This window comes from Aulostomus chinensis, chromosome 9 (assembly GCF_037954235.1).
Source record: "Aulostomus chinensis isolate RoL2024-O1b breed Wild chromosome 9, RoL_Achi_v1.0, whole genome shotgun sequence".
NCBI lineage: Eukaryota > Metazoa > Chordata > Actinopteri > Syngnathiformes > Aulostomidae > Aulostomus > Aulostomus chinensis.
The window spans coordinates 16,742,047-16,886,225 of NC_141328.1; the positions used below are offsets into that span (position 1 = coordinate 16,742,047).

General features: G+C 42.1%; 2 protein-coding genes and 1 pseudogene across 4 annotated transcripts; 2 read left to right on the forward strand and 1 right to left on the reverse strand.

Annotated features, from left to right (window-relative positions):
* Positions 1 to 62,130: 62,130 nt before the first annotated feature.
* On the forward strand, positions 62,131 to 76,485 carry LOC147256083 (dynein axonemal heavy chain 2 pseudogene; annotated as a pseudogene).
* A 7,965-nt stretch (positions 76,486 to 84,450) lies between these two features.
* On the reverse strand, positions 84,451 to 87,058 carry LOC147256084 (nuclear factor 7, ovary-like). The gene is made up of 2 exons (XM_086212700.1): positions 86,587 to 87,058; positions 84,451 to 86,436 (listed from the first exon to the last, which is right to left on the reverse strand). Exons 1-2 carry the CDS (start codon positions 86,848 to 86,850, stop codon positions 85,195 to 85,197), a joined length of 1,506 nt encoding a protein of 501 aa, XP_086068826.1. The 5' UTR covers positions 86,851 to 87,058; the 3' UTR covers positions 84,451 to 85,194.
* Positions 87,059 to 90,431: 3,373 nt separating this feature from the next.
* slco4a1 (solute carrier organic anion transporter family, member 4A1) lies at positions 90,432 to 117,823 on the forward strand. 3 transcript variants are annotated; one of them, XM_086214000.1, is made up of 12 exons: positions 90,432 to 90,547; positions 103,075 to 104,204; positions 108,060 to 108,150; positions 109,837 to 109,958; positions 110,528 to 110,639; positions 112,531 to 112,685; positions 112,941 to 113,211; positions 113,889 to 114,051; positions 115,197 to 115,372; positions 115,727 to 115,791; positions 115,876 to 116,024; positions 117,058 to 117,823. In XM_086214000.1, the coding sequence occupies exons 2-12, from the start codon at positions 103,367 to 103,369 to the stop codon at positions 117,223 to 117,225; spliced, it is 2,310 nt and encodes a 769-aa protein (XP_086070126.1). In that variant the 5' UTR covers positions 90,432 to 90,547; positions 103,075 to 103,366; the 3' UTR covers positions 117,226 to 117,823. The 3 variants fall into 3 exon arrangements, with proteins under 3 accessions (XP_086070126.1, XP_086070127.1, XP_086070125.1); XM_086214001.1 differs by lacking the exon at positions 90,432 to 90,547 and adding an exon at positions 96,340 to 96,488; XM_086213999.1 differs by lacking the exon at positions 90,432 to 90,547 and adding an exon at positions 101,277 to 101,399.
* Positions 117,824 to 144,179: the final 26,356 nt, after the last annotated feature.

Here is a 144,179-nt window from a genome sequence, read left to right on the forward strand (position 1 = left end):
TATTTGTTTATTTTTTTTTGGCCTGTAAGGGTTTGGACTTTTTTTTCTCCTTTTTTTTAAAAAAAAATAAACACAGCAAGCATGTCTGCAGTGCAGTGCAGCTGTCGTAGCAGTTCGCTTTCAGACTGAACAGTGGGGGCGGAGCTAAATGATGCAAATATTCAGGGTTTAGCCCAAAGCTATGGAGGGTCATCTATATATAATCTTAAAAGAACTCTCCGTACATGAAAGTTAACTGGGAAAATCACCCTGCTGAGGCTTGATCCTCGTTTCAATCGAATAATTCTCATCAACATTCTGAGACAACTGTCCCCCGTCACTGCGTCTAAGTTACATGAATTTGTATTCTTGATGCCTGTCTTTGATAACTCTGCCTGAGGAGAGTTCACTTAATAATCTGGGCTGCTCTTATTATAAATCAAGCATCCGTATAATAGATATATTTTGACTGAAGAATATTTACTCAATTTGTCTTAGAATTCTTTGGCAGTGTGTGATCTGAATTATCTTCCAGAACTTTCTACGTCTTCCCCCATTCATCCCCAGGAAATATCCGCTCACTGAAACAATAAAATCTAAAATGAAAAAGTATTTCTCATCTTGAAATGAAGATTTAAAAAATATTACATGCACAATTTATTCCATCTGCTCCTCCTTCCTTCACTTTTTGCTTTCACATCTCATTTCCTCGTCATGCCTTCATTCTTTTCCTGACTTTCTCTCACATTTCCCTCGCCACACATTTTTTCCCCCCTTAAGCTTTTCTCTTCCTCTCATCGTTTCTCCTCCTCTCGTCCTCCTTCCTCTCCTGCTTCTCTCCATCTCTCCCACTCTCCGCTGTGATTTTGCACCACCTATACATGACTAGGGCTGTGCTGCCTGGTGGGTTCAATAAACCCGTCAACACATTTAGCACCTTGTCTGTCTGACGTTCAGATTGAATGCTGTTTTTTTTTAAGAAGACTAATCATTATAGGTCAATCCCCTGATTCTGATTCTGCTGGACCCACTGTACATGTGGGTTAATGGTGATATGTTAGCCCGATCGCCTTCCAAGCTCTCACCTTCGGATATATGATCCAGTAAATTTCAATAACATACGTTATACTGCCTCTCCAACTTGTCACCTCCAAGTAAAATGTGACTCCTGCGTTGCCACCTCAAAAGTTGACGCACACGAGTCTGTCTGGGCTGTCAAATTATGAGAAATTATTTTTTTTGTTGCTATTACGACTTCAAATGATTAGAATTGTTATGTAACTTTTATTGTACTTAGAGCAGAGGAGGGGGAGTTTTATGGCTTGAGTGACAAATTTGAGCCCTTGCTTGTCTAACATTGATTGAAGACTTGACTTTGACTTGCCCACTACAATAAAACCTTCAATAAAAAAGGATCTTTTATTTTGAAAGCTACACACCCCGATCGCACCTGCACTGGCGAGCATGTCCAGAGTGTGTGAGTCGAGGAGAGAAGGACATGAAACACAGGTGTAGCACAGATTAAATAAGTGCTAATGCAACAGCTGCTCCTCATCACTCCCATTAAACATTTAATATTATGAATTTCCAAGGTTGCAGTAAGACGGTGTGTGTGTGAGTGTGTGTGTGTGTGAGTGTGTGTGTGTGTGTGTGTGGCGTCTCCAATGGTTGGTCTGTGGGCGGAAGCGGGTTGACTGACCAATCTTAAACTTCTTGAGGGTCTGACATCTCAAGGGTCCTTGTGGCAGTGAGAGATCATGGAGAGAGAGAGAGAGAGAGAGAGAGAGAGAGAGAGAGAGAAGACTCCTGGACTGCTGTGGTGTATTATGGGAATAATAAAGCTGCAGGCCAGTGGGGTGTTCTGGCTCACACACACACACACACACACACACACACACACACACACACACACACACACACACACACGGGGTCCCTGAGGGAGGAGTGGAGAGAGTGTAGAGACAGGGGTAAAGTAAGAAGAAATGAAATCATTTAAATATATTTTCATGGAAAGTTTGAGAAGCACAGTGGAGGAAATTGGACAATTCTCTTCACATACTGTCATCAATATAGTTTTCACATAACTAGTGGTGTGCCATTCTAATCATACTTATTTTTACACTTTTTTTTGGGGGGGGGGGTATTTTCACTGACTGGAACTGAAGCAAAATTTTAGCAATACAAGAAGAAAAAAAATAGCACAATATCCTACTGTATACTGTGGAGTGAGGAAAGATAATTCAATTTCAGCTACAGAGTCATAAAAAAAGCAAACAAATACCGAAGAAAACAAATAAATAGACTAATTGCCGTATTGTTCGAAAATGTTATGAATAATTATATGGATAATCACAATACAGTAACTAGTGTTAAATAATGTTTGTACACCTTACAAGCACCCCTAGCATGTCTCCTCATCCACTGTGATAACTGTAACACTAGCGCATCTCTATTTAAATCAGTTTTGCAACAACTAAATATTTCATTAAACCCCTCCGGTGGTTTTCACACCCGCTTTATTAGGTTCAATTCAAACAAACTAACTGTAACACATTTTGGTTCATTTAGATTTCCCCTGAAAACAAACTGACCCAACAGGAAATTCGATAATCAGCTGATATAAACCAGAGAAAACACATATGAAGCGCTCTTCATGACATTGATACAGCAGTTGAGGTTTGAATAACAAATTGCTGTTTTTTGCAGTTTATGTGACTTTGATTTATTCGTAAAATCATAAAATGGTGTGGCAAACATCCCGGATTTCCACTCATTACACCCAAGCTGAATTTTTCTGTTTTATAAAGTTTGAGGTGAAGCTCTGTGGGGCACTTCATTCCTGCATTTATTGAATATTATATACTTTACATTATATACTTTGTTGAGAAATGGTATTGTAAAAGAGAAATTCTGAAGTTCTGAGGAATTTGGAGTTCAAACGTTGTATTGAACCTGTGATTACTGGTACTGGACCATTTGAAAGGACGGATGGATATAAATGGTATTCACTCGCACAAGTTTTTTAGTTGAAGTCGCTATGGCTAACATATTAGCAAACAAATATTTATTGGTACTATCACAAGACACAGAGTGTCTCTAATATATCGTCCACGTCCACCTGATGAATATAACGAAGAAGATTCACAAGTCTTTTTTTTTTTTTGCCCTGTTTTGTTCTCCACCAGTTTTGGAGGAAAAGTACTCAGCTATTTATTTGCTTGCTAACTGCTAACTCTGGCTAGCAAATAGCATATAACGGGGTTGTTACGGAGGTCCCTCATGAAAAACAGCTGCCTATACTGTGAGAATACAACTCCGATGAGATGAAAACTACATTTGGGTGCCAGAAAACCAAACCAATGATGTGAGGGCTGCAAAGTCTATCAATCCTCTATTTTTGGTATAAGTGGAACTACTCTATTTTGGTTGTATGACTCTGTGATATGCGACCGTCAAAGTGACCTTTACCTTCAACCACCAAAACCTTTTCAGCTCATCCTCGAGTGATGTTTGTGGAAATCTGAAGGAATTCTCCAAAGGTGTTCCCGACATATTGCGACATCTTACCAGTACAAAATGGGCGGACAAGTCATAAAAATACTTAATACAGCCTCTTTAAGTACAATTACCTGTGTGTACTTCAAAGGTTACAAAAGCTTGTTCACTCGTTACCCTCACAAGTATACTATTAGTCTTCCTGACAACACAAGTGAACCTTCTGAAGGGTACACATGTGACTTTCAAAAGCCACACCCCCACCACCTTTTAGGTATACACTGATACCGCTCCATTTAGGATGTGCAGTAACTGTACTTACTTTAAGTAATATTAATGTCTGTGTAGTGGACGTCAGATGTTGTCAGAGATGTGACACGTTAAGGTTCACACTTCACGGCAACAACAGCCTAATATAAGGTCGGCTATAGTACATAAACATAGGAAGTAGTAGTAGAAGTAGTTGCAGTAGTACCCAAAGTGAAGTGAGGACATGGTAGAAGTCCGAGCTCAACTTTAAGAATCTCAGTTGACTTGGGGGTTTCCCAACCGATGGCTCGAACCATCTAGTTTTAGGGGGGCAGCCCAATGGTCTGACTTGTACATTCTACCTGCCAAGACAAAATGCAGACACAAGCAGTCAAGATGCTGATCTATCACAGATTCTAATCTCTGCGGTTCTAACTGGTGTGAATCCACATTGTCCCAAGTTGGAATAGAGGGATTGTAATGAAGCCCCTCAATCTCTGAGCGGCCCCCCTCTCTCACAATAGGGCGCGTGTCAGCCGAGGCTATCTTTACACACAAGCTCCTCTCTGACTTAAACTGCATTGGATTTTTTTGTTTCAAAGCAGAGCGTATATCAAGCGTGCCTTTGTGGCCTGTAATGAATGCATGGCTAAAATACCAAAGTGGCGGCAGTGGTTCGTTAAGGAAGGGGATGCGGAGAGGGGGTGGGGGTGGAGGGGGGTGGAGCGTGCTCAGAGTGTGAATCAGCCTGCATAGGTGGAGAGGAAGGTGAAGACAGAAGGCAGGTCTGCCGCGCTTCGCCAAGCGCTGCAAAAGGATCATGACATCACTCTCAGGCTAACTGAGATGACGTCTTCTCCACTTTAACATCGGTCTGTCAGGGGCGGAAGGAAAAAAAAAGTCTAAAAATGAAGAACCTGCACATGTTTAAGTGTTTCGTTTAACTTTGCCGTTGCCCTTCATTCTCCTAATCTCCTTTCACTGGAGAAAGTGAAGCTTTTCCCATCATTCCTTTCTGTCCAAGCTGTCTCGGTTTATCTTCCTTTGTTCTACTTTGCCTGGAAGTTTAGTGACAGCGCCGTGTTGCCGGCATTAGCCATTGTCATTCTTTATATCCTTACGTGAGTTTATGAACTGATTATTACTGATACGGGCCCCCCAAGCACCTCTAACGTCATTCCCAATTTAACTTTGCCACGTAAGAATCACATGTGTTTTTTTTGGGGGGGGGGGGGGGTTTGGAAAGTGTATGAGTGTGTTGAGGACGTATCTCTAGTAGAGACTGATAAGGTGACACACACATGTAAGCGGTATTACACTCTTAGATGGTCTCGCTGAATAAAGTGGCTCATTAAGGACACTTATGCTGTCATCCTTCTGACATTAATGTGAAGAATTTCACCTCTGCAAAGTCTGCAAAAAGTCCCCGAGGTTAATTTAATGAAGAATACACCCTTCTGTTTTCTGCTTTCAGAAAAGCTACAGAAGAGTAATAGTTAAAAAAAACAAAGAAAAATTAAAAAAAAAACTGTTCACACGTCGTCTTTAAATAAAAGCAGGGAGGGGAGAGCGTGGGCGAGGATATAATTAAATATATCATCTAAATAGGTATTGATCCTCTTAAGGGTGTTGCCGTTAGATTAAAAGGTTAAGGAGTAGAACCGCTTTGAGGATTAAATCATTGTGATGTAAAATCAAGAGCGGCGGGAGATAAACACAGCAATAATCACAAAGTATGAGCCCGGCAAGATGTCCTGTAAAGACATTAAAGATGCTGTCGAGGTGCGTTTTAAGGTTACCAGCGAAAGAAAGTTGTTTAAACACGTGACAAGAAAGTTTTGATTGGATGTGGAGAAAGATGTTCTAGTGTGAGGATGAATATTAGATGCCGTCATCGTAGTCACCCTGAGATGGCTGCCCGTACAATACCTTACAAGCTCAGTGTGACACCGGAGCCCGGCAGCCGCACAAGGTCAGGCTGCGTTTTTATCCGGAAGACGTGTTTTATCTTCAGTAAGAGAGCGAGGAGATGGTTGAGCTAAGGGTAAAGTCTCCTGTCTCCTTCTCTGATCAACCAATCAGACGCTGGAATAGTGCTGAGTCAGCCACTGGGTGCTGCTCACGTCCGAATGCAGGGGAGAAGGGTGGTGGAGGTGGAGGTGGTGGTGCTGGAGGAAGAGGAGGCAGCAAGTCAGTGTCTGCAGTGGACTGCAGCAGCATTAGCCTGGCTAACCTGATGACAGAGAGGGGCCTTGGCTGCACGGGACGAGGGCGTGAACCAGCAGCCTCCGAGTAGAACGTCTCCTCGCATGAACTCTCCTGATGTTCTGTTATTTTACACCGCTTCAGCAACGAATTTTAGATCCAACCTAAATGTCGACGCTTACTTTGATATATTCACCCCACTTTTCCCTCTTCCTCTTGCCAGTGGTAATTAGCAGGAATAAATACAGCTAGCCACAGAAGATAAAGTTTACAGCCGGACCACAGGTCAACTTGTTTCATTACTACAGAGCGCCGTGCATTAAGCTAATTACCAAGCGGCTAACATCTTCATCAGACATGCACACAGGCCTTCATTAGGATGCTTCGGTAAAATCCTTTCAATGCAGTTATTATATAAGATTATTTTATTCTTTAGTGGATGTTAACTGTTAGTTTGCAGCAGCGGCCTCACATGCTCCTATGTGAGAGAGTGATGCTCCCTGAGGTTTCTGTGCCTCGCACTCCCACGACGTGGCGCCGAATCGAGAGCTGACAGTCAGTGAGTGAGTGAGTGAGTGAGTGAGAGCCACTTGTCCTGATAAGGAGAGAGAGAGAGAGAGAGAAGGAGAGGAAAACGGGAGCATGGTCAGCCAGTGAAGAGGCTGAGTGAGTGATGGGAGTGGCGGCGGACGGCAGGTCGTGTTTGTACAGCCCCCGTGTCAGGCCATACGTCTCAAATGAAAATATCACGGTGAGCGTGAGTGACAGAGTCCGCAGCGGGACTGGTTTCAAAGTGTCACTCCTCCTGCCGGGACCTACTTAGTGGTAAGCAGGCAGCTGTTCCGCTACACCACCTGGACTGTGTAAGTCTCCCCGGGAATGCCTCGCACCCCCATTGACCTTCCCACCATGACTCCCTGACTGTCTTTACCTCTCCACCTCCCCCTCCCCCTCCCTCACCCCACCCCCTCTCCCCTACTGCCTGTCTCAATATAAGGGCAGGAATGCAGTGGACAGCACAGTCCCAGAATAGAAAAGTAGCCAGCCTATCTCCAACCATGCAGTCATGCTGATAGAGGGCACCTGCAGTAGCACGTGCACACACACACACACACACACACACACACACACACACAAAACCAGTCGGCCTCCCTGAACTATGACTCCTGCTCCAGCTGAATCTATAAGCAACATCTCTATTTACTGTATTTTCATCTGGTCGGAGCTCAAGTTTAGAGCTCCTACTCAACACTGAAGCTTTCAGACATCCGAGGAAGGTTAATGCTAAAATGCTACGGAGTGTAATGATTCCTTTTGATGGCCGCAGATTGCTAGAATAAAGCAGCGACGGCGAAGAAAAGGGATTCTCTCCCTAATCTACTGAAAATCCTGCTTTGAGACGGAATTTCAATTGCAGCACTTTCTCCTCCAAAGTTGATACTGAACGTAGGTCAGGCCTCACACGCTCTTCGCTGGCCATCTAACGTCTGACGCGATGGTCGCTAAACAAAAATACTGCATGAATATCCGTGCAGGTTCTGCACTCGCAAGCCCTGAATATACACAGGCATGCGTTCAAACACACTGCAGTGCTGCATGTTGCAGAGGTAGAGCAGCAGCAGCAGCAGCAGCTAAGGGACAGGTAGAGAACCAGGCCACGCCAGCTCGTCCTCTCTGCTTCCCCGTGTGCTACTTCAAACTATCTTCCTATCGCCGTTCTTAACTGTGTGGGGTTTTTTTTTTAATGTTTTATTGTAATTCTCAGTCATGGATGCATCCTCCTCATCAATTTATCAGTTCCTTGGATGACAAGTTTATTAAATGAGAGAAAGAGGTGGAAGGAAAAGAGAGAGAACAGACCCCGTCTTGCTCCGTGGCTTCCTGCATGCTCCGTCGCTGTTTAAGCGTTTATTTTGTGTGCATCGAGGCTGATGTATTTGTTATCTAGAGAGGGGAGGACAGCTTTCACACAGGACTGACAGTGCAATCTCTCCCTCTTACACACAAACTGTGCTTGTGAGTGCCAAGTACCTTTATTGTTAAAAAAAAAAAAAAAAACTTGAAGGAGAACTAATGACATAGGTTTTGAAGTGTTATATTTTGGGGAAAGTTGTGGCTGTACTACATCGTTTATATCCATTCTTAGTTTAAAGGACCATTTTGAAACGTTTTGGTTCTTTTGTTCCATTGTAAATCTTTTTTGTTCATTTTCCTGAGTAGGGGTGAGTTTGGTCTGGGAGAATGGAAAACTTCTCTCCTCTTTCAAGGCCGATCTTTAAATACAGCTCACAAGTGTGTGATTTTTTAATTTCATACGAAAAGCTCAATAATTTCCTGGACTGCCCGACTTTCTCGTTTTTAGGAAAACTGTCTGAGACAGGAGAAAATAATTAGGGACTTGTTTCAGTCGTACATCAATACACATTTGATGCTCTAGTGAGTATTTCTGGCAGCAGGACTGTGTGTTTGTGTGTGTGTGTGTGTGTGTGGGGGGGACTTTATTCCAACACTGTTGCTCATTGATGTGTTTTTTAATAGGTTTTTAGAGCTCGGTGGTGCTGGGTTGAGGTATAAGGCCTTGGATAAACAGATTTTTAGGATCTTCTATATAAAAGAAGCAGGTATTTTCATGTTTATGACAGGTTTAGTTCTGGGAGAAACTGGTTGATACGTGAGCTCAAAAGTCGCAAACAAGCTACACTGTCAGTGCTACATGGTGAAGAGCAGCATTTCTGGTGAAGTCCAGATTAAGTAGCGATTACGGATGTGGCAAGATATTACGCCACGAAATTTTGTGATAAAAAAAATATAATATTGGGTGTTGTCTTTAGAAAATGCTGGGCTGCGATATGAATCCACAATTTGACACTTTATGACAGGTTTGTTTACTTTCAGCCTTTTTTTGGCAGCAAAGTAAATGCTTTTTTTCAGTGAATTATGTCATCTGTATTTTTTTTTGCTGAAAAAGGACTGCATTTTTTTCAAAAATGTCGCACAAATCACCGATTTCCACGCAAAATATGCAAAGCTTGCATGATTTCATAATCCCCGCATTTTTTTTTGCAAGAAAGTCACACATCTTTGCAGAAAGCTGAAAAATGTTTAGTTTACTTCACACAAGAGCAGTCACTTTCCTCCTATTGCCTCGGGAAAGTTGTGAAGTGATGTCATCAGAAAGCTGCAAACCCCGCGAAGAAGACATGACGAAGTCCGCAAATCAGTCTCATGTACCAACAAATAAGAAACAAGCTTGGGACTTGTTTGATTCATCAAGGTTTGGTAAGTTTGAGCCCTGTGTTTATTTAGGTCTGAAATAAAACAAGATGAAAACTTAATTATTCCCAGCACTTCCTGTGCTGCAGTATGCTTGCTTATCATGGAAGTCATTAGAAATGACTTTACATCAAGGTCTTAGCCTGATGAGAACAGAGTGTTGGGGGAATCACTTTTTTTCTTATTCATCCAACCGCATTGTTTTTTTGTTTTTTTTTAATTCCTTCAAATTCATCGCAGAAAATTACATAAATATCCCATATTCCATTGCATTTTTTCAGAAAACGTGTCACAAAATCAAGGATTTTTGCCTGTAACAATCACAAAACCAACTCTGCCTTTTTCCGGAAGGACTGACCTACTTTCTACATGCATTTATCAGTGAGATTTGCTGAGCGACCGTTAGCTCCACAGTACCATCAGATTCAAGGTGCAGTAGTTAATTGTGCCTCGCTTTAATTTCACCCTCAGTCTTAGCTCACCAGTCTTTGTTGGAAAAATATCATACATTATGAGGAGGATTGTTGTGGGTGATAGTTGGTGCAGCATAGAGCTCATTTCCCCTGCATTCATACTGTCTCCACTGTTCTCTTGATAGTAGCCCAAAATGAGCCTAGCGATCTCCTGATATCTGCTGTTGTCTGCTTATAGTCAAATGATTATCCACGGCAGTACTAAGGAGACGGTAAAAAAGGTTTCAAATTTCAAATTAACACTCCAAAACAGCACAAGGAGAAACGCAACACAGGTGAGGACATGTTGTGTGAGGTCTGCTATGTTGAGTGGAATTTTTCTGCATGGTGTCAGCAAATTACTAGTTTATCTCCCATGTTATTTTCATTTTATTACTCTGATGGTGTACCTACAGTATGACAAGAACGTTGACTGAGACTAGACTTTCTCTCTTAGTGGACACGAATGCCTCCTGCTCTTGATTGGTTGGAACAGTGTTGCGTTGCTCAGTCTGAGCTACTTCGTTTCTCATTAATAGAGCCAGAGCTTTGTATTTTATTTCAGTATACAATCATAAGGAACAGATAGCAGACGGTAAGGAGTTACTGAAATTTAATGTAATGTAAAGTTCAGTATTCACTGTGTACCTTTTTCCTCTTGTCTTTTTTCTTTTGAATAAATGTAAATGACTCAAAGGTGTGACCTGAACACAGAAAGATAAACAGTGAATAAAGCAGTGTTTTGCATGTTTAATGGTGCTAGTAAATAGTATCTTACTTTCCTTTTCCTTGTGTTCGTCTCTTGAGCCTCTGACTGCTAGGTTGCACAGCTAGGAGCTAACGGTGTCCGAGTGCTCTCTCTCTGTCTGGCAGGTAGTGAATATGTTTTTTGTTTTTTTATGGAAAGGCCACCAGGAAATGACGCTGATTGATAGACATGGAGCCTAACCGATTCACTAGCCTGCTAACATCAGCCAGTTTAAACACTTGTTATGAATGCACTGGTAACACTTTAGACGGCTTAAGTTACTTATTAAATGTTCTACCTTCAAGACAGTTGTTTGTCACATGTATTATGAATTTTTAAAATGTGTGTTTGTACATTTACATTTGGACTGTCAATCAATTAAAAACAAGGTATAAAAAAAATTAGCCTAGATGAATCCCATATATCTACTTTGGTTGTTAAACATATTTGTCAATTTGAAAAGTTTTTGGTGAAAGTGTGACTAGGAATGAATAGACACCTTTTAGATGTCCAACGCTGCTTCTCTTTTAATTTCCAGTATTTTATTTCTTTTTTTTTTTTAAACCCAAAGAATGTCATCTGATGTATTGATTGCTACTTGGATTAAAGTCAACAAAAAAATACCTAAAACAATGTGTTTGTAGAGCTGACAAGATGACCATCAGCATCACCGGGAGTGATTCACACCGTACGGTATCATTTGATCCATTGTTAATAATGTATTGACGATTGCAGCTTTACGCTTTTAAAAACGTAGCCATCTGTAGAGCGATAGATGTTTGATGTGTAAATAATGAATTAGAAGAAAAGATCAGTCAACTGTGCAAAAAAAATATCCAGACAGAGGATATTGATAGCTTGTATTCCAGGGCCAAGACTCTGCTTAAACAGTTTATTTCCTAATGATTCAATGATTAGCTTGGCTAATTGAAGTAGGAAATCAGCGAGTTGCTGCAAGGACAAGCAGGAAGACTGCTGAGTACATCATCTCTGTACTTCCAGGAAGGCAGTCGAGCTGAGTGGCCTCGATGCGGCGGCCAAAAAAGAAAAAAAAACCTGAAACACAAGCAAGTAGAGGTGTAGAGAGGAGAGGCTGATTAAAACAATGCGTGTGTGTATTTGTGTGTGTGTGTGTGTGTGTGTGAGAGAGAGAGAGAAAAAGATGTCCCACATAGTGTTAGAGGTCAATGAGTTAATTTTCCTGCTGTCCCATCCACTGGCTTCATTAGCAGTATTGGCAGTGAGGTGATGAATTCATTGTTTTCTCAAGTTTGTCTGCAACCATCGTTTATATGCGCTCCTCTCTTATCTCTGAAGGCCCTGCACCCTTTTTTTCTCATCTCTTCTTCATCAGTCACAATGCAAGCTCTTCCCCTCTTTGCATCTTCACACACACACACACTTTCTATCCCTCCCTGTCTCTTATCCCCTCCACTCGTGCATGTTTCCTCGATGCGGTAACACGCGTTCCTTCGCGTCTCCCCCAATAATCAATGTCTGTATATGTTGGCCATGCATGTCCAAGCGGGCCTGCACAACCAATTTTCTCAACATTATCTCTTGCTCTGTCTCCTCCAGGTCTCCATCCAGACTCCTCCACCCCAAACCTTCACCCTTATCCACTCTCTCGGACCAGACTCAACCCTAAAATGCTTTGCTAAAGCTGGTAAAATGGAACCAAATCAACTGTTCAATGGATTTGGTCCCCTTCAACCAGCTGTAGCTGTGCATTGATCACTCCAAAGGCCCCCCCTCTACCCACAGGCACAAACACACACAAACACACACACACACACAAGGACCACCAAAGCAAAAGAACAGAAAAGGGAATTCACTGGAAAACAGCTAAATATGGAGGCTACATTAGCTTCTGGACGATCAGAGTGACACGTGGACATTAGCAGCATGCACTGTGTGGATTTCTATAGACTGAAGTCATTTTCTAAATCTGAATACAAAAGGTAAGTCATTAAGAATGTTGAGTCTTGGCAAATTTGTTCACTATGAACTGCTGTATGTGCATTTTTTTTTTTTAATTTTAATGTTAAAATTTTTTAAACAAAGAATTGACATAGTTCCATTGATTGGTCAAGTTTTGTTCAACCATAAACTGGTCACTGGCTTGTATTTTTATTGTGTATTCACGTTTGTAACAGCTGCGTTTTCATTCAGCTCCTTTCAGGCGCATTTTTAAATTACGTAAGAAATTTAACCCGAATGGAACCAAAGAAATTTGGACTGAAACTGTAAATATCACAAAAAGTTTGTATGTATGACCGAGGTGGAAAGTTGGTGTATCAGTGGGAAAAAAGATAAACGTGAATATATTTAATTGATTCAGATTCATGATGTTATATTTAGATCATGTGATTGTCAGGGTAAGCAGAACTCCTCTAGGAGAACAATGCTGTAAACTCTCCATTTCTATGTTCTCCATTCTGCATCAACTAGTTTTGTTTTCTTTCGTTTGTATGTGTGTTCACCTAAAGTTTGACTGCCACGCTTTTAATGACATCATCTCGCTGCGCCCTCTTCATTTCGTGATAGAATTAGCATGTTACCTACTGCTGAACTCCTTAAATTTGAAGGACAGTCATAGATGGAAACATGCAGAAATTTCATTTTCTTTAGCAGAATCTCCAAAAAAAAAAAACAACAACAATTTTTGGATGAAAAGATGACGATAAGTGCTAATTTTCCCACACCAGAAAGTACAGTTAGAAAAACAAAACAAAACAAATGAATTAGTAACTGAACTTATTTGACTCGGTAAATTAAAACTACTTCAACCTGGGAATGGAATGCTTCCCAGTCTGACCTACGCGAGTAGCATTGTATCGACTGCCAGCTTAGGCGTGCAACTTCACAGCAGTCTCTGTCACATTCTCTTTGGCCTTACGTGAAACATTTCAGAACTACGTCATGTACTCCGTTCAACCCCACACTCCTTCCTCTCCAATGTCTCCATCCTCCTCCTCTTTTACTCAGGGGGAACTCCATCCTTAGACGCAGCTATCTCAGCGAGCTAGAGCTAAGCTATCCCCTGGCCAGCTTACACGTCGTAATATGCTGAAGACCTGTTACTTCTGACTCCAGTGTAACCTTTGACGGTTTATTGAGGTTTATTTAGTAACTGTGTAACCGTGGTGCTACAGTCAGTGTGATGTTATGTTCGCCGACCTGCGTAACACGTAACGTGATGTTATAAAACCTTTACCAAGCTTCAACGAGATTTGGCAGTTGAATCGGGCCTCTTCAAAGGAATCATCTCATCTTTTACTATTGGGGGTCACTTCTAGTTCTTTGTAGATTTTTAAGTGAGCATGTGCCAAAAATTAAAGCTATGGTTGAACTGTGTGAGACTAGACGCTGTTTGAGAGGAGCACTAGTGTATTTGTGTGTGTGTGTGTGTGTGTGTGTGTGTTCCTTTGACTCCTGATGTCTGATCAATAAACCCTCATCCTGAAGTCCATATAACTGCTGAAGTGGTCTTTGCTTTGAAGTGTGGTCTTACTGGGGTGGGGGGTCATATAATGTAGCGAGTATGGTGGAAGAGCAAATGAATTTTAAAATAGCAAGGGGAGGAGAGGTTGGAATTGAAGGAGAAATTTCCAAACGGACATGTCTGTTTGCTGCTTCCTCTCTTCACTCCTTTCATCTTCCTCCTCCTCTTCCTCTTCCAGTGGCTGTGCGTGGCTCTGGAGGTGTGACAGATGTTTTAATGTGGCTGCGATTCCTTATCACCACTCAGCTGAAAGCTCCATTTGCCTCGGCCTGTCGTGATAGATGGGAAGCCAATGTTGTGCGGAGTGGCGACGCTATGCTAACGAATGAGAGCGAAGAAGAGGAAGGTGGAGGCTGGGGATGGGGGGGTGTATGACAGGATGAAGATGACACACGCTGCTGGAAATGGTTGATGTGGTCATTTTCTGTTTTTCGTGTCCCGGGTATGATGAGCAAGTGAGTAATTACAGGACAGGCAAGTGTGTGAGTGTGTGCGCGCGCAATTACAAGTAGAGTGAAACAGTGTTTGTCAAGATGGAGAGCGCTGCCGCCGAAATCAAGCAGAACACAGACGTTACAAATAAGCTTGCACATAAACAAACAAATAGACAGCGGTTTTGATTAAAGCTGTGTGTGTTTACAAGCCGTTAAACCTGCGGGATTATTGGAAAGTCAGTGGCGTTCTGGCTTTGTGTTTCAAGCAAGTGAAGAAAAGAAAACAAGAAGAGGACAAGGAGCAATCCATCAAGGTATCATCGCTCAACCTGTGAAGAAAAGACACATTACGGAAACACGCTTTTGTTCCAAAATGCCTCTGGGACAAATACACACGCACACACTGGTTCTGATGTGTATGATGAGGTCAAAGCACAATAAGAATCCCTCTTCAGGCCACAATTTTTTTTTTTTTTTTGGTAACATTTGCACCTGCATAAATACAGTGTTTGGAAACGTTCAATCTATTCTCTCCATTGTCCCATCAAACAGCAGATCATTAGCTGTAAACTTGAGCAGGTCAGCACCACAGTCCTCAAAGGAAAGCTGACTCTTTAACAAGGCTTGGAAGCAGAGCCGCCGCTGAGCACGCCAGCCTACGTTGGCGAATGATAACGCTGCCCTTTACTGTACATCGATTTATTTATCAGGCTGCTGACATTGGAGAGCAAGGAGCAATGTGCCAAGTCTCATAAAACAATGGGAGACATTTTAATATAGAAATTGAAATGGAGGTGAGAGGGATAAAGAAAGGATGAGGTAGTTTTGCAAAGTGCAGCATGAACGAACTGTATGTGTGTTTGTGTGTGTGTGCGTGTGTGTGTGAGACGACCGAGTGCCAGCCATCATCGTTCACCCCATATTGATGTTTGACCACATTCATCAGTACTGGCTGACGTGGCTCTTTAAAGAAGCAAGCATGCATTTACTCAACTTTAAGCCTCCTTACTCTGATTCTCTCTGTCCTGTTACTTTTAACTACTTCCTGTCTCTTTTTATATGTCTGCTCTGGCGTCATCCTCCATCAGGAGGCCAGAAGTGTTGTGTTTTGGGGTTTTCTGTCCGTCTGTCCGTCCAATTTTTGTTAAATGCAATATCTCCGGTACACCTTGACAGAATTGCCTAAAATTGAGCTCAAATGTCCAAAAGGTACATCTGAGGTGTAAAATCACCTTTTCTGATGTTAGTTTCACCTGGTCTCCTCAATTTTGAAGTGCATAATCAAGTTCTATACGTTTTCTTCCGGGAACAGAATGTGTAAACTCAACTGGTGTCAAATTAGTCTATTAAATTGTTTGATGACCACTAAAAACAAAATTAAAAACATGAACACTTAATTACACGTCATTTTACTTTAAACACACACAGACACATTAAAAGTTTTGTTCTGACTTTCAAAATGTGTTCTGACAATAAACACATGATCTATTAGATATATAATCTATTCTCATTATGGCTTCCTGCAGAGTTTGTAGCTCCATAAAAAGTAGACGATATAATGAATCGTCCATTTGTTTTTCCTGTGTGTATATACATTGACATTTTTTATATCTGTATGTATGTACATGTGGTAACCTTTAAGGGCTCTTGTGAAAGCGTACAAATTAGTCCAACTTAATTTACCCAGAACTCTTTACTTAAGCGGCTTCCTCTAAAGGTTCTGATTGGTTTTACAGTGTCTTGTGATGCAGAAGAAAAGCAAAGCGGTTCGCGAGCAGTTTTCACTGCAAAAAATTGACACTCACAAATGAAAATATCAGTATCATTATGGACACCGAAAAGACAAAAAAAAAAAAAGCTTCCTTCATAGATTTATTGGTCCCAGACACAGAACGGTGCAATGGTCGGCTTCCAGGAGCTTTTTACTGTATGTACACTTGTCATTGCATTTTAAAATTAAGCTGTAATGAATAAAAAGAGGTCTAGACCTCAGAGAGTTTTAGGAATGAGCCAATCCAGTTTTTGTGGTCAAAAGTGAAGGTCTGCGGAAAGCCGTGTGGGAATTTTCTCCAAAATTTTTGCAAATATCCACCAATGTCGGTGGTCAAAGTTCAAGGTCACTGTGACAGGCACACATTAAAACAATCAATGATGTAGTTCTAGTTTTCTTAATAATCCTTTACTTCCCGCCGTCCTTCCATCCTGTGCATACTACCGTCTTCTTTTCTGCTTCGTGCCACATTACAATAAACTTTATGCTACAAAGGTAAACTAAAGCTGCAAGCTTCTCAGCCTGTATTTTATCACCATCTCATGCATCAGATCCAACTTTGTGATTATATTTGTAACAATAAAGGACCTCCACTATTTGATGACACTTAAACAAATGTGACATTCGAGGTATTAAAGACCCCATGAAACAATGGGTGCCTGTGTGACCAGACCAGCAAAGTGAAAGTGCAGCCAAAATAACTGGATGTGACGTTGCTTCACTTCTTTTGTTCCATAGTGCACCCCTGCAGAAAAAAAACACTTTCATTTCAAGTCCCCTGAGCCAATAGGAACTCACCACAAGTGACCCCATTGACGATAGTCATGTCCCATTACCGCGAGTCGCTAGTTTATTAGTTTGAGTGACTCTCTGTGTTTATCAATAATGTTAACTGACACATGTTTATCGCTGTTGTGAAAACCACAGACCGATGCATATTAATTATAAGAAGGGTGATATAAAAATGGTTTGATTGGGCTCTGCACAACCCAACTGGAAATGCTCGCTGCTCAAAAACATCCTGTCATAAGCCAGAGATGAAAATTACGGCTTTGAAATAATCTGTGATATTTTTTTTTTTGGAAATATTTTTCAATTTTGAAACAAAAATGTTCTGTGTAGATTACTGGCAGATAGGCTTGTATGTAAAGTTACAATTTAATGTAGTTACAATATTTAATTTTCTCACTTAGTTTTGGACACTTTAGTTTGTATTATCATGCTCGCTTCATGCAGCACGGTGGTGCAGTGGTTAGCACTGTTGCCTCACTGCAAGGTTCCGGGTTCGAGTCCCAGTTCAGGCACAGGATCTTTCTGTGTGGAGTCTCCATGTTCTCCCTGTACCTGTGTGGGTTCTCCATGGGTACTCTGGCTTCCTCCCACAGTCCAAAGACATCAAGAGGGGACGAGGTTAATGTGTTGGCCCTGTGATGGACTGGTGACCTGTCCAGGGTGAACCCCGCCTCTCGCCTGAAGGCTGCTGGGATAGGCTCCAGCCCCCCCACCCCCAAACCCTAAACAGGATGAGCGGTAGAAAATGGCAGTTCTAAACTTTGTGTTCCCTTGTTTGTGGTTTTGTTTTGAGTAGTGTTTTGTTTCGTAATCACTTCCCTCACGTATCGTTGTCTCCTCTAAATTTCCTGTCTTGGTCTGTTTCCCGCCTTTTTTGAGTGCTTCACCTGTGTCTTGTCAGTTTGTCTTCATCAGTCACAGCTGTGTTCCTTGTGTCTCTAATCCAATCAGCTCCTTACCTGCCCTGTTGTTGTAATTAGTGTCTACTTATGTGCCAGGTTGTGTGTCAGTCCTTGTCATCTTCAGCTTGACAGACAGGTACTGTACATTGTACCTTTAAAAAAAAAAAGTGTTGCGTGTATGACTGTCCTAATGCGACACGATTAAGACAGAAGCACCACAACAGTGTGATAACTTATGACCCCGGGAGGGATCCACTGACATTTAAAACTAGTAATTCAGAAGTCAACTAGAATGCAGTAATACAGTTTTTTATTCTCATACTGTAGCTTATACTTGGTCAGGGAATGCTGTTCCGGTGTTCACCATAAAACACAATTTGAAGATCACATGTATTTGTAGATGGTCACCTGAACAAGCTCGCCAGGCGGTCCTGTCTCATAAGGCCAGATGAAGGTGCTGTGGCTAGAGCAGAGTGCTGAGCTTATACCAATGACCATCTCTCTCCAAAGCTCCCCATGTGGGGAAAACGGGACATTACGGGAACATTGTTGCATTCCATAGTTTAGCACTATGAGAGAAACCAGCCCATTCATTCCTCTCTCATTCTTTCGGCCGATAACCAACACTCTTGACCTTTGGGAAGTGAAGCTCCTGGTCAACTGGAGCTTTAACCTAAACAAAGGAAGTTAGCATTTTCTGGACACCCCAAGGGTAATGGTTTGGTTTCTGGTAATATTCCGCCTCTATTGATTTGGAGTGGAATATGAAGCCCTAGCTTGTTCAGATCAGCTATACATGACAGGTTGGAGGTGTGGACATATGAGCAGGATCTTGATAAATCCTGGTCCAGCATGAAACTTATGCAAGTGAGATGCTAGAAGTCTTTAGTGGAGTAGGAGACGGACCATTTTCATATTCATTCTTGAAAATACACCTCATATGTCTCTGTTCTGTTCTATATACCCTAAAGAAAGGAGAAGCGGGTAGGTGTCATTCTGAGGTTCCTAACAAGGTAACCACAGTTTAAAGATTATACTTTTTTGCATTTTAATGCTTTATTAGACAGGTTGTGATGAAAAAAATACTGGGAAAGGGGGAGAGAGAGGAGGGATGACATGGAGAATAGGACCTGGGCCGGAATCAATCCCTGGTTCTCTGCGCGGCCTTAGACTACGTGGTATTCGATGTGCCACCGGGTGGCCCCATGTAACCACATTTTGATTTTAAATATATCAGGTCACTAATGTGTGCACTCAAATGTCCATCTTGAGGTGAGACTCTCCTTTGAAACCTTACACGTCTAAGGATGATGTTAACGTTAACTCAATTCAATTTCTCCCTATTTCTGAGGTTTATTTTGTGCATGAAAATATAGTACACAACAATTTTCAGATCAAAATAGGTTTTTTTTTCACAGTAGTGGTGAAGGCAGTATTTAACCTGTGTATCCTTGGTCTCCAAAAGCCAAATGAACTGATAAGAAATCTCTACTGAAATCAACAAAACTGTGGCCAAACTAATAAGAGTCATATCCCTCTGATTCTCAACATATTCTGGGGGAAAAAAAATCATGCATTTTATAAGGTTTCACAAAAACATTTATTCTCTTCTGCATCACTTCTCTGTTACTCCAGAATGCCCCGTATATTTAGCTTGTAGCTAATGGCCGTTTAAAGCTAACAACAGCTACAACAACAAAACAAAAAAGTCCTTTTACAAACTCTCAAATGCATCATCCATTACAATTCCCATCTTTGTCATCCAGCTGTATGCTCAGTAATCAACCAACACTTGGATTTGAGCTTAAAAAAAAACAAAACAAACAATAATGCTTCCAGTTTGGCTCACGCTCACTGAGAGTGCAACCAGCTGGCACCGGCTCACAGTCGTTCCCGGTAGTGCTTTAACAAAGCAGGGCAGGCCCCAACTGATGTGTTCTGTCGCTCTCCTCTGCTTCATTCATTCGGGATCATTGCTTTGTGGCCTGATGCATTAAACAGCCTAAATGTTTCTGTCTTTGTCTGTGGCACATGAAACAGCAGAACTATATTTCAGAAATATGCCCTGATGGGGCAAAGAACGTTGGTTGCAAAATGACCCTTTGTGGTACCCAGTAAGTCATGTTTCGTAATGCCCCGGGGGCAGCTGTTGTTGAGCACTTGGAATGGTTGTCCTGAAGCAACTTTCCTATATGTGATGGATGAGCAGAGTTACTTTAGCATCCTCAACATTTAGCACTGACAGCACTTTTGATTGGGCGGACCATCTGTCGAACTGGATGGCGCCGGCCCACCCTGGCACTTGTTTCGGTCGCCTCTGAGACACATTGTCATCCACGACAGCTTATTTGTCTTAAAACATGCATTGAGTTGATCTCTGGGCAATGTTAAAATTCACAGTGCAGAAAACTGCAAATAGCTTTTTTTATGTGTGTGTTGTATGGGTAAAGGCCTTTAGGAGAGGAATATAGATGTATCCGTCCAAGTAATGCCAAGATAAATAAAATGTTTAAACACCAAAAGCTGTCTTTTTGTGCTTCTTTCATTCATCTGTTTCAGTATCTTCTATCAGGATTTTGAAAGCTCTAACTATGACATGTGGTGGTGTTTTGTGGAAATGCCACATGCCATATGTGTGGCTCAGTGATAAAGCCAGCTTGAACTTAACCTCTGTTTCTTGCATTGAATGCCATACCCACAACATGTGTCTTGGGTGTTCGTGCGCGAGATTACATCCACATGTTCACCTTCCTAATTAAACAAATATGGAGGTTCAGTTAGCGACCCAATCTGTGGCTCCGACATCTGATCAGACCATTCTGATCACCCTTGCAGTTCAGTTTAGACACACACATACATTACTGTTTGGGTTCAAACATTTACCCACCAGTTGGCAGATTGCCCTCCAAGCTTGACACGGCAAGCGGATAATCTACCCGTGTTCGGCAAGTGTAGAGTTTGGATTTTGCACCTTCAGCCCTAATAAGATCCTTCAGGCACCCTTCAAGAGCCAGTGCCACACACGTGCTGCCTACAAAGTAGGCACAGTCACTTCTTCCTTCAATCCTCCCATATTTGTTGGAGGTGTTGTGGACCTTTCTAATTCAAAGTTTGGAGTCCCTCTAACCTGGTTGGAAAACAGCATTGGCAGCACTGTAGTGAAACCAGACCAACCATGTGGCCATAAGACAGAGTTGTTTTATCACATGTTACAAGGGTGTGTTGGTGAGACAGGAGTTACTTTTCTCCTGATTCGTTTGAAAAATTGTATTGTTTTGTCAGATTTGTTTAGAATTCACGTGGTTAATGAATAAAGTGGTAGAGATTTCCTTCGGTGACAAAGGGGTGAAATTGTCTATAATCGCCTTTGCTTAGGTTGACTTTTCCCAAGATATGGATGCAATTGTACGGTTTTGGGCTGTCTCAGATGAAAGATGACTTACCATGGCAATATGTGTGGTCGTGGCAACAAAACCGTGGTCTTGTGTCATACAGGTTCTGTTATCAAAGCCTTCTGACTTGAGATTATCTTGGACCAAATTTTTTTTAAGTGTCAGAAATCTAGGAAAACCGTCTCACTGTGTGACCTCTGCTATAACTTACATCTACCAACGACCAATAGGAATGCAGCAAGAAATGACATAAAGGTCAACATGATGCCAGCACTAAAAACAGACAGCAATGGGTGTGGTGCATGCTAATGATGCCTAGCTGACTTGTGTCATAGTGTGTATCATCAGTCTGCACTTATGTCTTACTAAAGTTTTTAGATCCACGTTACACAGTGTGGCTTGCGCTTATTTCATACGATTACTGAAATCTTCCAGGCTGTAGGAGGAATTGTTAGAGTTATTCGACAGAGGGGTAGTGGGAGGTAGTGACCAAACCCACATGCAATCCAGACCAGGTAATCTGACACACCGTTGGCCCTGGGTCCCAGCACTCAACCTGCTTCTGAGTGCATGTCAGATTGATAGGGTAATAGCTTTCTCGTTTCTCGATTCACATCCATTTTGAATGGAGATGGACGTTCAAAATGGAGTTCCAACAGCTGCTCTGTTTGTGTTTTATACTCGGGTACAGAAAATGCATCCAGAGCTGTTACCAGTACCTTCATGATGTTGAGGAGGACAGGAAACGCATACAGTGATGATAAAACGTTTTATTAGGGCAGTTACTCCATTTTCTTGAATTTGCTTGTTCCTTAACGATCTAACAAAACGATCTTGTTAATTTCAACCATTGATAGCCAATGATGTCACAACCCGACGAGTTTGTCTTTCATCTAGAAATCCAATTTACCCAACATGATTATCCGACTTTGTTGGACGCTCATGTGCTCCTTCAAGCTTGCATGCCCGGTGAACCCAACACCACCTCACACAGCCAATGCTGACTCATTGGCCCAATCAAATTTGCCAATAAAGAAGTTTGTTCATTGACTTGGTGGTGCTGTCATGGTAACGTGAGAGCACTGTCTGTTATGGCCTTTCCCATTCAAACACTTAACATTTGTGATAGCCATGGATTGGGCCACTGACTTGCCACCAGAGCAAGACAAAGCGTCCTTGTGCTAGCTCCAGAGTGTGTTAAGTTCCCTGAGTTTGATGTGAGTGGTCAGCTTGACCCTTTCCCCCTGGTTCAGTTTTCCCTGCACCTATGTGGTGGTGAGCTGGTCTGCTTCGAGGTCGTTTCTCCCCTTCAGGAGTAAAGATCGGGAGATCAGGAAGTACTCAGGCCATAAGGAATTGTAAATAATATTTCCCATCCAATGTTGTTGATTTTCTTAAATGAAAAGAAAAAAAAAATTAATTCCATGACCTTTTTTTGTTGCTGCTAACAAATTTTCACTGATACCAAACGTTTCCCATCACAGGTTTCTGTTTCTCTTGAGGATCATGGGGAGATAGGAGACTCAAAATCATCAACAGTGACAAGTTCAGTCAGCATTTCAAATGTCACATCCTATTCCCACAGTTAAAATTCAGGATTGTGGGTAGTGTAGTAATTCTCAGTGAGAATACTATTAAAAACTGTTTTCTTAAAACAAGATTCATATCCTACAACCTTGAGGCTTTGACAGGAGCAGAGACCATCACCTTTGTTATCAATAAACATCCCTCCTCCAAGCTCTGTCTGGGATGGGATTCATTCCATGGTAAGACAGTTGAAAAATTGTTATGAATTTAGTATTAAAAAAATTGATCAGAAAATACAGTTCTGGAAGTGTTTGCATCAGTTTTTTTCCTAAATTGCTAAAACTAATTGTTTAGAATCCACATTTCCATTTTGTTATTCACTAAAAGCTTTGGTAAGATCCTTCTTGGTATGAAGCCTCTAGTAGACAAACCTCATCCTGCATGTTAATACTGCCGTATTCAACTTAGCGCTGCAAGTAAAATACTGATCCGCTTACAGAGTGGGACAACTATGATCTGATGGAATATCTGTCAAATTGTTTTATTGGCCTTATTTTCCATTTCTCAGGAGGGAACGAGCAAATTCTACAGGGAGGAATTAACCTGAAAGGAACATTTTACTGTGGATTGCTTTCCCCTGTAAATGAAAAATGACAGTAATACGCCTTTATTCAATAACGGAGGAGAATTCAGTCAAGTCGTTTGCTGTGATATACTGGAACAAGCATAAGGCCGAGTGTGTGTGTATTTTTGTGTGTGTGTGCATTTGTGAGAGCAGCTGACGTCAAACACGCAATCTTTGAAGCTGAATAATGCTGGTATGAGCAGAAAACAAGCGGTACCAAATTACTGCCTGCTTGAGAACAGCGGAGGAAACCTTGGAGGGGCCAACACACACCATCTACAGGACAAGGTGTGTGACCAACATCCAAATGTCAATGAAGTGAATCTAATAGTTTCTTTATACCTGACAACACATCAAGGTTCAGCCACGAACAGCAGCAAACACTGAAAATATGGAGGATTTTTTTTGTGTTGAAGGAATTTGCCAGACATAAGAAACAGGCTGGAGACTCAGAGATGGCTTACAGTGGACACGTTACTGGACCGAGGTACAAGGTTCGCCGTGAGATGAGGTTGAGTCAGCTCCCCGGAACATCCGTGTCTGACCTTCTTAAACGGTCATACCAGTAACGTTGCGCACTACCCAGTACTGCCGAACTAGTACATTCTGCACAGATGTGACCTTCACGTTGTCTAAACACAGCTACGAATGTAGACAACACTGGCGCCGTGAGTGTCAGCTTCACTATCGGTAAGTGTTCTGACTATAAATTTCCAGTTATGAGAGAATTACGAAAGGCACCACAGGTTCACTCCCAGACCCGGGTCAAGGCCCTGGGGTCAGACCAGCTTTTAACCTTATGGACGAATTATAAAGCTGAGGCACAAGAAAGTTTAAAGAGAGGATACCAGATAAAATTCCTTATCATGAACTTTCTACTGATACTAAATTTTGGTTCTCTAGTGTGTAGGGCTACGTGGTTTCTTTTTTTCAGATTCTTTAAAAAAAAGACTACTCCCTCTTTTCTTAAGATACTGTGGCCTTCAGGTGTCGTGTATTTAATGGTTCGGAGGAATCAGGATCGGAGTGTCCCATCAAGTGTTGTTGTGGTCATAATGACTTGAGTTTTCAGCTGCTTTTCTTAAAAATTGCAACAAAATGTGTATTTTTTTATGATTTTTTATTCTTTTAAACGGACAAACTTGGTCTGATAATTAAGATTTGTTGAAAAACAAACGCAACCCCATTCTAACTCACAGCCCACCGAAAGAATAGTATCTGCTCACTTCTAATGTTAATAGATGTTCTACACCACAGAAAGAGCTGATGATATATTAGTTCTCAGTTGGTTTTATATTCTACACTGTAAAAAAAACAAAACAAAAACCTGCTGTGAAAATAAGTGCACAGATGGGTTTTTTTTTAAAACAATAACCCATAATAAAGATGGGTCATATTATAAAAACAGATGTCATTAACCCAATACTGTATTCACAAAAGGCAAGCTATAATCTCTTAGAACTGTGATATTGAATCAATCTCATGTATTTCAAGAATGTGCACACGAGGCGACGATGTGTCACGGAATTGATGCCACTTCTAGAAAATGGAGGCCCCCCCCCCCCATCAAAAACAGCATTTTTTTTGGTTTAAATTTTTTTTCAATGAAACCTCCAATTTTTTTTTTTTGCAAAGAAAATGCAGGGATTTTAAAAGCATTCAATCAATATGCAAGTTTGAGTCATATCGCTTTTCCATTTTCTTCCGCTTATTCCTATTAAGGGTCGTGGGGGGGGGGGGGGGGCTGGACCCTATCCCAGCATCCTTCAGGTGAGAGGCAGGGTTCACCCTGGACAGGTCACCAGTCCATCACAGGACCAACACATAGAGACAGACAACCATTCACACTCACAGTCACACCTACGGTCAATTTAGAGTATCAATCAGCCTCGTCCCCTCTTGATGTCTTTGGACTGTGGGAGGAAGCTGGAGTACCAGAGAGAACCCACGTAGGAACAGGGAGAACATGCAGACTCACACAGAAAGATCCTGTGATGGAGCCAGGACTTGAACCCGGAACCTTCTTGCTGTGAGGCAACAGTGCTGACCACTGCACCACCTGCCGCCTGATATCTCTTTTATTTTCGTGATTACAGAATCACAATTTTCTGGAGGGGTTTGACTTAAGAGAGCAAATGTTAAATATCATACGCTGTGCTAGTATTTTAATGCTAATTTTTAAAGGCTGGCCCCTGAACCTCAATGGCTCGATTCATCAACCCTGAGCCAACTGAGATTCTGTACCTCAAACAAAATGAGTGGTTGACACACTCAAGTAGAAACTTTGATGGAGATCCCACATGATGTTGAAGCATCCAGTGACCCCTTAACACAACTGCCATACCTCAAACCAGGCGTGTCGTACCTTTGAGTCTGTAGACATTAGACTAACAACAGAATGTCGTCTGGGATCTCAGAACAGCTATATTTACTTTTTTGTTTTTAAAGGTGTTGGATAGTGATCGTAAAATTCATGAAGCAGAACCGGTGGGAACAAAGACAGCATAAATCATTAAAGTGATTCAAGGAGGGATCCTATAAACCAACGTGTTTCTGCTGCTTTGGAAAAAAGTTCTAATTGTAGCACATTATTGCACAGATGAGAGAGGAACTCCTCTGATTTATTTTAGTAGCAGTTATTGAGGGAAATGGCAAACAGAAAATCAAACATCACACACACACACATCTTGTCATTCCTCCAAAAAAAACAACTCTAATTTGAGAAGCTTTGTGTGCAAGGGAGGGAGACCGTGTGATTCATTGTGATCAACTATGAAACTCTGCCTGGAATGTGAGTGGACACGTCTGCACATTGATACTCAGGTCAGCTTCTATATCACTGAATATGCATGCACATCTTTTACGTGTCAGCAACTGGAAAAAAAAAAGATTGTCTCCCGTTTGTAACCGGCGCCTGCCTGCTGTACGTCACCACAGACATTTCCCTCCACTTCTTTTTTAATTTTTTTTTTTTTTTTTTTTGTGCCTCCGTTGCTGTTTGAGCCCCGACAATTTGTGTGCATGCGGAATGAGAGGTTAAAATGTTGATATCAAAATAAAGTCTGGACCAAAAAAAAAAAAAAAACAGGAAATTGCACTGGAAACAAGTGCAGCACAAATAAATCACTGGCAGTATTTTTTTTTTCTTTTATTTTCTGCTTGCTCATCACAATATGAGCCGACAGTTGAACCACTGCAGTCCATGCTCACACACGAGTAAGCCTACTGTGTTTTCTCAGTGCTGCCAAACCAAACTGAGAGGTGACTGACAGGCTAGACAAGGAAAGCGGCCCTTTCTACTTCCTTCCTTCCCGCTATACTTTCTGACTTACCCTGACCCCCACCACCACCACCACCCCCATCCTCCCCCTCTGTCCCCTCCCTCTTTCCTTCCTGTCTCTGTTCCTGCTACACAAGGGCTTTCAGTAAAAATATATTGATTTCTGCCTCTCTTGTCCTCTCTTGCCCTCCTTCCCTATACACACACACACACACACACACACACACACACACAATCTCTCTCTCTCTCTCTCTCTCTTCATACCTCTTCAGAGAAGAAAAAGGAGCAGCAGCAGCACTTCTACCAGTGTGTCATAAATAAGCGACTGGTACTGGAGATAGTCAATCGACTGAGAAACTGACATCCTGTATCAAGGAAAGTGAAAGTCAATGAGGGATGCTACACTCACACATACACACTCTCTCTCTCACTCACACACACTCACACACTTTTCCTGGAGAGGATAAATATGGTGATCAATACATTGTAATGCTTCCAATACAGTCTGCTGACCAGTGTTCATGCCTACATTTACGTCAGATAATAATGGAATAAATACTGTGTATCCTTATTGTATTCTCATTTTAAATGCCAAACATGCCATACAGTGAGCCAAAAAAAACCCAACAACTTCATATCCTCATACTGGAGCGGCATGGCTCAGAGGTAGCGCGGCCGTCTAGCAACCGAAGGGTCGCTGGTTCGATCCTCACTTCCCCTGGTGCCCATGTCAAAGTGTCCATGAGCAAGATACTGAACCCCTAACTGCTCCTGATGGCCCTGCGACGGATTGGCAACCCATCCAGGCTGAACCCCCTCTCTCGCCCAGTGTCAGCTGGGATAGGCTCATTTTAGATTCTAGTAACCAGCATGCTTTAGTAACAAAGAGTCCACTGTGCTTCAGTAGCATTTGAACACAATAGAATTCACCTGAGAACACGGATATGCGATGCCTTTATTTAAAACAGAAGCAAGTGAAGAAGTTTTATTGATATCAAAGCATCGAACACCATCTGACACCAACACCATCTGACAATGGAAATCTGGTTGTTTTCACAGACCGGCTGGTGACAAATTACCTTTTCTCAACAAATTGGAGCAGGTCCTTGAACCGGTCCTTGTCCAAGTTTTCAAGTTGATCTTAGGAGTTTGGTCCATCTCACCAAGCTAGCTTATTATCTCCCCCAGCGCTCTCTTATCTGAATGGACGTGGGTGTCAGGCTCCTCTATCTTTCTCTGTCTGTCTTCAGGCCAAGCACACTGGGTGTGTGTGGGGCTTGCCTCTGACTCCAGGTTTGGGATGCAGCGAAGAGAAGACAAGACTGTCTCACTGCATGTTGACTAGGATTTTCCTGTGTGTGTTTTGTTTTCCATCAGTCTTACATATCTTGCTACCTCAATGCCAAGATCAAGTGCCATTATGTACCCAGCACTAAAACAAATCTGTAAACCTGAAGGTACTTTATTTTTATTTTGCCATAAATTTTCAATCAAGACACCTATATCAATCTGTGATTGTGCCAGAGAAAATCAGCTTGTGTCATTTTCTGTGCTATTTCCAACTGACTTATTCTCACACCAGTGGTACTGTTAATTATTCTAGTTAATGTGTTTTTACTTACCAGTTACACTCATTAACCTCAATTAGCCTCAAAAAGTGGCATAGAACCACTGCTGCCACTTATTACTCACAACATGCCAGTGTTTTCTACATCTGTGTGTGTGTGTGTGTGTGTGTGTGTGTGTGTGTGTGTGTGTGTGTGTGTGTGTAACAGTAATGAAATGATAATTGGAGCTGAGAATAATTAATCAGTCATTACTGTGTACAGCCAGAATGAATGTGTTGTTAACGTGGATGTGACACACTGCGGCTGCTGCAGTGACTACAAACAGTAGAAGACTGTGTCAAGGGATGTCTTGTCTTAGTTGTGCAGTGGTGAGATGTAGTTGGACAAATGAGTGATTCAACTCTGTGTGTGTGTGTGTGTGTGTGTGTGTGTGTGTGTGTGTGTGTGTGTGTGTGTTAGCTGACAAACTCTTTAATTTATTGTATCTTGGGAGAGGGAGAAGAATACCAAACACTGTATTGTCATCATAATAATGGCAGATGGCCTCACTCGACAATTTTAATTGAAAAAGAATATATTGTATAATGTTGTCTTTAGGTGCTTGCCTGGTATGAGAGGAAAAGCCACCAACCTTTAAAGTTACGTGCATTGATTGGTGATACACTGTTTTTCTTTTCAGTTTCTCACAATTTTATACTTCAATCGTGCATTTTGTGTAAAAGAAATTGCTTTAGAATCTTCTTGTTTCCATGATGTAAAGCAAATTTCCTTTTGGTCAGAATTTGACCTGAAACTGTTTCTGTCACATCGCAATGGTAAATTATGTGTCTTTTTTCTTGTTATTAATTCAAAACGCTGAGGTTAAACTGAGTTTGAAACACTTGCTGGAACCTGACCATGCACCGTAAATAAACCAACACCAGAAGATAAAGGATTTAGATGTCTGCATCATCCGATATGTACGTATCTGGATGGGCAACTTATGTGCGAGAAGAATTTATGACAAAAATGTGCAGAGAGGATGGGACGGAGGAGGACAGGTAATCTTCATGATGGGATGTGGGGAACCACAGTTTGATGCTCTGATCTCCACACTTAACCTAACAGATCTGATCCTAGTTGAGCATTGATGGGTGATTTTGGGCTGAAATATTGGTCAACACAGTTTATTCCAGATCAGTTTCACCCACTCTCTCATGTGTACATCTACTGTAGATGAGGTGGAAGATACTACCGTTAACCCTAACAAGGAGATAGAGATGCAAAAGCTAAAGAACAGTGCACCATTTGACGTCCCATCATATGTGTGAATCTCTATGGCTACAGTGGAAGGAGTGGATGGTAGGCTAAACCCATCTCAAGCCCCCCCTTTACTTCCCTTTCCCCTTCATATCTTATCCTCCCCCACTGCTGGCTTGGTCTGGTTTAAACTGCTGGATGCATCCTAAAGAGGAGGGAAGTCCCGGCGGGACGCTAGATAATGAATGCCCTCTATCCTGGAGAGAGAGGAGAGAGAGAGAGAATATACACTTCTCTCACATACCATGACATTATGGAACACCCCCCCACACCCTCTTCCTTATTCATCTCCGCTCGATCACTGTCTCTCTACTCCTTCCCCCATTGCCTCACCCCTCTACATCTCCCTCACCCAAGCACACTCACATCCATACGGGTCTGAACTCACTGACCGTCTGCTGCACCGGCCCCTGACATCCATCCATATACCCAGACCGTGACCTTCAGCACGGACTGTATCAAAGAAGTAGACATAGATCCATGTCTTTAAAGTCAAACCAGTGCAGGCGAGACTCATCGCGCTGTAAGTTAATAGCAGGTGCCTCTACTGGCTAAAGTCAGATTGTAAAGAAGTCCATGAGCAAATGACCTACTTTCTTTGTGATTTATTACCCCAGAAAAAAATGTCAAAAGAGTTCCTAAGTAAAGGGTTTCAATATAATGAGATGTTCATTTGGCAAATTATGATTCAACATATACAGAGCCATGGTTGCCCAGGTGGATAACAGCAGTGCTGTGAAAATTCCTATGATGCATGGAGGTATGGATGTGGAAGATCTGAACATTTTTGTTGTACTGTTTTTTTTTTATTATTATTATTATGCCCTGGAACAATGATGGATTCAGCTGAGGTTACTGGCTCCATGACAATCCCACAGCACAAGGCAGTGGTCCAGCCAGAGGTAACAACCTTGCTGGTGAAAAATCAGAGAGGTGAAGCCTGGAGATCTGAGGGCTGGGTTTTAGTCTCACTATTTATTCATTAATCCCCAAGAAGGATTACAACACCGACAGCAAAACAAAGATCCACTATGGTCAATTCTGGCTCCAAGAAATGAATGCTGACAAGTAATTAAATGGATATGAACAAAGTCAGCTCATCCCATAATGGAGAAAGGTCTGCCATGTATTTTGGCCTGATGATTTTGGCCCATTGTCTAAGAAGGACTGGACATCATCAGGGGAAAGGAAACAAAGCCCACCTACAATCATCTGGCAGGGAATGGTAGAGGTTTAGCTGCTGGAAATCGGTTTTTAATAGGGTCAGGCACAAGTAGGTGCTAAAGACTGCCATAAGTAGAGAAACATAATCTTTGCCCTCACAGGGGGTGAGGAGTATCAGTAAGAAGCAGAGTAACCTATGTTCCATTCTGGACCTTGCCCTCCACCCCCTGAAGTCCAAGATATTGACAATTCCCAGGGGGGAGGCAGGGAATCCAGGCAAGCTACTTGTTTGCTATCATCTCAAAAATTTCTCAAGCTGGTACTGGAACTGCTGAAATGCTACTGTATATAAGTCTTCATAGGGTCAGGAGTGCAGTTGAATACATAACCAAACGTGCTGGTAGCAGACATCATGGCAGCTGGCAGTATGGTAAACACACACACACTTGGCTATATTTCAGGTTGCCCCAGGGAAATATCACTTTTTTTAAATAAAGAAGAAGCTCATATTGGGGGCAACTTTCTCGCCACCGAGAGGTCGCTGGTTCAATCCTCGCTTCCCCCCATGACCATGTCGAGCAAGATACTGAACCCCTAACTGTTCCTGGTGGCCGTGCAACGGACTGGGGACCCATCCAGGGTGAAACCCACCTCTCGCCCAATGTCAGCTGGGATTGGCTCCAGCCCCCCCCCTCCACCTGTATCAAGTCAAGTTAATAGAGTCTTTGGCCTTTATTTGCCGAACACATGGGCTTGTGATCCACTGAACTCCGAAGCCTGGCGTGTATCAGTGCATGAGGTTAGACCTGACTTGAGATTTGATCTCCACCCACAACCACACTGACATTTTCAAGTCAGCCGACTTTGCAAGGCAGCACAGTAAAACTGGCAGAGTTGGAGGTTAGAATACTCCTGTTGACAATGTTTAGCAGATTTTTTCCGCCACACTTTTCAAACTTTCTTTTATTTCCCTTTTGTGCCCATCAGATAAATTATATGAGGCTTCTAATCCAGTTAGGGTATTATTAACATTTAATGACAATGACAGCTGCTCTGTTTATCAACAGATCATTTGCTTACTGTGATTGATGAAGTGATTCCTGCTGTGAGACAATTTCTGTGCTCAACTTTTAAATGAGGACACATTTGTGTAATATTTGTGATTGTGATGGCCTGTGAAGAGTGAAAAGTGTTTTGGATGCATGGAAAAATACCTTAATTTATGGACATATGTACCAAGTTATATTTCCTTATCTTAAACTTGCATCTTTCGATGATCTTATGATAAAATTTCTTCTTTCTTTTTTTTTTTTTTTTAACTTACATCCCTCTCCGCAACCCAAGTCCAACTGTACTGGTCTGTTTACAAAATGAGCCCAACACCTTTTTTAGTTGTAGTTCCATTTCTTCTGTGGATTCAGAGGGGTCACCGTCACACCTCTTAATCCTGCGGTTAAAAAAACAAAACAAAAAATAAAATAAAAAAAAATCTACATTTGACCCAGAAAACATGCCAGCTCCGCTGTTTCACTATGGATGACCACTGGCTAAAAAGTGAGCTATGATGATAAATCAACTTTGAATACAATAATGATGACAAATGACTACTTGGAGGGTAAGAGAGATGGCTGACTTGTCTTTCCCCTCTATGCATGGTGAAGCAGGAAGCAGGGGAGGCTGGACATGCGTGGTGAAAGCTATGAAAGAACGTACTTAGATGGATAGTTAAGGCAGGTGTGTGTCTCTGACTCTGTGTGTGTGTGTGTGTGTGTGTGTGTGTGAAAGAGAGAGTTAGTGATTGTACGTGGGGTGAAGACTGAACGACTTGATGAAGCGGTAAATTTCACTTCTCCTTCTAGCCTGTATGTGTCCCCCAGTGCTCAACACAAAACACACACACACACACACACACACACACACACACACACACACACACCTCGTACGTTACTCTGGCTTGACCCTCCTTCACACTTGAACTGCTCTGTTGTGGAGAAGGGGCTGCACTTGTTCAAACATATACAAACACACACTGGCAAGCATGAAAACACATACAGTAACCAACACAAACAGCTGTGTGTGTGTGTGTGTGTGTGTGTGTGTGTGTGTGTGTGTGTGTGTGTGTGTGTGCACTGTTAAGGCTGAGATGAAAACTGTGTGTCTGCTCTCATACGCAATCTGGAATCCCCCTCAACTCCGTCTAAATCTGACCCCCCAAACACAAAGAATAGGCAATGGCCATCTTGGAACAGCGAGGAGATTGACAGAACAGAGTCTCAGTGGATAGATGAAGAGCACGGAAGCAAGGAATTGAAGGAGAAGAAAGAGAGGGAGGAAAGAGGGAGGGGGCGAGTAAGAGGAGTAGAAAGAGCAAGCTGATGTTTGCTGACAAGGGCAGAAGCGAGGCCTCCTCTGAGAGCAGCCTGATGCAGAAACAAATGAGGCGACAGGAGGGAGCAGACAGCTCCGTCACACTGATGTGTGTGAGTGTTTCTTTTTATAAGTGTGAAAACCCCCAGAGTGGTTGTCACTGTGTCTGACACTCAACTAAAGGAAAACATCCACCTTCCCCAAACCCACAACAGTCGTAATACTCCTAGGTGCATTTAGCAAGGGCGTAGAGGACAGAGACGATGGGGAAGAGGTGCAAAGAGTGTTTTTTCTGGTGTTACAGGACACACACATGAGCCTTTCATGCAGGCTCCGACAACATGCATGAAGGTGGCTGGCGTGTCTGTCGTGCTGGGGTTTTAAGAAAAAGCAGAGTGACGGGCTTTCAGTCCCAAATGTCCCAAATAGCTGAAGTTTGCATCAATAACAGAAATAACCCCCTCAAATTTGCGTCCTGTCCCGCTCAAGTTTTGATTTCAACAACAGGGAAGCCCAACGCTAACTCATCGAGAACTGAGTCTGAGCCCTGTTGTTTCTGCAATTCTCGGACTGGAGTGAGATGGAGAGGACACAAGGACTCCTGTGGAGCAGGAGAGGAGAGAGGACAGGAGGTGGTGAGGGAATGAGAAAGGAGTGAAAAGCTAACAGAAAGGGGTCAGAAGAAAAATTGACGACGATAGTGATAAGATGACGTTTGGTTCTGAGGAGTGAGGAAAAAGGACAGAAGGGCAGATAAGTGATTAAGATATCATCCTTTGCTGAATTCAGAATTTAAATCAGATTTTTGTTTTTGTTTGACATCGTCCTCCTTCAGTTAAGCGCATTTCCAAGGATACATGAGTTGGTTTGGAGCTGAGAGAGGATCAATATATGTAGTTTGATATTTCTATAAAGCTGCTCATACTAGACACAATATAGCGCTCATTCATACATCTGTATAATTCAGGTGTCTCATTTATTAAGGACGCGTAAGCACAAGATGGTGTCTGAAAGTGGTGCACACAACGTTCCACATGACGGTCTTTATTTATAAAAAGAGATAAGGTGGTGGATTGATTCCAAGTTCTGTCGATATTATCATTAACATCCACTACAGTTATGTTTTTTGTACAAAGTTTAAAAAAAAAAAGTGAGAGAACCATGATAGGATGTCTGATGCTGTGACATCACTAACGTCATCCTGCAGGCACACACACCCCCATCACTTGATGAGTGGCACACTTGACATTTTTAAAGAAATAAACCCTTTCGGCCTTAATATTTCTACATATTTTGTCATATTGTATTAACTCTTTATTCTATTCATCCATTTTCTACTGCTTATCTTGTGAGGGGTCACGGGGGGGGGGGGGGGGGGGCTGGAGCCTATCCCAGCAGTGAGAGGCGTGGTTCACCCTGGACAGGTCACCAGTCCATCACAGGACCAACACATAGAGACAGACAACCATTCACACTCACAGTCACACCTACGGTCAATTTAGAGTATCAATCAGCCTCGTCCCCTCTTGATGTCTTTGGACTGTGGGAGGAAGCTGGAGTACCAGAGAGAACCCACACAGGGACAGGGAGAACATGCAGACTCACACAGAAAGATCCTGTGATGGAGCCAGGACTTGAACCAGGAACCTTCTTGCTGTGAGGCGACAGTGCTGACCACTGCACCACCGTGCCGCCCTCTTTATTCTATTCTTATTTTTTTTAACTTCATGAGCCCTCATTCTGCTATGTACATGTCTGGTGGTAGTCGTCTGAAGGTCTAATGCAGTACAAGAGGATAATTATCACAACTTCTACAACTGACCGGACGTCTTCAAACATGAACGTTACCGTCTTACTCACGCAGGACCTGTCTCCTGTCTATGAACATTGAAATCCCAGTTTAATAGCAACCTATCCCCTTAGGTTAAAGCCATTTTTTTCTATTTTTTTTTTGTCCGGTGTCACGAAAAAAATGCTTGTAAAATTTCAATCCAATCATTTTTTTTAAACAACAACTTTACCTGAAAATGTAAGCTACAATGGTGTTACATGAATCTACTTCCCCGAAGATAATAAAACAAACACAGGAAAAAACAAAGGGGGACTTGAATTTCAGAGTGTTTTATTCAAAACATATATTAGACCTAGCAACCAGAGGCAAAAAAAAAACCCTCCATAGAACACAATGCAAAAACTATTTAAATGTGAGTAAAGTCCTTTCCAATCTGTGCTGTCCAAATGACTAAATGAGAATGCACACATTATCAATTAAAATTTGTCAAATGTAGTCTTGTTATGGCGGTCACAGCTGCCGTGCAGAATGTGTAGGTCTTTGAAGGCAATAATGCAACATTTCTGCCAGCTACACATACATACAGTCATTACTGTCTGTATATACATTTACATTTTACCCATTCCATTACCCGTCCATCCATTTTCTGCCAATGGAGTACCAGAGAGAACCCACACAGGAACAGGGAGAACATGCAGACTCACACAGAAAGATCCTGTGTTGGAGCCAGGGCTCGAACCAGGAACCTTCTTGCTGTGAGACGACAGCGCTGACCACTGCACCACCGTGCCGCCCACTCTATTATCGATAATTCCTTCCTGCTGCTTCCAAGAACAGCTGTGGTTGGTTCACAGCATCACGATACAAAATGGTGGATGTCAGCAGTGATCGGAGTGGTAAAACGGCCATTTCCAGAGTCAGCCCTCTGATGGTGGCACTGTTTTATTTGACAGGAAAGCATTCTTGTTGTTAATTATAATGTCAGCTCAAAGAAGATGGCAACTGTGCTGTTTTCAGTCCAGTCCAGAATGAATACATATTCATTCCTCTCAGGATTTTTATCATCAGTTTGAGTATTTGTATAATAACTCATATTGACATTGAACGTTTCTGTGGGTTTTAACACAGAACAGCTCATTGCCAATCAAGGTTAACATGGAGAAATTGATTAGCAATGAAGTTTAACAGGGAACAGCAGATTAGCAATGCAGTTCAACAAAAGCAGCTGATTAGCAAAGTGGTTAAACACAGAGCAGCAGATTAGGAATGTGGAAGAGCAGCAGATTAATAAACAGTCCCTCCAGAAAAACGCGATTATGCGATCGCGTAATTCAACATATAATCAGCCAAAATCTGCACATTTCTGCAGTGGCTGCATTTTTTTTTCAAAGACACTGCATTTTCGCCGCATAAACCGCCAATTTCCATGCAAAATGCACGAAATATGCAGGGCTTGCATGATTCCATAATCCCCGCATTTTCGTTGCGGTATCATCGGAAAGCTGCAAACCCCGTGAAGAAGACATGAAGAACTCTGCAAATCAGTCCCATTTACCAACAAAAATAAGGCTTGGAACTTGATTGACTCGTCAACGTTTTGTGAGTTTGAGCCCTGTGTTTATTTAGGTCAGAAATAAAACAAGATGAGAACTTAATTATTCCCAGCACTTCCTGTGACGTAGTATGCGTGCTTATCATGGGAAGTCATTAGAAATGACTAAGGTAGTAGCCTAGTGAGAACTGAGTGTTGGGGGAAATCACTTTTTTTTTTCTTATTCATCAAACTGCAGTTTTTGCACGTTTCATCGCATAAAACTGTATAAATATTCCACCGTATTTCTTTTAAGAAAACATGCTACAGAATCAAAGATTTTTGCCCGTAACGATCACAAAAAAAAAAAAAACAACCTCTGGGTTTTTCTGGAAGGACGGACAAAAGCAGTTTCACAAAAAGCATCTGGTTGGCAATGCAATGTAACACAGAGCTGACGCTGTAGTATCAAAGCTATTTGGTGAGTATCCTCAAAAGTACAGAGTTAACTATCCAGCTCTAGAGTGCACGCACACTCGTAGGCATGAAGAAGACAAATCACATTGGAATTATTTAGAGGAAGGAGTAAAATAAACGGTCAAAGCGCGAGGTTGTGTGTGGTAGCTCCATGGTGCTACTATCCATCGCATTCTTACTCTCACTGTTGGTGAAGATTAATACTATAGCCTTTAATGGTGGCTGCTGGCTGCCTTTTCTTCACTGTCTGCTATTTCCATGTCCATTTTTCTTCTCTAGCTTGTTTGGTCCTGCATCTCCATGTGCCCCCAATCCAGCTTCTTACCTCAGCACCTACTACTTCTATCTCTGCAGCTTCATTACTAAATTCATCACCAATATCTCGTTCCCTCTTGCCTTTGTAGTTATCGTTTAACTAAAACCTTAATTTGAGTCTGCATTCCTTCTGTCATTACACTTTCATCTTTCCATCTCCCCTATCCTTCCATACATTAGCGTGTCCCCAGTGTCTTGTGTTGAGTCACTGATCAGTCTTCAGTGCTGCATAGCACCATTCAAGGCTGCCATCAGTGTGACAATTAGGCCGGTAAATAAAGATAATGTGAGCCATCCGGGGTCCTTAACTGCCGCACTGCAATTATCAGAGCTGATTGGTGGGCAAAGCCCCAGTCAGGATGGAGGGGAATTCCTGAGACAGAGCGAGTTCTAGGACGTCAGACTGCCATTTTGTACTTCAACAGAAATGGTAAGTTCAATATAACATTGTCACCTTCTTAAAATAATTGCCTGAGTCATTTTTTGGCAATGTTTTTTTTGCCTAAATCAACTCCTTATGATGTACTGTCTCCATTTTTTTTGTGTTTTCAGAAAGACTTGGGGGAAAAAAAAGACTGATTATTTGATCCGATTATTCGCCCATTGAAGTAAATGAAGTAAAAACATTGCTAAAAGTTGCATCGCTAATTATATTTTTCAGTTGCAAGGAGGTACAGTAGAGTTGCGGTTTCCTTAAATAATTTACTTTAAAGTAACAAATGTTCATTTATTGACAGAGTAGCAAGGTAGTGTGGACAAGCTACATTTGTCATGTTACACCCAAAGATAAACCTGTATAGCACATGGCAACAGAAGCGCCTCCGTTTATGAAAGTAAGATCTCAGACCAGTCCTGCTAGACTTGGAGCAGCCGCAACTTGTTTGCATGGATAGCAAAGTATCTCCTTTACACTCGCACACAACAAATGTTTGTCTAAGTTGTATTCCATTTTGGAGCAGGTCAATATTCTTTTGCTTCTGTGTTTTGAGCTGAGGTAACTTGAAGTTTTATCCTGCAAATGTGTCGAAACTTGTCAAAATTGTGTATGTTCAGGTTAAGAAAATTACAAATAGCAATCTTTTGTAACATAATTTAAAAGTTGATCTTTCACAATTTTTTCACAGATGTGATAAAATCCCTCCACCTGACAGGTGTGGCACATCCGCATCAGGTGTCTTGAACCTGTCACAGACCTAGCCCTGGTTTGTTTCTAAAAACCCTCTCTTAAATATTCATTGTAGAGTACTTTATATATTCTTAAATATTTTCAGGAGTTCTTTTGATAATATTGAAGAAGCTTGGAAGGTTTTTGATATCCCATCCATCCATTTTCTTCCGCTTATCCTGTTAAGGGTCACGAGGGGGTGGAGCCTATCCCAGCAGCTTTCAAGCGAGAGGCAGGGTTCATCCTGGACGGGTCACCAGTCCATCACAGGGCCAACACATAGAGACAGACAACCATTCACAGTCACAGTCACAGCTACGGTCAATTTAGAGTATCAATCAGCCTCGTCCCCTCTTGATGTCTTTGGACTGTGGGAGGAAGCTGGAGTACCAGAGAGAACCCACACAGGAACAGGGAGAACATGCAGACCCCACACAGAAAGATCCAGTGCTGGAGCCAGGACTCGAACCCGGAACCTTCTTGCTGTGAGGCGACAGTGCTGACCACTGCCCCACCGTGCCACCGGTTTTTGATATTTTTATATTAACAAAATCAAGCCATTTAGCATGGCCCCTGTACTATGAAAAAGAATCAGAGGTTAGCGAGAAAACGTCAAGGTCAGCCTGAGAGTTTTAGAACTACAGAGGTTCCTGGTATGTAAAAACACATTAACGAGAATAATTAAGAGTACCATTAGGGTGAGACTAAGTCAGCTGCAGACAATACAGAAAATCACACAAGCTAATTTTCTCAGGCACTGCCAGAGATTGAAATATGCATCTTGATTGAGGATTTATGGCACCATAAAAATAAGTACCTCCCGGTTCATATATTTGTTTCAGCACAGGGTAAATAATGACAGTTGATCTTGGCAATGAAGGAGGTGATGTAAAAGACAGATGGAAATAAAAATACACCAAATAAGCGCATAGAGGTCATCTACAAAACCATTATCCATTATCAAAGAACACCTCAAGTGAGTGTAAACACTGAAACAATAAAAAGCTGATAATGGAAACACCTAAATTTCAAAAAGACCTCTCAACAACGCTAAAAAAGTTTTTACGCTTTCATGAGGTGGTTTTTCAGATTTGTCAAATGGAAGAATATCGCAAATGTGCAATGTAGGGAGTTATGTTAAATTCCTTATTCATGTCCGCTCCCATACATATGGACTCCGCCTTTGAACAATCACTTGCTGCCTTTTGTCTCGTCATGAGAACAGCGGCAACAGCAGTAGTGACAACCGAAATAGCTGCTCCAAAATGCAAAATGTTTTGTACCTCCATCCTCCTCAAAGTGGAGCCTCAGGGGGCTTATGATATAAATATCGCTTTTATTTTGCGAAAAACTGCAATGGCAATGCAGCTAATGTGTTCTTATACCAGTGCAGTTTCTTTCACTGTGTCTTTGCTGTTCTCTTGGCTTCCATTTCTTTATTTTGAGTCCCTGTTTTTCGGACTAATCTCAAACCAACCAACCTTCTGTATGAGGGACAATGCCAGTCGAGGTGTCTGTTATTAGGTATCAGTGGATGGTGGGCAATGTTGAAGGGTTTTATTCTACTTATACAATAGTCACTTAACAATGTGAAGAAAAAAAGACTTTTAAATGGTATTTTCATGTGTTTTGTGATCAAAATAACATTTCTCTGAGGGTTAGATTAACTGCCAAATTCAATCCCACCCCATGAGGTCCTTGAGCAATGAAACATTGTTCACTACTCCCGAAAATAGACCACGGATATGATCCTCACACCACACACTAAAATTTCTAGCACTGATTACTTTTTACGAATCTGCAGCAGCCCTCTTAGCACTGCTTCTGAATACTTATTCCGCACAGCAGCATGGCCTGAGCCTGCAGTAGAACATGGGTTACGAGCTCCAGGTCCAGTTCCACAGGTACTGGGCGGATAAAGGGCTGGTCACCCCAGCAGGACTTATCACCTCTTGATGATATCAATTTTGCTTCACCACTTTCTGCTGCGTATAATACGTCAATCAAAGGCCGACTCGGTTAAACTTGACCAACCAGGTTGAGGGTTGACACAGACTCTTCCCATCTCTACTAAAATCCTCCCTAGTGCTTCAGCTGAGACACAGTCCCTCTCCGTCTGTCAGGGATATTGCTACAGAGGGCCCCATAGATGCGAGGTGGAGACAGGAGAAATCGATAGGGAGTTAAATTGAAAAATCTGTGCCTATTACTTTCCCTGTTTCCCCTCTTTCTCACTGTTCATCTGTGACAGGACCGGAGCAGAGGCGGGCTGCATGTCCATCCCCATCACATCCCCTCATTTAAAGAGCGGCTAAGTGTGTTTGCACATGCAGGACGCATGTGTACCCTCCAGACACAGAGGGCTGATGACCATCTCCCCTTCCACTTTTCCGTTTCTAGTCTTTGCCTTGCAGAACTCAAGCTTTTCAGTTCTTGATTTAGTCTGTTCCTTTGAGGACTGACGGTTTCACAGGGTTTAGCATTTCCAGAGAAATACATTGATATGTGATTGAAAACTTTGACAACATGTCACTTCCCAGCAATAACGCACCCCTGTCTCCCTGCGCTATTGCTCTTTGGTTTGATGTTTATGGTCCGTCCGTCCAGCTTGACACCCCCAATCACCACCACCTCCACCTCCTCTGAGTCCACAGCCTCATTACTCATTTTACGTGAAGCAACGGAGCAGAACCATTCAGAATCACATTTATTTCAATCTGAAATAATCACCCTTGTGAAATCTAATAAATTATGCAGCACTAAGCTAATGATGCCAACCCATTATTCTCAAAGTCAATGCGGAACAATGTAATACGCTTCCTTTTCCTAAGGTCTTTGGCTGGGAGGACAGCAGTGTTGGTCCACCTCTTGGGTTCGCAGTTAAATGCCTAATGATGTCTAATCACGGCCCTCAGAGGATGAACCACGCACTGAAGGCAAGCCTTTTTTTTCAAAATGACATCAGTCTAAACCAATGATTCATGTGACTGATCATCCTGCCGTGACAGATGAGGTCAGAAATAACATTTGGCATCCTGAAATGCTGGGTGAAATATGGATCTGCGAGGCCGTTCCCGTCACGGCCCCACCAACCGCACACGCCTCTTTACAGACGTGGCAGCCATTGCTCCACACAAAGCCAGCTGATTACAGTTGTTTACTCAGTTCAGGACCGTGACCTTTTGAGCAAAAATACAAAAATTATCCCCTGACATTTTATCAAACGCCTGCAGTATGTCTACACGTGAATACTGTGCTAGCACACGTTAGTCCCCTTATCCTCAGAGGATGTATCCTAATGATTTGGCTGATTCACTGACGTTTTCTCTCACACTATCATCAATCCCAACTTTCTACTAAATAGCTGGATTTTTTGCAGTCGGGTTCCATGATGATGTAATTTTCCGCGTGTTTCTTTTGCTGTCAGATCGTCTTTAGTCTTGGTCCTACATTTTCAAGCATAGAACATCCTTGGTGCTCCTACGCACACCCAGCTGTTTGAATCGGATGGTAATATTCTTAACTCTAATAAAAGCCTGGCAAGAATGTCATTTAACTTAATTTCTGAAACTTTACATCAGGAACCAAAACAGAGTAGCTGCCGGTGTGTCTCTTGATGTCATGAAAACTAATATAATTTAATGAGCTTGAGACCTGGGGCCAGACAATCATTTTCTTATTTGGGTCATGGGACGAAAAGTTGAATAAGCTCTGCTATAAAATACAGGCTCTTTAATGGGACACTTGCAGCCGACAGTCTCCACACTCTACCTTGTGCACAAAGAAGGGGGACTTGGTTGTGGGGTATAATGTTACTCACTCCGTTCATACTGTGTAAAGAGGGTCAGCTGAAGTACAGTGAGTTAAGTTGGGTCTTTTTAAAGGCTGTTGGGCTTGGACGCCATCTTTTAATTCCTCAATCATGTGTTGAGCTTTTACTATCTCTGTAGATGATCGCCGGTCCCATACGTGGACAGGATGGCATGTAATTTATTCGCACAAGGTAGGAAATGGACACGTCCACTTTTATCTTTCCCTTTAGATCGGCGCGGCCCGAAGGTGCTTCTAGAGGCAGGGGTTGAGGTGCCTCTCTTCAGGGTCCGCTCTCTCTCGGCCAGAGGTTGGGGTGCCTCTCTTCAGGGTCCGTACTGCGCTCTGAGTAACAGGTGAGAGAACGAGACGGGCCGTCCACAGCAACACAGAGGCTGTGAAGAACGTTTCTTGGTGGCTCTGGATGAAGATAGGAGAGCGCTGCCAGGGCACAAGCTGAGGCCTCATCAACATCAGCCGTGTCAGCTGTAGTGCGTCTGATGCTCCAAACACTCAGACACACCTGATGACTTCAGGGACCTAGCCTTACATGAGAAGTTTCATGACAAAGTCCTGGTATTAATTTACATCTCCATTCTCTACTTTAAAATCGGACTATGATCTGAACTCGTAATTTGCTGCTCAATCACACATTGTCCTCTCCTTTTGATGAATACACGAATAAAGATTTCCAATAGCAGACTGTAATCACGTCCTCTTTTTGGCAAGCTTGTATAACAGTAACAAGAAAAGAAAAAGATACAGACCACCAGTCTGTGCGGTTTTAAGGACTTCTGCTTGCTTTTGGAAGAAGAGGAAGAAGCCATCTTCAACAACTGGAACACTGACAAAAGTGGAAGCAAACGTGTTGTTCAGCGAATGCTTTTATTTTCACTGCTGCCTTTGGAACAAAAAACTGGATGTGGGATTGCACTCAAAACTGGTGGGAGAGGATCGTCATAGGAGCCTTCACAGGTGAAGACCAGGTGTCAAATCAACCTGTTTTGTTTCTTTAAAACCGCACTTCATGCAATCTAGAAGAGAGGCACCCTTGCATTCAACCACACCTTTTGTTCTGAGAAGGTAGGGAGGGATTTCAGGAAATGTGGGCTTACCACTCTTCAAATGCAAAAGCCTTTTATAACCAGAAATGAGCACACACACACACACACACACACACACACACACACGCACACGCACACGCACACACACACACTTCCCCACTTTTGTGATGAGCAGTGGCAACTCGATGTATTTCTATCCATGGAGTCGTTGTATGCAGATTGAGGATTCATTTATTCATTATTCAATGTGGTTAGGATGCTTCACTGTGGCTTGGCAGATACCATCTCAATCTATCCTCAATGCTACATTATAGTGTATGATAAGCCATTGATTCTGCACACACTGACTTCTAATAAGGAAGCCAACGCATACACACACACACAGTTATATACAAACAAGAAATGATGGGAATCAAGGCTCAGGTAGTTTAAATCTGACATCGGCATAAATGAATATGAAGGGATGAAATAGGATTAGTCTCTTAGCTATTGATTAGCTGGCCGTGTAATAATTAAAGCAGGCCTAGCCGCAGGGCTACTGCAGTGTATATGTGTGAGTGTGATGAATGCCAAGGTCCCCAAACTCAACTTTGTTCCACTCAGCACAATCTCAAGCCCCTCTCTTCCTGCCAGCAGGACTCAAACGAAACCACTGCCTGGTCATGCAAGACTAGCTTTACTGCAGGGTTGCCTGAACTTTTTTCCTTCGAGGGCCAAAACTTAAAGTTAATGATGAGTCGCGGGCAAAAAGCAAACACACTGTGCTGTTAAAACGAACAGTGGTACTAAGATCTCGTTTTGTTTAAAAAAAAAAAAAGGGAAAAAAAGAAGAAGTTGGATAACTATTTGAATGAAATGTCATTGAAACTTGTGTTTCTGTGACAATGAAATATATTTTTGTGAGATGCTTCCATGACATTACAGGTCAAATTATCAACTCCACGAGTGAGGAAAACAGGAATTGTAATGTGACAAATTATTGTGTGACCTCAGCATGACCAAGAGTACTATGACACTGAAGTTCTGCGCAAAGATTCACTCCGGTGCCTGATCAAATAATGAAAAAACACTGACACCAGCAAAACGGCGAACCAACGGTCAACGAGGTCGAATGCTGGCCAACACTTGAGTGTTCCCCCAAGGTCCATCGGGGCGATTCACGCATGGGGCAGGGATTTGTTCTGGTCATGTGTCAAGAACAGTTTCTGCTCTCTTTCAGCTTTTCAGTTAGCGTTTGGTAACATCTGTCTGATCAGTCCATCGTCTGGGTGACAGTGACGGGGTTAATCCGAGCAGAGCTCTTTGCTTCATCCGAGTAGGCGGAACTCCTGTTTCACCTCCACTGCTTGTGCTTAGTTTTCTCAACTTGCAGTAATTGTTGTAAAACTTCCTACTCTCCGTGGCAGGGCTCTGCAGAAAGTATCATGTGCCTCTTGAGCCAGCGATGCATTCAAGGATGCCCGTTCTTTTCATTTACTGCCGATATCAGAGACGTGAAAAAGACTTTTAATTTGGGCTTTTTTTTAGTGAGAATAATTAATGTTTGTGGTGGGATTTATTTGGTTTACAAATCACTGATGAATCAAATTATCTTGTCGTTACATTTTTGGGGGGAAATCGTAACTCAGCAGCGTATCTCAGGGTAAGATATTTTTTAGATTCAACTTTGGTGAATTTCAGTGTTTCGTTATTTGTGTCAAGAAAAAAGGGAGAAGAAAACAGTTAGGAGTAATACATTGTATACATTGTACACATTTAACTAAGTCCAATTTGAACAGAGGAAAAAATATAGTAAGTTGAAATTCCCTGCATCATTGACTACAAATAAAACAACACAATGCAGCTACACCCCCACAAGCTTTCTGTCACCCATACCAGAGGACATATCAGACGATACAATAATTTTAGATACAGAAGAGATGAACAACAAGGAATATTCAGGTTTGTAAAACGTGAGATTGAAGTGTTTTTAATATATCATGATGTCAAACCTAATTTGAAAATAAACGCACCAAATTAAAGCCTATAATTTTCTCTTTCCATCAAATTCTCTATATGTACAATTCTTACCCTGGCACATTCCTGCTTTTGACAATAAATCAAGTGAGGTCAATATCATGCAGGCTTCAGATGTCAGAGGTTAAACTAGCCCACATATTTAGTCTGATTAGCCAGGCTGACAGGGTTTGATTTAACGGTGTTGTACCTCAGTTTTAAGCTCAGATTCAGACCCGTATTCATCGTAACTCATTTCATGCGTTTTAGCTAAACCTTGTTTGAAAATAAATGGGAAAACCTTTAAATTTTCAGATGAATTAGTGTTTTAGGAGGGATTTATTTTATATTTCAAATAAAAGTCAATGAATGAGTGATCAAATTAATTTGTAGTTTGTAATTCAATTGAAGGACACTTTATTTTATTTTCATTTCTTGTATAACTGAAATAGTTTTATTATTTTGTTTGGTTCAATAATTTCATTAATATCCCTTTTTTTAAGATTTGTAAATTTCTAGTTTTACTGTGTTTGAGTACATTGACAGAAGGATTTCTTGGTTAATTTGTTGCCTGTGCTTTATTAAAATATCCAGTATGGATGTGTGCAACTTTATTAATTGTTCTCTTTGGTTTCTTGCAGTGTTTTGAAAGTTAATGTGGTGAAGGTGGGTGCCTTCAGGCTTCTGTGCCTCTCATTTGCAGCTCCACCTGTGTGTGTTGGTTTTAGAACACATGAGTTTTTGGGATACTGCTGCTCCTTATTCAGCTCACCTCCATCACCTCCACTGGTGAGGTATCAACTCTGTATCCTCTGCCCCTGATTGTGTGTGTGTGTGTGTGTGTGTGTGTGTGTGTGTGTGTGTGTGTGTGTGTGTGTGTGTGTGTGTGTGTGTGTGTGTGAACTGTGGTCAGCAGGTAGTGCTACACTGTGATTTAACCTCATTCTCTGACACCTCATGAGATGCACTGGCGATTCATGCTAATACTAGTAGGTTTAAGTCACCCATGTCGCTTGTCTGCTCCTGGACTTGAGCTCATGACTGTGTATACACAACGTAGGCTACATGTGTGTATGATTATAAAGCCTATTTTAAAATCGATAATTATTCAAATAAAAGTTTTTATGGTAGAACCGTGTGTCTAGTTTTTAGTACAACGGTTTTGGGCCTTGACTTTTTAATAGAGCTTGAAGGTGAATATCGGTTCCTGGGGCTAACTACATGGGCGGTGGTGTCATATTTGTTCTGAAGGCGCTGTTACTAAACCTGTCCTGCTCTCACTTTACCCATTTTTGGTGTGTAAACTGTGTTTAGTGACATCATGATGCAGTGGTTGAAAAGTGACGGACGTGGGCGTCACCATAGCGGGAGGTTCAAACAGTCTTAAAAGTGTGAGAAATGCCTTCAGTTATAAAGTACAAACATCCACTGGGCAGGCTGAGCTGACACAATTTCAGTGGTCAAAGGTCAAGGTCACTGTGACCTGCACACATGGTGAGGTGTGACGCCCATCCCTAACACACCATCAGCAGTCACTTAACTTCATGATCCCCGCTAAAAACATGAGGTGGAGTGTTTGCCTGATTGTCAGCAGGATTATTCAGAAACTATGACGCTGAGTTTCACCAAACTTGGTGGAGGGGTGCAGGGTGGACCAATAAATAATCCATTTAATGGTGATTTTTTTTTTTTACAATGTTCTGCTTGTTGTGGGTGGATCAAATCCATCACGGTGAGAAATGCCTGTAGAACTCAGACGTCATAAGAAAAGGAAACGGTTGCGTCTCGACGCTACTCGGTCAGATCTTTTCCAAATTCCACGTGTTGATGAGAATTCCGACCTGAGGACATTGTTAAAATGAAACTAAATAATAGTCATAGTGCCATCTAGTGTTTAAAGGGAGTATGTCTGATGTAAAAATAAAAACAAACAAACAAAACATCAAAATTAAACTGTTGACTTGAAGGAATCTATATCAACAAAGCAGCATTAATCTGCTCCTTTATGAAAAGTACAGGTTTTATTAGTTTTCTCCGCAGTCTCCCTCTACTGAGCAGCTACACACTGAAACACAACTCATTGCTTCTTGCAGCTTTAATTAGGGCCGAAGCATGGGAGTGCGAGGGACCGACAGTTCTCTCTCGGCTCCTCTGTGAGTGTGTTCCTGATATAATTGCACAGTCATCTTTTAGCGCAGCCTGAACACAGTATGTGGCCCCTCATTCACCAACACTTATTGCAAGATACGTGATCAGATAAGTAAAAGCTTTGAATCTTGGTGGTCTTTTTTTTTCTCTCCGTACGCCGGCTAAGTCTACACACGCACGGGCCTGTCTGTGTGTGTGTGTGTGTGTGTGTGTGTGTGTGTGTGTGTGTGTGTGTGTGTGTGTGTGTGTTGTATGTACACCACTGAGCTGTTAGTCCTCTATCTCCCCGCAGCGTAATCTCTTGATTTGTGGGATTGACCCCTCTTAATTCAATGGAAGAGAATCGCTGTGACAGCAACACTGAATGGATTTTCAATGCACTGAACCTGCTCTAATAAGTATGGCCTCTTCCCTCCCTCCTGCTACACACTGGCACACACACAGGCGCGCACACACACACACACACACACACACACACACACACACACACACACACACACACACACACACACACACACACACACAGGATGAGACCAAGATGGAAAGGACAGATCACACACACAGATATTGTACAAACTGAATAAAGTCCTCAGGCTGAATTAAGCGATTGAATTCCTCCATTCTTTCCTGCAGCCACTCTAGTATGTATTTGTTTGTGTGTGTGTGTGTGTGTGTGTGTGTGTGTGTGTGTGTGTGTGTGTGTGTGTGTGTGTGTGTGTGTGTGTGTGTCTTCAGTCCAGTGATCAATGCCTTGAGCCGTGATGTCATCATAAGTTGTCTGTTGGGAGAGTCTATGATGTAATAGCACAGATAATCTATTTTGGTTTGTTTCATCAAGCGGGTTTAAATCAATATGGCAGCGACGCATGAAACATGACAACATTATGATGGAATGTGTTTTCTCAATTCCATGATACAGTTTGTACACATGGCAATGAAACACCTCATCGAAAAACAGACAAATATGGAAGCAAACAAAAGACACATTTAAGATTATATGGTTGTTTATTTCTTAACTCTGGAGTCACCAAGAAATCATTCATGACGGAGAGTGTTAAGACGCCTAACACTGCTCAGCAGCTGCTCTCATTTGGGCTCTGATTTTACCAACATTCAACACTTGCTCCAATCTCAGTTTCCTGTCCAGTCGAGGAGGACGCCATCAGCTGAGCTCAACAAAGCGGCGGAGGTTGGAAAGAAATGGAGAAATGAACAAGTTTAATACATATATTAGATAATATTACTTACTATCGGAGGGGGGGAAAAAAAGTGCAGCAGCCTGAAACATATTTACGCTAAGCTTTAACAAGTGGACTTTTATGTTCAAGGGAGACATTATGATTTGATTTTATATGATATGGTATGAGTACAGGTTATGATATGATAACATATGACGTGTGATGTCTAGGTCTGTCAGCATATATTTTTTTAAAAATGTGTACAATCTGACTTTGGACCACCCAAACCATGAAATGATTGTCTCTTTATTGTCTTTTACTGTCTGAAAAAGCTGAAGTCCACTGAATGTGTGATTTTAAGTACATTTTGTGTGTGTGTGTGTGTGTGTGTGTGTGTGTGTGTGTGTGTGTGTGTGTGTGTGTGTGTGTGTGTGTGTGTGATCTGTGTGGTGCGCGTGTTGTCAGCAGGTGTGTTAAGCAATGTAAGACAAATTCTGCGCTGCAGGACAACGAGGCTTCTTATCATCATGATAATAAATAGTTGAAAGCCTTCGATCCAGCAGCCTGATAGAAACTTTAATCCGGTTTCGTTTGCTTTTTCTTTCTTCTTTTTCTTTCTTCAGTCACTACTGCACATTGTCTGGCTGCAGCTGAGGCTTTGGTGACCCGCAGCTCATTTCACCAGCGTGTGTTGTCTGACCATCGGGTGGGTGGGTGTCTGCAGGAGCTGGGGGGAGGTCATTAAGTCCCACGGCTGTGCTGGATCAAAGGCAGTTGGAGGGTGAAGGAGAAGTGGAGGTCAGGGCGGAGACAAAGCCCTTTTAGAGGATGATGGAGGGGCTGCGACATGTAGAAGAGGCAGGTACTGTAGTTATTTATTTGTCATAAAAAGTACACTTACTCGGTACTGTAGTGATGATGAAGTACTTAAGCTTTTCCTTTGTATGTGCAGCTTTAAATACTGACTTCTTTTCAAACCGATATTTTACACTCAACTAAATGCAAGTTTATAAAACCCAACATGATCATAGACCAGACCATTTTTGGAGTGACTCCTGCCAAAAAAAACATTGTTATTATTGTTGTGGTTGTGATTGTTGTCAATGCTGCTGATCTTATTCTTGTTTCAAATGTTGAGATTATGAATATATATAATAGAATGCACAAAAATAAATTAATAACAATCAAATTGGACCCCCCAAAAAAAAATCTAAAATTTTTTTTGCACAGACATCAAATCATTTTTGATTGGTTCGGTCCAACAGCCCTCAATCACAGCCCAGAACCATCATAAGACGGCTATTCATGCAGCTAAGGGGTTAAATTTGACTCTGTTAATAGAATAATTTTAAAATCAAATCAATAAATGACCTGATGATGGTTGCAATCAAGTTGCGTAACAGGTAATGTGGGATCCAGCATTTTCTAGGGCAGAAAGTCAGGGAATCGACCTGCTCACTTATCAGTTGATTTAAATATTTGTATCAATAAGAACACTGTCTGACACACACACACACACACACACACACACACACACACACACACACACACACACACTGTTAACTGGAGGTTAGTATCAAAGCTTTTATATTGATCCTGTTGACTAATAACAGCTTTAGCACAATAGAATAATGAGTTGACAATTAGCTGACCTTGTTTTGGCTTTAGGAAACTTAAAAAACGTGTAGAGGATAAGTAGGCAGATGTAAAATAAGAACCCCATAAAGAACTTGTGCCGTTTGTTGTGCACTGCAACTGCCATTTGAGTGATCCAGTGCTCACAATTCAAAACATCCGTGAAGCTCCAAAGAAAAATGCCTTGTTACTCTGGGTGTAAATGACAGGATCCATTTGGTCCATCAGTGCAAAACAATGCAAGGCACAAGTGCACGCTACTGACAGCACTTCCATGTGGTCAATCATCTGGAGTGTGTGTGTGTGTGTGTGTGTGTGTGTGTGTGTGTGTGTGTGTGTGTGTGTGTGTTGCAGTTATACAAACAGCCCCCACAGATACATCCTCTCCCCATCTGGAATAATGGCCTTTTAATTACAAGGAAGAGAGAGAAATCATTGACAATCCTCACCAGGACACTGTCCTCCTCCTGGGGGTTGACTGACTGGGAGCAAGATGGGATAAAGAGCTGAGTGCGCCCTCTAGTGCTCACCATGTTGAGGCACCTCCAACGGTGTCAGCCTCCCTTCAAGGCGCACTGCACAGTGAAGGAATCTGAGAGATCAAAGTAAATCCGGGTCAAGAGAATACGTCACATTTGCTTCCCCTGCTTGGTCTTTTAAAATATTGCTCCTCACTTTTAACACCACATATATAATCACTCCCCTCTACAACAGCAACTCATTGAAGTGGACCGATTTCTAAAGCGCGGTATTTGTCTGGCCTAAACAGGATTATTTGTGGTGCATTACATCACTAAACTGTAAGCAATCCTTCAATTTTACACACTGCATTATCCCCACTATGTAATGCACATGAGTGCTTGTTTCCCATAAAGAAAAACTGTAAAGTCACCTCACAATAACCAGAGTGGACCTCCAGCTTTTATAATAAAGCTACAGCAATAAAGTGAGCTGTGTTGGATACAATTATGCCATGATCAAGCGCGTGTGTGTGTGTGTGTGTGTGTGTGTGCGCGCGCTCATGCTTGCTTGTCACTACCATATAAGTATTCAGATCATTTTCTGAACTTAAAGCAGAAATTCTTCCATGTGCTTAAACTTGATTTTTTTTTTCTTTAAAAAAAAATCACATTTCAAAATGTTCTTTGTGTGTATCAGACAAACGAACTCATGACCCGGCGGGTCCTCTCCCATGAGCATTACACCGTAAACTATACAGAATCACAGATTTGTTATTGATTTAATGAGTCCAGCCAATTTGTAAAGTGAGCCACCCATCAAGAAGACATCAAGAAGAAGTCATGTGATCAGAAATGGAGGAAACGCACTTCACATAACTCATTTCATCTTGGACCAAAGCACATGGAGACAGCGGTAACAAAACCAGAGCCAAAACCATTGTTAAGCTGAATAAAATTCATATTATTTGGATTTTTTTAGCCTACATGTTAGTTAAAGTAAATGTTAGCAACAAATATGAAGCGATATAAGCGATAATCGTTGTCTTGTAATTAAAACACAAAGATTATAACGTACAGTGCAAAAATGTCAGTTCATCAATTCTCAAGCACATTGGATATAAATCTAAGATAAATAATGAAGATTATTCTGGACAAACATTAAAAAGAACAAATTGTAACACAACAGTAACCTTAGTTGCAGGTAAACCTCTTTGAGGCCTTTCGCTGCTGGTCCTCACCTTTAATTTATTCTTTCTGGATCCACAAATCAGGTTTGCAGTGTGAACTGAAAAATAAGTCTGTTTCATTAGGTCTCGCCTGCCTTTTGTCCCCTGTGTCCGCCCTCGCTGTCTTACAGCATGGTGATACACATCAGTCACGAACACCTGAGCAGTCCAATGCTAACCCTAACCCACAGCGGTGTTGCGCCTCCTGCATGGCACGACGGGGCATTTCAAGAACCCAGAACCGATCTGGCAAATAGGGATCCTCAGGAGAACCCCATGGGAGTAATTCGGAATCTTTTAGTCAATGCACAAACATTTAATTTCCCCCAGGGTCACAACAAACTAGGAATATATGCCCTCGCCAAAATTTTATTCCGCTGGGAATTCTAAACTAACTCAAGTACTGAAGTTTTCAGTTCCTGTGGAGAGCAAAACGCCACAGCTTGAGGAGCGTCAGGTCTTGTTTGATTCGCAGCACTTTTGCCGTCAATCAAAATGACGAGATTTGCGAGGAAATCGGGACGTTAAACAAATGGTAACGCAAGTGATTCATTCAGAGTTGGGACAGAGGTTGATCAGCCTCGCCATTCAAACTCACATTTGGGCTGGATTAATAACTAAAAGCCACTTATTTTCAGCGGGAGGAAGATATGCAAAGACCAGTTGAAAACATGTCATGAGGCTTATTATTTACCAGTAAAATCGCCAGTGCTCGCTCATAAATAAAGCTAACGCGTAGTTGCGTTTAAATTGTGGTTACTGTCTCTTTTGTTTTCTTTTATTATGTTCCGAGTCTGCCCCTCTGCTTCCTTTGCTGGCCGTTATCAACCCACGTAAGTTTGTTAAGTCAGAGTTTGGGTGGAAGTCGACACGTCTCTGCTGTTTGCGCGGCGTGAAACGTCCCCTCATTATTAATTCTGCAGAGAAAGACTGGATTATGTAGCTTTGGACTCCTTACTGCTGAGAACAGCCTTTCCCTGCGCGCATTGATCTCTCTGGCCCATTCAGCCCCTGCTCTCTGTCCCGACCGGCTCGTCACACCGGTTCCTCCACACTGAATCATCGGAATATCATAATAGAGCCCATGATGAATGCTAACTAGACAGCAGTTCCCACTTTGATTAATGAAGATACGGTGCCGGTCCACAACAGTCGACCAGGCCCCTCCCTGCTGAAACCACAGATAGCTGTTCAGTGGGTATTAATCACGGTTAACCAGTTTCTTCCAGGGCAAATGAAGTAGCTTACTGTTGACTTAGAGGCACAATGAGACCACCTACACAACATACACACATTCAGAGGAATGCACAAGGTGAGCCTTTTGAAGCTAGTTTAATTACAGGTCTGAGGGTTCCTGAACAAAAAGATGAAATCTTGACCTTGTCGGGCTGTTATTAATGCAGTATTTTCTCCTGAGTGTGCAGCTCCATTCAAAACAAGTCATTAATTTTCGTTGTGTCTTCAGCTGTATGGCCCTCTGACATCAGAAACTGGCTGTAAAATAAGACTCATTTCCATACAGGAATGAACCACTGTAATACTGGCCTTTTTCCTCAACTGTACGTAACTGAGGGAATGAGAAAAGTCGTATCTACATACAGTATCTTTACTTACAAAGAGGAGAAAGAAAAAACCCAAATGAGACTTAGCAGTAGTTAGGGATACGCAAATATAGAAATTTAGGAGGTTTTTGTGACAATACTGCACCCAAAAGGGGAATTTTTTTCCTCACATTCCCTTGTCTTAGGTTGGGTGAACCCTGTTTTTGTTGTTTCCTCTTGTCTGGAAATGACTTCACTCCTTGGTCTTGATTTGCTCTGTACTTCTTTCCTCTGTGTTTCTCTTGTTTTTGTGTTCGTTAATCAGTCTTTGTCCCTATTGTCTAATCAGCTCCTCCACTACATTTTCTTCCTCTCCAGGAGTCGCGGCGCAACCTTAAAACAGCACAAGTAACTTTCTTTGTTAGCTTTACGCTGCGTTTACAACATGTAGCAAGCGCATAACTTCATGAGAGGCCAGTTTAACTCACATCTTTGAAAAAGTTCTGATCCGAAATCTAAATAGGTAAGGTTTGACACCTGATCAAATTTGCTAATATGGACAGCTACCAGACATGAGTCTTTATTCAAAAGCTTGTTTCTAAGTTGGAATTTTCAGGACCTTCATTAACATAATCCGTTCCCTAGCCCCAGAACCTAAACTTAACCAGCATAACTAAATACCTAACACACAGACACACACACACAGACACACAGACACACACGCACACACACACACACACACACACATACACACACACACACACACACACAAAAACAAAAAAATCAGCTTCAGTTTAAATAGGACCAGTTTTGCATTAATTAAGCCCCTCAGGAACATCAAAATGATCAAATCTCTTCAATAAATTAGACTGAATTAAATGTTATTTTTCTTATAAAATGAAAGTATTTATTGTCAGTCCTGTGACGAGATGTCAGAAGAGCCGATTCGTTTTACGGAACATAGTTACAACCACACATTCATTAATTCATCACACTGAGCCAAATAGTCTCATTCAGCAGACACTCTGGATAACACCGCCCTCCAGTGGTGACACCGAGACATAGAAATGTGTAGATTTAACCTCTGGTAATGAAAAAAAACAGGATGAATAAACAAGTTGCTTTTTATTCCATCCATCCATCCATTGTCTTCTGCTTATTCCTACATTAAGGGTCGTGGGGGGGGCTGGAGCCTATCCCAGCATCAACGGGCGAGAGGTGGGGTTCACCCTGGACAGGTCACCAATCCATCGCAGGGCCAACATACAAAGACAAACAACCATTCACACCTACGGTCAATTTAGAGTGATACTCTAAATTCAATCAGCCTCGTCCCCTCTTGATGTCTTTGGACTGTGGGAGGAAGCTGGAGTACCAGAGAGAACCCACACAGGAACAGGGAGAACATGGAGACTCCACACAGAAAGATCCTGTGCTGGAACCGGGACTCGAACCCGGAACCTTCTTGCTGTGAGGCGACAGTGCTGACCACTGCACCACCGTGCAGCCTCTGCTTTTTATTTCTAAAGCATATTTTTTATTATTATTACTATTTGCAAAAAATATATATTTTTTAAAATGATTGGAAATCTACAATGATCTCATGTCGAAAGTCACGTTCTGTTGCCTAAAGGAACACAATGTCCTGGCAGCGATAACCACAAGGAAAGCGTTTGTTCCACTTTAGTTCCTTTACTTTTTCTCCATAATGCAAAAAATAGGAACTACGCTAAATAAGCCCTCTTTTTTACATGTTAACTGAGGGACAATCAGATAATTAAAGTGATAGTTAACAAAAAATAACTCCACGAGTCATGCAAATACATTACACATATACAGCCAGCAGAAACCAATTATACAGAGCTACACACACACACACACACACACACACACAACCCCCTGACATCTCATCATGTTTAACATCAAATTAGTGAAAAGGAAGTGTAATGATGCATTTTTTGGGGGGAACACTTTAGCATCTGTCTGCATGAAGACTCCTGCCACAATCATGTTCAGCATTATTTTAATCAAAGCTAAAGAGTGAGGAAGAGTGGGCAGCCTGGGGCGCCCTTCCAACAATGTCAAAGTGGTGGCAGCAAAAGTTACATGCGTGCCCCTCGCATATCTGTAATCAGAGTTTCTCTCGATCAGTCCGTTTGCTGGTTTTTGAAGGGCAGAATAATGACTCCTGGACTGTGGTCTTGCCCCCATAATCTCAGTCTGTCAAATGGCAGCTAAGGTACCTCAATAGTCCCAAGCATGCCACATAACTACAAGGACTTTTTCACTGTACGATTAAACATGATTCCCACAAGGACTTCACACACTGCGGAGTGGAGAAGGTGTGTTTGTATGTGTTTTTGGTGGTATTTTTACTGCTCCGTATACAAACAAAATTACTTCTTTTTTTTTTCCATAAATATTTTTATTATGGGTTTTTTCAGTGAGATAATGTTCAAATATATTTGTACATACATATCCGTTCACTTACATTTTTTGTACAAATATAGAAACCAAAACAAAATTACTTCTTACAATTACAATTCTACAACTACTACTTCATTTGATTCAGTGGAGAGTGTCAAAGCCATTTCAATAGATACAGGTTAAATTTGACCAATTACAGCATTAATGGACAAAAATAGGCAACTATATACAAGGATTATATTTTCAAATGATATGTGGAGCACACTTGGACACACAAAAAAAAAGATTTTCCAGGCGTGCATGGGTTTTTTTCAACAACCTCTGTACTTTCCTGCAAACACAGAAACACAAGCGCATCTGTAGCTCAGTTGCTTACTGCATGCTGTCCATTTGGTGAATGAAACATAAAATATCCGTTTCTGCTAGAAGCCACAAAATAAACCCTGTCCTAATTTTCTGGAGCCTACATTCCAGCAAGCTACAGGTGGACACACTGTTACCCTTCTGTGCATCATGCGTCATATGAACTCCGGCAAAACTCTCACACTAACGTCCCACACGGTCCCTGCCATGCACACATCACCCATACATGGTTTTATCACTTTTGCTCACCTGCACACACAGAAACACAAGCACATGGGTAGCTTAATTGCTTACTGCATGCTGTCCGTTTGGTGAATGGCAGAGCCACCCATGCCCTGCCCACAGGACCCCTCAGGAGCCCCATCTGGGTAAAAAAGCGCTATATAAATTGAGTCCATTTACCATTTTGTTTATAGTGATGATGGACTTGGTAAATGACGGATTCACACTTTGGGATCTCAAAATTTAGTTGATACAGAATATTGGCCCGGAAGAGCATTCTTGGATTCCCAGAATAGCTTCCATTGAGGTAGGTGTGTGTGTGTGTGTGTGTGTGTGTGTGTGTGTGTGTGTGTGTGTGTGTGTGTGTGTGTGTGTTTGTGTGTGTGTGTGTGTGTGTGTGTGTGTGTGAGGATTCTGCGTATTTTGTTCCCTGTTGTTTTCTTCTTTTCCCTCCCCCTCACCCTGTCTGTTTGTTCTGAGTCTGTCTTCTCTACAGAGCTCTGTAACAAGATCAATGAACTCATTTAAACCAATTAAACATATGCTGAATGTGTAATACTTACAATCACTGCTTGCTGAGATCCGAAGCATTCACTTAACGATTGTTAACGTTCTCAAAGGTAACTTTTTCACAACTTTCGGTGAATTGGTGGATTTCAAAGTAAAACCTCTGCTATGTACAAACAGAGTCAACACAAGTGTATATTAACTTATAAAACACAACACACATTCAGGGCAGAACAGCGAGGTTGTTAAAGATGGCCCCATTCACAACAGAGTAGGTGGAGTCAGCAGGCAGCAGAACCACAACAAGGGCATAGATCACCAGGAACCAGGTCACGGAGGAACAGGCCCAGACAGCCCTGTCCCTGATGGACCACAAACCCCCCATATGAGGGTGTATCAGTCCAGCTTCCAGGATGCCTGACACCACATCAGCTGGGTGGTTCTTGTCTCAGTCTGTAGCTGAAGTACATCCTGTCCATGGAGAGGATAAAAGTCAACAGTTAAATCAATTGGTAGTCATGAGGTGTATGATTCAAATCACCATCCTTTTACATCCTCAACTACTTGTCAAAAAATACAACAATTATGTGATACAAATGTCTTGCTATTTTGAACGCATATTGTTTTGTGGAGCAAAATGCTTTGGTTTTGTGACCCCAGCAGACTAACCGGAACTAGCTACTTCAACATCAAAACTAGAACTTGTCTTGATTTAAGGGTATTTGCCTCTTAAAGGTAAAAAATGGCACGTCGCTCCAGTAGTACCTCAATTGGAAAAAATTCAATACCTTTCCAATGGATAAATTTTTTTACCACAACATAAGGGTACATTTTTGTCACGAGAGGGACAGAAATGTTTCATCAGGGGTACAAACAAGGAGGTACAAAAATTTACCATTTTTAAAGGTACAGTGTTCATACCCTGATGGGTGCCATTGGAGTGACAAGGTACATTCCTGTGCTTTGATCTTTGCTTTGATTTTTCCGCGTGTGTGGAGGATGTGATGATGATCCCTGTTCTGGAGGACCTCAGTACCCAGTACTATAGACGAAACAAAGAAGAAGTCACCATCAGCTTGGTGGCCTGATTAACCAGCCACATAGCAGCCCTGAACTTCAGTCAGTCAGTCAACATTTCTCAGTTAAGGTAAGGTAAGGTAAGGTAAGATAAGACAACCCTTTATTCATCCCACAGTGGGGAAACTGGAATTGTTACAGCAGCAAAAAAAAAAACACAAAAAAACAGAAGTAGCAGCGGAAAAAATTACAGAGCAATAAATAGAAGAAACTACAATAAACTACAATAAAAAGTTCTCTTAACAGTTCTCAGTCAACAGCTGTCAGTCATCAGTTCTCAATTAACAGTACTTAGGGCTAAATTTCACTGGCTCACTTCGGTCTGGTCGGTTTGGCCCAGTTTCCACTGGCCCCAGCACAGTACTAATCACGCTGTGGGTGGCATGGCTCAGGGGTAGAGTGGCCGTGTAGCAACCAAAGGGTCGCTGGTTCGATCTTCGACCCCGGTGACCATGTCGAAAGTGTCCTTGAGCAAGATACTGAACCCATTGCTCCTGATGAGTAGGTTGGCACCTTGCATGGCAGCCTCCACCATCAGTGTGTGAGTGTGTGTGTGAATGGGTGAATGAGATGACACTGTAAAGCGCTTTGAGTGCCGCGAAGGTAGAAAAGCGCTGTATGAAATTGAGTCCATTTACCATTTAAACATTCCCATTATGGTCCCTGCTCCGCTGGGGTTCCAAGCAAGTAAACTAAAATGTGACATAAACATATAACGGGGCTCTGATTGGGTAATTTACCTGCTTACGTTATCTACTTCTACGATCTTGGCATCAGCAGAATGCTGGTCAATCGCTAGTTAAAGTCTTTTATACCTTTCTTAGGTGTTCTGTTTTGCTGCTTGAAGCCTCTCCTGCCTGTCGTTCATTACTTCTAGTTTAAGCAAAAAAACACTGACCGAGCAACAGGCATAATGCTGTTTCCATGTTGTCCATTGTTGTTATTGTTGTGTCGCACACAAATACGCTGGGTAACTCTCAGCCGGTGAGTCCACCCACGCTGATTTGGTACCCAGTGCTAGTGGAAACACACCTGTTCCGAGCCATACAGAACCAAGCTGAATTGAGACAGTGGAAACGCACCCTTAGTCAACAGCTCTCAATCAGCAGTTCTCAGTTAAAAGTTGTAACTCAACAGTTCACAGTCAACAGTTCTTAATCAATAGTTCTCAGTTAGCAGCTGTCGGTCTGCAGTTCTCAGTCAACAGTACTTAGTCAACAGTGCTCAGTTAACAGTTCTCAGTCAACAGTACTTAGTCAACAGTTTTCAATCAATAATCTCAGTTAACAGTTCTCAGTGAAGAGCACTTAGTCAGCAGTTCTCAGTCAATAGCTGTCAGTCAACAGTTCTCAGTTAACAGTACCCTTCGTCAACAGTTTTCAATCAGCAGTTCTCACTCAACAGTTTTCAATCAGCCGTTCTCAGTCAACAGTTTTCAATCAGCACTTCTCAGTCAACAGTTTTCAATCAGCAGTTCTCAGTTAGCAGTACTTAGTCAACAGTTGTCAGTTAACATTTCCCTTAGTCAACAGTTTTCAATCTACAGCTGTCGGTCAGCAGTCCTCAGTAAACAGTACTTGGTCAACATTTCTCTGTTAACAAAACTTGTCAAAAGTTCTCAGTTAACAGAACCCTTAGTCAACAGTCCCGAGTCAACAGCAGTCTGCAGTTCTCAGTTAACAATACTTATTCAACAGTTCTCAGTTAACAATACTTAGTCAACAGCTGTCAGTCGGCAGTTCTCAGTCAACAGCTGTCAGTCAACAAATCTCAGTTAACAGTACAACAGTTCTCAGATAACAGCACTTAGTCAACAGTTCTGTCAGCAGTTCTCAGTTAACAGTACTTAGTCAACAGTTCTCAGTTAACAGTACTCAGTCAACACTTCTGAGGCAGCAGTTCCCAGTTAACAGTAGTTAGTCAACAGCTCTCAGTCAACTATACAGTGGCCACAGAGATGATGCCTTACTTTACTCAGTCAACAGTTCCCAGTCAACAGCTGTAATTCACCAGTTCTTAGTTAACAGTACTTAGTCAACAGCTGTCAGTTAACAGGACACTTAGTCAACAGTTCTCAATCAACAGCTGTCAGTCTGCAGTACAAAGTCAACAGTTCTCAATGAACAGTGCTCAGTTAACAGTTCTCAATCAAGAATTTCAGTTAACATTTCTCAGTCAACAGTACTTAGTCAACAGTTCTCAGTCAACAGCTGTCAGTCAGCAGTTCTCAGTTAACAGTACTTAGTCAACAGTTCTCAGTCAACAGCTGTCAGTCAACAGTTTTCAGTCAACAGCTGACAGTCAACAAATCTCAGTTAACAGTACAACAGTTCTCAGATAACAGTACTTAGTCAACAGTTCTGTCAGCAGTTCTCAGTTAACAGTACTTAGTCAACAGTTCTCAGTTAACAGTACTCAGTCAACACTTCTCAGGCAGCAGTTCCCAGTTAACAGTAGTTAGTCAACAGCTCTCAGTCAACTATACAGTGGCTACAGAGATGATGCCTTACTTTACTCAGTCAATAGTTCCCAGTCAACAGCTGTAATTCACCAGTTCTTAGTTTACTTAGTTTAATTCATCAGTACTTAGTCAACAGCTGTCAGTCTGCAGTTCTCAGTCAACAGTACTTAGTCAACAGTTCTCAGTTAACAGGACACTTAGTCAACAGTTCTCAATCAACAACTGTCAGTCTGCAGTACACAGTCAACAGTTCTCAATCAACAGTGCTCAGTTAACACTTCTCAATCAAGAATTTCAGTTAACATTTCTCAGTCAACATTACTTAGTCAACAGTTCTCAGTCAACAGCTGTCAGTCGGCAGTTCTCAGTCAACAGCTGTCAGTCAGCAATTCTCATATAACAGTACTTCGTCAACAGCTGTCAGTTGGCAGTTCTCAGTCAACAGCTGTCAGTCAGCAATTCTCATATAACAGTACTTCGTCAACAGTTCTCAGTCAACAGCTGTCAGTCGGCAGTTCTCAGTCAACAGCTGTCAGTCATCAATTCTCAGATAGCAGTACTTAGTCAACAGTTCTGTCAACAGTTCTCAGTTAACAGTACTTGGTGAACAGTTCTCAGTTAACAGAACTTAGTCAACAGTTCTCAGTCAACAGCAGTCGGTCTGCTGTTCTCAGTCAACAATACTTAGTCAACAGTGCTCAGTTAACAGTTCTCAATCAACAATCTCAGTTAACAGTTCTCCATCAATAATCTCAGTTAACAGTGCTCAGTCAACAGTTCTCAATCAACAGTGCTCAATTGGCAGTTCTCAACTAACAATCTCAGTTAACAGTTCTCAGTTAAGAGCACTTAGTCAGCAGTTCTCAGTCAATAGCTGTCAGTCAACAGTTCTCAGTTAACAGTACTTAGTCAACAGTTCTCAGTTAACAGTACCCTTCGTCAACAGTTTTCAATCAGCAGTTCTCACTCAACAGTTTTCAATCAGCCGTTCTCAGTGAACAGTTTTCAATCAGCGCTTCTCAGTCAACAGTTTTCAATCAGCAGTTCTCAGTCAACAGCTGTCAGTCAGCAGTTCTCAGCCAACAGCTGTCAGTCGGCAGTTCTCAGTCAACAGCTGTCAGTCAGCAATTCTCATATAACAGTACTTCGTCAACAGTTCTCAGTCAACAGTTGTCAGTTGGCAGTTCTCAGTCAACAGCTGTCAGTCATCAATTCTCAGAAAGCAGTACTTAGTCAACAGTTCTGTCAACAGTTCTCAGTTAACAGTACTCAGTCAACACTTCTCAGGCAGCATTTCTCAGTTAACAGTATTTGGTGAACAGTTCTCAGTAAACAGAACTTAGTCAACAGTTCTCAGTCAACAGCTGTCAATCAGCAGTTCTCAGTCAACAGTACTTAGTCAACAGTTCTCAGATAACAGCACTTAGTCAACAGTTCTGTCAGCAGTTCTCAGTTAACAGTACTTAGTCAACAGTTCTAAGTTAATAGTACTCAGTCAACACTTCTCAGTCAGCAGTTCCCAGTTAACAGTACTTAGTCAACAGCTCTCAGTCAATTATACAGTGGCTACAGAGATGACTGAATAGATGAATGAATAGATGACTGAAAAGATGACTGGTTGACTGAGTAGATAACTGAAAATGCAAAATGGTTAAATTTATAAATATACATTCTTCAAGATATTAAAAGAAAAGAAATTTGATTTATAGATCTGTATGCATCTTTTTAATAAAATGGAAGAAAAACACTCAATTTGTCAATGGTTTATGAGATGTACAGCTATGGCTGGTATACCAGAAGAGTTATGGTCAGACGACAATAAAAGGGTAGTCGATCACTTCATCAAGGATCCCTCAGTAAAAATCTTAATGGTATACCAGGATAGCAGCATGATACTACATGTTGTATGCTCCTTGCCCCTCTCCCAAGTGGTCGAGCAGCTGGCTTACTTTATTCGTAAGCCAGGAGTGACCATTAATAAAGATACAATGAAAACAGCAGTGCAGTTTGGAACATTGCATGGCGATCCAACCAAAAGCCTGCTCCGTTTCATGCATTTGCATGCCACCATTGTTGATGGCAGCACTGACTTGGAAAAACACATTAAGGACAACTACACCATAAACATGCACAGCTTTATGGCTCGCCTCACAGATGAGGTATATAAGAGAGATGGCAAAATAGTGCTGTACATTCCCAAGGTAAACCTGGAGCTCAGTCCTGAAGAAGCCATAAAGGACAAGGGCCTGGTACAGAGGATGGAAACTGTTATGATCTACTGGACTGACCAGATAAAAGAGCTACTGAATAATGAGAAATTAATCAAAATATGGGACACCTGTGGTCCACTGCAGGAGATTGTGTTCTGGGAGAGTCGCTCAACCAAGCTGTTGGACATCAGCCAACAGCTGCAAAAGCCAGAGATCAGGTATATTCTGAACATCGTGCAGCTCTCCAAGAGTCTCTTTCTTCGACGGTTCTCCATACTGGCTGAGCAGATAAAGGTTTGTGCTTCAGAGGCCCAATCAAACTTGTCTTTCCTGTCCATTTTAAAAGAGCCCTGTGAAGAACTTGAACATCTAAAGATAAGCCAAATTGCTCCCAAACTCAAAGACATTATCAGTCTCATTCGAATTATCTGGGTCAACTCTCCCCACTACAACACCAGTGAAAGAATCATAGGTCTTTTCCACAAGATGAGTAATCATATTATTAACCTCTGCATCCAAAGCATCTCCATTCACAAACTGTTCAAGGGTTATGTGATATCCAGCAAGCAGTCACTCACTGACTGTATCCAGTGCTGTCAGGCTTGGAAGGATAGTTACCTGCATATTTCTCAGGTTCACCGCAAGCATTCTCCAAAAGGCTGGGTCCTAGATGAAAGCAGTTTTTTTCTTGTGGTTGATCATTGCATTCAAAGATTCAAAGACTTGCTTGAAGTATGTGACTGTCAGAACCAGCTTGCACGTTGGGAGGATGGTCAGCAGAGGGATCTGCCATGCTTTGGTGGTTGCCAGGGACCAGAGTTCACAAAGTCACTCTTGTATATAGAGGACAGCTTTCACCAGTGCCTACAGAAGCTCTGCTCTGTTGAAATATATATCTTTGATTACAGAACCCTCAAATGGTGCAAGGAATTTCACAGATTTCTTGCATTGGTTAAGGATCTGGAAATGCTGATGAACAGCCTGATAGATTCTGTGTTCAAGGTTGTGGTCACAGTGGAGCAAGGAGTTCATCTGCTACTCATTTTCAGCCCTGTGTCTACTCGAGACACTATCAAAGGCAAAATAGAGGAGAAGACAGAGCAGGTGTATGGCATGCTAAAGAGGGAACTTGAATTGGTCAACAAAGAGCTTAACCGCACGACAAAGCCCATCCCTGATCATATGCCTCATTATGCAGGGCAAGCTCACTGGATAAGGTGCCTCAGAAGACGAATTGAGAGCCCTATGGATGTCCTTAAGTGTACCATTGTCAAGCCCAAGTCAAACAGCTGTAAACAGGTGTTTCATGACTGTAAAAAAATGGTTCAGGTTTTGGATGAGATGGTCTTGAAGACCTACAATGAGTGGGTCCAGAGCCTGGATGGTCTGTACATCAACAAACTGGAGCAGCCACTTTTGGTGCACCACAAGGATAACCCTGCGATGTTGGATGTTAATTTTGACCACAGCCTGTTGGATCTATTCTCTGAGGTCCACTACTGGGTTAAACTGAATTTTGAGATTCCTCCGTGTGCATTTGATGCTTATAAAGATCATGAGGAACTCAGAATTTTGAGGGAACAAGTTATGCAACTGATCAGGGTCTATAACAGGATAACAAATACACTATCACCTTTTGAGCTGGGTCTGTTTCAGGAGCGAATTAATTTCCTTGATAAGATGGTTAAACCAGGAATGTTTGAGCTCTCATGGTTTCTTAAAGAGGCCTCAAATTGTTTCATTCATGACTGTCTCCTACACATTGATGAGGTTCAGTTGATGGCTGATAATTTTAAAGAATCTAATCTCAATATCTCAAGACTCTGTGGCCATATAAGTAAATCACTCTTGGTCAAAGTGGATGGGAAGACTATATATAGGAACCTGGAATTTGAGGATGATCAAAAGGCTCACCAGCAGAATCAACTCAAAAAGCTGCACTCAGCATATCAGGACATTGTTGATATTATGACCTGCATCCATAAAAACTTTTCTAATGATGGACCTGATGTCCACAGCTATTGGATGTCCTACATAAAGAAGGTTGATGACCTAGTAGAGAAAGCACTTAGGTGCAACATTAAGTGGTCTATGCAGAAGCTATACAGGGTCATCAATGGAGACAGAAAGGCAAATCCCTTGTTCAGAGTCCTACTAACACTGGACCAGGCAGACCACCAGACCACACCAAAAGTTGAGTTTTCTCCATCTTTGGAGAAGCTTTCTGAAATAGTGAATATATTGCCTCAGCTCATCAGCACCATCTCAGATTTTATACGGCTGCCTGAGCTTTTCTCCTCCAACAAATCACAGAAGAATCTGAGTTATATCAACATTGAGCAAGATGAAGAAATAAGGAAGATTCAGGCTGCAGTTGCTTCAGGGATGACAGCCAACACCAGCTATCTCCAGGCTTATCAAAAGACCTGGAACAAATATAGTGATATCTGGGAGGACAACAAAGACTCACATATACAGTACTTCAAAGGACTCAACCCATCAGCCAATGACTTTGATGAAGAAATACACAGATACAAAATGAAGGCAAAAAGAGTTAAACAGGACGAGACATTACATGACATCCAGTTTGTGATGTTAGACTGTTCACCTCTCAAGTCATCCTTGGAGCAGCACTGTAAGCAGTGGCAAGCCAAGCTCGCTCAGCTACTCAGCCAAATGGCCGGTAGCAGTCTTAAAGAATTGCATTCCACCTTGCTAGACAATGTAAAGAAGTTGTGCCAATGTCCAGAGACACTGGTAGAGCTTGGTGAGAGTTTGAAACTTGTGGAGACTCTCCGGGGTGTTTCTGACCAGACTGAGGCTCAAATTCTTGTCCTCCATGAACAGTTTGCCATCCTGGATAAATACAATGCCCCTGTGGAACAGTCTGTGAAGGACTTGCGTGTGGCACTGAATGGAGAGTGGGAATGGTTCCAGCAAGTATTAATTGACAGTGACATCATGCTTCAGAAACATAAGGAGACATTTAAGAGCAGCAATATTAATTCATCTGTGAAAGTCAAAGAGATGCTCCAGCAAACTGTGCAACAGTTCAACAGTACAGGTCCCTTTGATGGTGTGTTGACCCCTGAGCTGGCCTTAGAACAAATAGCTGACCATCGCAGCCAATTGGAGTCTCTAAAACAGCAGGAGAGTACCATCATCCATGGCCTCAGCTTTTTCAGGATAGAGCAACAACCATCCGAAAGCATTCAAACAATGGAGAAGGATATGAACAATTTGCAGAAGGTCTGGGAAATCACACAAGAATGGAATATCCACTGGAACATGTGGAAGGTTCATCATTTTACTATGCTGCAGACTGAAAATATGGAAATTATAGCACAGAACATGTTCAAAAAACTCAACAAACTCCAAAGACAACTCAAGGATAAGGAGTGGGACATAGTTGATTTCTCTAAGAAGAGGATCAGCCAGTTCAATAGAATCATTCCTCTCATTGTTGATCTGAAGAACCAAGCCATTAGAGAAAGGCACTGGAAGCAGATCTGTGCTGATCTGCAATGCTATTTTGATCCAACCAGTGCTGACTTCACTTTGGAGAAACTCATGTCTCTGGGTCTTGAAAATTATGCTGACAAAATCAGTGAGATCTCTGGTGCGGCCACCAAAGAATTCTTCATAGAAAAGAATCTGGAGGACATTAGCAAGACATGGGAGGAACTGCTCCTGGATATTACCCCTTACAAAGACCAGGGCCACTACCTTCTGAGGAGCACTGATGAGATACTCCAGGCTGTAGAGGAGAATCAGGTTCTCCTCTCTACAATGAAGGCTTCTCACTTTGTCAAGGCATTCGAGCAAGAGGTGGATTGCTGGGAACATCGGCTGTCCCTAGTACTGGAAGTCATTGAGATGGTCCTCAATGTGCAGCGTCAGTGGATTTATCTGGAAAACATTTTCAAAGGGAATGACATCAGAGAGCAGCTACCCCATGAGTGGAATAAGTTTAATCATGCTAGTTCTATTTGGAAGGCTGTCATGATTCGATTCTATGAGGATAACCATGCTTTGCGTGGCACACACCATCCTGGCTTGTTGGACAAACTGTCAGAAATGAGTGCCAAGCTGGAAAAAATCCTTAAGGCCCTAGACATGTACCTGGAGAGCAAGAGGCAGATATTCCCAAGATTCTACTTCCTGTCCAATGATGATGTGCTGGAGATCTTGGGGCAATCACAGAACCCAGAGGCCATGCAACCACACCTGAAGAAATGTTTTGACAATATTAAGAGCCTGAAAATTGAAAAAGTTGGCGATAAATCAGTTGCCACTGGGATGTTCTCTGCTGATGGGGAGTTTATTAAGTTTGCTCATCCAGTGCACCTGGACAAAGCTGTGGAGATTTGGCTATGTGATATTGAGAAGGCCATGCGCATTACACTGAGGGATTGTCTAAATGACAGTCTCATAGCTCTAAAGATGATGGATGGACAAAGAGACAAATGGGTTGGCGACTGGCCAGGACAGATGTTGATCACAGCTAGTCAGATCCAATGGACAACTGATGTTTCGAGAGCTCTCGTTACCAGCAAGGAGAGTGGTGTCAAGTCAGCCTTTAAATCCTTCAAGAAGAAACAAGTTTCCATGCTTCACCATTACTCAGAGCTTATTCGAGGCAATCTGTCAAAAGTCCTTCGTCTGAAGATTGTAGCTCTGGTCACAGTTGAGGTACATGCTCGAGATGTCATTGATAAGCTGGTTAAGGAAGGCTGCAATGATGTGAATGCCTTTGAATGGCTTAGCCAGTTGCGACTATACTGGGACAAGAGTTTGAATGACTGTATAATCCGACAGACCAACACATATTTCAAATATGGCTATGAGTATCTGGGAAACTCTGGACGGCTTGTCATCACACCGCTTACTGACAGGTGTTACATGACTCTGACCACAGCACTCCACCTGCATCGAGGGGGCTCTCCTAAAGGCCCAGCTGGTACTGGGAAAACAGAGACAGTGAAGGACTTAGGCAAAGCTTTGGGGATGTACGTAATTGTAGTTAACTGCTCTGAAGGGCTAGACTACAAATCAATGGCACGTATGTTCTCTGGCCTTTCACAGACAGGGGCGTGGGTATGTTATGATGAGTTTAACCGCATCAACATTGAGGTTTTGTCAGTAGTGGCCCAACAGATCCTGTCTATCCTGTCTGCCCTGTCAGTGGGCCAATCAAAATTTAATTTTGAGGGACAGCAAATAAGGCTTATGCCCACATGTGGCATCTTTATAACAATGAATCCTGGTTACGCTGGCCGTTCTGAGCTTCCCGACAACCTCAAGTCCATGTTCCGACCCATCTCCATGGTGGTACCAGATTCTACACTAATTGCTGAGATAATACTCTTTGGAGAGGGGTTCAACAACTGCAAGCTCTTGGCAAAAAAAGTGTTTACTCTGTACTACCTGGCGATGCAGCAGCTTTCAAAAAATGACCACTATGACTTTGGCCTCCGTGCTCTCACCTCCTTGCTCCGCTATGCTGGAAAGAAGCGTCGCGTATGCCCCAATGTTCATGATGAAAAAATCCTGCTAATGGCCATGACTGACATGAACATTGCAAAGTTAACTGCAGCTGACCTGCCTCTGTTCAATGGGATCATCCAGGACTTGTTCCCTTCTGTGGAAGCACCTGCTATTGACTATGACAAGTTGAAGGAGGCTGTCAGGGAAGAACTTGGTAAAAAGGGATTAAAGGTAACTCCTTTTTCCATGACTAAAATAATCCAACTTTATGAGACGAAAAATTCTCGGCACTCTTCCATGTTGGTGGGAAAGACAGGCAGTGCTAAAACAGTTACATGGAGGATCCTGCAAAGTGTCCTCACTGCCCTTTATCACAAAGGACAGCCTGGCTTCCAGTTTGTGAAGTGTTATTGTTTAAATCCCAAGGCAATGAGTCTGGGAGAACTGTATGGCGAGAACAATTTATCCACCAATGAATGGACAGATGGAGTGCTCTCTTCTGTCATGAGATCAGCCTGTGCTGATGAGAAACCTGATGAGAAATGGATTGTTTTTGACGGGCCTGTTGACACTTTGTGGATTGAGAGTATGAACTCTGTCATGGATGACAATAAAGTGCTCACACTCATCAATGGAGAAAGAATTTCTATGCCTGAACAGGTGTCTCTGCTGTTTGAAGTGGAGGACTTGGCAATGGCTTCTCCAGCCACAGTATCTCGCTGTGGGATGGTCTATAACGATTACACTGATTTGGGATGGAAGCCTATTGTACAGTCCTGGCTCAACTCGCGGCACAAGGCCGAGGTAGAACATCTTAAGTGTATGTTTGAGAAATATATAGACAGTACACTGGACTTCAAGAGGAGAAACTGCAAGGAGATCATCGCCATCACTGAACTTAATGGAGTCATTTCACTCTGCCGACTCTATGACTCCATAGCCACAAAGATAAACAAGGTGGAAACCCTAGAAAAAGAGGATTTAGAGCGGCTTGTGGAGCTGCAATTTGCCTTCAGCCTTATTTGGTCCATCTGTGCCTCTGTTGATGAGGATGGGCGCAAGAAGATTAATATTTTTCTGCGGAAGAAAGAAGGCACCATCCCTGCCAAGGGCACAGTATACGAGTACTTCGTAGACACAAGGACCAAAACCTGGGCTTTGTTTGAAGATAAACTTAAAAAGGGTTGGTGCTACAATACCAATGCACCATTCTATAAAATTATGGTTCCTACAGTGGACACTGTTCGTTACAACTTCCTGGTTAAAGCTCTAGTGATGAATCAGTGCCCAGTGTTGCTCACTGGTCCAGTTGGCACTGGCAAAACTTCAGTGGCTCAAAGTGTACTGCAAGACTTGGATACCTCCAAGTGGACTCCTCTCACTGTCAACATGTCTTCCCAAACCACTTCTAATAACATCCAGGCCATTGTGGAGAACCGACTAGAAAAAAGAACAAAATGTTCATTTGTCCCAACAGGTGGGAAGTGCCTCCTCTGCTTCCTGGATGACCTAAACATGCCAGCCCTTGACCTCTTTGGCTCCCAGCCGCCGCTGGAGCTGTTGCGACTCTGGATCGATTATGGCTTCTGGTTTGACTTACAGAAACAGACCTTGAAGTTTGTCAAGAACATGATCTTGCTGGCTTCAATGGGGCCACCAGGAGGGGGAAGGAATCAAATATCAGGTCGCTTACAGAGTCGATTCAACCTCATAAATATGACCTTCCCTGAGGATTCTCAAATTAAACGAATATATAGTACCATGATAAACCAGAAGCTACAAGATTTTAATGAGGATTTGAAGCCCATTGGAGATATGCTCACTCAAGGCACTTTAGAATTGTACAAATCTATTACCGCTCATTTTCTTCCCACTCCATCCAAGATACATTACCTCTTCAACCTTAGGGATATCTCCAAGGTGTTTCAGGGTCTGTTACGAATACACCCAGATTTCCATAGTATGAAAAGTAGTGTCACAAGACTGTGGATCCATGAGTGCTTCAGGGTTTTCTCTGACCGACTTGTAGATCAAAGTGACATGGAAACCTTTGTTACTTTGCTGTCCGAGAAAATGGACACACTATTTGAGATCCCTCTCCACACCATCTGTCCAAATAATCAACCTCCAGTATTTGGTGACTTCCTGAGTGAGTTCCATATATATGAAGATCTAACGGACATGAAGAGTCTCAAAATGTTCATGGAGACCAACCTGGAGGACTACAACCTAACACCTGGTGTGGTGCCCATGAGCCTCGTGCTCTTCCGAGATGCCATTGAACACATAACTCGTATAGTGCGTGTGATCCGTCAACTCAGGGGCAATATGCTGCTAGTTGGTGTTGGGGGTTCAGGCAGACAGAGTTTGTCAAAAATGGCTGCTTCCATCTGTGAGTACAAGGTATTTCAGATAGAAGTCACCAAGCAGTATCGTAAGATGGAGTTCAGGGACGACATCAAGAAATTGTACCGTCTGACTGGTGTGGACAACAAGCCCACAGTCTTCCTATTCAATGACACCCAGATAGTAGATGAATCTTTCCTAGAGGACATCAATAACATCCTGAGCTCTGGGGAAGTGCCTAACCTCTTCAAGCAGGATGAGTTTGTTGAGATATGTAGTGCCCTGTCAGATTCTGCCAAGAAAGACAATGTGGCAGAGACTCCTGACTCCCTATTCAGCTACTTAATAGAGCGAGTCAGGAATAATCTACATATAGTGCTCTGCATGAGTCCAGTCGGAGAACCCTTCAGGAGTCGTATCCTGCAATACCCAGCACTTGTCAACTGTACCACAATTGACTGGTTCTCTGAGTGGCCAAACGATGCCCTGTTGGAAGTAGCTGAGAGATTCTTGGATGGACTGGACCTGGGCTCTGAGGGGAACCAGAGGAAGATAGCCAGTGCCTTTGTCACCACACACCAATCAGTTGCACAGGTTTCTCAGAGGATGAAAACAGTGCTGAAAAGACACAATTATGTGACACCAACCAACTACTTGGAACTGGTGTCTGGGTATAAAAAACTTCTGGCAGAGAAACGCAGTGAGCTTGGGGAGCAGGTAAGCAAGCTGTGTAATGGGCTTTTAAAGATCAGTGACACACAAGAGAAGGTGGAGGTTATGTCTGTAGAGCTGGAGGAGGCTAAAAAGCAAGTGGCTGAGTTTCAGAAGCAGTGTGACGAATACCTATTGGTCATCGGAACACAAAAGAAAGAGGCTGACAAGCAGCAGAAGGCAGTGAGTGCTAAAAGTGAGAAGATTAAGGCAGAGGAGTTGCAGTGCAAAACCTTGGCTGAGAAGGCACAAAGAGACCTGGATGAAGCCCTGCCAGCCCTAGAAGAGGCTGTAAAAGCTCTGGAGTCTCTGAATAAGAAGGACATGACAGAAATCAAGTCTTATGGCCGTCCCCCGGCACTTGTTGAGACAGTCATGCATGCTGTTATGACTCTTCTGGGCAAGGAGCCCACCTGGGCAGAGGCCAAGCGACAACTAGGTGAGGCAAATTTCATCAAAACCCTAATTAACTTTGACAAGGACAAAATATCAGATCGCATATTGAAGAAGGTCCGTCGTTACTGCAGACATGCAGACTTTCAGCCAGAGATCATTGGTAAAGTATCTCTGGCTGCCAAGTCCCTCTGCATGTGGGTCAGAGCCATGGAGGTCTATGGCCGTGTTTACAGGGTGGTGGAGCCAAGACGGGCACAGCTGAATGCTGCCACATCCCAGCTGGCAGACAAACAGGCTGCACTGGCTGAGGCCCAGAACAAACTGCGAGGAGTGGGGGAGAAGCTGGACAAGCTGACAAAACAGCATAGTGAGAAGCTGGCCATGAAGGAAAGTTTGAGGAATAGGTCAGATAAGATGGTCGTGCAAATGGACAGAGCTGACAAACTTTTGACCGGACTCGCTGGAGAAAGCATCCGGTGGAAGGAGAGAGTTGCTGGTCTCGAAGAGAACATGGGATACCTAGTGGGAGACTGTTTGCTGGCAGCATCTTTTCTGTCCTATATGGGCCCTTTCCTTTCAAACTATAGAAAGGAGCTGCTGGGCATCTGGATGAAAGAGATCCAGAACTTGAAAATTCCATACTCTCCAGGGTTCAATTTTGCAAAATTTTTGTCTGATCCTATAGCAGTGAGGGACTGGAACATTCAAGGCCTTCCCTCTGATGCTTTTTCTACAGAGAATGGAGTTATTGTTACTCGTGGAAACAGATGGCCACTAATAGTGGACCCTCAAGGCCAAGCTCTGAAGTGGATCAAAAAAAAAGAGATGAAGAGAGGTCTGAAAGTAATAGACTTTCAGATGACAGACTACTTGCAGGTGCTGGAGAATGCCATCCAGTTTGGGCAACCTACTTTGTTGCAGAATGTACAAGAGGAGCTGGACCCCGCGCTCAACCCAGTTCTCAACAAATCTGTAACACAGATAGGTGGCAGACAGCTGCTGAAGCTGGGTGATAGGGAGGTGGAGTATAACCCAGAGTTTCATTTCTACATTGCCACCAAGCTGTCTAATCCCCACTACCCACCAGAGATTTCTACAAAGACCACTATAGTTAACTTTACTGTCAAAGAGCAGGGTCTGGAAGGCCAACTTCTGGGCATTGTGGTGCGCAAGGAACGTCCAGAATTGGAAGAACAGAAAGACACCTTGGTTTTGAGCATTGCCTCTGGACAGAGAAGCCTGCAGGAGCTGGAGGATGAGATCCTCAGGCTGTTGAACGAGGCAACTGGCTCTCTGCTGGAGGATGTGCAGCTGGTGAACACTCTGCAAACATCACAAGTGACAGCCACTGAGCTTGCAGAACAATTGCAGAGCAGCCAACAGACTAAAATCGAGATAGATTCTGCAAGAGAGGAGTACCGCTCATGTGCCCAGAGAGCATCGACCCTCTTCTTTATCCTCAATGACATGGGCCGCATGGATCCTATGTACCAGTTCTCTTTGGATGCATACATTAAACTTTTTATCTTTAGCATAAAAAATAGCAAGAAAAGTCACACGCTAGAGGAAAGGATCCTCAACCTCAATGACTTCCATACATATGCAGTATACAAGTATGCATGCCGTGGTCTGTTTGAGAAACACAAGCTTCTCTTCAGTTTCCGGATGTGTGCCAAAATCTTGGAGGTAGCCGGAAAACTCAACATGGATGAGTATAATTTCTTCCTCCGAGGAGGACTTGTACTTGATAAAGAGGATCAGATGGTAAATCCTTGTAGCAGCTGGCTTGTAGATTCCAGCTGGGACAACATTACAGAATTGAACAAACTTCCCAACTTCCGTGGGATCATGGCCTCTTTTGACGAGTACCCACGAGACTGGAAACTTTGGTTTACTAGTGCTGAGCCTGAGCGTGCCGCACTACCTGGTGACTGGGAGGAAAAGTTTAATGAGCTCCAGAAGATGCTGATTGTCCGTTCTCTGCGTCAAGACCGTGTGGCATTTTGTGTCATGTCCTTTATTGTAAACAACCTTGGCTCTCGCTTTGTGGAGCCTCCTACTCTTGACATGAAGACTGTTGTGGAGGAATCTAACTGCAAGACTCCTCTTATTTTCATTCTGTCTCCTGGAGTGGACCCCACAGGAGCTCTGCGACAGCTGGCTGAATCCTCTGGAAAGAGCAAACAATTAAAAGCTTTATCCCTGGGGCAGGGCCAGGCCCCTATTGCCAAAAGCATGATTGAGGAGGGTGTCAAAAGTGGTCACTGGGTCTTCCTTGCCAACTGCCACCTGTCTCTCTCCTGGATGCCTGAGTTGGACAAGCTGGTAGAACAGCTTGAGGTAAAGGAGCCTCACCCAAATTTTAGACTGTGGCTCAGCTCTTCACCACACCCCGAATTCCCACTTACTATCCTGCAGGCTGGAATCAAAATGACCACTGAGCCGCCTAAGGGTGTGAAAGCCAACATGAATCGTCTTTACCACCTGGTGACAGAGGCTCAGTTCACCAAATGCTCCAAACCTGTCTTCTACAGAAAGCTTCTCTTCTCCCTCTGCTTTTTTCACAGCATCCTACTGGAAAGGAAGAAGTTTCTACAACTAGGTTGGAACACAGTATATGGCTTTAATGATTCTGACTTTGAGGTGAGTGAGAATCTGCTTAGTCTGTACTTGGATAAGTATGAGGAGATTCCTTGGGATGCACTTAAGTATCTCATTGCTGGGATAAACTATGGAGGTCATGTCACAGATGAATGGGACAGGCGACTTTTGACCACATACATCAATGATTATTTCTGTGATGCTGCCATTAATGAGCCTTTTTTCAAGTTGTCACCCTTAGTCTCCTATTACATCCCCCGTGATGGCCCCCAGTCCTCTTATAAGGAGCATATTAGCATGCTTCCATCAACGGAGGACCCTGAGGTATTTGGCCAGCACCCTAATGCTGATATTGCCAGCCAAATTGCTGAGACCAGGATGATGTTTGACACCCTGATGTCACTGCAGCCCCAAGTCACCAGCCCATCCACTGCAGGAGCCAGTGACAGTCGTGAAGACATAGTGTTTGAGCTCTTGACTGAAGTTCGTGTGAAGGTCCCAGCGAGAATTGACCAGGAGGGGATCACCATCCTCTTCCGGGAAGATCCTTCACCTCTTAACGTGGTCCTTCTGCAAGAGATCCAGAGATACAACTCCCTGCTGGACACCATCATGTCCTCCTTAGAGGAGCTGGAAAAAGGTATCAAAGGCTTAGTAGTGATGTCACCGAGTCTTGAAGAAATCTTCCAATGCATCTATGATGGGCGTGTGCCCCCATTATGGGAGAAGGCCTACCCCTCTTTGAAGTCCCTAGCAGCTTGGACCAGGGATCTTTGCCAGCGTGTTGAACAATTTGAATGCTGGGCAAAGACAGGCCAGCCCCCCACCTTGTTCTGGCTCTCTGGCTTCACCTTCCCCAATGGTTTTCTCACAGCTGTGCTGCAGTCTTTTGCACGACAAAGCAAAGTATCAGTGGACAAACTTTCCTGGGAGTGTATTGTATCTACTTATGATGACAGAAACCTCCTCCAACCTCCTAAGGATGGAGTGTTTATTCGCGGTCTGTACCTGGAGGGGGCTGGATGGGACAAGGAGAATTCATGTCTCATGGAAGCAGAGCCCATGCAAATGTTTTGTCCCATTCCTGCCATCCACTTCAAACCTGTGGCCAACCTCAAGAAGATGGCCAAGAGTATGTACCTATGTCCTTGTTATTACTTGCCTGTGCGTTCAGGCAGAGGAGGTCGGGCATCTTTTGTGGTTGGTGTTGAACTGAAATCTGGAGCTGCAACACCAGACCACTGGATAAAGAGAGGGACAGCTCTTCTTATGAGCCTGGACCACTAACGCACACATCTGCTGCCAGGGGGGTGATGTAGATGGACCCAAATGCAGTCTTCAAGCAGGATTATAGGGAGGGGTTGGAGGGGAGGGGTGTTACATCCAGCTGCTCCTCAGCCACAGGACACAAGCACCAACAAGGTGCTTTTATTATACAAAAATCCACAAAAGTGAAGTCTGAATCTGAAAATCAGGGCTTTATGCCTAACAAAGCTCTTGTGTCAGCCAGGGAGGGAATAAATGCTTTATAATTACTATAATATCTATCCATCTGACCCCCATGCTCAATTCAGCGTGCTAACAGGGCAGCTCGTGGCCCGTCCAGGACAGCCAGCTTGCACCCAGAAGGCCAGCTGGCCATCCTCATACTCATCACACTCACCTTCGGACGCCACTCCTGTTCCAGTGCCGAGGGTCTTGGTGGGCATCGTTCCTGTCCTGGCGGATGCCGCTCCTGTTCCTACGTGTGAGTCCCATCGGGCACTGCTCCAGGCACCCCCAGTTAGAACACTGACTGAGAGCAGCCCATGTTGGCAGAGAGAAAGGGAAGCATTGTGTGGAGCTTATTCACTGCAATTAACAGAGACACTAAACTCATTCGCCACTGTGATGACACCACAAACTTACAGAGACATATTAAAGCAGCTCACCCTATGGAGAACTCTGAGCAGCAAAAGAAGTTGAAGGGGGAGGGGGGAGACCCCAGAACTCAAACAAGACCCGAACACAGAGAGGTCTCTGACAGAGGCTTTTTAGCCTAGAAATCAAGAGTATTCAGGTAATCTCCAGCGTTAATGTTTTTCACAGTGTAACTGGTGATCAGACAGGCAAGTTTAGCAAGCTGATTAAATCATAATGATGGGAATTATATTATTCTCAAATGGTTAAATTGTTTCATACTGTAGTTATTTAATAAAAGACACATGTTTACTTCATCCTGTGTTTTATGATAATCATAATCAACGAACTAAAATCAAAATTATTCAATGATCACAATATTTTATGTAAAAAGTATCGGTATCTGTGATACTAGCCCTGTATTTGCTTGGTATTAGATCGATACCGAAATTCCCAGTAGCATCAACCCTTACTGGGCTGCAAACTGGTCTCATACGGTCAGTGTCCCTGATGTTGATCAGACACATCTGTTGCACTTGACAGTGAGGCAGATGATGATCGAGATTGGGAGGGATATTTGAAGACTGTTTGATGTGTGGGTTGCGTAGGTTCTTACTGACATCTGGTCAAAAAAAAAATCGGGGGGGGGGGTTATCCAAACTCTGGGTATCTTGAGGCTCTGGATGTTGTCGGGCTGTCTTGGTTGACGCATGTCTCTGCAACATTGTGTGGACATTGCAGGCGGTGCCTTTGGAGTGGCAGACCAGGGTGGTGGTCCCCATCTTTAAGAAAGGGGACCAGAGGGTGTGTTTAAATTATTGGGGGATCACGCTCTTCAGCCTCCCTGGAAAGGTGTATGCCAGGGTACTGGAGAGGAGGGTCAGGGCAATAGTCGAACCTCGGATCGAGGAGGAGCAATGTGGTTTTTGTTTCAGCCGTGGAACCGTGGATCAGCTCCTTACACTTGCGAGGGTGCTGGAGGGGCATGGGAATTTGCCCAACCAGTCCACATGTGCTTTGGAGAAGGCTTATGACCATGTTCCCAGGAGCATCCTGTGGGGGGTACTCTGGGAGTATGAGGTGGTTGGCCCCTTACAAAGGGCCATTCAGTCTCTCTATTGGAGGAGTGTGGAGTCTGGTTCGCATTGCCAGCAGTAAGTCGGAGTTGTTCCCAGTGAGGGTTGGACTTCACTGAGGCTGCCCTTTGTTGCTGGTTCTGGTAAAGGACAGAATTTCGAGGTGCAGCCAGTGGTGGAGGGTGTTGACTTTGGTGGCGGAAGGATGTCGTCTCCTTCCATGACGTGATCCTCTTAGCTCCATCAACCAACCAAGCAAAAGCAACACCTAATCCAACAAAAGAACTGTGTGGACACAGCTTGATTGATTTAAGTACAAGTTTGGTTGGAATGAAAACCTGCATCCACATGGCCCTTTACTGGATCAGTTTGAGATCCCTGATGTAAGGTATCTGGGCAGGCCCACCTGACACGTTCCCTCAGAAGTCACCTAGAGAGCCCCATGGAGATGCTTAAAAGGGCCTATCACATGATGACATGTGAAAGGATGATTGGATGACATGGTCTACAAGACCTGCAGTGAGTTAAGCCAGAGCTTCAAAAGTCATGGTGGCTAAATGCTTTAATGGCAAGTAAACGGAAAGTAACGCACAAAATAATAATTATATATTGTATGACTTTATTTTTCGGGTATATGGAAGGATAGAAAGACCCTGCACTGTTACTGTTGCAAACTACATGAACTATTTATCACCACATTTGGTCATGTACTTGCCATGGGTGCAAGACAAGATAAATAAGAATTTACCCCCACCTGTTCAACCTCACCAATAATCGTACCTGAGAGCCATAGAATTGTGGAGTCAGAAATTATAATAGCACTTAACATTTCTTACAATAGAGCCATAGAAGAGTAGCCATTGATTGTAAGACCCACATCATCTTTATTCAAAAAGGGAAGGGTTACATTGAAATACGATGACATTCATACATCACAAAATATGTGTCAGTCTCTCCAGGATTCCACTGAGTTTTGTTGAAAAAAAATTATTAAAATTGCAACAAAATTTCTGTGATTTTTTTGTGGTAAAATGATAAGAACTGACAAAATTTGCATTTGCTGACAATTAAAATTTACATTAATCTAAAAATAATCTTTAACAGTTTAGGTAGTTTAGGAAGTTGTCAAGCAACACACCAGAAGCAAAGTGGGTTTATTCTGTGTGCAATTGCCTTCATGCACAGAATAGTTTATTCAAAATATGGCAACTAACATTTAAAAGGGGATATTCCCACAGCTGCAACTCATTTAAACACCCAATTAAGAATATTAACCAGGATATGGACCTTGACTGGACTATGATGTGCATGTAAATGTAAACATTGTTTTCACGTTAAGATTAGATGAATGATTGATGTCCCTTTTAGAAAATGGTACCAATGACAGATGCAATATTTTCCAATTTATTGCAACGAAAGTGCAGACATTAGCAACAAAAGTGCTTGAATTTTTGGCAAGCCCTCACATATTCTGTTGTACTTAGCTGATTATGCATTAATTTATATGATCGCAGAATCAAGATTTTTTTTTGGAGGGACTAGTATGTTTGTAAATGAGAAAAAAGGTGGAAAAAGAAAAAGGTAACACTGCATAGTCTGTAATTGGACACACCTACAGTTGTATGCACCTAAATGGAATTTAGTGCTCTGCTGCTGCTAATGCAAAAGTGACACCAGTATGACTTGATATCACAAGAGCCTGTCGGCAGTTGATTGATTCAGTAGCCAAAAGAAGCAGATTTTTATTTTCTACCAAATCCTGTGTTAGTGCTGGATGAATTGGAGTTCTTTGGTTGTCCAAAACAGGAGGATTGCATATCTTGGCCAAATTCTGTGTTGGAACCAAAAGGATTGGAGTCCTTTGGTTGTCCAAAAAAAGAGGATTTCATGTCTTGACCAAATCCTGTGCCAAAACCAAATGAATTGGATGTCTTTGGTTGTCCAAAAAAAGAGGAATTTGTATCTTGGGAGAATCCTGTGTTAAAGCTGAACAAATTAGAGGTATTTGGTTGTTCGAAACAGGAGGATTTATTATCTTGCCCAAATCCTGTGCCAAAACTAAACGAATTGGATGTATTTGGTTGTCCAGAACAGCAAGATTTAATATCTTGGCCAAACCCTGCGTTGGAACCAAAAGGATTGGAGTCCTTTGGTTGTCCAAAACAGGAGGATTTCATATCTTGGCCAAATCCTGTGTTGGAACCAAAAGGATTGGAGTCCTTTGGTTGTCCAAAACAGGAGGATTTCATATCTTGGCCAAATCCTGTGTTGGAACCAAAAGGATTGGAGTCCTTTGGTTGTCCAAGAAAAGAGAATTTCATGTCTTGACCAAATCCTTTGCCAAAACCAAACAAATTGGATGTCTTTGGTTGTCCAAAACGAAAGGGTTTAGTATCTTGCCCAAATTCTGTGCCAAAACCACAATTATTGGATGCCTTTGGTTGTCCAAAACAAAAGGGTTTGGTATCTTGCCCAAATCCTGTGCCAAAACCACAACTATTGGATGCCTTTGGTTGTCCAAAACTAAAGGGTTTTGTATCTTGCCCGAATCCTGCGCCAAAACCAAAACTATTGGATGTCTGTGGTTGTCCAAAAAAAGAGGATTTTGTATCTTGGCCAAACCCTTTGCTGGAACCAAACTGATTGGAGGTTTTTGGTTGCCAAAAAAAAGAGGAATTTTTATCTTGGGAGAATCCTGTGTTAAAGCTGAACAAATTGGAGGTCTTTGGTTGCCCAAAACAAGAAGATTTTGTATCTTGGTCAAATCCTGTGTTGAAACCGAATGAACTCGAGGTCCTTGGTGGTCCAAAAAAAGAAGGTTTCATATCTTGACCGAATCTTGTGTTGGAACCAAAGGAATCTGAGGTCTTCTTCAGAACTTTGTTAGACTTTTGTATGACTTTTGTTTCTCCTTTCTTCCGTACATCATCAACTGGGCTCTCAATGGCACTGCTTTCAGCAGGAATGTTATCTGAGCCCTCAGTGGCATCAGCACAAAGGTTCTCTGCATCCTCCAAAGCAGCTTTTTTGACTGGTTTGCATGTATGTCCTTCATTCCTCTCTCCATCTTGGCAGATGATGCATGTTACCTGCCCATCTGTGACGCAGGAAAGATTTAGCTTTTCAACATGTTCGCGGCACAGCTCAGCCACCTGTAAAAGATTCAGTTATGTGTTAGTTAACAGTATGTTAACAGAATAACAGTAAATTAGAGTAATAAACACAAACAAGACACCTCTGGTTTTTAGTTTAAATATTTGAATGACAAATGAAAGGCCTATTTAACTCATAACATCAGAGAGGTATTTTAAACAGCTAATTCCATCTGACATCTGGACAATTGAGAGAGTAAAGTAGTGCAGTGGTCCTTGTTTTAGGGCCCATGGGTTGTGTTATGTCAAAACCTCTCATACTAATCGTGCAGGTGTGATCTCTAACATCCAGATAATGCCACAGAGTGTCAAAGATCATCTCCATTCATCATCACTGACATCATCTTGGTGGCTCAAATCAGAATGATTACTTTGTTCTCAGGAAAAACTCAGATGCCATCCAATCACAATACAACTTACAGATGGTAATGCTTGTGCTTCATTGCCTCACTTCTCCCATTTGGTGTGGCTGTGTCATGTTGGTGTCTGAGTTTGCGGATCTCTGACCTCAGATGCTTAAATGATCCCACCAAACTTTACTTTTTCCCACTGTAAACACACCTGCATGCACAGTTTTCTTTAACCCAGGTAAACCTTTATTCGGGCGGGTTACGTTCGTCTTTACAAATGGAGTCATCGTAACTGAGATATTTAAGGACAAAAAAAATGACATGGGGAGGTGTAGGGGTCACGGCATCTACACTCATCAGTGTGCGATGTTTAAGTGCACAGGTTTGACTCTGGCTCATTAGCACTAGCCGCTGTTGTTTCTGACTACTACTGGACCTTTATCTGACTTATTTCAGTTGTATCTCAATAATAAAAATCTTTTTGCAGGTCTAATGGATGCAGGATAATCATCATCAATGATGATCACTAGAAACAGCCAGAATCAACTGCAAAGTTTTTAGTGCATCCACAATAGTAGTAACACCAGCCCAACTCTATCGATTCCTGGGAAGGACCTGCCTGACACTCCCAAAACATTGTCTTTTATACTTCTCATAGCTCCCTTCATGCATTAAAGACTCTGCATGTTTCTACATGCATGTGGCTGTCATGAGGAGTGGCAAAGAGTCCTTAAGAGGCCAGGACTTTGGTGGACACCAACACACGATACAGTATGTACAGTCCTAAAAAATAAATCTGATTCTTAAATTTCATTTCAAGATGCGTCAACCTTTACGTTTCACCTCTGGCATTGCACCTAAATGAAAATGAATTTAACTTAAATAGTATCCCACAAGCTTTCACCTGTGATTAAATCACTGAAATTGAATATTAAACGAACAGATGCATTCAGAATTACATACTGACTCCAGCAGCAATTTTATCTCAGTCCTTTGCGCTTCTGTATTTCCCCTCTAAAAATATGTTCATACTCCACTGTGTGTACTGGAAGATTTCTAATTCCAGAGAGGTAAAAGCATGCAGACCTCTATTTTTAGCAGTTGCCATGGTGAATCATTTTATCGGTGCATCATTAATGTTGGCTTTTAAAAGTTTTGGCGTGTGCCTTTAACTTCAAATGAACCTACTCAGAGCTGAGTAAATTAACTCAGCTGTTCTGAAACTGGAAACTCAAGAGTTTCCCATCTGAGGATAAATCAGCTAATATATAGCTTATATATATTAGCTTGTCACACCAGTACAAAGTGTTTCTTTTTGTTATGATCACATGACTGAATTTACAGGTGTGACACTATCTCAGTGAAGAAATCTGACCCATAAACACCTGCCCTCTCCAAAGTGTCTCTGATTTTGCCATTGAGTGACACACACACACACATACCAATATGTGTAGCGTGTAGAAATGTGTGTGTGTGTGTATGATTACTTTGTCTTCGTGACAACACAAACGTACCTCTGCTTCCTCGCTTCTGTGCTCCTTTCCTGCTTCGTTAGCTCTGTCAGCCAGGCTTCTCAATGAATAATTTGTAGCTAGAGAGTTCACCTTTGAGTCAACAGCTGCTCGACACTCTGGACACTGGAGCTGTGAGTTGAGAGCATCTGTAATACATTCTCTGCAGAAAGAGTGGCCACAGGGAAGAGTGACTGGATCATTGAAAATAGTCAGACAAATAGAACAAGTCAAATCATCTGTGTAGGAGGAGGACGCCATGCTTCCTTCTCTTCTTGCTGCTGGATTCAACAACACACATTCACTTTCATTTCCTGGAAAAGCCAAACTCCTCCCCCCATGAAACTCTGACTTTCATAAGGTTTCATAGCATTCACATACTTATGTCAGCTAATTAAATCCATGATGGGTTTTTTTTCCCCTAAAAGACTCGGACAGGTACTTTTTGAACAAAGCTTTGTCAGACTTTGAACATCTTTTCAACAAGAATTTAAATACAATGTATTTGTCATTGCAGTGTTCACTGTCACACTCTAGTGGTCATAGGCTGGAACTGCTGTTTAAGAAGTGACAGCATGAGCCTGGTGCAGGGCAGGCCTGGAGAGATTTTATTAAAGGCCCATTTGCCCTCCTGAAGTATTTTTTTCTCTTTGTGGCAGCTGGTTAAATATCAGTGGAGAGATGTTTTATACGTTGAATAAATATATTTGCTGCAAGTGTTACTGGTTTCAAGAATCATTTTTAGTATTCAGGGAAAAAAAAACATCTGTATACAAGTAAAACAGACATGTTCACACAGAGAAGAACAACAGTAATACAGATACCAAATACCAGATACTTTATTTGTCACCAAAGGACGAGCCGAGGGTGAGGTGAGTTACACTCCTAATGGCCTCATACAGATATCAAAAATTAATCACAATTATTACTGGTTGAACATAATAATGGCACACATCAGGAATATGCAATTGTGTATGTATGCTAAACTTGAGCAGTCTGTTTCCTAAATAGAGGCAGAGTGAACGTGAGGCGTCGCGGCAACACCGCGCCACCGAGCTTGGGGGGGTGGCTGCAACCAAGGGCCTTGGCACTGCCACCCAGGGAGGTGGCGAGGGCAGAGGCAGGATGGGGGTGGGGGAAAGGGGAGGAGGATGGGGGGGGGGCAGGAACACAAGGGGGGTGAGAGTACGTGCAGTTCTGCTTCACCAACGCAGGCGGAATTCTCCTGGAGGATAAACAATGGGGGCAGATGTCCTTCAGTAGCTGATGAAATTGGCGTGTTTGGGTTTGAGGCAGAGGAGCACACATTCTGATTCAGCTTCTCTTGCAGTCAGATCCAAATTAGTGTTCTGGTGTATTTTCCTGGTCCTCAGCATCAACCTCTTCAATGAGTGGACAACTCTGAGATGGTTTCCACTTTGCATTTTAGTTCAAGAATTAACGCAGTCTGTTGCTGCACCATTTTGCCACTCTGCTTGTGCCTGGCCTCAAGCCTGGAACCTTCTTACTGTGAAGCGACTGTGCTAACCACTGCACCACCGTGCCACCCGAAATTAGAGTGACGATAACATTTTTCTTTTAAAATGATTGTTTTATTTCCTTGGAGGTGATATTAAATCCAATTTGTTTTATTTAGCATACTAACAGCCTAAATTTTATTACACATTGAAACTGATCACATAAAACAAAGTCTCATTCTGTAGACACTTGACAACACAGCCCTCCAGTGGTGATATTGAGACACAAAAATGCACCAGTTCAACTCCATCCATCCATCGTCTTCCGCTTATTCCTACATTAAGGGTCACAGGGGGGCTGGAGCCTCCGTCAACGGGCGAGAGGCGGAGTTCACCCTGGACGGGTCACCAGTCCATCACAGGGCCAACACATAGAGACAGACAACCATTCACACTCACAGTCACACCTACGGTCAATTTAGAGTATCAATCAGCCTCGTCCCCTCTTGATGTCTTTGGACTGTGGGAGGAAGGGAAGTACCAGAGAGAACCCACACAGGTACAGGGAGAACATGGAGACTCCACACAGAAAGATCCTGTGCTGGAGCCGGGACTCGAACCTGGAACCTTCTTGCTGTGAGGCAACAGTACTAACCACTGCACCGCCATGCAGCCCCGGTTCAACTCTCCTCAGGTAAAGAGAGAGTCAGGATGAAGCAACTAGTGAATGAACAGTACACATTGTTATTGTTATTATTATGATTACTATTGAACATTGAGAAAAAGAGGATGAGGACAATATTTTTTCCACTCGTTTATTTGCCCCCCCCCCCCCCCCCCCCCACACACACACACACACACAATGCCAAATAAGCACTTTACATGTCAGGCAAAATAACTGAAGTACAATTGATTACGTAATGAAAGCAATACATTTATACAAAAGAAAATAGACTCCAAGAGCCATGCAAATACATTTAAAGACAAATACGCCCAGCAGAAACCAAGTTTACATGAGTTTCCTCTGGATTGTTCTGTCTTGCTGCCATAAGCTCGTGATGATGCCGAGTCAATATGATTCTCGCAAGAAATTCCCACATTGCACAGTGGAGGAAGTGTGTTTATGGCTGTATTTTTACTGCTCCATACAAAATATGCTGACACAATGACTTCTTACAATTACAATGCATTCTTCCTTTGACTTAGTGGTGACTTTACAAGCTATTTCAGTAGATACTGGTCAAATTTGACCAATAACGGCATCACAAATGGGACACGATACGATCGTATTGCATTTTTACATGGCATATATAAAATATATTCCTTTTATTAGGCTGAGGACACACAGCTTGGTTTAGATTCTGGTGGGTCCTTTGATGTATTTTGAATATTTTTCTATGTATAAACATATGAAACATCTCTTTCTGTCTATTGGTGTCTTCACTCTGCGTTATAAGACTTTGTAAACACTTTCTAAACTCTGAGTTTAGACTCCAAAACATGACCGCCAGCAGTTAGCGTGGATATTGAATCTGTTTTACAAGGCGCATGTCCAAATATCATTGTTTCATTTTTTTCAGTACCGGCACAATGACAGAGGGTTCCATTCTGGTTCTCCACTCTGGTAACTAATGTTAACATGTGCTGATACTGGTTCTGATGTGAGTGGTGTGCTCAGAGTGTGAATATGCGTCATGTTAGCTGCGTCATAGAAGGAGAGCTTCTTGGTTGAGAAGTTTAGGTAGATGCCAATCTTTCGCGGTATTTCTGTAATAGTTAGCGTCGTCATTTCTTCAGGACAACAGGCAGCAAAATTTTGGCCATCATATTTTAAGAAATGATCTTTAATTCCTAGTTCCCAAAAGTTCCTTCTTCCAACCTCTATTTCCCAGTAATGCTCCCCTGATGTAAACTCATCGACACTACGGGCGAGTCCATGATATGTTGGAGTGCTAAATGTTGTAGCAGAAACACCTGAGAGAGAGGGGCCATAGGGATCTGTATTTTCAAATGAAAGGGCTGAAGAGCCAAAAGCAAATCCAGTCGATAGAAAACCTGAGGAAGTTTGTCCAAATGTTTTAGAGATTGGAGTTTTACTACTTGAGGGCGTACAGAACAAACTCTTCCCATCCTTCGACACAGTTATATCCTTGCTTTCTGTTTGGAAACAGCACTGTTCTTCTCGGGGCTCGATCACCTGAAGCAACTCTTTCCACATGAAAAACTGGAGGTGACTTTCATAAGGTCCCAGAGAGAGCGAGGTATTCACCACGTTCACAGTAGATCCTCTGAGTCTGAATGACTTCATGGAAGCCACCGTGGGCTCGTCTGCAGCCCAGCTCTTTAAAATCTGCTCAGAGTCGGTAATTTCCAGAACCGACTTTACTTTTTCCGCCAGTTCACTGCCCTCAGATACAATTGTCTCTACATCATTTAATACCTCGTTCATTCTGTCAAAATCATCTAACTTTTTGCATGTAAGTTCATTCTTTATCTCGTCTTCTCTCTTTCTCAAAAACTGGTGCATCGTCTCAAATTGTGAGTGGATTTGCTCCATCAGCTGATCAGACTTCTGTTTGGTGTTTTTAATTTCCTCCCTCTGTGTGTTACCTCGACTTTCAGCCATACTGATGTCAGCAGAGACACTTTCTAGAAATGCCCTGAGCTGCTGCGTCAGAGAAGCAGCTGCCTCTCTGATTGGTTTAAACTTGTGTCCTTCATGCCTCTCCCCATCACGGCAGATGGTGCAAGTTAATTGCTGATCTGTGACACAGAACAGCTTCAGCTTTTCTTCGTGTTCTGGGCACAAGTCAACCACCTTTGAAACCAATAAAAACATGAAAATATGTTATGCAACGAGGAGGCTCGAGGCGAACCTCACAGTAAATAGAACAGTGAAATAACAGAATACAAAAGAAGTTGTAAAAGAAGTAACAAGAGTCATGTTTTAAAAATGTCACAGATTTACCTCTTTGTCGCTTGCGTTTGCTCTCTTAAGCGTCTCGTTTTCTTTGGCTTTTTCAGCAAGACTCTTCAAAATGTGACTATTCAGAAGATACGTCCCTTCAGTTGGAACAGCTGCCCGACACTCTGGACACTGGTGCTGTGACTCCAGAGAGAGAGCAACACATTCTCTGCAGAAAGAGTGGCCACAGGGAAGAACAACTGGATCGGTGAAGATAGTCAGACAAATAGAACAAGTCAAATCATCTGTGTAGGAGGAGGACGCCATGCTTCCTTCTCTTCTTGCTGCTGGATTCAACAACACACATTCACTTTCGTTTCCTGGAAAAGCCAAACTCCTCCCCTCATGAAACTCTGACTTTCATAAGGTTTCATAGCATTTTCATACTTACAGTATGTCAGCTATTTAAACTCGTGATGTTTCGTTTTTTTTCCCCTAAAGGATTCAGAGAAGTACTTTTTGAACTGAGCTTTGTCAGACTTTGAACATCTTTTCAACAAGAATTTAAATACAATGTATTTGTTATTGCAGTGTTCACTGTCATACTCTAGTGGTCGTAGGCTGGAACTGCTGGTTAAGAAGTGACAGCATGAGCCTGGTGCAGCTGTGTAGGGGGAGGACGCCATGCTTCCTTCTCTTCCTGCTCTGCCAGACTGAGCCAGTCAGCAACACTCTTTAAGTTTCATTTCCTGAAAAAAAAAAAAACTCCTCCCCTCTGGAAAAAAATCATCAGGGTTTTCAATGCATTTCAGAAATTCTTTGTATTTTATAATTCATACAATGTCACACTCCCGTGGTTATGGCCCAGAACTGCTGGCTAAAAAGTGACTAATAATACTGAAACAGTGTACCGCATTATTTGTGTTTAAAATCTGGCATCTGTGACTCCCTTTTTTTCTTTTCTTTTTGTTCAGCTGTTTTGGAAAAATAAATCCCCTGTCACCTGCTCGGTTGAAGACTTTTCATTCATTTTCACATTTTAACATACATTTTTGGCCTATCCGTCAGCGGAAGAAGGGAAATCGGCGGTGATCAGGAGAGGCAAAAACCTAAAGTACAGCCGAGGCTGACGTGAAGCGGGGGATCAAGAAGTCCAAGCACGGCTACAAGCTTCAGGTTGAGGAGCACTCCTCAAGAACGAAACAGGCATATTAGTCTTCCCTCTTTAGCCGTATGCTCTGTAATCCACAAACAGTATGACTTCAACTGTGACTTCCTCTTTCACAGTTAACGTCATTATGTTTCGAGGAATTTTGGTCACAATACAGAAATATTTTTGAAAAAATGTCAAAGGTACTTGGTGGAATGCTTCGTACCTTTTGGGAAACTGTCATCAGTAAAGGAAGCGCTGACTAATATTACTAATAAAATATAATATACAGTGTAGCTGCCCTTGTGTTCGATTCCTTGAAATGAGAAGATGATACCAGGGTAACACAATTTGGGTGGATACCATGAGTTAACACACAAATTGTGGACATATTGTTGAATTGTTATTATTTCAATATTACAGTCAGCTGCTGACTACGTACTAAGTAATACAACTACTATGCTAAATCCCAGTACATGGCACTAAAACATAAGATATGGTGGTTTTGACCCCTTGATGACCTCTGAGGTGCAGGGCCATAGTTTGTGTGACATCACAAAGCAACCTGGCAAACATTGAGCACTTTATTACTATACAGTTACGTGAAATAAACTATGTCCATCTCTGTATTAGTATTATAATTTTAAAAGAATCTATTTTAAATGTTTTGTTTTTGGAAGTGCGTTGCATTCACTTGAGAAAAAAAACTGATTTTTTTTCTGAATTAAAGGCGCAGTGGACGACATTTACTCCTCTTGGTCAGCAGGTGTCTCACTCACTCTTGTTATTACTAAATTATTCTGCTGGTTGCAGTAACAAGACAGACAGCTTGCCAAGCAAAGAATCTTCCAGGGTTTAGTATGAATTAGTAAATATTTCTCAGTCATTTCTCTGCTTAATCCAACACCTGGCAACTGCTGAGCTCCTACAGTCATAGCGACACATACACTATATTGCCAAAAGTTTTTGCTCACCCTTCCAAATTATGGGAATCAGGTGTTCCAATCACTTCCATGGCCACAGGTGTATAAAATGAAGCACCAAGGCATGCAGACTGTCTTTACAAACATTTGTGAAAGAATGGGTCGCTCTCAGGAGCTCAGTGAATTCCAGCATGGAACTGTGATAGGATGCCACCTGTGCAACAAATCCAGTCGTGAAATTTCCTTGCGCCTAAATATTCCACAGTCAACTGTCGGCTGTATTATAAGGAAATGGAAGTGTTTGGGAACGACAGCAACTCAGCCACGAAGTGGTAGGCCACCTAAACTGACGGAGCGGGGTCAGCGGATGCTGAGGCGCATAATGCGAAGAGGTCGCCAACTTTCTGCAGAGTCAATCACTACAGACCTCCAATCTTCATGTGGCCTTCAGATTAGCTCAACAACAGTGCTCAGAGAGCTTCATGGAATGGGTTTCCATGGTCGAGCAGCTGCATCCAAGCCATACATCACCAGGTGCGATGCAAAGCGTCGGATGCAGTGGTGTAAAGCACGCGGCCACTGGACTCTAGAGCATTACAGTCATTTCTCAGGGAATTTCCATTAACATTAAGAATATTTATATTGATATTTCAATTCAATAAAATTCAATTATGTATTTTAGTTTAGAAAACGGATGTGTGATGGCTAGCGTGTGGTGGCGCCAAGTCTCTGCAGTGACACTCGAGCAGGCTCCCGAGTGTGTTAGCTAGAACCAGAACCACAACAACATGGATCGGTGGCTAAAAAGAAAAGAGGCCGTTGCCAATGATAATGAAGAAGAAGAAGAAGCCAGTGACTCCGAGGAGGATACAGACCAGATTCCTCATAAACCGGTAGATAAAAAGAAAAAGAAGGCTCACGTTAAAAGAAAGTATGACAAAAGCTACTTAGCTTACAGATTTACCTACACCGGCACAGAGCAAGAGCCATTGCCCGTTTGTGTGTGTTGCTACGTACAGCTGGCTAATGACAGCGTGAAGCCAGCCAACCTTCGCAGGCATCTGGAAACCAAGCATAAAGAATTGCTATCAAAGCCTCTTGTGTTTTTCCAAAACAAGCTGAAGGAATATCGCGCAGGCAAGAAAACCATCGAAAAGACGTCTACAGGTGGTGCTACTGCAAACGCCTGGTCTGAATGAAGGACTAGTCCAGAACGCCAAGGATCAGTATCACAACATACCAGTAGGTGGCACTGGGGGGCTATAATGTATACATTACAGACTGTATTTAGACATTTTTATTATGTGGTGGTCCGTGGAAATTCTTGATGAAAAAAGGTGGTCCGCATACCCAAAAAGTTTGAAAACCCCTGACATAGATAACACATCAACATGTTTACACTATTAGCTCCGAAATCCTTTACCATTTGTCAGCTAATTCACTGGAATCTTGAAATGAATCACATTTTGGACCTGATAAATATTCATGAATAATTTTATTTAGAATGAATAACAATTTCATCACTATAACATTATTTTCATGTCAATTTAAACATTCATTCTGCACATATCTAAATGTTCTGTGGATTTTTTTTAAATTATATGTTTTATGAAACTGTTTTCAAAGCAACCCTTAATGACCTAATTTTGTCATTCAATAAATAACGTTTTTTTTTTTAAATATCTTTAAAACATAAAATGTGGAAAAATGTTAGAAAAATATTAAACTAAATTTCTATTTGTTTGTTCATTGTTATTAAATGATAGGTATGTTCTCCTCTGATGGCACCAATAAGCCTCCATATCGAAGCGCTTACAACGTGCTTACAAACCATTCGCCAACGTAAAGCAGTCTATAACCAGCAGCGCTACAGTCCTTCCTTTCACATTTGTAGCATTTCTCCGAAATGAAGACCGATGTCTATGAGAGAATAATAGTCGAGTATTTTAAGGTAAGACTATTTACTTCTTCCTGCCTTCCGTGGGGATTTCCGATGCTGTGATGCGGATGCTGCTCAGCATCAGCGGCGTGGATGGATCCTCATGTCCAAGGCTGAAATGATCACCCGAAAATTAATTTATTCAGTAATAACGTGCAATATTGCAATGGATAGGGTGTTTCTTTGCAGATATAGATATACATATCACTGTTCGACGAAAGGCGTTTATTTTTTTTCTTTCCACGGCATCACGCTCACACGTGAACGTGTCTAATCCATCACGGGCATGTTCTGCCGCTGGACGCTCCCCGTAGCAAACGGTTGTTCTCTAGAAACCCACGGAGACCGTGTTAGTCAGGTATTCAGGATGAACAGCTTGCAGCACGTTTATTTCATCTGTAAAAAAAAACCACACATAAAAATGCTTTTTTTTCCCTTTCCAATAATGATTCTTAAGAATAGAGGCCTATATCGCCGCTGCCACGTGTCTTTGATTTGCCAAAATCATCTTTTTAAAAAAGACAATTTTAATACTGCTTTGTCACTGTGGCACAGAGGGGGTCCTCCACCAGCATCCATGGGAGGGGACACCGCGTCCCGACAACCCCCTGATAATGGGTTCATTTTCACGTCATTGTTCCATCGTCGAACACTTGAGTTCATCTCTAGATATCGCGGTTGCAAGTGTTTCCTGAAAGGATGTGTGAACTGCTGCACACGCATGTGGATACCTGCACCGTTATACATGCTTTGTTTCCGCATTAATAGGCCACCCACACACACACACACACACACACACACACACACACACTGGCACCTCGGGACTTCTGCAATTCATGGAGGGATTCCCAAATGATCCTCTGACAGCGCAACAGTGATACTGAAGTACATGAAATAATTATAATAATAATATAAATATGAATATCAACAACAGCAATAATATTAATAATAATAATAATAACAATAAGTATTAGTGTTCATGGCTGTTCCTGAGAATATATTATTTAACACTGAATTACCAGTTTTAGGATCAACAGAAGTCTGTGAATGGTGGAACCAAGTGTTTGTTCTAACCCTAAGCAACTTGTTCATCCCTCAAAGTCCAGTAATTTTAGTTCAATGGTCTCAAACTCCTGACGCTTGCAGTAGTAGTCAATTTCCATATTAAACAAAAACATCAACATAGTCACACAAAATACTAAACTTCGAAATGAATATGACTTAACTCAAACAAGCACTGAGGCATTGGAAGGAAAACCGTTGGGAAGCTAACGTTATCTTTTGTATATAGTTAAGCTAATGTTTTCTCGTGGCGTTCCTTTTTAGTTTTAGCTAACATTATCGTTTGGTGTTCCTTCTTAGCTCCGAGCTTAAATCGTCTATTTTTCCTTCTTATTTATGTCTTATCAACAGGCCTAAATATCTCTTTCAAAGGACAGGACCAGTTATTAGTTGATGTGGACTTCTGTGAATACATGAACTGACCCTATGTGACTAGACCGGACAATTAGCGGCTCTAGCTATGTTAAATTTGTGACCAATCAAGTAGGCCTGACACAGTTTATTGGCCCTGGCACGGTTGGAGGTAGTGGGCTTCAGCACAGTACACTTGCAAATACTTGCAAATACTTATACAAAGTAGAATTTAGTGATGTGACACTCTTAATAAAATGGTTCCCTTTAAACCAAGTAGAGAACCCACAGCATCTGCTACATAACCTTACAGAAGACTGCAAACCCCATTGAGCAGACGCTAATGTTAGACTGGGCAAGTTCTTATTGACGGCAATGCTGCAAACTTTTCCGGTGCGTGTTAAAGCGTGTACAGACTAAGGTGAACGCAGAGTATCGGGCAGAGAGGACGGTGGACATCCGTGTTCCAGAAGGGTACAAGGCAGATGTGAGCTGGTATTCTGGTCTAGACAGTCCTGTAATGAATACAGTCAAAATGTGTTTCTATGTGTGTGTGTGTGTGTGTGTGTGTGTGAGAGAGAGAGAGAGAGAGCGAGAGAGAGAGAGAGAGAGCGAGTGAAAGTGATGTTCCTTTGAGTCGTGACTCAGCATTTAAAGGACTACTTGGTCATTTCATCAGAGGTTGCCTCTAACACCACCATTTATTTAAGAAACTATAGCATGAAGCTTGTGAGTTTGTCACTGCGGTGACAAGAGCAGAGCACTAACGCACTTTAATTAGAATAAGATAGAGTGACCCAGTTCATAGAAAGAGATGAGCTGGAGCAGAATCAAAGATTCAGTCATGCTCCGCACACTCTGTTAAACACTTTACTGGCCATTGAGTTATGCAACTTTTAAGCCACAAGATCTCTATGGCATTTGTTATGTATTAATGCACTAGTTTTAACTCATGTCTGCTCCATGTTAACCCGCTTGCTGCCAACTTCGAGGTCCTTTCATCAGCCTCATCCAGCTCATTCTTGCTGAAACAATTAAAGCAGTTAATCACCGTATGAAACTTTTTGGGCAGGGGGCCTGTTCTGAAAATGCAAAATTCTCTACAGCGTCTTGACCTTCAATAATTAAACAAGTCGATTTTTATGAGTACATTTTCAAACACAAAGGTCATTCTCTGTTTCTGTCTTCCCAAACGTGAGAATTTGATGCTTCTCATTACGATACATCACAAAGAAATTAATTGGTTTTTTTTTGGGGGGGGGGCTTGAATGATACTATATGAAGTCATAACCTCTGTGAATCACATCAGATGAGCTCATGGACTGACTGAAAGTCTCCACCACTTCCCTTTTTTTTCCCTTAATGATGAACCAGGTTCTCCATTGCAACAAGCAGTTAAAAGAAGTGAAAACAATAGGCAGTTGTCATGTGACCTTAAAAAATTTGATATTATGGGAACTGGAAGCTGTAAATGAGCTAAAGGCAAATGTAAAATACCTTGTCCATTATTAGCAAAGGAGCTAAGGAACTGCTCATCACATAAGACATTGCAAATGATGTTCCCAAAACAACATTGTTTACAACAACTACATTTTGTGACCAACTGACCCCTTTTTGTTGCTAACTACCTTGTCATTGATATCAATGAATAAAAATTTCAAAATATTCAACATTTATTAACAGAAAGGGAAATCAAGCAGCCAGGTCCCTCGGAAATGATTGCAGGAACTCGTTAAATCGAAAATGACCGACAGCGACGGGAACAGTCCCACCAGTGTGCTCCACCAATAGACTTTAGCGTTGTGGGGAGTGTAGTAACACTTTCCTGAGGCTTGGCACACATCTGATGTTAACATCCTCCCTCAGGAATCAGAACACAAGTGGTCAGCCTTAACTACAGGTGTGCACACACTCAATGCGCCTTGAATGAATATGACAACTGATCACTGAGACTTCATTTGGAGGTAGTCTGTAGTGGAAAAGTGGACTGGATTCTTTCTGGAGTGTGAATGCCAATGCGTCCTGGGCCCCATCAAAGCCATTCTTAGTAAAGTGTGAGTGATAGCCACCAGTGGATGCGTTGATTGGACACAAGTCAAAGAAAATGAATGCGTTTCATCTCTGTGAATTTTGAGGGCTCACCTATGCTGGCTATAAACTGTCAGGAATATAAGATCACTTAAAAAAAAATTAAAGGGGTGTAATACAGATGTTTATTTGCTTACAGAGCAGGGATGTGATCTGACTGCAAGTAGTCACAGGATGCACATTTAGAGATGCATTTCAAAGCGAACTGTGAATGCACTCAGCAGAAACAGAAAATCAGTCTGTTATCTTAAACAAGGAAGTCCGGGTTCCTTGCTGAGGCTGTTGCCACCATAACCCAGACCAACCAAATAAGGGGAAGAGGACGAAGACAAAGTCTTAAACAAGGTTGACGTGATCAAAAATTCAGGCTTCAACAGTAACAGGATCCATTGTTTCCCAATCTCTTGGTTGCTGTTTGTTGGCTTTTTGCAGCGATGGGGAACATGACTGATTTAGCCCCCTGAATCATCAGATTTCTTAGTATATCCAAATTTCCAAAAATTGATTTCTTAGTAATGTAAGGGGTATGATCCTGCTCTTTATGAGAATTAACTTTCCCTTTATCTATCCATTTTCTATACCGCTTAAGGGTGGTGGCGGGGCCTGTCCCAGCTGACATTGGACGAGAGGCGGGGTTCGGTATCTTGGTCTAGGATATTTGACATGGTCACCGGGGGAAGTGAGGAGTGAACCAGCGACCCTTCGGTTGCTAGACAGCCGCTCTCTTTTAGCCATACCGCCCCCTCTTTCCCTTCAGTGTTCCTTGAAAGTCAGAAGTGTTCCAAGCATCACATCACACACACACACACACACACACACACACACACACGAATGCACGCACAAAGTCATTGTCTCATCTCTATGTGTCCAACAACCGTCTCATGTCAACTTTCCTGACTTTGCTAATCATCTGAAATCTTTATTTCCCTAACATGTCTGAAATTTAACTCTACATTGGCTGACCCTGTAGGTCATTTTTTCCAGCTGATTTAAATCCTGGACGGTCCCATGTGCTGGCATGTCTGTAAGATGTGGGCCAGGGGGTTGATGTGTCTGACTGTGTGAGTTTGAGGGCGTTATCTTATGCAAAGCAGCAAAGGCATCTGTGCCAGCAGTGCCATTGGCATGACTAGCAAATGTACTCATCCATGGGTGTGTGGCTCGGTGCATTGTTGTCACAGTGTTTTGCAATTCATTTTGTTGTTCAGTGATTATTTTGAAGTGTTGAAGAAGCTCCCAGGTATTGCAGCAGTCTGTTCCTCCTGCTGGTTTGGTTTGGTGTTATTTCTGTCTTGGTTGGGTGTCCACGTAGACTGCATTGGCCATGTGTACAGGTGGGAAGCTGGATGAGGGTATGTGTCCTAGCACCTGCTCTGGTTAGTCTTAGCTTACATCTCCTTTGTTGAACCAACAACTGGCAGACGACTCCACGAGGGAACAGAGCAATTGTCAAAACAGCTCTGTAGCACGAACTGGCAATGGCCTGTCTCACTGGTTGTATATACCAGTAAATGTTGTGCTGTAACCAGCAGAAGTGAAGTAAAATTTTGACATTACAGAAACATTGTGAAGCTCAACAAATTGTTTCCCCAGCAAAACAGCTCCTGTGTCTCAAAATCTGTTCAGCAGTGAGGTTCCAGAAGTCAAACACCCACTCATATTCTGCATGAGGGAGTGTCATAATGATGCGATCACCATCCGAGGTCAACTCACCACGAGTGAGCACGCTGTGAAGCAATGCTATGTGCTCTTGGGAGAGCCCCAAGATCTTATGGTACCAACTCTGTTTTCAGACCAAAAGTTTTCAGTGATCATGATCAGCTTTTCTTAGGAGAACGATGAATTGTTTCCAACATATAATCATGAACATACAATAATGTAAACATTTGTTGTTATTTCACTGAGATTTTGGCACCGAATCTACTCGTTGGTCTGCTCTTTAATTAAGAATCACACTGAAATATAAAAGGAGAAAAATAGCAATGAATGGAAAATTAACCATTGGAACTGGGGCCATTTAAAAAGAGGAACTGGGAATAGTTTAATTGCGGATCAGTTAGAAGGTTGACTGTGTCGCTGAGATAGAGAGCCTGCACTCCTCTTCCTGTCCTGGTTGTCAGTCAGTTTTTGTTGTCTACGTGACAAGCAGAGAATGAGCAGCAGAGCAGACAGAAGCACTTCCTTGCTGTTGGGTTGGAATGAGCAGTGTGCTGCTGTCTGTTGCCTGCGGGGCTAGTTGATGTTTGCCAAGCAGAAGACCATTATTGGGTCACTGCTTACTTTGTCCCATCCCATTAGCTTCCTATGGTGACAGTGAGGCCCCTGAGGTTTGGATTACCCTACCTCCCAGAACTCCCAGAACAGTCACTGTACTGGGAGGACTGGAACTAGCTGGAACAGATTAGAGCATGCCTGGGTTCTCTGTTTACTGGTTTTGTACAGCACGATAGAGGTATGTAAGACATTTCACTAGCTAACTTGAATTTAGCACATAATGCTACAATGGGAGGGGTAGGGCAAAGGGAATTCGTTTTGTAATGTGAATGGATAGGTTTTTGTGCATCATTTATGGGCTACAGGTATTTTGGTGTTTGACCTCCAGTTTGACTGCAGTAAAAAGATGTCGCTATGTTAAAGTAAAGGTCAACTGACACTATAGGAATATGACTACTGCTTTATCAACCTTGCCAACTGGCAACTATAGGTCCTAAGCCCGGGGTATGGTGGCTCAGTTATTTATCAATCAATTTGACTGAATGAATTAAATCTTTGAATATTTGGAAATTGAGTTGAAGGAGAGAAGATAAATATTAGTCCTGTTTCTCACTTTGACAATTCTAATTTGGTGGTGTATTTACCAATATTAGCATGTATTTATGGTCACATAGCTTATAGTTACAGCTCTACTGGCCAAGACTCACTAAAGAAACAGACTGTTAAGGCTCAAACCCACCCCCCACCACTTCATCTCTATAAGCAGCTAACTAATCATGAAGGGGCTTGTTAAAAACGTCACACCTCTGACGATAACCTGGGTTCACCATAAGGGAGCCTGAAATTAAAAACACTGTTTGATGCAGGAACATTTACAATTTAAATGAAGCTTTTTGTGATGCATTAAGGGGCATCAACTCTGAACGGCTGGGCGTATACAGCAAGCCAGCCCACATCAAAATGACTGGCCTTTCATATGTAACACAGTTTTGTAACCCAAGGTACCCCCGTAAAAGTGCAGACATCCAGTATTTGGTCCAACTCTGCTCCTCAGTGATTTGCAGATTTTCTATGGAATGTTGTGATGGAAGGATGACTCAGAGGTAGAGTGGCCATCTAGTAACCGAAGGGTCGCTGGTTCAATCCTCACCTCCCCTTGTAACTATGTTGAAGTGTCCTTGAGCAAGATACTGAGCCCCTAATTGCTCCTGATGGCCCTGCAATGGACTGGCAACCCTTGCGGGGTGAACCCCTCCTCTCGCCCAATGTCAGCTGGGATAGACTCCAGTCCCCCCATGACCCTTAACAGATAAGTGGTCAAGAAAACTGATGGATGGATGTTGTGATGGAAGTTCTGCTTTACTGTCCATTGAAAGACAAGCTCCTGTGTTAGCGGCAAATATTACATTTTAGTAACTAAGTCTAATGAAGTTGCAGAGACATCAGTGATAAATGATGAAATAGCCAGGAAATGACTTTCATCAAGTCATTTGGAGATACTGTAGCTCAATTGACACCTAACGCACAAATTTTAAATTGTTATATCTAATACATCATATTTTTTCACTCCATTCTATGACACTTCGCCACACATTGTACATAAAAACTTGCACATGACAGATCTCTCCAGACTGATAAATAAAGCCAGTGCGAAGGTTCCCTAAACCTACTTACTGTCTAATTGCCAGCAGGGAGTGACCAGGATTTCTGTAAAAAGAAGTCGAAGTTGCACACTGAGAGGGGGGTGATCATATTTGGGATTTGCATGAAGGAGTAGACTAAAGCGTGGACTTCGGGACAAATATCACTTCCTGTGTACATTAAGTGGCATTAGAGAACACCCACTTCTTTTCATGGCAATTTTATAAGCCTTAAGAAACACCTTTAAATCCTCAAAAAAAGAAAAAATATCAGAAAAGAGAAAATCCAAAGTCACTAAGTGTCTGACTCTTCTTTCTCTCAACCGTACGTACCTTTATTCAGATGACTCTTATCTTTTTCATCAATGCTCTTTCTCTCCCACTGACTGACACTCCCCTCTGATGCAGACTGTTGCCATTATACAGAATCTGGTTCAGAGAATGGTGTCATATCAGTATTATTGGTTCTGAATACAAAATTTCTGGTATGGTGTGAGGTCATCCGGAGGCCTTCAGAGCACACAAGCAACTTCCACACATTCTGACTAAAGAGTGAGCAAATGTTGTACATTAAAGGAACATAACTGTAGGTATATGTGAGCCCAGCTTCATGATTAAAGATGTTGGTGTATTACCACAAAGACCATCCTCAACGTCACTCTTCACAAACATGAGATGAAACCAATTATATTTCAAACACATTCAAAGAAAGTTATAAACACTTTTTGTTTTTACTAGAAAGTACTACAATGCATGCTTAAAAAAGAGGAAAGTAAACTTGAGGAAAAGGTTTTGCAAAACAAAGTGTTTGCGCTCCTAATTTATTGTTCACTGGACTGAACTAGTCAGTGTCTGTAGTATAAGGAGCACAAAATAAGCAAACAAAGTGGTGATTTTGTTGTCACAGCCAGTGTCCTGGCAGCAACACAAACGCAACAAAGTGTTCCCTCCATAATGTTCCCTTCACTAAGAATAATCCCAGGACAGGGCATCAAAGAGTCCAAAGGCCTTATCCACTGCAGACAGTTTGATTGGACAAAAATGGCATTGTTATATTCCAGTGACCCTGCAAATCAGAAGCAGCTCAATGGAACTTTTTAAGTCGTGTTCTTTGGTGATTTAAAGGTGCTATGTGTAAGAACTGGCCAACAAAATTCAATTAGACGCCGTACTTTAAACAACAAGGGTCAATTTTTTTGTGAAAAAACTGCAAGGGAAAAACTGCTGATTTGGTTTGGTGTTGTTTCTGTCTTCCTTGGGTGTCCACATAGACAGAATTGGCCAAGTGTACAGGTGGGAAGCTGGATGAGGGTATGTGTCTCCAGCAACTACTAGATTATATCCTCAAATTATTTCATAATTTTCATTAATTAGAGAATCTTTTCAAGTAATATGGCTACAAATATCCCCTTTTAATTAAAGTGTGTCAATTTATTCCAAGCCGCTAAGTGTTACAAACACACATTTACTGACTGAGGTGTTGCTAGACGTTGCTGGCGCTTTCTGACATAGCACTGTGCGCTAACAAGTTCTGTCTGTAATGCGAGGAAGAGACACTGTGTTAAATTTAGATTAAAAAAAATGATGTTGAATGTGAATACATTTTGAATAGAATTAAATTTCAGCATGTGTAGAGGAGAAGACGAGGCGGGACGAGAGTTAAAGACAAGTGCATTGAAAAGAGAAAAGCAAAAAGTGCACATTTACAGAAGCAAGTGACTTCCTAGGTGATCCAGTCTATTCACGAGTGTCAGTGTGAAAGGGGTATCTGTATTTAAGTATTTGATCCAGAGCAAAAAAAACTAAACTGGATTGGGAAATGCCTCGTATTATTTGTATTGTATTATTTAAATTCAGATTAAATCAGTCATGCACACAGTACCATTCATCTTTTCACTGTAGACCAGTTCTTCTCAAATAGTGGGGCGCGCGTGACCTCAGAGAACAATGCTTCTTCTTACTTGCCTTACTAGAATAAAGTGTAATTGCACATCCACCACAGTAAGTGGCAGTGGCGCTCTCATTGTCAGACTGTGCACAGGCAGTATCAACTCAATGGTGTAAGTTTTTTTTTTGATTGAGCATGTACACAGAGCGGGAGATATGAAGTGGAGTGAACAAAGCCTCAGGAGACACCATGGACAAATATTTAACAGGGATGAAAAGAAAGGCGAAGAGAGATGGAGATAATGAGACAAACGACTGTCTCCCGAAAGCTAAGACGAGGAAATATGACGTATGTAGCGCTTGGCTTCCCTGTGACTACAGTGGCAGACAAGGAAAGACCAGTGGTCTTTCAACAAAAAATGTTAATAAAGGTATTATAAGATATTATATTATAAAATTTTGGTTTAAATACTAGAAAAGAGGATTTAATGTATTTTAATTTGAGGCAAATTGATGCACTTTAAATTTTTCCCGTTACAGACTAAAAAAATGATAATAAAGTTAGTCTTTGTTGTAAGTTGAACAATATTTCTTTCTTTTTTCTTTTTTGTTTTCTTTAATGTTAATAAGGAAACAGTGTTCTGCAGAGGTGTACTTACAACAATTTTATAGACAAATGATACTATTTATAGTCGCGGCAGAGAGTGGGGGGGTCGCGAAATATTTTCTTCTTTCTAGGGGGCGTAACAGAAAATAATTGAGAAGCACTGCTGTAGAGGTGTTGCTACGATGTTCATACAGATGTCAGAAAATCAGAATCAGAAAAGACTTTATTGCCAAGTACGATTTTATACATGCGAGGAATTTTTTTGTGGTGCTGTTGGAGCATGCAGTCCAATAAACTAAACTAAACTAAATTCTCAAAGTGCAGAACATATAAAAAATATAAATAATATAAATATATAGAATATCTACAATATGTTGTCATCTGATATGAAGAACAACAAAGTAACTACTTTTTTTTGAGGGGGGAGGGGACTTTCCCCACTTCAACCTGGGTTTGACATCACTCCCGCTTTTAAGCTCTAAGTCCTGAGACACCTGGAAGGCAACATCAAACATCCCAGGTCAAAAGCGGGATCCAAGTGAGAGAAAAGTGCTATACTATATGTATAACAACTACAGTAGATCTGAGTTACTGTATGGCAGACAAATGAGTCAAATAATGACTCAATATCAATTTTAACATCCACACACTGACTTGCAGATTGAAAAAAATTGGCGTTGTGTTGGGAGACAGAGAGCGGACTGCTGCCATGGTGACGGCTGTGTAGATCTACTCTGGAATAAAGAAAACACAAGAGACCGAACAGTGCAGCCGAGCTCCAGCGGGAGGCAGTGGAGGGAGCAGTTGTCCCTCTCTCAGGTGGATTATGCAGCTGAAACACTCCCCTCCCCATGGGCGTGCTGATGTGCTGCCTCAGCGCTAAACCATAAGAGGCTTTCGGTGACGGGCTGTTAGACCTCTCCATCTCTGATTGAGCCTGGTCATTCCTGTCCTATCTTTCCATTTATTAAGAGTTTGAAAATATCAGCACATCTGTTGATTGTCGCCCATGGAGGTAGGAGGCTCGGTTTGATGTTGTTTCATTTCTTTTATTCAATCTTTGTTTCATGCCAAATTTAAAATTCTACGTGGCAGTGTTGCCTGTATGGATCATTTGATTTCCAAAGCCTGATTTACTAACAGATCATTTTAAAATAGGCTTCATTTAAGTTAAAATTCCTATACATCCGACATTTTTTGTTGTTGTAAAAAGTGTAATTATTATATTAGACAACAGTTGTAATTCTCCATGTGTGGGCATGTAACTACACTGGTATATATTCATAGGGAATGAAAATAAAACTACATTTTGATAAGAATGCAATGGGAGAAGTTTGAATTGTCACGACTTTAACAAAATATGTAATGGAGGTTACTTCTGACTAATACTGCGTGACGTGATTTTAGGATATATAAGTGGGATGTTTCTGTCCATATAATGATGTGTATTTACAAAGCCATGAAAATGATATTGCTGTGGTTTAATTAAGTCTGTCAAATACTGTATAATAATGCATACTCACTAAATACATTTTATTTATGTATTTTCTTTGTGGCTAATCTCACACATGATGTGTGAGCAGCATCGCATCATTTAAATTAAAATAATATTATGTCTGAAAAACCTTGTACCTTCCAGCAATCTGACAAATACAATAAGCCATGGTGCGACTTTGATTAGCTGGGCGTAACACTTGAGGGTGGAATATGATGCTTTGTACTAAACCGCCATTCTTTTAAGTAAAGTACAGAATGTAATGGATGCACAAATACAGGCTGGTGCTGCTTTAAGTGAATTTCCTGAGGGTTTGCCTCTCTGTCAGTGTAGCAGCACAACACTGATATGCAAAAGTTGCTTTTTTCAGAGTAAATTTCTCCTTATTCTGCTTTAAAATAAGATATTTTTGAACAGCAGTAACTTAGCCTGTAGTTCAGTGAGATACTTGGTGACGAGCCGAGGCTCAGTATTGACTTTTACTTTTTCTCCAGGTTGTTGACATTGCTGGAGCTCATTATACTCAGTTCAAGCTCCTGTAGTAAAATCTAAATTATGTGAAGCAAACATTTAACAAGTCAGTACATACTTGTCTAAACTAAACAGAAGCTGTCAACATAACCTCACGTCTCTCTCTGTCTCTGAAACACACACACACACACACGCGCACACACACACACACGCGCACACAAACCTTTGTTGTGTGGTAACATGTTGTCTCTTTCTGAGGCGATAATGAACAGTGGTTATGAATATGATTATCCAGCAGTTGTGTCGTGATCTACTAACTGATAGAGAACAGAATTATTAGCACTTCAGCATTAATGGGTAAAATATCATCATTTTTATTTTCCTCTGCCTTTTAGACCCGCCAGTGCGGTTAGCAGCGATATCGCTCTATTTCCACATTAAAGTGTTTGTAATTATTATGACACGTTACTGAATAACAGATAAGAACAATTTAATGTCCTAAAATTAGAGGTGTGAACACAGTTCTTTCACCTCTGTTTTTTTCCAAATTCAAATAAACTTAATGCTGCAATAATATACAGATAGGAACGGCGTTCAAGGGATCAGCCCTATCTGAAAATCTGTCATTCCATCACATTACATACTAAGTATGTATGATGAAGAAAAGAAGAGCAAAAGGTCCCCTTTAATTAATTTTAGCCCCTGATCTGTTTTCTCTTGACAGGCTTCCATCAGTCCACATCAGTATGAAGCAGTCCTTCTTATCAGTGTAGCCTTGTACCTCTAGATCAGCAACCAGCACCAGAAGAGCCTTAACAAGCATTTTCCTCTCTGGACACATGAAACGAGCAACAGGAGGCATCATCTAAACTCCAGCAGGACTTAAACTCTGCCCCTCTGACCACATCGCCTGTACCTGGAGATTCAGCTGGTTCCCTTTGACCACCCAAACAAACAGCCTCAAGTCTTCCCTCCATCAGTGCCACAGGTCTTTCTCAGTGCCCCTAAGAGGGGCAATGCCAGTCTTGCTTAATTCTGATGCCTCCTTCAGCTCCAAGCAGGAGCTCTTGGACCTGCAGGAGTGCCGTCTGAGTAGGGGTCCATCTGTGGACACCCCTAGTCCTGTGGACTCTCAGACAGGCAGTCCTATAGGGTCTGAGCCCAGAAGCCCTAACAGTCCTAAAGCTGATGACCTCAGTCGGCCTTGTATTTTCACTGGAGCTTCCTCTCTCCCAGGGCAGCTATACAGCGTTCAAACTACCACTCATGGAGAGTCACAGCTGGGGTTCCCTCCAGACCCAGATGAGCTTTGTGGATGGGGGGCTCTGACACCCAAAGCTATCCAAGTGTTCAACACCCCTCATTGGGTGCTGTTCTTCCTATGCGTGGCCTCTTTCCTTCAGGGGATGATCATCAACGGCTTCATTAACACTGTAGTAACCACCATCGAGAGGCGTTTCGACCTGCGCAGCTATGACGCCGGCCTCATTGCCAGCTCCTATGACATCGCAGCTTGCATCTGCCTGGCTTTTGTCAGCTACTTCGGCGGGACGGGACACAAGCCCCGCTGGCTTGGGTGGGGGGTGTTGATCATGGCACTGGGTTCTCTGGTGTTTGCCTTGCCTCACTTCACAGCTCCACCTTATCAGGTCAGCTTGCCTGAGCACACAGGAATGTGCTCTGGCAACCGCACCAGCCCGTGCAAAGATAAGGGGGCAGGAGGATTGTCCGGCTATCGTTTTATGTTCATGTTGGGCCAGTTTCTGCACGGTGTGGGTGCTACACCCCTCTACACCTTAGGGGTCACGTACCTGGATGAGAACGTCAACTCCAATTATGCGCCTGTTTATATTGGTGAGTCACACTTGGGCATCCCTTCAACCGAAAATGTTACATTTTTGAAGTTGTTATATCTCTACCAGTAACAATTGCACCCATATTAATGTTTTTGACGATCACCTACTGTTTCATTGAATTTTGGTATGAGTTAACGTTTACGAGTTTCGATGAATATGAGTAAAACTGTAGCTGCCTCATGTAGATATATTCAAATCAAATTGTCGGTGAAATTATAAAAACTACTGTCTGTGTACTGGTTGATACAGTAATACTAGAAGTATATTTAGCTTTTTAAGTAAAAACAAATAGGTGTCTTGAGTTCATGAAGATATTTTTTTCTCTCCTGCATTAATACTTTTTTATTCCAGAATAAAGAAAGAGCCAGCCACATATGAAGCTAATGGCTACTGATGGCTAACAGCAGCTACAGCAACAGCAAAACCGCCCAACAATGTCAGTTTACAAACAACTTACAAGGCTTCCTTGTTGATTGTAGTGACAAGCGCTACCAGCTGGCGCACTCAGTTGAACCATCTTGCTTGCACTAGTCCTTACTGTTTCCCAGTAGCGCTGGACTGAAGGGGTTATTGTTTGGTTTAAGCTCAAATCGAAGCGTTTGTGGATTACTAAACATACAGTGGATAAAGAAGACTTGTAATAAACCAAATGATATGCGTGAGAGTTTGTGAACTGATTTTTTTGGGCAGTTTTTTTGTTGCTACTAACTTCAAGTTAAAAATACATGGCTGGCTCTTTCTGCATTCTTGAGTCATTCGTTTATCTGATGCTAGTTGTGTATAAAAGAGAAGTTTAGAATATATCATCAGCTATGTAATACTGGTTTGCAAAGTCACATTCTTGAAATGGGCCTAAGGGAAACTAAGCTTTCGGTTTACTGAAGTGGTTTTGGTAACACAATAAAAATAAGCTGAGTTGTGCAGGGTGATATAGTACAATGGAACAAGCTTGTGTTCCTGTTCCTGCTTGGAGGCAGCTGGTCAAGGTTCTTACTGCCTCTGAATGTTAATTGTTTTTAATGTGCTTTGATGGCACAGAATAGTCAACAAACCAGCCTTGGAAGAACTCCCACCTGCCGCTTTTGGGGCATTTGGCATACTCGCTGCAGATCCAAGCTGAAACAAATCATTTGTAAATGATCATTTGTGCTATTTGCATGAATGTGATCAGAAATGTTTTCAGCAGAACAAAAGCAGCAGCAGCAGCTGGGTTAATGCATGTGGCACACAGGCTGCAAAGCTCCTGAATCTCCTCTTGAAGGATAATTCTGTTATTTTTAAACTTCCCAGCGAGCAGGGAACACCCTCTCAATTTTGCCACACATTTCCTGCAAATACTTTCTAAGCTTTAAAAAAACAAAACAACAACCTTTCTCATGTAATATTCTAAGAACATTTTTATGGTGTAATTTTTTTTTTTAAAGAAATAAGGTTTCAATTGCAACATTAGGTGAATTGCTGCCATGCCACACACGGATGTGTGAAGAGGAACATTCTCAATGCAATGTTGGAAAATTTTCTCTGGATGTTCCTGTATTTTGAAATAACAGAACCTTTTTGATAAAATGTCTGAGAGAATGTTTTCCCTGCGACGTTCTTAAGATGCATTGGGACATCCTTTAGGTAAGACACTTCTACAAGGTTACTCAATAACAAAGGAAGAACTTTGTCGCTGTAATCCAAATTTCAGGGAAAATCTAAAACTAACTTGAATTGATATCTAGTTACGTGTACAATTAAAGTGAGACATTATGAAACTTAACAGGCAGGTATGTTAACTACATTTTTAATGTTCTTACTAATTTGAGCATGTCTGTCAGCTATTGGCGTTATGCTTATTATTTATCAGCTAACATGGAACGTCCCCACAGCATTAGATTTTCTGCACTTTTTGACAAAACATTGTAGGAAGGTTGATCATTTCAAATGATGTTCATTCAAAGGTTGAATATTTACTTAAATTAAAAGCTTTTTGCCTGCAACATTCTGAGGGCGGAAACTTTACCATATCAGCTAAATGTTTTCGACTCATCCTCTGCGACATTTTTGTGATGTTGAAGTAAAAATATCCTTTGGATGTCTTTTGAAATCAATTCAATATCATTTTTGGAACATTATACAAATGAACAATTTCCCCTTCGACTTGTATTGTCCTCACCAGTCTAACTGCGGCTTTGAATTTTAAATGTTCAAAAAAACAAAATATAAAGAAGCGATGGGCCATACGTTTCCTTTAAAACAACGGGCCAAACGTTTCTTGGGAACATTTAAGAGACAACATCACGATAAACTCATGAAATCTTCCAATTGAAATTATTATTGGAGTATTACGCAATAACATTCTCGAGACTTTTTTGTAACACGAAATTTTGCACTTTGCTTCCCATCTCTACGGATCTAAATGATGAGTGGTCACAAAAATAAGCAGGAGTGAAGCCAAACGGAGCATTTGCCTAAACATTCATTGTCCGAATCGATCTAGGGACGAATGGAGTGCAGAGTTGGAGTGCAGAAAGTCTAGCTTAGTGTTATTTAAAAAAAAAGAGATAAGATTCAGTACAAAACTCTTTGGCCGTGTCACTGTATGATCAATACCTGGCACAACAGTGTTAGCTGTAATGATCCTATTGTTTCAAAGATTCCCAATCAAGCAATGTAACATAAAATAGCATTAACGTGACCTTTTTTTTTTTTTTTTAGTTACGATTATATGTATAAACTCCTGTAACCACACAGAAAGAGAGGGACACTCACTGTGGTTTTAATGTAAATGTGGATGTTAACCTTTAAACGACACAGTCCTCTATTGCATAAGTTTGTTGTTCATTTCTGTTTGAAAGTTGTCTAGCGCAATGTCAAATATTTATTTTGCGACAAGTTAGTTGAGAAATGATAACAAGGAGGTGTGGGGGGGGGGGATGATGGAATGTTTAGAGAGCAGTGGAGTTAGGTCCAGAGAGAGAGGATGAAATTTACAAAAGGACAAACAACAATGATGGATAGTTTTTGCCCAAAACAAAATGTATGCTTGACATACTGGGAGCTATGGATGCAGGAGGTGCCATCGCTGTGATTGACAGGGGTGTCGCAATCGCTGTAGTCTATCATATGAAATCATCTGTTAAAGTGACTCCTCTCGATAATTAGTTTTGGGGTCATGTGTCATGGTCTACCTTTGCTGAAAACCTACAATCCCCATTGTGGTTAAACGCTTACAATTACAACTTGAACCTGTCAAGTGGTAAAACACAAGTACTTCTAGTTGATGTTGATAATTCTCATTCCAGGTTTTGATCACTTCAGTTATTTTTCGTCCCTATTAATGGTCGTAAATGCGTTATTACCTACATTGTTAACACTTCGTAAACCACAAATTAACATTTGTAAATGTTTATTACCTAATTTTCCATACATCAAGGAAGGGTCATTATTTGGCAAGAGGAAAGTATGCTGCACTACTGCAGTTTTATCCATCAAGGTTAAACAGGCTATCCGATGTTGATGTTTACATGGATATATAGAGCTGTTAATTAATGGTTTATAAAGCATTTACAATGCAAGTAAAAATGCGCTTACAACTATTTATTAATCCTTTAGAGGGGGAGACTTACATAAAGTGGTACCACAAGGAAAATACAATAATCTCAAATGATTTCATTTCAAAGGGCAGTTGAGCACAGCGAAACCCGGCATACACACCAAAACACACAAACACGCCAAGCTCCGTTCTTTCCTGTTAAACATGAACACGTTTGTATAGAACAATGAGAGCCTTTTAACTTGTAGGACAGGAAGAGGTGAGTAGGAAAAGGGAAGTAAACAGTGACTGATCCATGTTCTCTCTTGTCCACAGGGATCTTTTACACTGCAGCCATTTTGGGTCCAGCAGCGGGCTATCTGCTGGGAGGGTACTTCCTCAACATCTACACCGAGGTCCACCTGACGTGAGTCTGCTTTGGAGGGTGGAAAAACAGAGTATACACATCTATCTATTTATCTATATCTATATCTATCTATCCAACTATCGATCTATATAAAGACACAGAGAGAGAGCGAGAGAGAGAGACAGACAGAGAGAGAGAGAGAGATGTATACAGTCAAGCCCATCATACCCCCTGGCAAATTTTCACTTAAAGTTATTTTTATTCAACTAGCAAGTTTTTTTCTTGATTGGAAATGTCATAGGTGTCTCCCAGAAGATAATAAGACAATGTACAAGAGGCATCACTGTGGAAAAAAAAATTACTTGTCAGCTTGTATTTCCATATGAACAAAATGTGGCTTGTCCAAAATTATACAAACTGTCACCGTCTACGAGAAAATCCAAAGGTCTATACCATTCCAAATAGTCCAAGCTGTTCTAACTAAAGCACCCTAATAACCCTGATTCATTAGGAACAGCTGTTATAATCAACTCAACAGGTGAAAAATAGCTCTCTGCAGTTGGTTTTTGGACATGCTTGGCTAAGACAAAGGAGCTCACCGAGGACCTGCGCCTGCAAATCATGGATGCTCATAAGTCAGGAAAGGCCATATCTAAATGTTTTCAAGTTCCACTGGCTACGGTGAAAAGGATTATTAAACGTTCCATACAGCGGACCATCTCAAAGAACGTTGTTCGGAAGCCAAAAGTGACACCTGTGCTGGCCAGGGGGATGGTGAGAAAGGTGAAAAAGAATCCAAGTTTCACCACCAAGGCCATCCTGGTGAATCCGGGCTCTGCTGGTGGCAAGGTCTCAAGGCAGAGTGTCCAACAGACACTGCACACGGCTGGGTTCCACAGACACAGACCAAGGAGGCCATCGGAACCTTCTTGTTGTGAGGGGACAGTGCTAACCACTGCACCACTGTGCTGCCCTGCTTGTTATTGTATAGATTAAAATAAAAATTTAGAAGATTTCAAATTTATGACTGTAAAACTGAGTAGAAATACATAAAATTATTAAATCTATCAAATAGAAATGACGTAAATAGAACATTATTATTGTTGTTGTTTTTATTATTGTTATTATTAGTATTTAAATTACATAAAGCTTGTGTTTTTATTATTTTATTTTCTGATGTTGGCAGACTTAGACAGTCATGGTAATTCTGCACCTGTTTTGTGATGAAACTATTTGAATATCCAAAACATACTCGGAGATTTAATACATTTGTACCTTCTCATTTTGTATGTCGAATGGGTACACTACAGCTTTCTACTGAGCCCATATATTTACCCTATATTATACCAAGCCACTTTTATATTTACTTCATTATCTTAATCTTTGGGCGGCATGGTACAGTGGTTAGCACTGTTGCCTCACAGCAAGAAGGTTCCGGGCTCAAGCACACGGTCTTTCTGTGTGGAGTCTCCATGTTCTCCCTGTTCCTGTGTGAGTCTGCATGTTCTCCCTGTTCCTGTGTGGGTTCTCTCTGGTACTCCAGCTTCCTCCCACAGTCCAAAGCCATCAAGAGGGGACGAGGCTGATTGATACTCTAAATTGACCGTAGGTGTGGCTGTGAGAGTGGATAATTCTGTGACTGGCGACCTGTCCAGGATGAATCCTGTTTTATCATTGTGTGTGTGTGTGTGTGTGTGTGTGTGTGTGTGTGTGTGTGTGTGTGTGTGTGTGTGTGTGTTGTCACAGGACTGAGATGACTCCAGAGAACCCCCTTTGGGTCGGTGCTTGGTGGATTGGCTTCTTAGCCGGAGGAGCAGCAGCTCTGCTGGTAGCATTCCCCATCCTGGGCTACCCACGACAGCTACCAGGTGCTCCTTTCTCTCTCACGCTCTTTGTCTCTCTCTCTATCACACACAGTTTTAATATCATACACTTCTCTTTTTAATACAATAATTTTTTCTTAGTTCACTGAATGTATTGCTGAATACTAACTTACTGTAGCTCCAGCTGCAGGATAGTAGCCTCTGTGAATTAAAGTTTTAGCTCAACTTTTATAGGAGGATAACAATTGGAATCAGAGTAATGTCTTCTCTTGTGATTCATTAAAGAAAAAAACACAGTAAACAAGCAGCTAACGTGCTAACTTGTATGTTGCTTTGATGTCCTGAAGAAGCCTCATAATCAAATGAAACCCACACTGATGGAATCTAATATCCAGGCAGCTTCACCGTGGTTACATCTAGACTAAAGCAATCATCAACAAACTTACATAATTCTACATTTCCTTTTGGATGTGAAATCACCCGTGGAATATCTGTCGTCGCCCATTTCTGCTCTGGGTTGAATTCTCAGTTTAACAGATACAGAAACTTTATATCTCAGGAACAAAAATCTGAACCTTCCTCATGTCTGACTGGTTCTTTGCATCATCTTGCAGGCTCACAGGAGCACGTCGCCATGCGCGTGTCTGAGACTCACCAGCTCAAAGACGGCAGTCACACCACAGCTTCGGACCCTCAGTTTGGCAAATCTGTCAAAGACATGCCAAGGTAACTTTACCTGTATGTGGTGTAGGGGACAGGAGTCGCCTCAGATGCAGTATTACTCATAAATGTAAATGTAATAAATGTTATTTTTTTCCGATGAGTTGAGGAGAGAAATAGACCATCAATAAATTCTCCAGAAAACTAAGAGTAATATTTTAAAGTCATGGTATTAATAATAATTAACTAATGCTTAGTTATAGATAGGCATGCTGAATAAGCATTACTTAAGCATTATGAACAGTTATTGATGTTCTCTTTGTCCACTTATCATAAACTGGGGACCATGCCAATGCAAACTCCCCCTCAACCTCCCCATTTTTCCACCTTCCTTTGCTGTTACCTGTAAACGTTCATGACTGCCATTAGTAAGTGGTTAATAGACACGTTACTAATAGCTAACTAAACATTATTAATTCCATCCATCCATCCATTTTCTAAATCCTGTTATGGATGGATGGATGGGGGGGGGGGGGGCTGGAGCCTAGAGGCGGGGTTCCCCCTGGACAGGTCACCAGTCCATCACAGGGCCAACACATAGAAACAGACAACCATTCACACTCACAGTCACACCTACAGTCAATTTAGAGTATCAATCAGCCTCGTCTCCTCTTGATGTCTTTGGACTGTGGGAGGAAGCTGGAGTACTTCAGAATATAGTGTTTGTAACTACAAGAAGAATTGGACTGAATAAAAACAAACAAAACTGCATTTTTTTGATTCCATTCTTTTTAAAAACTGGTGCGGAGCACAAAGGCCATTCGGTGTTTTTGCTGATTCCCTCTTACATGAAATAAAGAAACCAGTCATAATTTCCTTGGCAGAGATAAATATAAATCAAATGGATGTCACATTCTCAGACAGGCTTGATGGCGCGACTGCACAGATCAGCCACATCTGGTTTGTTTACTATGAACCAGTGTGATTTCATGTGTACAGCAGCAGCAGGGATTACCGAGGCAGGCACAACTACATGATAATCACAGCACATTATGTAATGTGTGCGTGTGTGTGTGTGTGTGTGTGTGTGTAAGTGCTGCACTGGTTTTCTGTACTGTATCAGGAAGGACGACAGGCGGCTGAGATTAGAGCAGTTTGCTTTACTTAAAAAGAGGAAGTTCATATATTTAAATGCATGTTAGATCTTTGCATTTGTTGCCTTTTGGTTTTTGTATTATTTTATTATTTTATTAGCCAATACATGGCATTGCATTTAGTTTCGGAACCAGGAAGAACCCTCAGATCATTCAGCTCATTTTACTTCAGTTGCTCCCCAGAGTAGAACTGTAACATTTGGTGATTTTGCTTCGAGTCATTATGTTCCAAAACATTTGAACCGCTGGAAATATTTCTACTTTCAAATGTAATTCAAAACCAATGTTATTATTCTGTCTCACTATCACAGTTTTGTGGGTTACATGAAGTTTATTTATAAGCTTTTTATCTCTATTTACTTTGCTAAATTTTGTTTGATGTATTTTTATCACGAAAATGTATGTTCTATTTTTTTTTTGTGTGCAATGTGCAGTTGTTTTTGTTTCTTTTTTAATCTGTAAAGCACATTGAATTGCAATGGAATTGTTTGAATGGTCCTACATAAATAAGAATTTGATTGTCAAGACTCCTAATACAGTGGGTGCTGTGCGAACTACAAGGGATTTATTTATTCTTTTATTTTGAAAGGCATCACTGAGATGACAGTGAATATTATGATTCCATAATGAAGTTGGACTTTGACTTTTTGCATGTAAAAAGTATTTTCTTGCTTTTTGTTGCACAGTTGAAGAAAATACCCCAAATGAACGAATGGAGATCCAGAAACCATACCACCTTTACCCACAGCTGTCACCAAAGGCATAATGATAAGCTCTCTCCATCTTTATTTTTCCTCTTCCAGATCTGTGCTGCTCCTTCTAAAGAACCCCCCCTTCCTGTTCCTGTGCTTGGCTGGGGCTACTGAGGCCACCCTCATCGCTGGCATGTCCACATTTGGTCCAAAGTTCTTGGAGTCACAGTTTAGTCTGAGTGCATCAGAGGCTGCCATGTGGTTTGGTCAGTGATTTACGAAGCGATTTAATTGTAAAGACTGTATTTACATGCAACACCCACAAAGTTTCACTTACTCAACACCACAGATGCGTTGCATTGTACGGGTTGACGAGTCCAACCACCATGTTCTCTAGACAGAGCTAGCATTCTTGTTGGCTTCACAGTGGCTAGCTTAGCCACTGGTTCAGCTGGAAGATCAATGTTCACAGGGGAATATTAGCCAGACATCAAGCATCTTTCTGCTCTTCTTCCCGGCAGGATTCATGGTGGTGCCAGCAGGAGGAGGCGGTACCTTCCTGGGCGGCTACATCGTGAAGAGACTGAACTTGCGCTGTCGAGGCATTATTCGCTTCTGCATGGTGTGCGCGGTGGTCAGTCTTGTCACCATCTTCATCTTTCTCATCTACTGCCCCAATGTCCCCATGGCTGGTGTCACGGCGCCATACCAGTCCGGTGACTCAGAGAAGGACCAGTTGGCCCATTACAAATACTCGTATGACAAACAGAGCAAGCTGCACCTCAGAAACAGGTAGAGCGTTTAAATCCAAGATTTCTCATTAGCTGTGTGTGAATGGTTGTGTGTCTATATCTGTCAGCCCCATTATTGACTGATGACCAGTCAAGGGTGAATAACTGTCTGTCCAACAAGTATCATCATATTATTTGATCATATTTAAGACTTCATTTAAGTGGTAGGCCTAGTGATCCATCATGCTAGCACTCTCTTTGCTAAACAACGGCTAACATGGCTGACATGTTTCTTCCATCGCAGTATTTTTTAGATGTTATTGTACTGTCATCTGGTGTACAGAAGACTAGATTTCAAGTGATGCTAACAAAAGCATTCCTTGAGCTAACTAAACACCACGCTTCAAGTATACTGGTGACGAATAGTGAAATGAGCAGTATCATGACAAATAAATAAACAACTCAGCATCCGATGAAACCAAATATAACTGGTAATTATAATTTCACACGCTTTGTGAGCGAATACAGTAAACTAATCTCCACACCCTACGTGTACTTAAAGTGCCGGATAAAAACGGAGGAGGTCTTGTTGCATACAATGTCACTCACTAAAACGTCTCCTCGTTAACCCACACACACGTACACACACACACACACAGGTACGCCTTCTTCTTTGTACCTCAATTTTTAAAAATTTTCTCCCATTTTCGCTCTCCCATCCATACATTTCCTCCACAGTTCCTCGTTAGAGGAGAGCCTGACAGTCGGCTGTAATGCAGGTTGCGGTTGTGTCCGAGAGCTGTACAACCCGGTGTGTGGGGCAGACGGCGTGATGTATTACTCCCCCTGCCACGCTGGCTGCAGCTCCATCAACGGCACAGAGCCCTCCACTGGCAAGCAGGTACAGCACACAAACTGCTCCTGTCAATGAACTCAACATCAGATTTGATTTATGAAGAAGCAACTATTAAATCGAACGGAGAGTCAAGAGCTACTGAATCATGAAGAGCTGAAAAGGAGAAGCACTATTTTCATCTCATCTTCCTGTTGTGCTTTAGCGGTCCGTCCTTCAGAAATAGTGCAATGAAATATGAGTCATTTTCTCCGTAGAATCGGCTCTGTGTTTGCTGGTGTGCTTCAAACTCAAATGGGATCAAATACAGTTTCAGTCATTGACGTGAACTGCCAGCCCTCTGTGCCATGAGTTTCTACTCATTAAAAAGGGCTTTCATGATTTTTTTCTTATATTCCATTACGCACTAAATTATGGACACGGTGACCCAACCTCTCTCAGCGCTTCTGCTCTCCTATGAAGAAACAGGATAAGAAGTGTTTAGCTCTTATCTACTCTGCAGAGGAGCTTTGGACGGATCAATCAAAGGACGCTATATTCATTTACTGTATATATTAGAGACACTGAAACAGGAACTCTGAAGCAGCCTGTTTTCATGTGTCAGGCAGAACAACTGTGTGTGTTCCAATCAGGGTCAGGTCTCGCAGATTTGGCCTGAATCTCATCAACACGAGTATTTATGACTGACAGTGGAGTACCTGTGCTTTGCAGTGGGTGTACTTTTTTAAATGCGAGACCTGTATTTTCTACTTCACTATATCCGCCTGATACTGGTGAAATTGTAAAAAAACAACAACAACAAAAAAATTCTTCCTTCTTGATAATTACCTTACGCAAAAAAATAAATATTTGCATTATAAAAATTTGAATAAAGGTTTTAAAATATGAAAAAGTTAACGGCACATTAACGTTTAGTTGCTTTCCTGCCACTTCAACGTCTCGTCTCTCACGACATGTTTTCTCTCCCTCAAGGACCACTTCTTTGTGACTCCAGAATGCAGAAAGAGCTCGCCACGTATATTTAGTTTGAAGCTAACGGAGAATGATGGCTGACACATCAAAACTGCCCGGAATTTTTCCGTTCGAGTTCACCATAGCTGCAAGCGAAATAACTACACACGGCTGGCTCTTTGTTTTCTAGACTTTGGTCAGTGTTTTATATAAGACGACGTTTGAACCTGCATGTGTTCTAGATGTACTCTGGATGTAGCTGTGTGGTGGGTAACGTGTCCTGGGGCGAAGGAGGCATCGCTATGGCAGGGAAGTGTGGCAGCACCTGTAACCATATGCCAGTCTTCCTGGCGGTCTTCTTCATCAGCATGACCTTCACCTTCCTATGTAGCATTCCAGCCCTCACCGCCACACTCAGGTGTGTAATGATGAGTCACACGATCCCTAAATTGCATCCTTCATTCACTAAATCAGTTTCCGTTGCATTTATATGCATTTACCCTCTATCGATATGCTAACTTTTCTGGACTAAATCTGTACCATACAACTATATGCTGTAGAGTATCCTTGAATCATGGAAGTCAGAAATCATTCAAGTTGTTTGCTGGAAGGAAAGCGCTCGGTTTTTCTGTGGTAACACCTCCAAGTCAACGGCCTGTAGCAGCACTGTCTGGTGCAGAGGAAACAAAAGCAGCTAAAGGAGCTGAGAAAGAGTGAGACGGTATTGTAATGAAGTCCAGGACCTGCATCTGACCTGTACTGTGCTGTGTAGGTGTGTGCCTGACAGCCAGAGATCCTTTGGACTTGGCATCCAGTGGATTGTGGTGCGCGCATTAGGTAGGACCACCGCATTATTCCACTAAAACTCTTCACGGAGACGCCATGAACCCGTTTAATCTACGGCTTGCTGTGTCCTCCCAGGTAGTATTCCAGGACCCATAACATTTGGCTCTATGATTGACATCTCCTGCTTACTGTGGCAGGATCAATGTGGTGAGCGGGGCTCCTGCTACCTCTACCAGAACTCAGCCATGAGCCGGTACACGCTAACGTCTGGCATCATATACAAGGTAACTAACTCAAGGGTGTCGTCGCATCTATTTCTCAGTTGTCACCTGAAAATGGAACGACTGTTTGTTTTTTTGTTTTTTTTTACAACTCAGTAACTCTTTTGTTTGTTTGTTTGTTTGTTTGTTTTATCTAATACCACCTTTTTACCCCCTCATTTCATCCAAACACAAACAGTTTTACAACCCTTTTTCAGGCCCCACTCAAGGGACCACTTTTTTGTGATTGGCTGCCATCTGGATGCCTGCTGAGGGGCAGCATCCCAATATTTTGCGTGGCACGCGATGCCTGGAAATAAAACATCAGAGCGGACATCATCTCAACATGGAATTGGAAGCTGAGCATTATTGCTCACAAGAATATCTGGCCTCATTTAATGTGCACGGTTCAAAGTTGACCCAGATCTGTTTGTTTGTTGTGTTTTTTTTTAAGTTGTCGTTTGTTTGTTTTTGTACTCAAAAATGTGGTACAAATCTGATCGGTAAAATCAATGTGCAAAAAGGAAAAGTTTCAGTTTAAGGAATCGGATATTTGCCGATGCGTCTGTTATCTGAATATACAAATATCCCGGTCAGTAAAAGTCAGGAATCAATGAAAAATGCGACAGTCGTAGCTTCATCATGTCGTTAGTGTTGCGGTAGAAAAAAAACAACATAGTTTGATAAGTTAGTGTGGCAAGAAGCTAATGGTGAGCAGGAACGCTATCATTGGCTAAGTGTGCTAGCACAACACTTTACCATTTCCTTTTTAATACGCCCTCACTTGAAATTGTTTCCAACAAATTTACAACAAGTTAGCAATGAAAACTTTGAGAATTTTATGTGAAATTTAGCAAAAAAACAAAAGAAAACTGAGTATATTTTTAGTTGATAAATCCCGAAGGTGGCAAATGAACTTTTTCTTGGCTTTCAACTTTGATGCTAACTGTTCGGCTACCAGAGACAAAAGCCCTTTAAGATGAAAATGTTCAACTTTGGTGCTTATTTGCTAACATAATAATTTGATGTACCTCTCTTTACACCCTCATCTGTATAGGTTCTCGGGACAGTCTTTTTCTTTTTAGCCAGCATATTGTACCTGCCGCCCCCGGAGTCACCTCAGAGCAGTTGTGAAAGCACCGACAACGGAGGAGACACAGGCGACCTTCCTGTGAAAGACCTTCCTGTAGACAACATTATCGTCAACCCACACGCCAGGTTATGACATCACAGACCTTCAACTGCTCAGTCTATGTGTGCGTCTTTGTGTAGGAGTTCTTAAATGCGGCGTGGGATACATGTGATTGTGTGTGTGTGTGTGTGTGTGTGTGTGTGTGTGTGTGTGTGTGTGTGTGAGTGGTGTTTCTTTTCTACCAACAGCCTACTCTCAGCCATAATGACACCGTCATACACACTTGCATGCAAACAAATGCATACAGATACATCGAAAACATCCAAAAAGTCCCCAGATGCTGCCTTTATGCACAGTTTCACTCTCTCACACACACACACACACACACACGCACACACGCACTTTCTGTGCTGCATAATGACATCTAACATACTGCTCTCTGAATAGAAAAACTCCTGCCATGGCTGCATGTTGCGTGCATGTGTGTCTGAGTGCGTGGTTCACAAGATGGAGAAGTTTTTACATATTAGGAGAGAACATGAATACAAAACTGGAAAAGATCAGTTGCATTGACTTTTTAGAATGTATGCCTGCGGACATTCCTGTGTCATGTTGTTTTTGCTTCAGCAAAAGATGAAAGTGACTATGAGTAACGTGGTTTATATCGTATACCATGTGTATTAAGCATTTACCATGGGGGGGGGGGGGGGGCATTTACTTAGAATGGCAGATTATCACATTGCTTTATTGTCTACCCACAATTAAAGCCATTGTCTTCTATACTGTACAAGATCTCCAGGCCAGTGATGCTGAAGCCAAATCATTTCCATATCATATCATATTTTAAGCCAAGAGTATTTAATGGCACTTATATGATCCGCACATGATTGACTGTTGGTGACAGCAGCACAAATCTACGTTCAATTTGAAAAGCACACGTGTGTTCTCGCCGGCCACTTGAACGCATGTACATGAGATTATCACCAGTTATTGGTTTGGATTGCCCTGCAATCAGCAGAATTTGGTAGTATGAGCTTCGCTGCTTCTCCTCCGTACACACTGCATTGATGCACTTTAAAAGCAAAGAGGAACTTAGAAAATAATATAGTCGTTTAGGACTACAAAATAATTTCATTCCTATGGAATCAAAGTAATTGCTCAAAGGGGATAGTTATCTACATATTTGCTGTGTCGTGTTCAGCTTTGGTGAGCCTGGGAATCCAAAATGGAGAAGGCGATTGTAGCATTTTTGCTATTCCGTCGGACCGACGAAAACAGGAAATGACGATGTAATAACATTAGCAGGTCGTACGATGAGTGGACCCTCGCGCCCGGGTGCACTTGGGAGTGTGTGGCTGCTCTTCAGAGTGAGAGGGAAGTGAAACCAGATCATATTGGTTGACACGGTGTTGCATCATTCACAGATGCCCAAATATGAGGGGAAAAAAGCCTTTTTATTATCCCTCACATGTTAAGGGTTAATGGTAGTAATGGTGGTTACGTCAAAGCCAGGTGGAAAAAATTTGATGTTAATGTCCTTAAATGTCTTTTCACATAGCTATTTGGGTTAAACAACAGAAAATATTTAAGGGTAAAACAGCCGTGGTGTCGCTGAGAGAGCGTGGTATCGGCCTGCCTTCGTATTTGGATGACGCGGTGGCGCAAGTGGACAGGGAACAAAGTGCCTCGCCTCTGATTCAGAAAATAATCTTTCAAGCTCCGTCTGTTAGTGGACAAACTCTTCTTTCAGCCCAGTTGCCAGCAGAGACACATGTTCTCGGTAAGAACACCCCATAGTGTTTCTCAGAAGAGCACTGTGCACCGTAGAAAGGCTGCGTGCGCTCACAATGGAAAAACAAAAGCTGCTACCATTTGGATTTCGAAGTACCCTGATGAGACATTGACCCAGGACGCTGAGCTGACGAAATGATCTGACGTCAACCGGAGCTCAATACCCGACCACCAATTCCAGACTCCTTGATTTGCACAGCGGGAATCATGACTCGCTGACTTGTATCTCACCTGCAAACTGTGTCTGAGGCTAGTTTATTACAAAGAAAAGGGAATTACTTCATGACGAGGGATTGGCTTTTTTTTTAAATGTCCTCAATCGATTACAAATAAATAACACGTGATTGTCGCCCCTATTGTGTAAGAGATACGGCCTGAGGCTTCACCGATGAATGAGTCAGCGTTCCTCGTGCTGACGCAATACCATACGCTAGCTCAGTTAGAAGAATCAGATCCCCGAAACCTTCAACAGTACTTGCGAGCAGCATATCATTCTCAACCTCGGGTGACGTTTTCTGCTCGCGGTTCATCGCGCTTCCTCTGTGCTGCACTGAGGTGTGGGTAGGATAGGGTTAACCAGGGTGTATGGTGCCTTCCATCGCACATCATTAGGGTTGTTGATGTTTGAAATGAGCTTCAGCGTTAGCTCGAAATAATACCAAACTTCGTCCAGTCCAACCCGTGAGTCAGCACCATAGCCATGTCCATGACCACCTTCTTCCTGGTCTTCTCATCTCTGGTTCTGTTGAGGTTATTCTGTGTTGACCCCATTTGTGTATGAAGGACAAAATGGCGGCTGGACTCATCAAAATCCTGTTTGTTTAGTATGAGGTTTACTGGTTGCTGCGATGTAGTGAGACACCAGCTCGATACAAATGTTAGGTCGGGCAAAACGCAGCGTGATAGAGAAATCATTACAATCAGTCCCTGATCATTGATCAGTCGACAGCAATCCCAAGTAAAACAGCAAGGTTGTGGTCAACTCATTCATGTTCAACTCACCACCAAAACTGATTTACCTCCCCTGACTGCAGTGATTACGTAGGAATGAAATGTTAAGTATATTAAATGCCAGCCGAGGTTCGGGGATGGACCGTTATGTCGGAGCTGCCTGTAAGGATGTTGCACAAGAGGGCGCTGACATGCAGTCTTAACAAAAATCCAGTTCTTTGGACGTAGTCATCGTAGTACTGTGAGTCCACAAATGTGCCAAAGCAGCTTTGCCTAACAACTCTTGCATATGAGTTTGCCTCATTTATTTTATCTGTGCAGGTGATTTTATTTATGATATTACTACACTTATATTTGTGTTTATGTTTCTCCGTTGAATGAGCGATGGTAAATGTAACACTTCCCTGCTGTGTCTATCCATTTAACTCCTCCTCCTGTCTGCTGGTTATGTGATGGAGACCCACAGTTTGACAACCTACTGTCTTTTTCTGTACTTGGCTCAAATAAAAATTGACCCTTGACCCCAGCCCATTGACATTGAAGGGTCTGATGTCCACGTCCTCCTGCTTGTACTGTTCCAGTTAAACATCGACAAATCAATCTAAGTTGATTTGTATTTTTTAATTTTTGGTTTTGGTACTGTATGTTTTTTAAAAGTGGACTGGAAAATGATGATCTTTTTTATGGGATGATTCAAAGATGTCAAGTGGTTTCTTATTAAAAAAAATCTTGAACAAAATATGTTTTTGAGGGGTTTATATTTTTTCTATTGCGTTTTGGTTACGTACATTTACATACATTAATGAGTGTGTGTATAAGTGTGTGTGTGTGTGTGTGTGTGTGTGTGTGTGTGTATCTACATAGAGACAAAGAGGGAGAAATAGAAAGATCAAAACATAGAGATATATACTTATAAAAACTCTTGTTTGTCAATGAGCCTCCTATACAAATTACTCTGTCTTTTACTTATCTTACTTACTCCTTTTTAAATAAACTTTGTAAATATAATATGAAACAAAACAAGACAATGAGACCAAAAGGGTGTTGAACAACAAACCAGAGTTAAACTCAAAAAAACTCCCCTTGGATCAGTTTGAAGCACTTCGGAGTACAACAGTGATGAGTATAGCACAAATGATGCTTAGGACTGATTGAAAGTTATCTTCATACTAATCGTTGTATAGCACCTTTCAACAAAGATTCCAGCTCAAATCGTTTACAACAAGAGATGAGACCATTTCAAACATATTGAAAGAGCATTTTAATCATGTTAAAGGAGGATAAAACCAGAAAGGGTATGATAAAACGAATTGAAATCAGAGTATGTCATTACATCGGTTGTCCACCAGGGTGTGCTGTAACTATAGCTAATAAGACTGTTGCTTCGGTTTGAATGCACATGAATGAGGAACAGAAAATAAAGCCCAGTATAGTATTATCATGTATATTGTCATGTAGGATTATATATATATATATATAAATATATAGGAGGTATTTTTTATGGGCCCCAGGAAGTGTTTTTCAGGTAGCTAATGACTAAAGGCAATTTAAATAGATTAAATAACATTTTTGTCAAGTAACTAATTACAGAAGATTTAACTATTTTCTGAATGAGTGAGTGTTTTTACATTTGGGTTCTAATCAGTTGTTCAAGATTTGCATGACTTTAAAATGTAGTTAACATATATGTCCACTAGATGGCAGCATGACATTGAGTTTTCTGTGATGGAAAATGACCTTTGAGACAAAACACATGAAAATTGAAGTAAACAGTTGTATCTTTGGCAGGTGAAAGTTCAGACTTGGTATTTATCTTACTGGGCCCAGTCCAGGCCGTTTCAGGCCCAGTCCAAGCTGAAAATAACCGAGAGGAACATGACCAGCCTGGCACTTTTTGACCCGAGTAACTACCAGCTTTTAGGATGTTTACTGGATTAAAAAATAGATTTGCACGACGGTTCACAAGCACATTTATGTAAGACTGCCAGCATCTTTTAGTGATACTTGAGACTTCTGATGTTGGTGGTCAATCATTCACAGAATTTACTGAGGAGATTCCCTCGTACATGTCCAGTTTTCACACATGAGCTTTAATGTGTCCGCGAATGCTCCCCCAACGCTTCCCCCACTGTTGTCAGCCAGAGGCCCTTGCTGCCAGACCAGTTCGGTTCCACTTCTCATTGCTGGAAAAGCATCTGACAGAAGAGAAATATAAACACCATTGGTGTACAGGCAGAGATTCCAGAAATAAACAACCCTCAAAGAGGATAAAATGATTGAAAGTCAAGCTTGATTAAATGTTTTTTTTTCTCCCTGGACAGAAATAAACGTGTTGATGCTTCTCCCTCTCTGGCATGTAGCTTCTGTCAGACAAGACAGCAGCTGCCAGAGAGACGCAAACACAGGAGGGCACGCGTCCCTGTTTCATTTATGGAAATGAGTTGAGGACCGTGACGGTGCAAATAACCCTAAATCTACTATCCCTCCTCCTCCACACACACGCACACACACACTCAAACACGTACAGACACACACGTTCTCCTTTATCCCTGCAGTGTTTCACCCCCGCTATGACCTGCCCCATTAGAATTGGAGATTTCTCCTCCATCTCTCTTGAGGAAACGTTCTCCTCTCCCCCTTTTGTTCAGCGTTCATCATATTTTATAACCACAGAAGGAAAGGAATCAGCCGTCAATCTGGCTTGTCGCTAAACAACTAACACTCAGTGATACGTGCCCCCCCCCCCCCCCCCTTAGAACGGTCCTAACAGCACATCTCTCAGCAGCCAGCACCATCTGACATCCTGACAAAAGATGGTTTCAACTCGCTCGCTTGCTGATGGTGACACCGACGCCTCTCAGTACTGACAGCAGCCTGGAGAAGCAACGGGGAGAGACTGCTATGTCATCTTTTACCATCTCCATTTGCAGAGATGAACGTCTTGTCACATCATTTTTATAAATTCAATTCCATTTACCCCTGCAGGAAAGTGATTCTGATTGTCTTGTGATTCCGCTGCGCCTTGCAAACTTCTTCCCTCAAGTTTCTTCTTTCTTCTTTTCATCTTCTCTGCTACAGCGTGTAGAAACAGCATTTACAGCTTACTTGACTGAGGGGGAAACCACAGGGCAGAGGAACAGAAGGAGACGGGGCCAACATGTCTGCTTGTTGGTCCCGACAATGTATCTGTAGCAAACCCTTAATTTTCCCCCAACTTGGTGAATGTGGGGCACAGAAAACTGGTGTGTGGCTTCACGTATCGCCGGCTAACCTCAGCAGGCTTGTTGCACTTGGCCCTCCTGTATGTTTGAACTGCATTTGCGTGTGTGTGTGTATTGGTATATAGTTTGCCCAATTGTACCCCCCCCCCCCTTCATTTCCACATCCCTTGAGGCATTGTGTGTAACTGGGTCATTCTCCGATCACTTCCATGCTAACAGTGTTGCTCCTCCTCTCCTCATACTGATGGTTTCACACAGCCTCCTCTCAATCACTCCTGACATATTCTGCTCTCCTGCTCTGTGTTCATCAATGGGGCTCCATAGCCCCCCCCCCCCCACACACACACACACACAGTTGGCATCCCCTCAAACAGAACACAACACTTTTGCATGACTAAGGATGAAAGGGAAGTAGCTGTTATTGGGTGAATGCATAATCCACAATCGTAGCCAAACATTGTCAGTTTATTCCCAATGGGTTTATCAATCAATGGAGTTTGGAGGGGGTTTTTTGGGGGGGGGGGGGGGGGGTCTAGAGGAGACGTACCTGAAGACTCTGAATGGCCCGGCAGGTAAGAAATGATGGAACTAGAGTATGAGAAATGAATTAACACCAAAAAAGGAGGGATAAACATGCAAAAAAAAAACAAGTATACAAAAGATATACATATAGATATTGAAAATATGACTCTGAAATATGAAAATATGATTTTGTGATTGATTTACTGACTGACGATGAATTAAAAACAGGTTCTACGGTCAATACTGCACACACCCCTACAGGTGTTAGCACTCCAGGTTCAGTTTGGTGAGTAAATGAATGACAGGCCAAAGATAACTAGCAGGTCAATAAGAACAGCATGGCCTTCTCAGGGTGCAGCACTGCTCCTGGTTGTATGCTGAAGTGCACAGTGCTGTCCGTGACTCGAACCTATGCAGCTGTATTGTGCTGAGGCCCACCGCTGCCATGGCCCGGACCTTGGCCTAGCGTGCTATTCCTGGGTGCAGCAGGGATCAGGGTGAGCCCCCCAACCTCAGTCCATCAGCGATCACGAACATCATCAAGCGGAGTCTCTTTTCCCAGGAGGTCCATTTTTCCATTTGTCATCGTGACAACACGATGCTACTAGAATTCAAAATGACAAAATCTCCATAGTAACAGCTTGCACGAAGGAGGCTGGAGTGACGCGTTAAACACGCACGATTACAAACACATGCTGAGAATCTGGAATGGGACATGAAAACCTCCAGTGTGTTTCTGGGTCATCCTCATGGCTGGATGTCCCAGAAACACCTCCTGAGGAAGGAGTCCAGGAGGAGTGACTATCAAAGACCTGAACACTTTGGGAGAACCCAACCAAACCTCGGCAGCCTCAGCACCACAAGGACATAAAGTGCCTTTGTTGCATTTTCTGTCCCCCAGTGCCATTTAGCAGCGGTTCTGACTGCAGAAAGACTTCAGGTGAGACTTGCTTGGTGTCTGTGGTCTTTTGGCCCTGACTAATTTTTGCCTGTGTTTCAGACACGGAATGAAAACTATGGCATCAAATTTACAGCAAAAGTCCACCATAAGCGTTTATTACGATCCACGAGCGTGTATTACACTCCACGCGCGCATTGAACCTCCCATGCGCGCACAATTCAGTGACCACGAGCGCTACTCTTTACTGCAGGCACAAAAGTCAACAAATGCGCGCATGAGTTGCAGCTGTCTGTGCTAAACTAATATAATCTACTTTTTAACTAAACCGCCACTCCACTGGGTGCTGGCGCTGGGCCTTCATGAGCAGCTTGAATCCTCCTTCTTCTAGTCGTGACTCATAGCTTCTGACCATAACTGAGGGCTAGAATGTAGACTCCCTCCCAGCATGCTCCGTTGGCCACCTAAATTTGCCAACAGTTCCAATCCATCTCCCTGTGTCATCTCACCCTCCCTCTTCCCTGCACACACACTCTCAGAATCATCCCAGTTGGAAGTTTCCAACCAAACGTACGAAGGGTAAATTTACAAGAAATGCTAAGGTTAGCATCAATGTAATCTAAGGTAAGCAGGACTCTCCCAATTCCAGGGTTGTCCTCGTCCACAGTTGGCAGCGTTTAAGAGTGATCCCTGTCATTTCCTCCATCAAGTCCTAAAAGTCACCGGATCTACTTGTTACAGTGTGTTAGAATATGCAGCTGTCAAGAAAATTATGTACAAAAACAGTTCAAAGCTTCTTTTTCTGTTTTGTTTTTTTTCTCACAGAAAACTGGTATATTTCTTACTTTGCTTCTGCCTAGTCGTCCAATATTACAGTAAATCTGAATTACAACAGACTCTCCTCAGACTCCTAGTTAAGCACGGTGGCTGCCCTTTTGACAAATAAACATCACCACACATGTATGTCAAGACAGAGGAGAGAGGACGCAGCCAGGAGGAAGGTCATTTGTATTTTTTACAGGGATGGGGACACCAAACAGAATTAAAAACTGAATATTTAGCAATAAAAAACAAAAGAAAGACATGAAATTAAATAGAATAAACTCATGTTAAGAGAGAATATTGATCCTAATTTGCAGAAAATAGGTTTTATGTGTTTATCTCTTGGTCTCCCCCCTGAATTCTGTCTAATGTAATCGAATCCTTGATTTCCCATTCTTGACAGGTTCTTAAATCTACTCATCAGCAGAAGTCCAGGTTTTTATTAAACCTCGGTTTACAACTTGAACCAGACTACCTTTTCAAATACGGGTCCAAATAAAGCAAGTTAGTAGAAGAACACTAGGACAACATCTGTATGACTCCTCCCGAATCCAAGCTTCCTCAATCGTCTTCTTTCAAGCTGCCTGCAGCTTTACGAGGCGAAAAGCTGCAGAACTTCCTGTTTTGGAATGAAAAGACATTCTCTGGAATTTTCTTTTGGATAAACTTCGACGCAAGATGAGAATTGTCTCGTCTTTATTCCGCGTGTCCATTCAGCTGGGGAGAAGAACCACTGTTTATTTTTCAAATGCTGACCTGGATAATAGGAGCCTCATCAGCACTCTCTCTGTCTCTCTCTCTCTCTCTCTCTCTCTTACCCTGTACTTACTCTATGCTACTCTACTGATTGTATGATGCAAAAAAGTTCAGGTCTGCTGAGGAGAGATAACATTGTCTTGCTTTTGTAGGCTTAGCACCGCCGTCTTTGCGCTGGGCAGACGTCGCCATCTCACTTTGCAGTTTTACTGCTGTCCCTCGTCCAGGAAAGTAAACAGATTCTCCTCAGTTCACTTCAAGACAACACAGACGTGATCATCCCAAAATTCTGCCTGTGGAGTGAATTGTTGCTCCACATTAAAATCAGTGCTCTGACGATGCTCCTTTATAAATCCTTTGATGATGACGGCGGCGAAACTCTGCTGTATGCATGTATTTCTTGGTTTTAATTCAAATAATTTTCCAATTATTCAGTGTGCCCCAGAAAGCATCTGCACAGTTGTTACCTTCCACAACATAGTTATGTTTTCACCTGCGTTCAGGGTGACCAGATGTTCTGGACCACTTTCTGTGCACCACCTTCTCGCCAGCACGAAAATAAAAGCTCCTGAAAGGACGAGCAAAGTATTATAAGATAGTTATGCTCACAGCATGAATCCACAGGATCCTCACACGATGATGATCTTCATGGTGAGGTTTTAAAGTAAAGCAGCAGTCCAGGGGTGTCACCATCCCTGTCTCGTGTTTCCTGTTTTATTTTGTAGTCATGTCCTGTCTTCCTGACCTCCCTCCTGTGATTACCTCATGTGTCTCACCTGGTTGATTGCACCACCTGTGTCTTGATTCCCCTCTTGTATTTAACCTGTGTGTTTTCCTCGGTTAGGTTGTTGGCTCAGTGTTGTCGTTTGCTGTTGCTGCTTGTTGTCAAGCCTCCTGCCTCACCTCAAGCCTCCTGCCTCACGTCACGTCTCCAGCCTCACGCACATCTCCAGCCTCACGCCACGTCTCCCCACCTCAGGTTCCCCTGTCTCCAGTGTCCCCCGTCTCTAAATAAAACCCTCTTGTGCACCTATCCACTGTCTGCGCCTGGGTCTACTTCCCCCTCACCTCCCTACACATAAAAAGGGGCTCAGATTAGAAGTTAACAACGATGCATTGACATGATCTGCTTTTCAGGTGTAAAGTTAAAGTACTGTACTTTTTTAGCAGCTGATGTTACCATAATTTTAAAGGGACAGTTCACCCTAAAATATTCAGCCATCATCTACTCACCGTCATGCTGATGGAAGGTCCGGAGGAGTGCTTTTTAGTCCACAAAACGCTGCTAGAGTTTCATGAGAAAAGGCGTCACAGTAATCTCCTAAACAGAAGTGAAAGATGACCAAATTTTAAATGAACAAAAAATATAAAATAAATCCTTGAAGCCTCGACATCCCAGGTTTTTTAGAAAATGGTGAGTCGTGTGTGTGTATATGTGTGTGTATGTATATATGTGTGTGTGTGTGTGTATACATATATAGCGCCACTAGAAACATGGCATCAGAGCTGTGAGCTCCAACCTACAGTGCGCATCAAGGCTAAAAACATGGTTAGTAAATGACTGTGTGTTTTCATATTTTGGTGAAATATTCCTTTAAGTTCCATATGTTATCAGCTTAAATATAGAAAATAAATATAGAATATAGAAATATTAGAGACCACTTCCCTAAATGTTTTCCTCTTAGCATTAGTGATGCAAAGTGTCCAAAACAAACGCACTTTCTGTCCCACCTGTTGGGATGCGCCTGTTCTTCACATGCTGCAGAGAGGCAGCAAAGTAACAAAGATTTGTAATTACCAATGATGCTGGCAAGATCTCTGTACATGCAAGTCTTCTGCAATGGCAACAGATTCCTGCGGATGAATAGTTTCATTTCACACATTATCTCCCTATCAAATATCAAAATAAACAGTGGAAATTAATCTACTTGATTGTTTCCGATGTTTTCTTCATCCAGGCAAATACTTAGTAATCCCCATCTTGTTTTTAGCTGAAAGCTAACTATAACCTACCATGAATGTGCCAGCTGGTCTCACCTCTCACTCCTACATGGTATGGCTGAACCAGAGGTTTTATTGTTTTTAGCTCAAATCAAAGAAGTAAAACAGGAGTAAAACAACTATTTGAGAGAACTTGAAAGACAAACATATTTAGGGGTGATGTATCGCTTTAAAATGGAGCGCCCCTGTTCCATGTTACGTGTCGGATTTAGCAGGGCGACAAAGCTCCCCGTTTCTCTCAGTATTCTTGTGGGGTTGTTTTTTTTAATCCCTGTTGTGTTGGCTGGTTACCGTGGCAGCGAGAGGTCGGATTTGTCTATGCTGAAAGCTGAGAGCCTTCCTCTGTCTGTCAGGAAAGCCTCAGTTTCCGTGATGAATCACCTGTAGACACAATGCCAGGGCCCTGACCCAACGGGGCTCCCATCTTAAAACCGAATTAACTTAATTCCATTAATCTAAAAAAAAAAACACTAAAACCTCTATCTGCTTAGTTAAGGGGCCTCGGTTAAACGTGACAGGAATGATTCAGCTCCCAACAACCAGGAGAATTGTTAGTTAGTCATCAACTGTTTGACACTCATGACCGGCCACCGGTGCGTCTGAAACATCCTGAGTCGTAGCTGGCACTCAGCCCTGCTCCTCATGCATGTTTGTGACACTGGAAATGAGAGGAGGTCAGAAAAAAAGTTTGGTCACTATGATGAACTCAGTTTTGGACTTTTCACTTAGACAGAGGTTTAATCAAAGAGGTAAATGTCACAGGGAGAGGGACACGTGCAGCGTCCCTTCCAGCCTGTGGTCTCCATGTCAAGATATTTTTTTACTAAGAGCGCAGGATACTGAGGGAATCATGAGCAGAGTCTTCCTCAGTCCTCAGTTTGGATGATGCCAGGACTCTTTATAAGATGAACCTAGAGCTGGACAATTCAAAAAACATTGAGATTGACATTGAGGAAGTGGAGTATGAGAAGAAGTTACTTGGGGAGCTCCGTTGAGTTTGGTAGAGAGAAATCCCCCGGTGTTTCCTGACTGGCACCTTTATGAGCAACAGCAGTTTTCTGTGGAGGGAATAATTGACATTTACCACTCAGCGGTACTGCACGTAGCCGGTGAGACGGATCACAGCCTGGCTCCCGTAGATGACGTCCCGGACTGCGTTTCCCCTACTTGCATGATTATGTTTATGTGGGAAGTGGGGTGATGCACATGGATGTGTTATTGTTAGCGAGACAAATGACATTTTTATTGACGTGTAAGACGTATTCCACGCCACCCGTTTGCTTTACTGACGTTTGCTTTAAGACGACTGTCTGATCAGTTCGTGTTTTAACGACCGACAGTGATATTCAAAAGTCTGCTAATTGACAAACTGACACAGCTTTCAGTGAAAGTATAATAATAATAATAATAATAATAATAATAATAATAATACTCATGACGGCTGCTGCAGCCAAAGCAGGGAAGCTTTTGTCTGACTAACATCTTTACATGTATCTTAAAAGTCTAATTAATAAATAAGTGGACTTTTTTAAACATAAAGTCAATTTACTGACTATGGTCCTTTTTGAAAGAATTGTGTAGCCTTCAGTTCACCTCCACATTTTTCTGCTTTCTTCTCTTGAGGACCAATATTGGACTTTTGAGGTAACAAATGTACCTCCGAAAGAACATTCTTCAAAAGTTGACGTTCAGGAGATCTGCTCTTGACTCACACCTCCATTTTTTTGAGGGAGGAATGATCAGTATTTTGCATAGTTTACCAAAGAAAAGATGATGAAACAGATGATCAAACTGGTATCACTTATGTTCCGACAATGCTAAATTAAGTTTGTTGAGAGCCATCACAGATTTGATGTCAAATTAAATTACGTCGTCTCTGGGAAGATTCATGTCAGTGCCTCTTATTCCTGTTTGCTCAACGTTCAGCTCCAGCTAGGTTTGTTATCATTCTTTCATTATTCATTTCCATACAATCCATAATTCATGTTTTGGTGAAGTGCCTCTATATGCATATAGCGAAGAGTCCGCAGAGGTTTTCAAGCTGCAGTCTGACACACACACACACACACACACACACACACACACACACACACACACACACACACACCCTTGTACTTACATCTTTATGAGGACTTTCATTGACGTAATATATTCCCTAACCCTAAACCATCTCAACTGACTGCCTGACCCTAACCTTGACCCTAAACCTAACCTGAACCTGATTCTAACCTCGACCCTAAAACCAAGTCTTGACCTTCAAACGGCCCTTTGAACCTGCTGAAATGTCCTCACTCTGTCGGTTAAATACGTATTCTAGTCCTCAATATGTAGCAAGTACAAGCACACACACACACACACACACACACACACACAATGCATCATCATTCCCACATTGTTAGCCATGAGTGGTGTGAGTGGGGAGGAAAAGGGGAAAGGTGGGTTTGGGGGTGACGAGTGAGCTGATCTACTGGTGAATCATCAGCGATCAGACAATGTCAGCAATATAAAGTTAATGCTTCAACATTTTAGAAAATGTTTTTTGCCAGTACCTTTTACCTCTCATATTTGTTGAACAGAAGTCCTTAGCTAGTTAGCTTAGCATAGAAGCAGGAGGAAACGCTCGGCCCAATGCAGAGACAATGCACATAAAGGCATTAGCTCTCTTGAGCTCATCAATAATGGTCATTTTTGTGTATGTGTGTTTACAATAATATGTGACAATGTCAGCCACCCACTGCACACTGTCACCACCAGCCAGAGAAGCCTGTTCAGCCAGAGAAGCCCTCCCCAAGTGCAGGACCAACAGACTGAAGAACTCCTTCATCCCCCGAGCCATTAAACTGTTAAACTCCTCACTGGAGGGGGGGGGGGGGGGGCCTACAGAAGGACTGTAGGAGAGGGCTGAGCACCAATAACCTGCCCCGATAACAACCGGACACTCGTGCAATATAAGAGACTGCATATTATTATTATTATTATTATTATTATTATATTATATCATCATCACTGTTATTACTGCTGCTATTATTACTTTCATGATATTATATTATTATCATTATATCATAATTATTATTGTTATAATAATAATAATAAAATAATTATTATTCCTGTTACTCAGGAATCACATTCAGGTACACACAGGCACACGCATATATATATATATATATATATATATATATATATATATATATATATATATATATATATATAGTCTTTGTTTTCTTTTCTATTTTTCTATACAGTTTTATTTATGTCTTTTCTTTTTACCTTTATGGTAACAGTGCTGTCACTGTGTACGAGATTGCAATTTCCCTGGTGGAACGTCCAAAAGGGATTAATAAAGTAATCTGTCTGTCTGTCTGTCCGTCCGTCTGTCCGTTTAACTTACCCGAAAAACAAATGTAAAAATGACAAGTTAAAGTTTAACAGTTTTGTGGATCGTTGGCAGGGAGCAGAGAATTCCTGTAGTCTCAGGCTGCGTCCAGGTGAACGATTCCTTTTTCTATAGACACAATAATATACTCAAATTGTCACACTGACATTTTGGACATTTAATCATCTTCATTTGTGTTTTCATCATCTGCTGTAGCATCATGAAAAAAATACATTTTCACATACATTTTCACGATAAGCGGTATAGATGGACAAACATAAATATAAACGGATGGATGAGCACAACAAGCCGACCAACGGCTGGATAACAAACATGTGGATTATACCGGAGATGCACTTGGATGATGCGTTGAGGCAGTTTTGCTGTTGTAAGCTTCAAGCTGAATATACGTCACTGGCTCTTTCTGCATTCTGGATTCACAAAGAAGTGATGCAGAAATGGAAGAATTCATATTTTTGGGCTCAAGATCGCTACTTGCGAGAACTTGAAGGGTTAATCACACTTTTGGGTTAAATATCACTTCATTGAAAGTACTGGACACTTATTTAACTAAATTGGACTTAAAACGTGTGTATGTTGCAGAGAGGGAGTGTTCACAGCTGTCGGTAATTAGCTGTGACCATATTTGCACACATAGTTATGAACTTGGACTTTGAATTTCATACCTTAAGTCTCTAATGTCATGAACTCCGTAGATTAAGTCTTAAAATGATCCTTTTTTTTGTCACCTTTTTTCAGCTCCAGTTTCATATTGAAATGATTTAACTGTCTTTTTCCCCACCTTTTTTATCAAGTCTCACACCTGTGTGTCGTCTGCTAATCAGTCCTCCTCAGTCCCAGCTCTGCTCCCAGTGGCTCTCATCCAATCAGCTCCTTCCCTGCCCTCGCGTTCTCACGCCTGTTTCTCGTTGTGTCATTAGTAGAGTTTGTATTTCAGTTCCTCATTTCATGTGTCGAATGTAGTTCCCCCCATGTTTCATGTGGCCTGTCTTGTGACTTCCTTGTACCTTGCTGATTGTTTTATGCAAATAAGTCTCCATTTCTATAAACCTGCTCGCTGGCTGCCTCTGTTTATCTGTATTTGGTTCCACCGTAACAAACCTGACATTTGCAGCTCTTGTCCCCGGTTCAAAATCATCAAAATCTGCACTTACGATGGGAACTGTTAGCCTGGAACAGGCTTATGCTGTCTTTTGCCACCTGCAGCATCTGAGTAGAGAAGGTATTAATCACAGTGGACCGACAAATTTCACGTGTCCTTTTTTTGTTGTTGGCTATTTGGCCAACGCATTGATACGGGTTTACCATCCTCCACTTAGCAGCCATTTTTATTAAAAATATCAATGTTTCCACAAGTGCTGTTTGCTAATGATTGCTGTATGGCTGCTGTCCCTACCTAACTGAAAATATAAATTGGATAAGATTTTTTTTTTTTCAGGTGGAGGGTGTTTGGAGAACGTGTGGATGACAGAGTGGGGAGATTAGGATTTATCTCCTCCCATGAGCCGGAGCAGAGGTTTGGGTTGGAGGTTTTCCCTCCCCTGGGCTCTGACCCAAAGTCCGCGGTTAAAGACCCAAGCGCTGTATTATACGTCTGTGGTTAAGCTCCATAATGAGTGCGTGGGTGGGGGTCTGTTGGACTGGGACCCCCAAAGGCTGTTAGGGTGTGTGTGTGTGTGTGTGTGTGTGTGTGTGTGTGTGTGTGTGTGTGTGTGACCAAAGACACAAGAGACCCCAGAGTTCAGCACGAGTGACAAGCGTGTGTTATAACAACAGTGGTCTCAGTGATGGAGGTGGATGCATCACAAAAGATCCCGGCACATGCGGGCCTGACCTACGACCCTGAGTGTCTAGTCGCACCCATCCGCTCCCTCCCTGCCTCCATCCTGCCTGCCTTTCTTCCTCCACCTCTCATCCACCTCCGCCATGTCTTTTCCTCCCTGGGGATCATCCATCGCTCAGATGGAGGTGTGGAGCAGCAGCTGCTTGGAGGAGTTGTTGAAGCGACAGAGGAGGGAGGCATTAGAAATGAGGAAAATTGATCTTATTTATGAGTTTTCCATAACCTTTGGCACAGATTTGTGTTGTCAGACGTCTTTGACTTCAACAGTCTCTTGAGAAAATGACTTACAAATTTATGACCGCTGTGCACTCCTAGTGTGCTTTGATAACACGTGTCACATCAGAGAGTGACATCGCATAGTCCATCCATTACTTTTACCACCATTGGCAGAAAAAATAATAAACGGTAAAACCTTTGACAATGTCTGCCTTTATGCGAAAGGCAACAGCTGGATCCCTTAGAGTCCTAGGACAGAAAGCTAACTTTCACCAGGCTGCTTTGTTGTATCGCTTAATGCAAACGTCAGTCAATATCGGTGACAAGCGCCTTCCAGGTTTCCATTTTTTACATGTCATTATCGGTCCTTCTAAAAAAATCAGGATTTCCCAACAGCATAAATGAATGAAAAAACAGCCAAATTCCATGGAATATGCAGGGGTTTGCATACTTTCAAAGCATAGCCACGATTCACCCTTGGTTGGTTGCTAGGTAACCTCGCGAAGAAATAATCAACAGTCTCAAAATGTAACTCAAGTACATGAACACTACTTGACTACTCTATATTAGAATTGCAAACCTTGACCACAGGGTCATCACTGCAACATGTAAAGGTAACACTGCAATAAACCAACTACACGATGGCATACAACTGTTAATGGGCATTTTCCCATTAATATAAACCCAAAGTTTTGCACAAAATCACAAATATTGCAAGATCGAGCAATTTCACTGCAAAAAATCCCACACATTTTGTCACAAAATCGAGCATTTTTGGCCAAAACAAGAAACCTGCATCTGGACAGAGTGAAATCTGCAGAATGAAAGAGCGTTCAGCTGATCGTTTCATAAGACATGTCTGCACAAAGAATTCAAGAAAATACTTTCCTGCGCCATTATTTGCCTCTCAGTGTTTTTTTTATTCTTTCTCTTCGATGATGTCATCATCTTTCCCCTCTTCTCTTTGTGCCTGGTGACTTGCGCTTGACACCCTTCGGGTTTTGGTGATGTCCCAGAGGGAACCTGCTGCCAGGCGGTGATAAATCACCATCTGTCGCAAATGTGTGATCACCTGACCTGAAATGATCAACCTCGACCTTTAGCCCTCCACCCCCTCGCATGGCCTGTTCGCCCACTGACACAATCACACCAGTTACAAAATCTGAAGACAGCCAAAGAAGTAAAGATGTCGGTCTGCAGGACAGAATTTTTCTCCCAAAAGTTGGCATGATCCTTTTAAAGTGATCACTGCGATTTCTTATCACTTAAATATTTAATTTTCTTACAGGCTGCAGTTTAATTTGGTATTAAAGTGTACAATCATCACGGGGCTCATCACCCCACAACACAACACTATTATACCAGCCAGAACTGGCGATGTTATCATCTCAGTCACTGAATTGTCCTTCCAGTTCAGTTCTCTGCTGGCCAGAAAACAAATCTGTCTCAAAATGCACGCGAATCAAAGGTTTTCATCAGCGAACGCTTTGGTCAGTTTAGGTCCAACAGTGTCTTTCTTTATTCGTCTTGAAACGTTCATTTTGAACATGGATGCAGGATCATTACATCTGGAGTTTTATCAGGGCATCTTTTCTCACTTTTTTTTCACATATCTTCAGATCAGGACATCATGCGGTCAAACAGTGAAAGTGGAAGAGAAAGTCCCAGATATGTATTTTGCTTTATATTGATCTCATGTCATTTCATTTTATTTCAGAACAGAGTTATAAACAGTAAAATAGTGAGTTGGTACATGTGATATTTTGTAACCAATCACATGAGAATCAATGTATTGCTGGATTATATTTTTAATTTCAATTTTTTTTTAATTTCCCTCTCTGGTGTTGATACCTTGTCATAGTGGAGAGGCCAAACTAAATCCAGCACTCAAACCTCCAGGTTGGGAGTTGGACATGGAGCTGATATCTTATTATGGAAACTTCTGCTAATATTTTGTACTTTAAAGTGGGAAAAATGATCAATCAGTTAACAGCGAATTATGACATCAGACCATGTAGCATGTAGCGCCCTCTAATGGTCAAAAATATTAGCAATGCGACAACTTACTCACTTTAAGTACTAGAAATGAGCCGAGAGATTTCGGCTCTTGAACCCAATCAAGTGATGTCTCTGTACGTTGCTGATCTGCAGACTTCCCATCATTTACTGAGACTGATGAATGGAAGAAAGAAGCAGCTTTAAAATGATTGCACATAGCCATCATATGAAGTCACTATGAAAATGTTGTTGAGATAATGAGATCATTGGAGCCCCCCCCCCCCCCCCCTCGCCGTCGGCTTGTTTTTTTTAGACTCGAGATATTTTAGACGTTGCGGTATCTCACAGTCTGGCAATATATAGGAGGGGGGTGGGGACTGTTTTTGTTGTGATCTCAACAAAAAGACACGTGACAAGAATTCAATAGGGACAAAATTGGTTTGAGGTTTTCTGTCAGTGGTCTGGATGTGAATACTACATTCAGTTGTAATCACACAAAGTGTAAATAGGAAGCACGTGGGCATGTTCACAGGGCTCTTTGGCGGTTGTTGCCGCAAGTGAGAAGAAACTTTTTGGACTTTCTTATGAGCTCACTGAAGAGCTGAATGCAGTTATTTAGCAACTGCCCTTTTTTTGTGAGTGTGTGTGTGCACGTGTGTGTATTTGTCAGTTTTTCCATTTTTCTCAAATTCCAGTGTGTGGCGGTAACACAGCCCTACACTACCATTACAAAACCCAGAAGAAGGCTGTGGTCGGCTTTGCTGGAAGTCTTGTCTGCTGCCGTAATCGCTCTGTCCACAGCTCACGTTTTAACCGGAGCGCCAAAGCAAACCAGACGCATTCTGCTGATCCAGACTGGGAATGATCCTGTCTCTCGAACTCTTTATCCCTCAGCTGCAGGATTCCATCACTTTCACCGCTTTTTTGGCTCTCTGGTTTTGTTTTTGCCCCACAGTTTATGCATTTTTAGTTTTTAAAAATTTTTTTTTTTGCATAAATCTGAAGTGGATTTGCACCATTAAAACGTGGAAGTTCCATAGCTATTTACAAAAAACAACGATACGAATAATCAATGCATCCATCCAGCCGGAGCATTCGCTGCATGGCTCTGGTTATGGTCTGGGCAAGAGAAAACATCCCCCGCCCTCCTCCACCATCAACCATGAATCATCTCTTTAGGCAATGGCCAATATTTTGTGGCTTCCAGTGTTGCTTGTAGATCCAGAGCCAAGACTGCCCTATTACCACTTGCAAGTTGAGATGCAAGATGAAGCTTACAGAAAATCAGCTATCATCATATCAAGTTACAACATATGAATGCAAAGCCCTTTTTTTTTTTTTTTTTAAACGTAGATTTTCATCAGAAAATAGATGCTGGTTTGCCAGATTGTAACCCATGCAGGTAAAACATGCTCGAACATGAGAGGAAATTATTACTCAAGACTACAAAAACAAAAACCAGGCTTCATATGCAGATATGTCTTTATAGAGGTTTGGATTTTAGGAAATATTGCGGTTTGGTTGACATGGTTACAGGATGAAAAAAAAAAAACAGAAAAAGAAATGAACAGTAGTCTCCTGTTCCTCACTCAGGTGAGTCATAGCAAACAACCAATGAACAGAGGTCTCATTCAAACCCACCGTTTGTATCTCTACTCATGCTAAGGTTGGTTGACCTTTTAATGTGAAATTAAAGATCAGTGACGTTGTACCTGGCAATATGAAATTAAAAGAAAAAACAACCAACTAACCAAACAAACAGCTTCTTCCTGCAGCAAAATCATGATAGCATGCACGCTACCCTCCTCACCTCCTGCCTGCCATACGTACCCTTTGTAGCCATTTTCTATTTAAGCAAGTTTGTTGGTAACTTTATTGCTACTGTTATGTTAAGAATATTAAGAGGTCTTCGAGTGACACATGACCAAAAATCGCTTTTTTTCCCTGATATTCTTCCTGAATGTCAATATATCTGTGGCTTACATGAGCATTTATGCTTAAGGGGACTTTTTAATTTTACCTATATATTGTCACGACTTGAGCTTGGACTTGAACCCAAACGCACGACTCCCAGGCAAGGTGCAAGACGGACAAAGTTCTATAAAGTACAAATTAAAACCATTCTTATGAGGGCAAAAGCCTAAATTAGAAAAACTCAAAATCACTCTACAGAGGAAAACCTGATTGGACAAAGTAACAAAGAAAACTCAAAGTTAGATAAGGAAAAGGAGCATGACGAGACAAAGTATCAACAAAAATACAAACTTGGACAAGGTATGGAACGAGGCATGGAAAGGTGCAGGACATGAAGGACAAGACAAACTAGCACCAAACAAAGGGAAACGCAGACTACATGTCCACATGAGGTGATAGGAAACAGGTGGACACAATCATGGCGGGGAAGACACCAGGGGGAAGGGGAAGTTACCAGAAGCAAGAGGAGAGTGAAAATTCAAAATAAAAGAGGAAGCCACAAGACAAAATAGACACAAGGCAAACAAAGAATACCGCTACATGAGTATGTATGTGTGTGTATATATATATATATATATATATATACACACATCCATTTTCTTGCGCTTATTCCTATTAAGGGATCCGGAGGAGGCTGGAGCCTATCCCAGCAGCTACAGGTGAGAGGCAGGGTTCACCCTGGACAGGTCACCAGTCCATCACAGGGCCAACACATAGAGACAGACAACCATTCACACTCACAGTCACACCTACAGTCAATTTAGAGTATCAATCAGCCTCGTCCCCTCTTGATGTCTTTGGACTGTGGGAGGAAGCTGGAGTACCAGAGAGAACCCTCACAGGAACAGGGAGAACATGGAGACTCCACACAGACAGATCCTGTGCTGGAGCTGGGACTCAAACTCTTAACCTTCTTGCTGTGAGGCAACAGTGCTGACCACTGCACCACCGTGCTAAAGGTGTGTATCACTTCTTTGCAGGGGTGAAAGTGAGCCGGAAAGGTTCCGGTAAAATATTCACGTCCGGAACGGAGTTCCGTTAAAAAAAAGGAGGAGAAGGGAGCTGTCAAAATCCCATATTAAATAAAGAAAACGATGTCTGAAGGCGGTTTCACTCTGAACGCGGCAAATGCGACGCACTGCGCGGGGTGGGGCGCAAGCACGTGCAGCGCTACCGAGTTGCTGGGCTTGGTTTGCGCTCATGTGATGTCACAGTGCGCCCACATACACAAGGAATGGACTTCCCCGGCGCAGCCTGCACCTTGCGCGTTCAGTGTGAAACCGCCTTGACACGGAGTCGTGCCCATGAGCGCATCTCAGTATGCGAGGCGTTTCTGGTTGGCTGACAGATGCACACGTGGGTCACATTACCAGCATTGTTAGTTTTGATTGGTTAAAACCACACCTGTTCTGCTTTCACGGAACGAAAAAAAGAGAGAAAACAAAACAGAGGGCAAAATCAAATTAGAAATTGTTCTTGAAATTTTCCACGTTTTGTGTTGTGTCCCTCACTGTAAAGTGTAAACTGATATTTTTTTCTAAATAAATCATTGAGTGATATTGATGATCTGTTTTTTCATGTCTGCCTGTTCCCTGTTGTTAGCACTGTAGTGGGCAACCACTGTCAAAAGCAGTTTTCAAAGCATTTCCAGGGGTGGCGCGGGAAGGGTGGGGCTATGGGGGCTGCAGTTGTGTGGGGAATAGACACCTGAAAACTGGAATAAAAATCACCCAAAACCATTTAAAACCGCAAAACTTCGGTGGCGGCGCGTGCCCTTTGGGCGTGCGTTTTTTTGGTTTTTTTAACGTACAGTTCCGGCAAGACTTTTAAGCCACTTTCACCCCTGCTTTTTTGTGACTTCAGAGTGCAAAAAAGAGACAGCCAGGTATTTAGCTTGAAGCTAACGGCGACCCGTAGCCTCTAACTAAAACCCGTTTGTAAACCCTCGGGTCCATCATCCAGAGTAATCAGCATCTCCTCGCCACAGCCATATGCTCAATAAATCCCAAACACTTTGATTTGCGCTATAAACAAACTAAAACCAGTGGTTCAACGGTTGCTGAGCGTGGCCAGCTGGCACATTCAGTCGCAACCTACTTCGCTCATGCTATTGTTTGTTGCTCAGTGGATTACATGGATAAAGAAGATGTGGATTACACCGGATGATGCTCTTGAGAGTTTATAAACGGACGTTTTAGGACACTTTTGTCGTTTGTAGTCGGTGGCTCTTGGGCGCCGTTGGCTCCAAGCTAAATATACATATACCTGGGTTATTCTGTAGTGGCAAAGAAGTGAGACAGCAGGGAAATGTAAATGCTTGTAAAGTTAAAAATACACAATTTTTGGTGAATTACACTTTAATAACTGCTCATCTGAACAGTAACTGCACAACACTATCCAAGAAACATGGGATTGAAAAAGTGCGATTACATAAATTCCAGTAAGAACCCAATGAAAGCATCCTATGTTATTTTTATTTCCTGATTTCCTGAAAAAAAAAAAAAAAAAGTTCCATGAATCGTTCTGAGAAGGAAACTGAGTGACGACCTGTATCCATGTGGCATTCATTCCAGCAGCAGCCTCGCCACTTCTGAATGGCAGGAAACCAGACAAACCAGCAAGCAGTCCAATAGTATAAACAATACAAGCACACATACAGTCAAGGTATGAAGGGAACCTATTGTTGTTTTAATAGAAGCTGATTGGGTAATGTACCACTTAAATTTGTCATAGACCACATTTAGCTGTTCCTGCTTATCGGAGACGTTCATGAATTTTAGATAGATTTTTTTCGAGGTGTTAATGTAATGCTGCTGTTACGCCTGACTGTCAGTATGAAAGGACAGAGATGGAACAGCAGGCACAGAACATTCTGGACTCAATCCAGGGTTATGGCAAGTTATGCTCTTGATTGATATGTGCTAATTCATGGCTGATCATGGGTTCTTGTCCGTGTTTCCAGACATTTTTTAAAACCTTGCTTCAGAGAGGGGGATGTGTTTGCGCTGCGGCCGGCGGAGGTAACCGCAGCTGTTCTGATAAATGATATGGTTGACACCAGAAGCGCTGTGGCGTGTTTCAGATGTAGGCTCGGCGCGCCGTTTCACAAGGACTGAGTCTATTTTTGTTAGACGGCGTGCTGCACAGAGCTAATTGAGCCAGACATGAAGTCCTCACATGGATGAGATAGTGAATCAAGTCAATTTTCCAAATTAAACACCGTGTACAACCTCCCGACTCCAAAACAGACGGAGTAGGACACAATATGACCACCTACTCTTACTGCATGTAATACAAACATATAAAACCAAGAGACAATGACCAAATGACCAGAGCAGGTTGCCTGCAAAACATGCGGCAGCTGGAACAGCTGCAATGAAACTGCAGCTGTAACTGCAGCTGTATGGAGGACGGATGAGATAGGCATCGTAGCTGTAGCGCAGGTTTGCCAAGAGTAAATGTAGGGTTTAGAATGTTCTGGTTTAGAATGAGGACTCTGCTATCAATTTGTGCTAAGCTAGCATATTTTGACATGGCAAAATATAAATAAAAGGTAGTCACAACAATAAGTCAGTATTAAATGGACAGCTACTTTCCATTTCCACCGACTCAGCTTGTAACCTCCATTTTCTATACCGCTTTTCTGTTGGGGGGCTGGTCTATCCCAGCTGACACTGGGCAAGAAGCGGGGGTCACTCTGGATGGGTCGCCAGACCGTCGCAGGGCCATCAGGAGCAGTCAGGGGTTCAGTATCTTGCTCAAGCATATTTGGACATGATCACTGGGGGAAGTTAGGATCGAACCAGCGACCCTTCAGTTGCTAGACGGCCACACTACCTCTGAACCATGCCACCCCTTGCTAACACAACCAAGCCAGCTGGGTAGCTAGATAGCATGTAGTAGCTCTTTTTCATTTTCATTTTACACATGTATTGAAAAGGTTGATAGCACGCTTCCGCAACTGTATACAGTTTAAAAGGGTTCAGTTTTGTTATTAGGTTAGGGCTTTTATAAAGATTATTAGGGAAGATAAAAAGAAAATAAAGCTTATTATTACTAAATCTCAGTTTTACCTAGGGGGAGCATATTTTGATTGCCCAAAAACCAGGGCACTCAGCCCCGAAATGAGATACTATAATGATATTCAAAAAGATGCCTCGTAATTTCAATAAGTTTAAAGCACGCCTCCTCTGTATGGATAGAAAATTGTTAAGTTAAAAAAAAAAAAACGTCCAGGAAAAAAGGACATGTCCTGGGAAAACAGGACGTTTGAGCTACGTTACGCACACATTCCAGATAATGTATACGATGTGCTGCTACAGATAGATGGAAACCCTCTGCAACTTAAATAAAATCTAAGTCAGTCCAAATAAAATTCACCGAACTGCTAGAACAACAAGATTTAACTATCATCATTGTCTTATGTTTTATTTTTAATACAGTTCTAACTAAGGAATTGCTTAAGGACGCCATCAACCACGGTTCGCCTCTCATGTGCATTTATGTTCCTGCTCAACGCGAGTGTTTCCTGGTCTGCCTTCATTCAGTTTTACTGTATATTACAGCAGCCCGTGATGACGTGGGGTCTTCCCAGAGCCCCTGAATGATTTCCTCCCCTCTGAAGTCCAGCGGTTCAAACGAGGGTCAGAGTCTGAGCCGTCGTAGGCTTCTTGCTCCTTAACTGGAAGTGATTGTTAGAACAATGGACAAGCACAGGTGAAGCCTAATGGAGATGATGTCTGTGATATTTGTTGTTACATAAGAGGGTGTTTGGGAATGTAATTAGCAGGTCGAGAAGCCAGAACATCTACAGATAAGGAAAAAAGCTCAGAGATGTTTGAGTTTATAAATACTTGACCTTCCAGAGTTTGTGTTTTTTGAGGTTTTGATGCTCGGGGCTCAGGTAACAGATTAAAGACAAGAAAGTTATGTAACTGGAGAAATGATGATGTACCAGCCTCAACGGTGCTCATGTTCGAAGGAAGTACGCAGCCCTGCTCCAGACTGACTAAAGGAACAATCACACACACAGGAACAATGTTGTTTCTGAAGCTCCAATTTTAGCACAATGTGTATGAAACGGAAATATTTTTGTATCTCATTTGTATTCGTGTGTGTGTGTGTGTCTGTGTTTCAATGCATCTAATTACTGTTATAAAGCAGCCAGTCATTGCCAGGCACACAACAACAGAGGAGCCACAATCCAGACTGAGTGCATGTAACAATTCCAAAGGTTAAATCAGGAAATGGAAGTTGGGTAGAAAGATAATCCCTCGGTTCAGACGCAGGTATCAAGTTCAGGCAGGCACTGACAGGCAAGGGTCAAAGCACTGAACAGAAAGACTGGTAGTTTACCGTTAGTTTCACATAAAATGAATAAACTACTTTCACATGAGCACATTTTTGAAATGAAAACTCCATCACAAAGAGCAGCCGTACTAATGTGATTGTGCCTCTCGTGCAGCTCTTGGCTGCACTTTGATGTGCGGTAAGTATACTTCATTGCATCACTCTCACTCTTATCAACATTTATTCAGACATTTAAGCTCTGCTATTCAGCTCAGAGGAGGAGGAATAGCACTTGTGTTTCAGAGGAGAGGGGAACAATTATTGTTCTCATGGGAACGGAGTGGTAAGTGTTGCATCCTCCTCTGCACGCATGTGGAGAAAGAAGGAAAAACACTGCGCTCTCCTCAAAGCTGAGGTCATCCTGAATTAGTTAATTAAAGCAGGTTGCTGCCAAAACATTAGATCATCCCGCAGCTTGTTTTGTCATTAGCTGAACCCAGGCCCCTCGGCTGGCCCCCTCCTGTGGAGGAGGGGAACATGAGGGAGGCATCATGCCTTCATTTTGGAGGAGCTGCACTGGAGCCGTTACCTCTCATCACTCAGCTGAAACTAGAAAAGCATGATGTGTTTTATCATAGACTGAAGAACGTTGGAGAATGAGTTATTTCTTGTGAGAAGGTAATTTCCTGTCAGTGTTTGACGTATAGATGTGTTGAATAATGTAAATTAATTTGACCAAAAGGACCCACAGGCTTAAAAAAAAACAGCCCCCCCCCCCCCCCCACAAATTCACAGGAATTGCAGTTATTTACATCTTAATTCAGTTGGTATTTGTGTTTAAATTTGGAGCATTTCTTTGCATTTGGGGAAAATAAGGCTTTTATATTATCTCTCATTGTGTAAAGCTCAGTAGGTTTTTTGGGTTGTTTTTTTTTGCAAGATCTGGGTGCCATCATAATTTCTGATATTTTGCGCACCCCACCAGCAAATACATCAAAAATCAAGGCATATTTTTAAGTACATTTCTTAATCACCTTAGCTGACGTACTTACTACCTAATTACCTTAATATATTTCCATCGTTATAAGCAAACGCGACATCTTCCTTTCTTCGTTTCTCGTTCTTCTTTAACTTGTTCTTCTTTCCTTCTGTCTTTCATTGCCAACACAACAGGAGGAACCTCAACTCTTCCAAAGAAGCAATCATTTGAGGGGGATTTTATACACCTTAAGTAAATAAAGGACGTAGACTGCAACGTTTTTCACCAATGTGATTTTAGCCCCAGTTAGGACTGTGTGGTTGGAGTTCACCTGCACCGACAGAGGGAAACGCTTTCAATTTCTCATGTACCCAAAGATGCACAGAACACGT

Coding starts and splice junctions, on each gene's coding strand:
- LOC147256084 (XM_086212700.1), bottom strand. CDS start 86,850: ATGGCGTCCTCCTCCTACACAGATGATTTGACTTGTTCTATTTGTCTG. Junction 86,437..86,586: donor CAAACGCAAGCGACAAAGAG/GTAAATCTGTGA, acceptor TTGGTTTCAAAG/GTGGTTGACTTGTGCCCAGA.
- slco4a1 (XM_086214000.1), top strand. CDS start 103,367: ATGCCAGTCTTGCTTAATTCTGATGCCTCCTTCAGCTCCAAGCAGGAG. Junction 112,686..112,940: donor AGAGGCTGCCATGTGGTTTG/GTCAGTGATTTA, acceptor TCTTCCCGGCAG/GATTCATGGTGGTGCCAGCA. Junction 114,052..115,196: donor AGCCCTCCACTGGCAAGCAG/GTACAGCACACA, acceptor CATGTGTTCTAG/ATGTACTCTGGATGTAGCTG.